General features: G+C 41.1%; 1 protein-coding gene across 1 annotated transcript; it reads left to right on the top strand.

The window, feature by feature from the left end:
• Nucleotides 1-65075: 65075 nt before the first annotated feature.
• On the top strand, nucleotides 65076-109235 carry CEP72 (centrosomal protein 72). Its single transcript, XM_067569843.1, has 14 exons — nucleotides 65076-65136; nucleotides 70023-70150; nucleotides 72150-72342; nucleotides 75678-75792; nucleotides 79244-79422; nucleotides 80190-80293; nucleotides 83269-83320; nucleotides 83964-84176; nucleotides 86335-86639; nucleotides 89503-89632; nucleotides 92917-93119; nucleotides 99142-99268; nucleotides 103399-103510; nucleotides 106816-109235. The coding sequence occupies exons 1-14, from the start codon at nucleotides 65076-65078 to the stop codon at nucleotides 106970-106972; spliced, it is 2079 nt and encodes a 692-aa protein (XP_067425944.1). The 3' UTR covers nucleotides 106973-109235.
• Nucleotides 109236-121801: the final 12566 nt, after the last annotated feature.

The raw sequence follows: 121801 nt of genomic DNA, 5'->3' as shown, positions 1-121801 counted from the left end.
ATGGGTGGGCCTTGAAGGCCTCTAAGAAAAAAAAGATTCCACCACCTCCCTAGGTAACCTATTTTAGTGTTTTACCTACTTCCTAGTAAAAGTTCTTCCTAATATTCAAACTAGACCTCCCCCAATTTGGCTTAAAGCCATAGGCTATTGCTCTTTGTTCTGTTATTTGTCACCGCTAAAAGCTCCATCCTCTTCAGAACCCCCCTTTGGGTGGTTGAGAGCTGCTGTCAGATTCCCCCTCTCATTTTTCTCTTCTGTGGACTGGGTAGGCCCAGTTCCCTAAGCCTCTCCTTATGGATTGCGTGCCCCAGTCTCCTAGCCATTCTTTTTGCCCTCAGCTGAACTCTCTCCAGTTTGTCCGCATCCTTCCTGTGGTGGGGTTCAAGACTGAACAAAGTGCTCTAGGTAGGGCCTCACCAGTGCCAAATGAAGGAAAAATGATCGCATCTCTCGAACTACTGGCAATGCTCCTACTAATGGAGCCCAATATGCTGACAGCCTTCTTGGCAATAAGAACACACTGTTGACTCATATCTAGCTTCTTGTCCACTGTAACCCCCCGGTCCTTTTCTGCAGAACTGCTGCTTATCCAGTTGGTCCCCACTCTGTAGCAGTGTATGGGATTCTTCCATCTTAAGTGCAGGTCTCCGCACTTGTCCTTGTTGAACCTCATCAGATTTCTTTTGGCCCAATTCTCCCATTTGTATAGGTCCCTCTGTATCCTATCCCTACCCTTCCCCTGGTTTAGCATCAGTCATCCACAAAACTTGCTGAAGGTACAGTCTACCCCATCATCCAGACACTGGTAAAATGTTGAACAGAATCAGTCCCAGGACCAACCCCTGGGACATTTCATTTAATACTGGTTGCCAACTAGACATCGAGCTATTAATCACTACCCATTGAGTCCGATGATCTGGTCAGCTTTCTATCCATCACCATTATCTGGAATGGTGAAACGAACCAATTGAACAATAAAAATTGTTGATGTCAATGTATGTAACTGGGACGCTCTCATGCCTCTAATTCTAGTGGTACTGAGGGCGACACCTGCTGCGTTAAGACACCCTTTCAGGTGATAAGAGACTAAAATATGCAATTACCAAAATATTTGATCTGGCACACCAGTGGCACTCAATTGGAGGGAATGAAAATGGATATGTACCAGTAGAATCTGTAAAACCATTTGAACCAGGTCCACATGGAGGTAGCTGTTAAATTGGAAAAATCCAAATGAAAGGCAAAGGCTAACTTCAACAAAAAAAAGAAAGAATACTTGGGAAGTTGGCAACCAAGTAATGCTGTTATCTTACAAACCATAAAAGTATGGGCTGTGTAATCAATGGATCAGACTCTTCCAAGTCATCAATAAACTCAGTTCATCAGTGTATAAAATTAGGGTAACAGGAGGCAAGCGTAATAAAGACAAAATTTACCATAATAATCAGTTAAAGCTGTCTCTGTCATCCAGGTCTCAGAAAAACTTCCTCCTCAGAAATTAAGTGAACAACACTCACTCAGTGAAATCATTGCAGCTGAAGTCCAGCAAACTGCAACCATAAAATAGACCCTGATATTTCCGATTTACTACACCCTTATTGTTGCTCTCAGGGCAAGACTGAGTCAAAAATCAAATATTAAGGACTAAAATGTTGCAAAAGGTAAAACGGGTCACTCAAAACCTTAAAACACGGAGACACATAGATGCTTAATTGATTGAACATCTAAAGCAAACGCACTTAAGAGTCTGTTCCACTTCACTCTTAGAATAGATCCAGGCCACAAGGTTATCTTAGAACTGCATACCAAACAATTGGCAAATAAATTCATTCCTTTATTTTGTAAATGCCTTAAGTGTATAGTTATTTTCCAAACTAAATCAGGAAACAGGAAGTAGATACTAAATGTAACTTAAGTTTAAGGTTTGGAATCCAATTATTGATATATACAAGCGCTCCTGTTGAGACCGTGCACTGCTGACCCAAAGAGCGTGGCGTGCAAATGCACAAGTCATGCAATAACTGTGGTGGCGGTATGCCAATGTAGTTTAGGTCGACATAATTTTGTAGGGTAGATATGGCCCCAGTCAGTTTCAAACCACTTAAGGAAAGTTTGAAGACACCTATTATTTTCCAGATTGTTCCCTCTTCTCAAAGACAGATGCATGCGTGCCACTCCCATTGACTTACCTGTGTTGCTTGGTTGTAATGGATGAAGGAAAAAGTATTTGCTAATTAAACCAAAGTATTTATTGAGGGAGTTTCCTTGTTTTACCATTGGACACCTTACTTGACCTGCATTCAGCTTCCCTCCTGCCTAATATGAAACATTTATAATAAACTCCTTCTAAATTTCACAACAATACCATCTATTTTACTGTATGCTGTGCTCTTCCTAGTAATATAATTCAGCTTCTTGTTCCAAACATCAGTGCAACTGCTCCAAGGGATTAAAGAGATCTCAAGGAAGTGCTAGAGCTGAGACTACACCAATAATGGAATCTCATTAGTTCACAACAAAGCGTAATGGGCAGAAAAGTTTGTCTAAGACCATGTGTACACTAGGAGCATTTTGCCAGATTAGCTATACTGGAACATTATACTGGCAAGGTGCTCCTAGTGTGGACAAAACTACACTTTTGCTGGTATATCTTATTCCACCCCTCACCTGCTCAGAAACATCCAAACAACCCAGCAAAACCACAACTTTGCCAGTGTAGCTGTGTCTATCGTAGGGACTTCTGGTGGGACAGCTTCATTGATCAGGGATCGTCACACCTCTTACTGACATAGCTATGCTGGCAAAAGACAGGGTAGCAATAGCCTAAGGTCTGATCTACACAGTTTTTGTACCAGTACAACTATTTCAGTAAGGAGCACAATACAGTTATATTATATACTTACAGGAATAACCTATACTGGTATAAGCACTTTTATATTGGTATAAATGTGCTCATACTAGGGGTGGGGGTAGGGTTGTACTAGTTTAACTATACCAATCTAGTCTCATAGCTTGAGTTCCAAATTTACCTATTTGAGACCAGAGTCTGATCTCGGTTACACTGGTGTAAATCTGGAAAAAAGCTATTGAAAGTGAATGGAATTATTTGGGATTTACATCAGTATAAATAAAATTAGACTCTGGCCCATCATCATCCCCACTTTCATGCTTAAATAAATATTTGTGTTGCACAGCTTCAGATACTGAAAGACTACACATAAGTCTGAAAGGGGGTGGGGATGGGGAGAGATTGCAAAAGTGTGCTAGTCTTAAATCTGATTTGCAGCCAGCTGGAAGACACATGAGTTAAAGTGCTCTGTGCTGAAAATGAAAAAGTGCAGAACTGTGACTGAGTGAACAGATTCAGAGTAAGAAGGCCACTAGCAAAGTGGATGGCCCTAACACGTGGTCCTATAAAATGGTGAAATTAGATTTCAATATTCAGATAGTTATTTGCTTTCCACCCCCAAAGAAAGAAAAAAAAAGACACTGTATTCTTTAGGAGGAAAACCAAGAAATCTAACAACTTATTCAGTACTAAGTACCCATACACTGTACAATCTCTAATAAAGAAGAATCTAAGCAGCTCAAATCCCTCTGAAATGATTTTTTTTTGCAGTGAAATAAAACTCATGCAAGTTTTTTTCCCCCTTGGAAAAATGCTTGTGACTCTCAGATGAACTGTGGGAGTTCAGCAGCAGTAAGATTTTGACCCTCTTGTAGATATCTTCAAAGTTTATTTCTCTAGACTCAGAAAATAGCAATCCGCCATCTAGTGGAGAATTAATGTTTAGCACTTCTTTACCGTTAGGCAGGGGTCTCCTTTCCAAGACTATTTTTATTATTATTGTAGCACCTAGGAGTCCTTGTCATATGTGCATTATAACTCATCATCATGTAACTTAAAAGATTTCCAACTCTGTATCTAAGTTAAAATCTGTCTCTGGAAACATGATTTGCACCATATGTTTCAAAAGTAAAATTAAACAACCCCATTGTTACAAGTTATGACTGACATAAATTAGTAGGGAACAGTAAGCTATCTTTTAAAGACAAGTGTTCCCCCACTTATCATCCACTCTTATCTCTGTCTCTTGCCTATCATAAATTCCATCCAAGCTCACATTATAATATACTGTAATTTACTATTCAGTTTAAAAAACAAAAACAAGATGCATGAGATACAGAAACAATCCAATTGATTAATAAATATGCTTCTATCTCTGTCTGTGATAGATCATAAGCCCTCTAGGGCAAAGACCTTGATTAAGATTTTCAAAGCGGACTAGGATATTTAGACACATATCTTCCACAAAATTAGAGTGCTGAGCAACTTTGAAAACTGGGCCACCTTAATAAATAATAATAAATTCAATACCTCTTAAATAGCACTTTTCATCAGTTGCTCTCAAAGCACTTTACAAAATGAGGTCAGTATCATTAGCCCCATTGTAAAGCCTGGGAAACCAAGGCACAGAGCAGGCACTGCTCAAGGTCATGCAGCAGACCAATGGCAAAGTCAGGACTAAACCCCAGGTCTCCTGAGTTGCAGTGCAGTGCTCTATTCACTAGGCCAAACTGCCTCTAAGGTGGCTCAACTTGCACATCCTCCAAAAAAATGGAGACATCCAAATTCATAGTCACTTTTGAAAATTTAGGCCATTAGATTTCTGAAGGAAATTTAAAAAAAAAATAAGATGTAAATGTTTACCTTAAACCACATGCCGATATCCCTTTAAATAAAAATAACCATGCTAATTTAACCTCTAGTATGAACGCAAAGGGAAATCAATCAATATTTTCCATAGAGCACAGTACAAAATGACAAGCTTCCAAAATGTGAGTAAATGGAGGGAATGCCATCTTGGGAAGCTCTCAGAGCACGTTATGGGGCTACATCAGCAAAAAAGCTGTGTTATAAGAGTGATAGAGGTTTATGTTTTTGAAAGAGGTGCAAGAGTTTGGCCAACTGCACACAACTAGAGCTACCAAAAAACCTGGGTGTAAAAATCACAGGTTCTATTACTCTGGACAACTGGAAAAAGCTGAACTTTCAACCTTGCTGTCAAAATATAGTGACTGATAGACAGGCAGGACAATTGTGACGATCTGAAAAGGAGAATTCCAAAAGATAAACTTTCAAAAAAAATCACCACTCTCCTGAGCTTACGTGAAGTAAACACGGAAAAAAAGGTTACGCTCCGCAAATTAGATGAGGCAAAGTGTTTATTTTAAAAAGGCCCAGTCAAACTCTTCAGTGTGCTGTAAAAAGGGATGATTTAACTCTAGTACAACTGAATGTCAGGTCAAGAAAGAGCAAGAAATGTTTGAGAGTGTCTCCATTTGGGGAGAGGAAGTATTTCTGTGTAATCCTACTGGATATTTTCTGCTCTAGATTTACTACAGACAATCTGTTACTTGCCCAGATAGTGGTTCTTTGTTGCTTGTTTCTACATTACTTTTGCATTTTTGCTTTTGCTAACATCTATATGTTTTAAATATTGTTTTAAGGATGTTGTCTTGTTTAACCATCTCACTCTATGGATGCCTGAGCACCAGTGTGTGGGTGCAAGTCAGAGCACGTATTCATGAGCACATATCCGTTTAAAAGCTTTCTTCACCAGATCTTTGCGTCACAAGGTAGAGTCTTGAGATAATCCAGGGAAGTCATACTGAAACCCAGAGTAAGAATCAGAGATGGGCTAGCACAATCCCGTGTGTGGACTTGTAAATTAATGGAATGTAATTTATAAACAAAAATATATTTTAAAATAATTACTTCAAATACATTTTAAGGTAGGTCTAGTGTGCATCTAAACTACTAGATAACGTACCTGTAAGAATACTTTTATCATCCTGGAATGAGAACTTCCTGAAATATAGGACTTAGTAAAGATTCACTGCAGTAAGGAAAAGCCTTATTAAGTTAAGATTACAGCTTGTTCTGAACATACACCAGTATTTACCAATAGCTGTTGCCACATCATCTGTCTAATGCCTTCATACCAGAGGTAGTTGGAACATTTTTGATTAAATGAAATTTCAAAACACTTTATGGAGCTGTATCAGTGTCAAAAGGTTTTTTTAGTCCAGGACTCTCTGGTAACTTCTGATCAGGTGGGGGGAGAGGGGGGAAAGAGAGAGAGAGAAAACACATCAAAATCAAATAGCTCAGATTTTTAATCTGAAAACAGCTGTTTCAACACAATATCCTTTCACAGAACGTTTTGTTTTTGTTCCAATGCAGAACAAAATCAAATTTTGAATCTTCTAAAGTTGTAAAATGGATGTTATCCTCTGGCCAGCTCTACTTCATATATTTGATCAGTCTTGTACAGGCTCACATTAATGTGCTTCATAATTGCAACAACATTTGGTGCCTAAAATTAAACAAGCGCCATATTTCCTTTTTTTTTTTTTTTTTTTTTTTTAACGTAAGTCATCAATCTAAATTCTGATAGTGATGTATAAAGATTAACTCCACAACTTATTTCAGAGGGGTAGCCATGTTATCTGTTTTCAGCAAAACAACGAGAAGTCAGAAGTGGGTTTCTGCCCACGAAAGCTTATGCCCAAATGTATTAGTTTTTAAAGGGGCCACAGAACTCTGGTTGTTTTTCCACAACTTATGTGGATTTTAGCAGGAATCACTTGCTGAGATCTCCTTATACCAATGAAAGTGTTTAAAAATCATTGGCAATATTTTGTCACTTAAGCAGCAGTCCTTACTAGGTATGCTTTTTGTTTTTAATACATCAGGTAGGTTATACAACTAGGTGATCTTGTGTTACTTTATATCCTGGGTGGGGAAGTGTCATTCCTTCCTTATTGCTGAAAAAGGAGGGAGCATGGACAAGACTAGTGCACAGCCTCCAGGACTTGTGTTTGGTTATCTTACCAGGCACTGATTCAGTATGTGGCGTAGGGCAAATTACTTAAGACCAGACTGCCTCTTCTGTGTACAGTCAGTTGGATCTGATATAACCAAACTGGGTTCCACAGCCACGGAGGCCTATGCCTATCTGAAAAGGAAAGAAACCTCTGCCGTGACTGCTGTGTTATGTGCACGTGGCAAACCATCCTTCCCTGTACACAAAGGTGGAGGCTGGGATTTTGCCCCACTCGCATGCCCCAGTGTGGCAATAATCCTCAATGATGCAGCGTGGCATCAAAAGGATCAGCACCCATGGACTGGAGCTCACTGTACGAGCTCCCCTTCCTCACCATAAGTAGCTTCATAGTTTTGGCACTTATCACACTGGACCTGATTGTACTTGATAGCCATCCAGCCAAGAAGGGTTATACAGAAGTAAAGGAACAGTGTTACTACGACTGTTGTCATTTATTCATCCAGCATGCACTGTGCACTTAGATTTCTGGACTTAGTTTGCTTGGGGCTGCTGCACCAGGGGGCAGCACTGGGAATACAGAGCAAGCATGGAGGCATAGACATACTGCACTGATGGCCTTCGGCTGAGTCTGATCTCCTAGGGTCCATGCAGGTTTTGTGGGCAGGCTGCATATCATGTTAGGGTGTGTCACATAATGGAATGAAATGGGAGAAGTCTCAGCATGGAACACTTGGTAGAGATTTCTGCCCCTGGAGCTCCCCCTCACGTAGGTTTTCTCCCACAAGGGGACAATTGGCCACCCTACTGGCATCGTTGCCATGAAATCAGATGTGTGAAACACAAACTGTGCTGATTACAATATAGTGCCCTTCCAGGGAAATCCACAAAACTTCATTGCTGGGGACACTGAATCATTGTTCATTACAACCCATATGGTTATCACAATCCCCGAGACCGGTCTCAGAGCCTCTTATACCACAGAGTGTAGATGAGAGAGATTTTTGGAGAGGACAAAGGAAAGGAGCCAGCAAACTTGTCGACTTTTCAAGTAGGGCAGAGTTTTAACTCTGAGCCAGGGTGAGCACTGCTCAACACCCTGTCTAAAAATACTCTTAGCTGTATACTAGCAGGTAATTCTATGACCTGCATACTCTTTATATCATTAAAAAGCTATTAGTAAAACCAGCCTAAACAAACAGCTGTGCATAATGCATGCCCCGATGAACAATTACAGAAGCCATCGGAACCTGAAGAAATAAGATAAGGAAGTTCAGGGTTCTCTCTCTCTCTCTCTCACACTCACACTCACACACACACTCTCTCTCTCTCTCCCCCCCCCCCCTCCCCCAGGGAGCTATAACCTCACTGCACCATGAACTTTAGATGTGTCCCCGTAATAAGGCCCTGATCCAGCTTCCACTGAAATCTAATTGGCATTTTGTCACTGGTTTGAATGGGAGCAGGCTCAGACCCTAAATGACAAGTGCAGCACTGTCTGTATGGATTCTTGTAAGACACGAGGGCTACTGTTTCTAGGAGGACCTTCTAATTCAGATTCTTCTTTAGCTCAGTAGTTAGAGATGTAAAGGTTTCTGGTTCAAGTTTCAAATGGGAAACATCAGAAGAGGGAAATTCCTAATATGCTATTTCCTGCTCAACTGCCAATCTGCACTACAATGTCTCTGCTATTTTAAATGTATTCTTGCCAGAATGCACTTATGCATCTACTGTTTTAATACTAACAATTGCCCTCTGAGTGCAGCGCACAAGATAACTATCTGTTTATTTTGTAGTCAGCCCAGTTCTGCACCAACACCACTCAGGAATTCTCATCTGTAGGTCTCTGTGCTTTACAAAAGGTGAGTGAGGATCATTATCTCCTTTTACAGATAGGAAACTCAGGCAGAGAGGTGAAGGGATTTGCGCAAACTCACACAAGAAGCTTGCAAAAAAGTCAGGAATAAAACCCAGCTCCCCTGACTCCCTATCCATTGACACATGCATGTCACCTCCCTCTATTTTTGCATCACAAGCCTTCACAGCACAAATATAAATGTAACAAGGGTTAATCACAGTGAAGAGGAAGAAAAATTTTTTGTGCGCAAATGATCTAGCTTCAAATGTTAACAAAATTAAGGAAAAGGGACCCTTTGAGAGATACCAGATCACTCGCTGGGATAAACAGCCTATTCCACCCTTTGGAAAAAACCAACTTCAGGGCTCACATGCATTCAAACTCCTGCTTCAACAGTAGATTAAGGCATGCAGATATTAACAGAGAAGAGAGAGCCTCATGAACCTTCACTGATGGTCAAATCATTATAGTATCACTGGAATGAGTTAAACGGCTACTTATTACCTGGTCAGGGTAGACACTCTTTGATCTACAATTGCTTTAATGGTTCAGTGCTCACTAGAAGAGTGCCACTGACTATGTACACCACAGGGGATGAACTCCCAGAGAACAGACTGCATTATGCATGGCCTGAACATTTTAGCAAATACATTCTGCATTGTGTGAAGCTTCTAAAGTACAGTAGGTTGAGGTGGATAGATTTTTCAAAACGTGTACTTAGAGACAGCAAATGTAAATGTAAATGTATGGAATCCATGATTGCACCTCAGATGCCATGGACTAAACAAGCCATGTAATATCACTCACAACTGAAACTCATGCTTGGGAGGCACCAATAATTTATACTACTTCCAACAGCGAAGGCTGCAGAGGTCAGTGATTTTCAGTGAAATCACATAGGCCATTTGGACCACATTTTACATACAGGATGTGCATTGGCTTAGCAAAAGACAGGTACATTCCAAAAGACTAACAACATACAAACCCAGGCAGTAGTTGTGACCTTGGGCAAATGACCTGACTTTCTCTGGCTCAGCTTTCCCATCTGTAAAATGTGGATACTACTACTTCTTATCTGCCTCTCTCATAGCAGTAGAGTGAAGCATTGCTTGCGAATATTTATAATGTTCTGAGATTCTCAGATGAAAGATGTTACCTTTAAGAACTGTTATATCCACTACATTTGTGGTACCAGAACAATCTTCTTGCATTTGCCGGGTAACAGTAATCAGAGATTTAATGCTGAATTTACATCTCAACTTCTGACTGAGGTGTGACTTGCCTCATTTCAGGTTCCTTTACTTTTATTTCAGTTCCTCGGAGCCTCTAACACAAAGAAGTATTTTTGGTACGTTTTCCTCCCATAGTTCTCTCTTGTGGCTGTCTGGGCATTCTTGGGTGGAGTGGATAATAGTCATCAGGCAATATTAACACTCTCTTCTGTGCTTTACCATGTCTGTCAAGGATGAGACATAGGTCCTCTCTATGAAGTGGCGAGGACATGCATGTACAAAACAAACAGCTAGACAATTATCTAACATTGGACACCACCCAGAAAAGGCTGGAGACAGGCAGAACCTTTCCTGTTTGTTCCTCCCCAGTATGAGTGAAATGTTGGGAGGGGCAGAATAGGTTTTCCTTTTCCCTCTCATGCACTTATGCCTGAGAATGTAGAATGAGCTGAGTCAGGTACTGATGGCGACGACCCGCCAACACCTATCCTGGTGCACAGTTTCCAGATGATATTTATTACCATTCTCTGCTAGTTTTGCTATTTCAATATCAGCCACATTTTCATCTTATACATTTGCATGCAGCTCACCATCTCCTTGCACATGCAAAAAATACTGCCTTCAGAATATCCAGCCCTGTTCATTCACAAAGTCATCCACCGATTGTCTGGAAGAGCCTTTTGGAAGGTTACCATACAGCAACTGCCAGGGAATGCATGGCCAGGATCTTGTTAGCTAGAGCATATTTAAACTAGAATTCACTGCTCAGTGATTGATTTGTCTAGGGTCACATTAGAGCACAAAGGACACACGGAGGAGACAGTGACCTACTTACTATCAAAACACCGCACTTCCAACTTCCTCATCGATAGTACGACGGCACCAAAGACTCTCTCTCACGAGAAATTCCCCCAACCTCTCTCAACTCCAGGAACTATATTTTCCTGGCACCATGATGTATATGCAAGTCATGGGCCAGATTCTCAGCCTGAGGGGTGTAAAGGGAATGGAAACTGCCTGCATCTTCTCAGCCAGGGAGTGTCCTTTTGTGGGAGAGTCCCCAACAGGTGTAGAGCCAACGTAGGTCTTGTGCCCCTGCTTTTATGGCCACTGCCTTAGGAAGTAGGAAAGTGGCATAGCCAGAACATGCTGTGCTCCAGCTATCACCAGATGGTGGATGGTCTCTCACTGACCATAACCCAATGATGAAGGTTAGAGCAACTGCCAAGCAGTTCTAACCTATACTAGGATTAGAGCAGAGTAGAAAATCTGGGGATGAAACTGACTCCCTTATATTCCCTCTTCTCCTGAGCCAAGCAGATCTCAGCCACACCAGAGAATCTGCTCTGATGTGTATTTCCAAATAAACTGTTCTTAATTCTAGAATACTGTTATTTATTCCTGTTCTCATAGAAATAAAACAAGGTGGTGCGTATTCCTTGGCAATGCCTGCAGTTATTGGGTAACTGAAGACTTAATGCCTCGGCAATACTCCTTAGGCTGCATAAAATCTAAGAGTATTTCCACCCTACAGCTCTCCCACTACAGCTGCTACACTGGCACAGCTAAAGCTTTGCTGCTGTAGTGTAAATGCTTCCAACATCAATGGAAGGAGTTTTTCTGTTGATGTAGGTAATACACCTCTCCAAGAGGCAGTAGCTAGGTTGAGGGAAGAATTCTTCTGTCAATTTAGCCATATCTCGGAGACTTTCCTTGCCAAGGTAATGGCCACCAGGAAGGCCACCTTCCATGACGGCAGCAAAGAGCATGTAGCCATGGGCTCAAAGGGGGGCTCCCCCGTGAGCCATGAGAGGACCAGGTTGAGATCCCAGGGAGGCACCGGGTCATGGACCTGCAGATAGAGCCTCCCCACCCCTTTCAGGAACCTAATTGTCACAGGCTGGGAGAAAACTCATCTCCCCTCCAAACGCTGGTGGAACACTGATATAGCCACTAGGTGGATCTTCAGGGAGGCTATGGCTAGTCCCTCGAGTTTTAATTGCAACAAGTCGCAACCTGTGTGGAAGGTTTCCTGCTACCCAGCAGGATTTGCTAGACTTGCGTCGAACAGGCTGGCTCATCTGTGCTCAGGCATGGAGTCTCCATGCCGTGAGGTGCAGGGAGTCCAGGTCCGGGTGTAGCAAGCGTCTGTGGTCCTGGGACAGGTGATCATGCCGTCTCATCCCCCCTTTGGAGCTACCGATCAATAGGTCCAGTAGCATGCTGAACCAGTGCTGGCATGGCCAGGCCGGTGTAATTAAGGTAACATCAGCCTTGTCCCTCTTGATTTTCAGCAGGACTTTTTGAAGAAAAGGAATGAGCAGAAACACGTATATGAAGCTCCCCAACCACTGCAGCAGGAAGGCTTCAGAGAGCAACCCAGCCTCCAGACTGTAGAGGGAGCAGAACTGCGGGCATTTCCTGTTTCATGCTGACGCAAAACAGGTCCACGTGGGGAGAGCACCATCATTGGAAAATCAGAGAGATCACATGTGGGTGAAGCGACCAGTCGTGGTGGGGTAAGAACAACCTGCTGAGGCGGTCTGCCTCATCGTTCCTCACTCCGGGGAGGTGAGAGGCCATTATGTGAAAATTGTACCTCATCGCCAGGTCCCACAGACAAATTGCTTCTTTGCAGAGAGCTGACAAGCGGGCCCCCGTCTGTTAATGTAATACATGGCTGCTGTATTGTCGGTCAGTACCTGCACCACTTTGCCTACAATAAAGCAGAGGAACACTCCACAGGCTAAGCAAATAGCCCGTAACTCTCACGTTGATGTGCATGCGCCTCTCCTCCCTCGACCAGACCCCTTGTGTGCCAAGGTCAGCGCTGATATGGGCCCCCCAGCTTAAGTCTGAGACATCCAATACCAGAGCAACTGAGGAGACTAGCCCCTTGAACAGCTCACCCCTCAACACTGCCTGGGGGCTCCGCCACCAGTCTAGTACGACCAGGATCTGCGGGAAGGGGGTGGGGGGAAGGACTGTGTCCACCCAGTCCAGGGAATGTCTGCTTGGGGCATAAACTGAGGCAAGCCACGACTGAAGTGGTCTGAGTTTTAGCAGAGCCAGCCTCACCATGTAAGTGCAAGCCGCCATATGGCTTAACACCTGCAGACAGTGCCTGGCTGTTGTTGTCAGGCAGAGGTGCAGGCAAGCTATGATGGCAGACATTCTCTCGAAGCATGGCTGGGGCAGGAAAGCTCTGGCTTAGGAAGCATCCAGGACCGCCCCGATGAACTCTATCCACTGCACCAGAGTTAATGTGGACTTCTGCTTGTTTCTTAGCAGGCCCAGCCAGCAGCAGGTGGCACATGTCAGATTTACACTGTTCTGGACCTGCCTCTGATAAGCCAATCATCCAGGTAGGGAAAATTTGGAACCCCTTGTGCCTCAGGTACACCGCGTCTATTAACACTTAAGGACTAATTTATCTAACTCAGACAAACAACAAACGATCAAGGAGAACAAAAGGCATTGAGAACGCTTGCGATGCAAGTCGTAGCAGTTCCAGCAACCATCACAAGTGGAAAGAAGGAACTGAGGGGGCGTAGGGCCAGCAGCACCTCAGATACCGTGGCATGTGCGCGAGGCTTCAGGGGACACTGGACAGCCCTATGGGTACTGCTAACGAGAAAAAAGTTCCGGTAACCATGCACGGAGGCGTGCACACACACCTACAATGGAATGGACATGGGCAAGCACTTGAAGAACTACTTTTATAATAGATGATCTAATATAGCTAAAATTGAAAAGCTATTTACATTCTAGCTCGGCTGTCAGATGCTCCTGACTTTTTGAGTCAGTCACCTTTGGAGATGAGGTTTTCCAAGCTTAGTGCCTAAGGGCCTTTTTGGAGAGTGTGTGGGGGATGGGGAGGGGCTTGTGTCATCCCCCCCCCCCCCTTTAAACAAAACAAAAACAAACAAACAAAAATACCCTATAGTGACATGTGCAGGGGGTAGCACAGTAACTGCTGAACAATTAAACTCCAAATGTGTCACGTATGCAGAGGGATTACCAGTGGATAGAAGTAGAGAAGGAGTGGGAGAGACTGGGGTGGTTTATCTTGGATACAAATACAGAGCCAAATCCTTGTCCCTATTAAGGTTGCTTAGCACACAGCTGGAGAGTGGAGAATTTCCCTGGTGTGAGGGAAGACCCGTGTAGCGTAAGGCTGCATAGTGGCACCACCCACTTCAGGCCCAGCCATCACTGGCTACTGGAATGGTCCTGGGTCTGCTGGCACCAGTACAATGTCAAATGTCAAAAGATGCAGAATCATTTGATTTCAAAGGATTCAGTTGGCATATCTGGCGCATGGCACACCATTGAAGATGTGCTTTGATCCACACACCAGACAACTCCTTGAGTGCTGCCTAGGGTTTCTTATTTTTTATACTGGATGCCAGCATCCCAGTAATTCTGAGCAAGCTAATAATGCACCAGTGCATGTGCTCAAAGGGAAACACGTAGAAAACCTTTCAGTTCAAGTCTGAGTTATTCTAAACTGTGTCAAAATAAATTAAAACTTATCTTATAAATCTGCTTGTGTAAAGGAATGAAAATCTTTTAAATTAATAGAGTTCCCTGTTTACACCAGCTCAGAATTTAACCCCTTGAGTGACCTTTCAATTTTGCTCCTTGAAAGAAATGGGTGATCTGCACTCCAACTATGTTGAGAGCCCAGGGGTAGAGTATTGTGCACATACCAAACATCTGCTTCCCTTATAGTTTTTCATTTGCATATACTTTCATTCCCATCCGATTTTAATAGATAAGTGGCTGCTGCCATCTAATGGGTGAAATGATTAGACAGACAAATTAGCCTTTAGACCAATTAAATGACTGAGAAGGGATTTTGGGCATAGTTTTTTTTCCTTCTAGAAAGACTGTTCAGTATTGCATTAAGCTTTGTGGAAATGTCAAAAGAGACCCATTGCTGACAGTGTACATTAGCAATGGGCATAGGTAGGTAAATACTGAGGATATGCAGACAAAGTCAAATAGCGCTTGGCATCATTTCAGGAAATAGGGTTAAAACTGGCTTTTAAGGTATTAGGACATCAACTTCATCCCACTCCTCTGCAGGTTTTGACCACGGCTTCTGCTACGCTCTTGAATACAGTTGGTCTTTATTTATGTTTTCAGCTAACTATAGTCACCTGACTAGTTCAGCAGCACCTGTTGCTGACACCCTTTTTCAGCAATAGGGCTCATTGAAACTTGGAATTTCCAGTTTGCAGGAAATTTTAGACATTTTGAGTTATATCTAGCAAGGGATATAAAAAAGGCAATAAGAAGAAGCGGTTCTATAATTACATTAGGAGCAAGATAAAGATGAAGGAAAGCTTAAGCCCATTACTTAGTGGAGAAGGAGAGCTAATAACAGACTACACCAAGGTGGCTGAGGTATTTAATGCCTATTTTGCTTTAGTCTTAGATAAAATGGTTAATCGGGACCAGATGCTTTAATACAATAAATATTAGACAACAAGGGGGAAGGAACACAAGCCAGAATAGGGAAAGAACAAAACTGAAGATTATTTAGATGAGTTACATGCATTGAAGGTAGCAGGGCCAGATGAAATTCACCCTAAGTATTTAAGAAGCGAGATGAAGAAAATCAGGACTATTAGTGATTGTCTTGGAAAAGTCATGGAGGACAGGTGAGGTACCAGATGACTGAAGAGAGGTTCCATGTTTGCCCTTCTCTAAAGAGGGGAACAAAGAAGACCGAAGGCAATTTGTTCCAGTATCTTTACAGGTATTGAAGTTAGTCTAACTTCAATACCTGTAAAGATACTGGAACAAATTGTTAAATATCAATTTGTAGGCACCTAGAGGACAATAGGGTGATAAGTAATAGCCAACATGGATTTGTCAAGAACAAATCATGCCAAACTAAACGAACTTCCTATTTTGACAGCGTGACCCAACATGTGAATAAGACGGAAGAAATAGACATGATATATCTTGATTTAGTAAGGCTTTTGACATAGTACCACATGACCTTCTCATAAGCAAATAAGGGAAATGTGCACTAGATGAAATAACTCTAAAATGGGTGCACAACTGGTTGAAAAACACACTAAAAAGTTGCTATCAGTGGTTCACTATCAAATTGGGAGATTGTATCTAGTGAGGTCCTTCAGTGGTCTGTCCTAATTGTTTATTCCATCATCCAAGTCATTAATGAAAACACAGAGCACACTTATAAAATTTGTGGATTACACCAAGCTCTTTGAAGGACAGAATTAGAATTCAAAAGGACATTGACAAATTGAAGAACTGGTCTGAAATCTACAAGATAAATTCAAAGACTAGGGCAACGTACTATACTTAGGAAGGAAAAATCAAATGCACAATTACAAAATGGGGAATAACTGGCTTGGCTGTAGTACTGCTGAAAAGAATCTGTGGGTTATAGTGGATCGCAAATTGAATATGAGCCAACAATGTGATGCTGTTGCAAAACAATGCAGATATCATTCTGGGATGTATTAACACTAGCGTCATATGTAAGCCACAGGAGGTAATTATCCTGCTCTACTTGGCACTAGTGTTACCAGTTTTGGTTGGACGTATTCCTGGAGGTTTCATCACATGACAATCTTTAATTAAAGATTAATTAATTAATCTTTAATTAAATCTTTAATTTTTAAATCCTGGAGACTGCAGGACAATCCTGGAGGGTTGGCAACCCCACTCAGCACTGGTGAGGCCTCAGATGAACTACTGTATTCAGTTTTGGGCACCACACTGTAGGAAAGATGGACAAATTGGAGAGAGTAACAAAAATGATTAAAGGGTTAGAAAACCTGACCTATGAGAAAAAGGTTAAAAAATCTGGGCCTGTTTAGTCTTGAGAGAAGATGGAGGGGGAACCTGATAATAGTTTTCAAGTTAATAGTTTTTCTCCCATCGACATAATAAAACCAGCTCAAGGAGCATTGGTAGCAATGTTGTCAGGAAAGTGTCTCCCGCTGACATTGTGCTGTGCACACAAATGCTTATACTGGCAAAATGTGTCATTCAGGGTTTCCCCTCTCCTCCCCCCCCCCCACACTTCTGAGTCACAAACGTTTTGCCAACATATGTGCTAGTATAGACATGGCCTTAGCAAGTGAAGTAAAAACCAGAACATGTGTTAAATGCTGTGGCAGTGATCACCATCCATTAATTAGGAAGTATCAACTCCAGTGACGTTGTAGATCAGTTACTGATTTATCCCCTTATGAGCAGCAATTAATAAAAGGGTAGAGTGCGGGGGTGAATACATTTCCTCTCTTATCATTATGTTGTTAACGAACAAAGTTGTAAACAAATCAAACCTTTGTGCAATTTATCACCTTAGGGCGGCGTTATCATATGATAGAAATAGGCAACGTCAATGAGAATGTTATTTAATTGTTTCATAAAGATTAATGCTTTAAAGGCTCAGACCTTTTGCAAAACCTTACCTGTACAGTTTTGCAACATTATATGGACAGAGATCAGACATTATATAAATATTTCACAAAGTGTTGTAACAAGTAATTGTAGGTGGATTTTGTGATTCAATATATTCTAGAGAAGAGGGTTGGTGACTATGAAAGGAAGAGTCATTTTATCAATTGGGTCAGTCGTTTAACTTATTTTGAAAGAATTAGATTGGCAGCAAAACCGATGAAAACTGACCCTGTCATAACACAAACATGCATTTGGGATAGGAGTTGAAAATAAAGGGCTAGCTTCCCAGTACTGCAACATTTAACTTTTTGGTGCCCTTCCACCTAATGGAATGCACAGCCCCAAAATAGGTACCCAAGCTTCTTATACAATGCATAAGGATTTAGGCCCTTAAGCATGGGATCCACAAAACGCAGCATCCTGAGCCAGGAGCTGCCTAAGTTGGCCAATAGGAGAGAGAGGGCTCAGGCCCCATTTCTGGAAGGGAAATAGGCACATGAGTCCAGGTCACAGGGAGGCTTCTTTCTTTGCTCAGGATTCACAGCTATGCACCTTCTTTTGGAGTTAGATGCCTAAGTCCACAAAAAGGAGAGAGGAGGAAGCAGCTCTGTACATGCCAACCAAAAGAAGTTTAGGGACTGAAGGATTTTTAAATGCCTACAGGGTTAGGAGGCTACTGAGCAGGGTTTTGAGGATCTGAATTTTAGACTTAAGACACCTAGGGGTGTAGTTAGACTGAGAATCTTTTTGTGAATCTAGTTTGAAGAATAAAAGGAATTCTCATACACAGAACCTGTGTGTATAAATACGAGCAAGATTAGACACCAGACCACTTAGATGCTACATGCATGTAGGCTCCCGATTCAACAAAAAGATCAGAATGTATTTCCCCATTTTACTTGTGACATTCAGAATTGGCATTTCTAATTTCTCTCTATAGTGTTCTTTATTGCCTATTTTGTACCAGGTTCTCTCATACTATAGCTACGCTCATGTCCTAATCATATGTTTAAGTGAAATAGAATTCACTGAGGTGGGGAAATGGAAGCTCCCTTAAATGCCATCTGTGTGAAGATGTTTAGTGAGTGTGGAAAAGCCATTGTTACGGATCAAATAAGCTCAAGAACACTTTTTTCTTCAAGATATTTGCCAACCATAATTCTAGATAAATGCACCAGTTTGCACACTAAATAACAGTCATTGTCTTCATTAAGTGCAACCCAAAATATGCAGGTCATGGAATAGGATTTCTTCCTTATGGAGACTGCACCAGAATGCCGATAGCAACTTCTCAGCTTGCACAAGAAATCCCCTGCTGAAAAAACTTATTACTCAAATCAGAATAATGTATCAAAACATCCTTAGCCATGAAGCAATCTCAATATTTCACTAACCTAACCTTAAAGAGGCATTGCTGGTGTGGACTCTTTCCAGGAAGTCCCTGCAGTAATTTTTTTCTTGACTTTTCACAGGAGAAAATAGATAATAGGGACATGAAACTATTTCAACGGACAGTGAACAATGTGTTTTTTAAAGCAGATTCCCTCTTATCTGTACTCTTTGCAGCTTGGCATGTCACCAAGTGCAAGGAACAATTTGTGTTCTTTCTGCAAGTTTGAAAACAAGTAGTAAAATGGTTACTTTCTTTAAGGAAAAATACATTCAGAGTCCCAGCTTTTCCCTTGCATTATACCATATTGTCCTGTATCACTGGTACAAAGCAGCCCTAAAGCTGGCAGAGCTATGAGATGATTACTTGTATATAAGAGGATACTCCAGTGGTGTAGAGTAGGCAGAATGGCTTTTTCCTCGGTTCAGCATGAATCACAGCTTGGGAATCTCTGAATCTATTAATGGCTACAATACATGACCTACTTCTACATAAGGATTTGGCTGCAGCTGATGCATCTCCTTCCATGCAAGTGTTTGACCCATCAGTCTGATTAGTCATGGATTCACTGGCTATGCTCTCTCTCTGCTCTGCCTTGGAGCACATCACTGTAGAGCACTCCTTCATGTGGAACTTAGTACCCATGGGAAGAGCACTGCTCCGCCTCTGTGGTCAAACCACACTTGGAGTCTTTTGCACCTATGGGGGAGTGAACAGAACAAGTTTTTCCCCTAGTAACTTTTGCCTGGTTTACAGTGGAGGAGCTACTAAGATCAATGCTGTGGTTATTAGCACACTTGATAGGGTCATAGGTTTACATTAAAGGGAGTCAGTGGCTCAGGTGATTGGTGATGTAGGTTGGGGCAACCCTCCCCTGGAAGTTTTTGAGTGTGAAATGGGAGTCTAGTCTGAGTAAAGGTTGCAGGAAATTAGGTGTTTGTCACCAGTTCCAGTCCCAACTATGGTAGGTAGTTAGTGAAAGGTTTTAGCAGGTGAAGCCTGTCTGATGGAACGTGGCTGTTGTCTCATTCTCCAGGGCTTGGCTGCAACACATTTGTGTACAGAGATTTAAGTTGCTGTTCCCTACTCTGTATGTTTCCTAGGGATGTATAAGAACAATTCACTTTTCAGAGCTGTGAAAAATACTAGATGAAAGCCAATGTGTAGTCAAACAGCACCTAATTGCTTATTTGTGCCTTTGATAAATCTCCCCCCTCCCCCCCTCCAAAGTAAGTATTTGTTGTGAAAAATACCAGATTTTTCAAGTTCTGTTTAACTGAATGTATAGGAAGGTAGATTTCATAGAAACATAGGCTACCAATTGTGATGAAGTCCTTATCAGTAAAAATCTCTTTTCAGCATTAGTCAGTCTCCACCAAAGTCATTCTTAGGTTATAGCTGCTGCTTACAAGCAAGCACACACATGGTCTCCAAATTACAGCAGGCCTGACTTCACCCTTTGGTCCTAATTCTGTACAAGAAGGTTCCCCACTTGTCACTTGAAAATGTGCATATATAAAACTTATCCTTTTAATGGAATACGACTACAATTCAATACTTACTAGGATATATGAATCTTTCTGTTTGTTCCCCTTATGAAACGTTAGACAAAAATTAGTATGTGTAGTGTTAGAGAACAAGACCCAAGACTTCTATTGCTCTGTAATAGACTTTCTAAGGAATCCTGGACAAATCAGTCTCTCCCCCTCCTGATTTTCTACTCTAAAAGAGGGGATAATATTTACTTACTTTTACTGTGATGTGATGAAGCTCATTGTAATTCACATTTTTCCAAAAGTGCTCTGAAATCCTGTTACACTAGACTAGTTTAACTAAATTAAGCTACGACGCATCTAGTTAACGTTAATGTTAAAGGGAGAAGGTAGTAATAAATTGCTTATATAAAGACAATTAAAATAATTTGGGAGGACAGAAAGAGGGAATATAATCCAAACTGTATAACCCTCCTCTTCATATTAGGAAATATTATATTGAAGGAGACATTGTATCAGAGAATCAGTAACATGTATTTAAATCAGGAAAGCGCCTGTAAAGCTGCTGATGTTATTAAACAGGAAATATTTATGAGTGCTTCTGTACAAGTAATTTGTATGTTTTACTGGTAAATAATTCAGAGTGCAATGAAAGAAAAAAGGTTACTTTTTAATTTCTTTTTATTACTAGTTTCATTAACAAAAATAGTGATGATACATTATGACTCAAGCTGTAAGACTATGAAAATATAATCCTTTTCATATAAGGAAATATTACATTGAAGCAGAACTTGTATACATACAGATAATATCATATTATAGATAATATTCACAGAGAATTGCTTTTAGATATTTGAAACAAGTTGCACAGTAGTTTTTGGTATACTTAAGCAGTAGAATGTGTAAACAACTGGTGTTCTTTTCTTGTGTTCATGACTTACTTTAGCATTTCTTCCTTGTTAGGTCAGTATGCCAGCTAATTGATTTTTTTATATAAAGTTAAGACAGTTACTTACCTTGTAACTATTGTTCTTTGAGATGTGTTGCTCATGTTCATTCCATTGTAGGTGCGTGCGCACCCCTGTGCATGGTTACTGGAATTTTCCCTCTTAGCAGTACCCGTAAGGCTGGCTTTGGTGCCCCCTGGAGTCCCGCACACATGCTGCAGTAGATAAAGAGCCACTGGCCCTATGCCCCCTCAGTTCCTTCTTTCCATCACTGACGGTAACTGGAACTGTGTTCATTACTTGCTTAATCCGCAAGTGCCTCTTAGTGTTTTAGTTTTAAGTGGTTTTTAAGTAGTTAAGTAGAAGTAGTTTAGTGTATTATTAGATAAGTAGTTGTAACTAGTTTAGTAGTTAAGGTTTAGTCCCATTAGGGACCTCCGCCTGGCAGCAGAGCATGCCCCGATCTCTGGACTTCAAGCCCTGTAAGTCTTGCAGCAAGCCCTTCCTGCTTAGTGACCCCTTAGTTCCTTCTTGCCATCAACTCCGACAGTGGGGACAGGGAGTGGGTCATGGAATGGACACGAGCAACACATCTTGAAGAACAACAGTTACAAGGTAAGTAACCATCTTTTCTTCTTTGAGTGCTTGCTCATGTCCATTCCATTGTAGGTGACTCACAAGCAGTACTTTGGAGGTGGGTTCGGAGTTCACAGCACCGCCCTGCCAAAGCTGGTGTCGTCCCGTGCCTGCTGAACTATAGCATAGTGGGACGTCAAGGTGTGCACCTACGATCATGTAGCAGCTTTGCGTATGTCCTGGATGGGCACTTGCACCAGGAATGCTGTAGAAGAGGCCTGCACTCTAGTAGAGTGAGCTGTGACACTTCTCGGAAGGAGAACCTTCACCTGCTCATAGCAGAACCTAATGCAGGAAGTTATCCAAGAGGAAATTTGCTGCGAACACAGGTAAGTCCTTCATTCTGTCGGCCACCGCCACAAACAGCTGTGTGGACCTAACGGAACGGTTTCATCTTCTCGACGTAGAAGGCCAAGGCTCTGTGCACATCCAGCGTGTACCACCCCTGCTCATCCTCTGAAGCATGCAGCTTTGGGAAGAACACCGGCAGGAAGATGTCCTGACTGACATGGAACTATGATACCACTTTGGGAAAAAAGGCCGGGTGGGGCCTCAGCTGGACCTTGTCTCTATAAAAGACTGTGTAAAGTGGCTCTGAGGTAAGTGCCCTAACCTCAGATACCCTCGTAGCCAAGGTGATGGCCACAAGGAAGGCTACCTTCCACAACAGCAGCAAAAGGAGGATGATAGAGGCTAGAAAGACCATGCAGAACTTCAACTTTTTGATGTCCCTGTTTAGCTCCCGCAGGTCCAAGATAGGCCTGAGGCCTCCCCTTCACCTTGTGAATGAGGAAGTAGCAGGAATAAAAACCTCTTCCTCATGTCCGCTGGAACCTCCTCTACAGCTCCCAGCCTGAGAAGGTTCTCTACTTCTTGCATAAGGAGTTGTTCATGAGAGGTGTCCCTGAACAGGGATGGGAGATTATGCGGAGGGTGGGGTGGGAAGAAAACTGCCTGGTATAGCCCGCTGCAATGGTCCCCAGAACCCAATAGTCCAAAGTTACATGGGTCCATGATGGGAGGAAAGGGGAAAGCTGGTTTTGAAATGGCAGGAAAGCAGGATCCTGGTGCAAGACTGGAAGGCCATCCTTGGGCGCACCATCAAAATGATTGGTGCTGGCTGCTGGAGCGGGTCAGCTGATTGGTTAAGGAGGAAGACGGGCCTGACCTACGCCATCTAAAATTTCTCTGTTGTCTCTCCTCCGGTAGGTCCTGAAACACTGGGCCTGGTATCTCGGCTGCTGCTGTTGCAGGCAGGACTGCCTCCTTGCAGCCTGCAGCATGTAAAGGCCCAATGATTGCAGGGTGGCCCTAGAGTCCTTTAACCCAGGGAGTTTGGTGTCGGTCTGCTTGGAGAAGAGTGCACTCCCACTGAACGGCAGATCCTGTATGGACTGTTGCACCTCCTGGGACAGACCAGACTACCGTAACCACGAGCAGCAGCGCATGGAGATCGCAGAGGCCATTGACCTCACAGCCGAGTCAGCCACATCCAACGCTGCCTGCAGGGCAGCCCTGGCTACCGTTTTGCCCTCCTCAAGGAGGGTGGTAAAGTCTGATGCTTGCTTCTGGATCACAGCCTCAGTGAAATGCTTGAGGGTGTCCCAGAGGTTACAGTTACACCTCCCTAGCAGCGCCACTGATTCGCAATTCTAAATTACAGGCTCACCGTAGAATTAATTTTCCTCCCAAACAAATCCAGTTTTTTGTTGTCTTTGTTTTTGGGGGTTGTGCCGGCTTGGCCCTGCCTATCCCATTCGTTGGCAGCCACCACTACCAGGGAACCCAGTGAAGAGTGCGTAAATAAGTACTCGAACCCCTTAGCGGGAACGTAGTACTTCTCTACCCTTTTAGAGGTTTGTGGCAAGGAAGACTGTGTCTGCCACAGGGATTTGACCACCTTGAGAACCCCTTCATGGACTGATAGGGCAACCCGAGCTGGCACCACAGCTGCCAGAACATCAAAGAGGTTGTCTGATGTTTCTTGAAGTTCCTCAGCTTCTAGTCCCAAATTTGATGCAACCCTCTTGAAAAGCTCCTGATGGCTGTGGAAGTCCTCCAGAGGAGCTGAGGGCCCTGCCATGACTGCGATCGTCTACCGGACCTCAATCGAGACTGGCACCGCCCAGCTGAGTCTGTGGTCCTAGGTGCCAGTGACCAGGAACGGTGCTCATTGCCCCCATTGATGGTGTTCTTTCTCCGGCGATCTAACCAGTGATGGGGGAAACGCATCCTTGGAGATCGGTGCCTGGACAGAGGGGATCCGTCTCTTCGGCGATCTGGCTCATGGGGAGGCACGCTGAAGCTCTGGAGAGAATGCAACTATCGAGAAGGTCTCATCGGGGGCTTCCCTTTCGATGCCGGTACAGTCGTCTCTTGCCCCAGTTGGGGCAAAGGGGTCAGAGTCAAAAGCAGCACCATTAAGTCTCTTGCCGCTTGAAATGCCTCCAGCGTTGACGGCACCACAAGCTACAAAGGGCCTCTTCCACTCCCTGGAGTCGAAGGAGGCTCCCTCTGGGGACTGAGGGCACTAGGCAGCCAGCTTTGCTCCTGCGGAGTCTGTGCAGCCTGATGGTATGAAGACCCTGCGCCCGATCCTGCTTCCTTAGACTTCTTAAGTGTGGGGGAGCAACCCCTCTCTGAGCGCTGTTCCTTCTGCTTTCTCTTTGATGGCGAAGCAGAAGATCCAGGGCATGGAAGCTCCAGTGCCGGAGGGGCGCTCTGCACTGACGTGGTGCTTGGCACCGAAAGCGAGTGGGATTAGCTTCAAGGCTCGTCTTAAGGCAGCCTCCATCAGTAGGGCCTTTAGACCAATTTCCCGCTCCTTCTGTGTCCTTGGACTGAACGCCTTGCAGATACGGCACTTGTCCTTCCTATGCAATTCCCCCAAGCACTTCAAACAACTATTGTGGGGGTCGCTAAGCAGGAAGGACTTGCTGCAAGACTTACAGGGCTTGAAGTCCAGAGATCGGGGCATGCCCTGCTGCCAGGCGGAGGTCCGTAATGGGACTAAACTTTAACTACTAAACTATTTACAACTGCTTATCTAATAATAAGTTGAAGTAGTTTAGTGTAACTACTTAAAAACCACTTAAAACTAACGCTAAGAGGCACTTGCAGATTAAGCAAGTAATGAACGCAGTTCCAGTTACCATCAGTGGTGGAAAGAAGGAACTGAGGGAGCAGAGGGCTGGTGGCAATTTATGTACCGCAGCATGTATGCAGGGCTCTCGGGGGGCACTGAAGCTGGCCCTACGGGTACTTCTAAGGGGGGAAAAATTCCAGTAACCGTGCATAGGGGTGCACACGCACCTACAATGGAATTGACATGAGGAAGCACTCAAAGAAGAAATGGGCCATAGAAATTCAAAGTCACGTGCACAACCATTAGCTGAATGTTTATTTCAGAGTAGGGTGGGGAGACCCACGTCCCAGCACATGATTACTCATTTTTAATTTCTTCATTTTATAATACTTGGTGACTTAGCTCTCTTGGAGCTGGATGCTGTAAGGTGCTGCAGGCCTCTGGAGTGTCTAAGGGGAGATGAGGCTGTTCAGAACCTTAAGTTTATCCACTTTAAATTCTTTGGAGAACATAGAATGGGCAAGCAAACAAGCTCCAGTTTATTTCCAGTGAAGTCTCCATCAGAGAAACTATCAGTTACGTCTGTAGCCATCCTCATTAGGGCAGGATAACTTTTCCCTTATTTTCCTTCTACCCAATACCTCACTGAATTCTTCAACCATATATTAGGGATGATTAGAACTTAGTGAATAACCAATATTTTGGTTCGACAGCCAGACCGAAAAACAATTTGGTGGGTTTTGAAGCAAAAGTAAACGTTCTCAGTTTCTCTTTTTAAAAAAATCGTTCAGGCCCAATGAAAAGTTTCAAAAGCCAATTTGAACTGACATTTTCTAAACGAAGTTCCAAAACTGTTCATTTTGAAAAATGTCAGAACAAAACATTTGGTTTTCAATCCCTCTAAAACTAATCACTAAATTTGACTCAAAATGTGAATAGTTCCAATGCGCCGAAAAAGACTATTTTTGCACATGCAAAACATTTCACCCTGCGCTAGTGATACCAATATTAGTATCCACCATATTCATGATATTATAGACATGAGGTAATATATTATGGCTATGTTAATTCCTCTTCCTTTTCTAAGCCCTGATGGTACAGTAATACATTTTAGTTGCTTTATGCTGCAGCAGACACAGAAATCTCTACTGTTATTACTGAATCATTCCTTCAGACAGTTGATTGGTCTCTTGAATATGACAGAATTTGCTCTCCCCTTGAAATTGCTAGTTTGTTTCTGAAAAACAAACCAGATACCTAGGTTGAATTATTTAAAGACAACTGATCAATCTTTATGAAGCCTTTCATGTGACAGAAGATTGGACACTCTCTTGGGTAATGTCACTGAAGGTAGCAAGCTCAGTAGAAAGTGGATGCATCAGTGAAATTTGTGCAATCCAAGTCTTCAAATCTGCCTTCAGTTACACCTGTATGTAACTGACGGTGGGATTTGGGTCTGGAATTTAAATTAATCCATTGCTATGAAGGGAAATGAGTAGAATCAAGTTCCTTCTCTTATAGCACTACAGAGCCAACATAACTAATAGGAATTAAAAAGGGTATTGCAAATGGGTTTTATCACTAGAACAAGCAGATCAGATTCTAAATAGACAGAGAGCAGATTTAAAGAGTAATTAAGAACAGCACTTTAAGATGGAATATTCAGTCTTACATTTTCATTACTAGCGCAACAAAACTATACATGTCACAGGACACACACACACACACACACACCCCCTTGGAATAGATTGCTAGTTCTTTAACTCTGGGAAAAAAAACCCAAAAAACCCCCAGGTTTCTTATCTTCTGTGTGGATCAGCAAATGGAGGATATCACAATAAATACATAAGAGGACTTGGGAAAATGACTTGAGAATCAACTGTCACAATGGACCAGCACTAGCAGTAGAATTTCTGAGACTACTTTTGTACGGGAGCTGGCCATCATATACTCTCTTAGGTAGTTTTGAAAAGCTTGGCCTAGAAGCAGATCATTGGACATGGATATTGTTACAGTTTCTGCCATACCAATGTCTAAAACCAGAATGATCAGAATCTAGAAATCTGTGGAATCTAGTTGTAAGTGGAGTTGCTCCACTATCAACTTTCTGATAACTTTCCCTCCATCAAGCAGCTTTGATGCTAGATGGTAATTGGCAGGGTTGTTAAAGTCCAAGGAGGAGTTTTTGAGCAAGGGGCTAATCCCTGCTTGCTGAAGAGCAGCTGGCATCTTATCTACCTCAAGAAAGCAGCACCTGTGATTGTACAGTGCCTATCACAGTGTGGTCCTGGTCTATGATGCAGCACAGAGTCCCTGAAGAGGGATCCCAGTTGCTCCTCAGAGTAAGGAAGCCTTTATAGCTCTCATATCACTGGTTCATTGCTTCATGGCTTCTTTATGTGCCCGGCACTAGAGCCAATCACAAATTTTGGCACTGTTGATGATCAATTATTCTCCATGTCTAAGAAATAATCAGCTCAATCCACAGCAAGGTAGATTTAAACTACATATGAGGAAAAGCTAACTATCAAGGTATTTAAACTCTGGAATAGGTTTGCAAGGAGGTTTTGGAATCCCCATCATTGGAGGCTAAGAACAGATTGGACAAACAGATTAGAGGACCTCTCAATGTCTCTTCCAACCCTACATTTCTGTATTCTATGATTTTTTGCAAGTTTTTTTCTCACACATATTTGCAGTTTTTCAGCTGGCTAATAAAGCAGCTGATTTTTCTGGAATTTTGATGGAAGGGTTCAGGAAAAATGATCTTTTTTTCTTGCATTTTTGACCATCTCTGTGCAGAATATTAAAATACATTTTAGTCAAGATTACTTACCAATTAGAGCTGAGGCAGCCACTAGGATCCAGAATGTAATGATGTAAGGCACATGAACCTCAAGCCAATTGAAGGTGACTATCTGGTATCCCTGACTGCTGCTGCTGTCACTGCTGCTGTTGCTTATAGGTACAGCTTTTTCTAATGTCTCTTGGGAGGCTTCAAAACCCATATTTGGAGTGCTAGGTTCAGAGATGACACTTCCAGCCACTCTTCCTGGACTGCATGCCAAACATGCCAGTAGCACAGAGGAATACAGATTAAGTGTCGCTGCTCTCATTATAAAAAATTGCACTGCAAGAATGTCTTCTGCTTGATTTTAAACTCTCTCTCTTCTTTTCTAATATTCTGTTTCTGCTTAATTTTAAGATCTTCTTCTATGTGGCCTTAACAGATTTGTTCTAGTTTCTTTGAGGTCCAGTTTTGAACCTTTTTGCTTTCTATAAAGTGCCTTCCCCTAGGCACTCCCTTATGTTTTGCTGCACTGACTCTTATGGAGTGAGATGTTGAATTCCTTAATTCTGCAGCCCTGAGACCATAGCTCCTGATGCAGTACTGAGGTGAGAGTCCTTTCCCAGAAGATCCCCAGTCCCTTCTTCACCACCAGTTCCTAACTTCTTTGGGAGAATGTCAGACACCAGCTATAAGTGAGAGTGTTTGAATGGGAGGAGGAGTCTATCAAAGCCGCGTACTACTACAGTATCTAGTAATGATCTCAGAACAAATTTATGACGTCTATATTTTCCCTTATTTATACATCTATGGGTATGAGCTAAGTGGGAAAGAAATTATTTACTGCTTCTGTTCATAACAGTCACGAAGCAATAAGTGTGCAAAGCCTGCTAGTGTGACACAGACTTTGCCCCGCCCCGCCCCCCACCCTTAGAAAGGAGTACAGTTTAATACGAGATTACTTTCTGCATCTTGCTCAAAATAGAAAGCAAACACAAAAGATTGCAGTGATCAATTCAGCGTGTGCCATCCATGAATGAAATTCCTCCTCAGCCTTTTCACTGTTAGCTGTTTTTCCACTGGTAAGCCCGGGCTTACTAAGCAAGACATGATATTAAGGGCTAGATTTTGCCCTTAGTCTCACCACCCCAGAGGGAACCCTAGGAATGAATCACAACTCAGAGAGTGTCCTCTGACTCCCAGCATATAAAGGGAGAAGAGCCACGACTCTTCCCATTCCCCCACCCACTTTCTGGCAAAGGAGAGTATCAAGCGTGCAGCCCTTCCCACTGCACCCAGGCCACAGGCTGAAGAGACCAAACAGTCACCAGTCAGTAAGACATGTTGTTCACTATTAATTTTAGGGACTACTTAGGAAAATGATGTAGCTGTATAGCCTTTGGAGGCACACAGTGGAAGAAAAAAAAAAAGACACTCCTGTGTCTGGGAGGAGCCAAACCATTCTGGGAGTGGGGAGCTGTGTAAATGAGCACCTCACCACCTGCACACCACTCATTCCAGGTCTCAGAAATCAGAAGTCAGTCCCTCGCTTTCTGACAGGACCATGCACACAATTGGAAAGACTGCAGTGATAGAGCTGTCGTATTCCCCTCATGCAATTCTAGAGTGGGGAGGAGAGGAAATGGACAGATACAAGGTTGGTTTTCTTCACTAAAAAAAAAAAAAAAAGTTATTTTGAGTTGGGGCCCTTCCCACCCCTGATTATTTTTATCAGGAGTTGAGGAGGGGCTAGGGACTGGTGAATTCCCTCTTACATCACTGCTGTGAGATAGGGCTTCCTTATTCCCCAAACGTCAGTCCAGGGAGAGATGAGGAAATCTTTGGTAAACATACCCAAATGTCCCATTGCCTCTCCCTGCCTGACTGTGCCACATCTGTCAGCCAGAAAGAGTATCAGGCATACAGCAACTAGGCTGACGGTTTGCAATAGTCTATGAATCCCTGCCTTGCTAAGGGGACTGGCACAGGCCATTCTGTAAAGCTGAGGCGATGTTCAGACTGACGGTGGCGAAATCGCCGCCGCCAGATCGATCTTTCTTGATTGATTGAGCGTGAGTGAGACCTGCTCAATCAATCAGGAAGTTGACTGAGTAAGTCCACCACCTCAAGTAGCGTAGCGCTGAGCCGAGCTGTTCCCGTAAGCTCAGCGCAGTGAGAACAGCGCGCAGAAGGGAAGCAGAGCAGTCGACGTCAGTTACACAAACTACTATGCGTAGTTTGCGTAACTCCAGTCAACTGCCACCAAATCGCGCAATAAGTGTGAACCAGCCCTGAGTTACGCATTTCTTGGGTCCACTTAAGAGGGAGAAGTAATGACTAACAGGGAGATGCTTCCACAGCTGCAGAGTCTAGTAGGCTCCCAGGCCGTGGGAAGTAAAGGACCAATACTCACAGGTCTAAAATTCCACTTTGTGCATATACCTGATTTTTTCAGAGCTCAGTCTAAGCAAACAAAAAACCCTCTGAACTAATTTCTGAGCTAAGAGTTCCTTCAGCTTGGTTTCCAAGTGAGTTTAGCCAAAAAGTGGTGGCTTTGTGCAGCTAAACTTCATGTCGATCAAAAAGAGGGATTTTAGTCTAACTAGCAATTTCATCCATTGCAGCCAAATTCCCCACATACAGCCCTTTTGTAGTGTGCTTGGGAAGTGATTTAGTTCACCAAAACAAGGCCAGCCCTGTTAACCTGACAACCCCTGAACCCATGGCATGCAGCTGTGGTCTTTTCTATACTATACAAAGAGGGCCTGATTCAGGATTGGCCCCATGGGGAAAGCCACTGGCACAGAAGGCCTTCCGTGTCAGACACAGAGTCAGGTCTGGTGGCTCTGCACTCCCCCCCCTCCCCAAAATGCTATCTGTGAGGAGTTTGGCTAGGGCAAACCTGTGCTCTACCTATTTCTCCACCTGCTACAAGGCACATCATAGAGGCATTTGGTAGCTGGGTGCAAGTTAACCACCCCCTTCTCTAACTGTTCCTCAGGTGTCTCATGCTCAAATAAATTGTGTACCTCCCTTCATCATCAGTGATAACTACAAAGATTAATTCGACCCAGATAATGAAGCCCTCCTCCTTAGCTAGCCTTTGGTGAGAGCCTATCCAGGTGAACAGAACCCTCCGCTTTGCACTTCTAAGTGCAATTCAACCTATGAATTTAACTACCAATCTCTTGTGCTAGTCCATTTAATTTCCTTAAAGAAATTTACAAACCGCTAATAGAATGTAGATACAATGTAACCAGTGTACTTCTCAACCAGAATGGGTATGTCATATTGCTAAAAAGAGAGCCCCTTAGACTGCAGTTGACATTCATTAGCCTATTTGAAATCTCTGACACATCCTGTGCAAAAATTAATGGGGATATTACTCTGATAGCGGGTACTGTACTTTGGAATTATAATCTCCAAGTCGGTTGTAATAACATGATGGATTGTTTTAAAACAGCGGTGATGGAATTAATAAATGGTGGTGACACATACATTAAATATTTATTTAAGAAATAATTCTAAAGCTATTTAAGAGGTGTAGAAAAGGCAATGCAAGGTCAAAAGATCTAAGAAATGAAGAGTCACCAAGGCCTTGATTCAAGTCCCACTGAAGTCAGTGGAAGGGATCCCATTAAGAGACTTTGAATTAGGCTGTTAATAAGCAAACTCTGGAGGGCTAGGACACTTAAGATATTACCATATGAACTCCATTAGTGGGTGGGGTATTTGGGTTCTGTATCAACCTGAATAAATAAATAAATAAAATAAAAATAAATTAAGTCTCAGGGTTGATATTGTTTGCTTTGACCAGTTGGAGGCCTCCAGTGAAGTAGGAGAGAGACAGCAGCACTTACCGTTGCTTCTCCATCCCTCTACAGCAGAGAATGCTGCTGCCTCCTGTTCCAATTCACCACTGTCTTCCATAGTCATTTATACCAGTGCCAAGTGGATGCAACGTGCTATAAGAATAGTCAACATTTTACACTCACTTAGCACAGGTGTAAGTGACTATGGAAGGTGCAAGGCCCTGCCTCTCCAGGTGCTCCAGCATCCCTCACTTAGTTGCCAGTAAGTACCTATTCAACATCTGCCACCACCCTGCTATTCCTCCACCCCCAAATGAGAACCTTCTTTCCTCTCCTGGGCAACATATTTAATTATGTGTAACATTTGGAACCCTTATTCTCAGGCAGCAAACCCTGGAAGCAGCTGCTCCAAGTCTCCTGCATTCCTTTCCCATCAGTATTATCTGAATGGCCCTAGAAAGGAAGTTGTTAGTATACTTGAGGTTAGTTTCCTCTACACACATTTTTAAAGACGCAAAACACAAAGGTTAAAGAACAAAGAGTCATTAACATAGAACTTGTGACTAGAAACCAGGTTGCCACAAACACCTCAAGGGGAGATCTGTTTGTTCTCTATAAATACTTTAGAAGGATAAACACCAGGGAGGGAGAGGAATTATTTCAGTTAAGGGCCAATGTTGGGACAAGAATAAATGCAGATAAAGTGGCCATTAAGGCATGAAATTAGACTATGGTTTCTAACCATCAGAGAAGTGAAGTTCTGGAACTGCCTCCCAAGGCAAACAGTGGGGGCAAAAACCTTATCGGTTTATGAGTTTGATAAGTATACGGAGGGAATGGTATAGTTGCCTACAGTGGCATGTGGACATCTATGACTGCCTTTAGCAAATAACTCCAATGGCCAGAGATGAGACACTAGATGGGGAGGACTCTGAGTTACTACAGTGAATTCTAGGTATCTGGCTGGTGGGTCTCACTGACATGCTCCGGTTTTAACTGATCACTATATTTGGGGCTGGGAAGGAATTTTCTCCTGGGTCAGATTGGCAGAGACCCTGGGGTTTCTTCCATCTTCCTCTGCAGCATGGGTCATTTGATAGTTTGAACTAGATTAAATGGAGAGGTTCTGGGGCCTGTGATGTGCAAGAGATCAGACTAGATAGTCACAGTGCTCCCATCTGGCCTTAAAGTCTAGGAGTTAAAATGATGCAATAAAAGCAGTGACAAAGCACACTGTATTAAATGCAACATTCCTCAGGGAAAGCTAAAAATGAAGATTAAAAGTTGGTCACTGCAGCAGCTGCTCAACAGTATATTACTACACTATCATATTACTCATTTAGCAAGCACTTTTTACAATGCCTACAGGAAACAAGCTTAATAGGCAATTAGATGTACACATGAAACTCAAAGCAGCTATTACAAAATTACTGTAGTACTACTCAATAAAGTCAAAGTATTTCATTAGGAAATTAATAATACACTGTTACTCTTCAACCTCTCACAAATACTTAAATTATCTGACCAACATCATAATTTATTAATCTTATTTTGAAAGGAGCTGTGTGTAGTCAAACAGTGCCCTGGTTGTTTGATTTCAATTAAACAGCCTTGCTAAACCCCACTTATAAAGAGTAAATAAAAAAAAAATTCTTCATGATTGCATCTACATGCTGACAAGTGTCTCTTCACACTAGCATAAGAAGACAGGGTGTTTTGAGCCCAACTGCCATGAAAAAAATCAGTGCTTTTGCCTCAGGTGATAATCTGGCAATTCTGGAACAGCAGCTTCAGACACCAACACGGAAAGTAGGAAATCAGATTGAGAGCAACTGTAGTTTAGAGGTGAGTTCCTGGCCAAAGGGCTAGTCAATCCTCTAATCATTAATGAAAAATATGTCGGAAAAAAGATGGAAATCAGCATAAACTCAATGGGATTTCACCACAGAGATGGGGCGGACAAAACCAAAAAGCCCTCATTTGGAACAAAATGGTAAATCACTGAACTGCACGTAATGGAACTGGTGGTGGAGCCAGCATCACAACTCCTAGTATACCCAATGAAAGAAAAGATATATGAGCTTCTATAATGTGAACATGTCCATGGTTATAATAATCAGATTAGAGATGAATATGTTAGTGCAACTGAGCGCATTTTCCATGCTTCATGAAAGCTCAATCAGAAATTTATGCAATGACATTAGTTTACTGTGAATTTATAATTACAAGTGTGAGCAGCTGAAGAGCTGTACAAGGTTGTGATTAATTTATTGTATACTCTGCTAATACTCAGCTGGTTTTCATATTCCTGACCAATATGCATTTACATGGTGATGTGTGTTTTACAGTTGGCTGTTCTATAATGATTTTCAAGAGCACATGTTTTAAATCAGCATTTCTCTTCTAATTGTCACACTAACGTAGAAGAAGTCATCCTACCAGATCACTGCTTGGATGGCAACAGTATTTACTTGTCAGACCACTCAAAATTCCCTATTCATTTGCTCAACACCAAATAGTGAAAGATGACATGAATAATATCAGCAAGGACAATTTGCCATCAAATGTCCATTTTCTAATCCCAAGGGAGCCAGGTGCCGGACATAGAACTCTACTTGAAAGGATAAGGATGGAAATATTCTGAACTAACATTTGCTTTCTAAAACAACCGTATTTCTAAATGAATGGCATTTCCTATAGCTCAGTAACAATAAAAAACTTACATCACAAATGGAGTAACTGCTTTCTACAGACACTATATGACAGTTTCTATATGACAGTTAGGAAGCATAGGAGATCTTCAAATCAATGTGTGTGTTGGATTTGACCTTGCTCCGCATTTTTTCTGCCCTCTGTAGTAGGCAATAAAACTAAAACTCTAAGAATTTAAATGAAAGAATACTTACTAGTGTACCTGATGACTAATGTTAATCTTCCCAAGCCCAAGTTACGGGAATCAAAATGTTTGTTGAAAGGCCCTTTTGTTTAACTACCATAATTTGTGCAGGAGAACAAATCATTCACACATTACTAATGTAAAGGTCCAGGAGCAGTCCCATTAATGGGTGGATCTTAATTCATGTAGCAGTTCCAGAGCGATTAACCCTTGCATGCCATAAAGACAGTCACTGGTATAACTACACTTGAAGTACATCCTTCTGGCTGATTCTTTGCATGTGTTGTGTTTTTTAAACTTCGTTGGAAGGAAACCTTTCAAAATTATCTTTATGTCACATTTTGCTTGAGCTAAAGTATGAGGCAGGCTAATAGAAATATCGCTGGGATAATTATTTACTGTCACCTTAGGTCAAAGTGGCTCTGCTTCTGTTAAATGCTCCACAAGAATCAAACTCAGGTAAGTGCAAGTCATCTCAACCACCCAAACAAAGGTCAAGTCTGATGGGCAAGATGTAGTGGATTTCTGCAAGGCAGCCTTGAAATAAGTGTTAGTTTGTGTGTAACTATTAAATTAAAAAAAAAAAAAAGTAGGAGGCAGTTAGCACCGAATGGCAGCTGCTACAGAAGGATTCATCCAGGCACTGAAAATTTGCTAATCAGCAGCACAACCAGTGATATAACAGCTATTACGGAGTGCCATCCAGCCTAAGAGAACTAATCATGTTAATAATGTTGCACCTGTCATAACTGCAGCAATGCAACATAGTAACCCAAAAGAGAATAATGAAGGTAGTTATTTACTGTTAGAATTTTAGTACCCAAATCAAGGGGAACAGTCCAAAGACACCAAGAGGGAACAAAATCACTTTCTCCCCCTCTGCCCCCAGAACCTCACTGCCAAGGACTTGTCGCGTAGTGAGGATGAGGACACGGTACAAGGAGGATGAGAAAACATAGTACAAACATGATCAAATACATCAGCCTTTATGTTTGTGCTTCCTAGTGGCTACACCTGAACACACAACCTCTGAAGTGTTGAGAAGAAAAACAAGTGAAACACCCCCCTATGCAAAGAATAAGAACTATATTCTGGAGACACTGGCTGGCAAACACATACATTTTAGAATTAAATGTCCACTTCAAATAAAATATTAACAGACCATGCTGTGCAAATAGGACAACTAACAGCAGAATGTGAAAAATGGAAGATGAACCAGAGCACCATCCACGAAAGAGCAGCATTTGCAAATCCCAAGCTTGTGATGTCAACTCAGTAAACTCAGCAGAGAGCCAAGTGACGGACGCTGTTGAAGAAACAGAAAGCACCTAATGGGCGCTAAACACAAAGCACTTTGGCCAGAATGCACAATAGGAGCTAGGTACCAGAGGCCCAGTTTTGGGATCACTGCCATGCACAGAACTTCTGCTTAACCCTGCATGGGCCTAAACTCACTCACCACCTACGTATTGTAATAAAAATTCTCATGATACCTCCATTTCTGCTTCAAAGCATGAGCACTGCTGCCTCCCTCTAATCATTTGGACTCCTATCTAAGCCTTGGAGTGATTTGCAAACCAGGGGAAACTAGGCATTCAGCCACCTAGGTCATGTGTGTGGCCTGATTTGGTAGGTGTGCTCAGAGGGCAGTCTTCCGCTCTCTGGCCCAAATGACTCAGCAAGTGAGGCATGAGTGACTCTATAGCATGGTGACTAGAGCACTTATCTGGGAGACTCAGGATCCAGTCCCTCTGCTCTAATGACTCTCTCATTATGTATCCAAAGTGAAAGAGCTTCAACAGGTGAGACTGAGGGAGCCTCATATCAGACTATGCCATGGCTTGGTAGGTAGAGCATCCTCTTGAAAGGTAGCAGATCCTTGTTCAAATCTCCCCTTCAGGAGGAGGTGGACTTGAATTGGCAGGATCTCCCCCATCCCAGGTGAGTACTCTACCCACTCAGCAAAAAGTTATGAGGGAAGTCCTCCATTCTCCCACACCTTCTTGCTAAAACAACAGAGGCACCTAACACCATGAGAGGATTTGGTTGGTCAAATTCTGCGGCAAAGAGAGGATTTGCAGTGGAGAATCGCTGGCAGAGATAGGTGCCTCCCTGCATTCTGGATTTAGACACTGGTCTTTGAGACAGGACTAGGCTTAGCATGCACCCCTGTGGTTGGCATCTCCCAATGGCTAGTTTAAGTGGATTCCTGCCTAGCATGTAGCCTTTTGTGAACCATATGCTAAGGCACCTATATCTCCCCATTCATTGGGTAGGGAGCCTGGATGCCTAACTTGGGCTCTGTGAATAGTAGTGATTTTAGGCACCTAAAAGTTAGGTAGTGTGGTGCTGAGTGTCACGGTGCTTAACTCCTTTTGTGTATTCAGGCCTTTATCACTAAGGAGAGGCAAGTGATATCCTGGAGGGCACTGCAAGGCCAGGAAGATCAAGTTAATCTAATTCTTCCATAGATTTGTCTATGCAGCATCACTCCTCTTGGAATGATCAGAGCATATAGGACACAGGATCCTGCTTCTCTGAAGCCTCAGTCTCATTGCATAAATACTAGCACCAGATTAGGTGTGTGATGTGGCATATGCTCAGTTCCAAAAAGGCAGAGTCTGCTGAAAGCCCTTTTAAAAAGGGCTATTAGCTTTCCTGTGACTGGGGTGCTTCTAGACTGAGGAAGAATCACAGCACGGACTCTGGGAGAGTACAAAAACAGTTTTATCCAGAGCGGTCACTCTTGGCTGAGGGGGCAGTACAAGAAGCAGTCTTATTCAGACCAGAAACCAATCCCAGGTAAAAACATACACAATAGGACTCGGTAGAAAACCAAACACAGTAGTACTACAGTAGGCCTATCTTCCCTCACAGAGCCAGCAATCACAAAGGGGGTACTGACCTCAACCAAGCCTTCTCTCAGGACACCAATACTATAGAGCTGCTTTTCCTGGGCCCTCTCCTTTTAACTGCTCCTCCAAGCCTGACTGCAAGTACAGGTGTACCAGAGTGGGATTAATGAGCCCACAGCAGCTCCTAAACCCTAGCTAAGCCACTGTGGAGTATGTAGACCCTGTCACACTCCCCAAGAAAATAATTATAAGTAGTCAATCATGCCAAGTTTGTAACATCAGTTAATGTGGATTTGTCTGGATAGGTTTATATGTTAGGTTTGGGTTGTTTTTGCTTTTTTTTCTTCAGGAGAAGTCTTTGTTTCTCAGAAAACTTTCTGGTTTTAATGGTTCTTTTTTAAACACTACAGCTTGTTGGTATGAACAATCTTTGGCAGCTGATTAAGAGAGGCAGGATTTGCAGGAAATTGCAGCACCAGTCACTGTGAAGAACACAAGTTTTAGACCTATGTTCCTTGCAAGGACAGGTGGCAGAGAGGGTACAGGTGTACATATTGATTATTTTAACCAGTGGCTTTTGCAGCTGCTAAAAATCAGTCTCTTGATTGTGCTGATATTTTGAAATTGTTGTTCCTGCCTGGTAAGGGCTAGGAAATGTTTGTTTGTTCATTTAAGTGTTGCATATAATATTCAAAATCATTGGGTAAAGGAATTGGTACCATCAGTCATGTTTATTTTACAGAAGGAAACATGCAGAGAGATTTTTTTAACACACAGTGAGCAGAATGACCAAAATAATAATAGTTTTGTATTTACCAGCCAATTCTCTTGCACGTATTCATGATACTGTGTGTTGACCTACACGAACTACATTGCAGAGTGCCCATTTATGACTTCTGCACAACCAGCTGTGCTTCATTAGTTCCATTCAGTATTTAACTGTTCTCTTTCAACACACACCAAGACCGTGTCTATACTGGGAAATGATAATGTTTGAAAACGTGTGTTAACGAACACTAAAGGTATGTCTACAGTGAAGCTGGGAGGTGTGATTCCCTGCTCATGTAGGCATATATGTGCTAGCTCTGCTCAAGCTCGCATGCTAAAATGTAGCCAGGATACAAGGGGTTGGAGCTTGGGCCAGCTGCCCCAATCAGTACCCACCCGGGCTGCCACAGCTACACTTCTATTTTTAGCACACTAGCTCAATGAAAGCTAGCGCACATATGTCTACCTGAGCTGGAAATTATACCCCCAACTCATGCGTAGATATAACCTAGTTAAACACTTGCTGTCGACGAGGACAGTCATGTACAACATTATGCATCATGTCACGTTAATTCTAGGGTCCACTCCAAAGATAACCACAAACAGCTGACATGATGTTGAACATGACAGCTCTCACACACACTGAGTGCAAAGCTGCACTTAACATCGTGCTAGTTAACACTTGTGCTAACACAATAATTCAGATAAATCCCAGTAGATCCTGCTTTACAAAGTACCACAAACTTCACCTTTTTAGGTGAAGTTTCAGCTGCTGCTGAGCTGAGTCACTTGCTCAGTGACATAATTAGTCAGTAGCAGATGATATTTTTTCTTATATTAAAATGATTTCTCTGAACTCCTTAAGAACAGAAGAATGGCCACACTGGGTCAGACCAATGGTCTATCTAGCCCAGAATCCTGTCTCCCGACAGAGGTCAATGCTAGGTGCTTCAGAGGGAAGGAACAGAATAGGGCAATAATCAAGTGATGCATCCCCTATCATCCACTTCCAATTTCTGGCAGTCAGGTTTAGGGACACCCAGAGCATGGGGCTGTGTCTCTGACCACCTTGACTAATAGCCATTGATAGGCCTATACTCCATGAACTTATCAAATTCTCTTTTGAGCCCAGTTATACTTTTGGCCTTCACAACATTCCCTGGCAATGAGTTCCACAGGTTGATTGGGCATTGCATGAAGTACTTCCTTATGTTTGTTTTAAACTTGTTACCTATTAATTTCATTGGGTAGATCCTGGTTCTTGTGTTATGTGAAAGGAGCAAATAACACTTCCTTATTCACTTTCTCCACATCATTCATGATTTATAGACCTCTATCATATCCCCCTTTAGTCATCTCTTTTCTAAGATGAACAGTTGCAGTCTTTTTAATCTCTCCTCATATGGAAGCTATTCCATACCCCTAATCATTTTTGCTGCCCTTCTCTGTACCTTATTCAATTTTAATATATCTTTTTTGAGATGGGGCAATCAAAACTGCATTCAGTATTTAAGGTGTGGGTTTATGATGGATTTATATAGTGGCATTATGATATTATCTATCCCTTTTCTCATGGTTCCTAATATTCCATTAGAATTTTTGATTGCTGCTGTACATTGAGCAGATGTTTTCAGAGAACTATCCATGATGACTCCAAGATCTCTTTCTTGAATGGTAATTTAGATCCAATCATTTGGTATGTGTAGTTGGGAGTAGGTTTTCCAACACTGAATTGCATCTGCTATTTTGTTGCTCTGTCACCCAGTTTTGTGAGATCCCTTTGTAACTCTTTGCACTCTGCTTTGAACTTATTATCTTGAGTAATTTTGTATCATTTGCAAACTTTGCCACCTCACCTTTACCCCCTTTTCCAGATCATTTATGTATATATTGAACAGCACTGGTCCCAGCACAGATCCTTAGGGGATGCTGCTATGTACCTCTCTCCATTGTAAAAACTAACCATTTATTCCTAACCTTTTTTTCCCCATCTTTTAACCAGTTACTGAACCACGTGAGGAAATTTTCTCTTATCCCATGACTGCTTACTTTGATTTGGTGAGGGACCTCATCAAAGGCTTTCTGAAAGTCCGAGTACACCATATCAATTGGATCACCCTTCTCAACATGCTGGTTGACACCCTCAAAGAATTCTAATAGATTGGTGAGGCATGATTTCCCTTTACAAAAGCCGCGTTGTCTCTTCCCCAACATGTTGTGTTCAACTATGTGTCTAATAATTCTGTTCTTTACTATAGTTTCAACTAATTTGCCTGATACTGAAGTTAGGCTCACTGGCTTGTAATTGCCAGGATCACCTCTAGAGACTTTTTTAAACATTGATGTTACATTAGATACCTTCCAATCATCTAGTAGAGAGACTGATTTAAGTCATTGACTCTCAAACTTTCTAGACTACTATGCCCCTTTCCAGAGTCTGATTTGTCTTGCGTACCCCCAAGTTTCACCTCACTTAAAAACTATTTGCTTACAAAATCAGACATAAAAATACACAAGTGTCACAACACACTATTACTGAAAAATTGCTTACTTTCTCATTTTTACTATATAATTATAAAATAAATCAATTTGAATATAAATACCATTTTACATTTCAGTGTATAGTATATAGAGCAGTATAAATAAGTCATTGTCTGTATGAAATTTTAGTTTGTATTGACTTTGCTAATCCTTTTTATGCAGCCTGTTGTAAAATTTGGCAAATATCTAGGTGAGCTGAGGAACCCCTGGAAGACCTCTATGTGTACCCCTGGTCACGAACCACTGATTTAAGTGATAGGTTACATACTACAGTTAGTAGTTCTGAAATTTCATATTTGAGTTCCTTTAGAACTTTTAGGCGCGTACCAGTGGGCCCTGGTGACTTACTACAGTTCAATTTATAAGTTCGTTCCAAAACTTCCTCTTCTGACACCTCAATCTGGGACAGTTCCTCAGATTTGTCACCTGAAATAAAATGGCTCAGGTGTGGGAATCTCCCTTACATCCTCTGCAGTGAAAATCAATGCAAGGAATTCATTTAGCTTCTCAGCCATAGCCATGTCCTCCTTGAGTGCTCCCTTAGCATCTTTGATTGTCCAGTGGCCCCGCTGATCATTTGGCAGGCTTCCTGCTTCTGATATACTTTTTTTTTTTTTGTTTTGTTTTTTTTTTAAGTTTGCTGTTTGTTTTTGTGGTTTTTGTGAGTTGCTCTTCAAATTCTTTTTTGGCCTGTCTAAAAGCAATTAAGACAATATGCAGTTTGCTTAAAGGGGTTTAGAAGCAGATTTCAGAATTGATTGTGTACTTATTTTGTACATTTGCAGGGTTATTTATCTAAACACTCAGGCCCAGATCCTCAGAAATATTTAGGTGCCTAACTCCCATTGATTTCCATGGGAATTAGGTGCCTAAATACCTTTGAGGATCTGGGTCCAAATTGTAGCTGTATTTCAAGCACACTTCACAGGTTGTGCTATGCTGCCTATTGCAAGGCACCTGCAAAACCTTGCCTTTGAAAAAAATCAGACCATTTCCTACTTCTTAAAGACTGAATACTCCACATTTTTCTCAAATGACAACTATCTTGCTGTAGAAATGTGCTATTGACACAACACCCACTATATCTATGAATAGAATTACAACAGAAATCTAAAGATTCATTTTTTTGCAAATATGATCTATAGTGAGACATTTTGTGTGTGGACACCTTGCACATTTTTACATTTTCACAGTGGAATAGAAAGTGCCCAAAACTACTGAACACACATGAAACTGAACACACATGTATTTATTTTCAGCAGTTAATTTTAATAAACTAGTTTTAATAAATCTGTAATCATAACACATTGTGAGCTACCTGAATCTGTTCTGAAACTGCCAGAGATTTAAAAAATAAATCTTTCTAAATGTATGCAGGACTGCAATTAGGTCCATAGATATTGTATATACATTGCACTAGCAGGGAATATGTAGCTACACACATCTGAGCATGTCCCTTATGCCAAATCTGGGTCTGTTGCTGATAGCTAAGCGGGAGTTGGGACATTCATTTTTACAATTATGTTCTTTATAGAAACTTATACCAGTTGCAACTTAACCATGGCATGCTTTGCTCTACAGTCAAGGCAGTTGGAAAGGAAGTTATACAAAAGATTGCTGTTTTATGAGTATTTAGTGGAATAGCCCCAAGATGTATCAACAAGTTCTTCTAAGGAAAATGTGCTTGAGTCAGGATCCATTTACAGGCCACTGATCCTCAGCTGTTTCATGTTCTGCATTCCTTTCCAGGTGATCCACCGCAAACTGGCAGTTACTTTTATGCTGTAAAGTTAGCACATTCTTTGCAGCGAAGCTCAGGATGTTAATGCTGTAGATTTCCATGGTATTTGCTAAATAAAGGTAATACAGAATGAGTTATCCTGTGTCCTGTTTTCTGTACTTGGGGATGTTGGTGGAGCGCTCCTCTGTGGGCTACGTACAAACATTCCTTGTGAGTTTGCCTTCCCACATTATACGTTTGTGCTACTTTATATCCAATTTGCTTCCTACAAACTCTTCCGCAGATCTCTTTATGCTCTGATCAATTTAGTTTCTGCAATACTTTCAAGAACTGAGCAAAAGTGATGTATGTGTTACCCCATTCTGTAACAATTCAAAATGGGACATTTTATATAGACAATGTAGTCTATTTTGATTGTTTCTGATGCAACATATTGGAAACATTAGTATTTGAAGAGAAACTTCAAAAAATGTAGAGGTTATGCACTCACATTATAGAATGCTGAGAATCCGCTGTGTAGCCGCACAAACTGGGCTAGGAGGAGCTCAATTTAATTTATATCCCCTGAATGCTTACTTGGACCTGACGTGAATAAAAAAGCAAACAAATATGCATGCCAAGCTGGTTCCCACAAAATCATTCACACTAATGACTGTGGTGGGGGGCACATACCAGCTAATAATTTATCTCTCCCATTCCCTCAGGAGAAAAAGGGTACCCCTTGAAAATCTGGGCCCTTGCTTCCATGGTTAACCATCAAACAAGGGACACAACACAAATATTACAGAGCCTTAGAGCCACCAGGAGGATCACATGGAGCGTGTTTGCTTTCTGCAACTGAGATACAGCTGTCTGAATCAGAGGGTTGGCTCTTTACTATGTAGCCCTGAAAAAGTGAACAGGATGTTACTGGGGCTTCACAACATTGCCATGAGATGTGGTGCACCCTTGCCTTTGAGGGACCAACATACAGTACATGATTTCATGAACACAGCAAATGACAAGGATGAGAAGCAAGAAAGGGTGCACCACATCTCAACTGGACTGAAATGGTGGAGTTAGAGAATGAGGCCAGCTGCTGTAATGACAGGGCTCTATGGGTGAGGATAAGGGGATGTGAGGAAAGGTAGGGCTGGGAAACAGCTGTTGTCTGTGGCATTATATTCCCAACCCCACCAGAAGTAATGTTACCTTAACTGTCACCATTATCATACTTACTGTCCCTCTGTTGGAAGTAAAACCACTCCCAAGGATGTTCATAAAAGCTCCTGCAGGAATCATGCTATTAGGGAGGTGGGGGCTGAGAAGTTAGGCATAGCCACATGGCCTCTGCATGGCTATCTCCAGCCTCAGTGGATGTCCTAATATATGCTGGTCTGGAGGGCCAAGTTTCCTGCCAGTTTGGGAGGAGTCAATCCCTGACACCAACAAAACAATGTGGTGAAAAGTTCACTAGTGCAACCCAGTTTCCCATCCTGCCCCCGCCCCTCCCCAGCCTTTATGTAGGGCTTGATGTGGCCTAGTATCTCTAGCACCCAAGCAGTGCAGGGAGTAGAGCTTTGGACAGAATTTGGCATGACCACAAGTCTCTACTCAGAGGCCCAAGACCTGAGTATCATGTGCGTTGAATGCTTGGACTGAGCTGCAGCAACAGAACTAGGTGAGCCCAGACCTAGCATGGTAGAAAGTTGGGACTGAAGTTAACTGGCAGCACTGAGGAAGAGGGGAAACTAGCCTGCCAGGGGTAAGATTCTGTGTTGTGCCTCTAAGAGTTTGTCACCCAAGGGAATAGGGGGTTAAGGTTCCCTCTCAATCCTGGGCTGCTTTGGAGACTGGGGTGGCCTCCAGAATAATTTATATAGTCCTGGGAGCCTGTCTAAATTCCAGCAGCCTCCTTGAAATGTCCTCTGGGTAACAGCGCTTCCCAGGATCTCTTCAGCATTATGTCCTATGGCACCACCCCACCCCATGTACCTCCCTCTACACTAGGACTAGCAAGGGGGTCCTTGGAAATCAGATTTACAGCCATCTGCCACAGTGCCTGTGCTGGGGGAATTCTCCCCCAGCCAAATCTGGACTGTAAAGGGGCTGGCATAGAGGTGAGAAATATTACTAAGTCATCTTCTTCATGAATATCAATTTCACAACAATATATTAAAAACAAGAATAAAAGAAAAGCTGTAATTTCTTCCACAAAGGCCAGCATTCTGCTTAGAAATAAATGCCTCAATGTTAATTGTTTTGAATTAGATTCACCCTTCCTTCTTAGCCAGTTGCATAAATGAATGACCCATGAATTCCTGGGCCAGCTAAACCCATCTTGTATTATGATAATTTGTTCCAGGACAGTATTTGTACCTAACAAGATTTTTCATAATTTCCGTTACCTAAATTATTCTCTCTCAGCTTTTTTTTTTTTTTTAAACCACTTGAATATGAAATGTTACAGCCTGCAGAGATTTGTTGTTATGAATATCCTTGAGTGAACTAGGCTTCTGTCCAACTGACATGGAGGAGAGAACTAAGACTCTCAGGTATGCTGCTGATTTAGAGGGTACCCTCCTTGGGATTTTTATCTAGTAAAACTATTTAGGACATTTGCATTAAAATACTCCAGTTATCGCATGGCCTCCTAGTTCTCTATTCTTCACTCTTGCTAAATATATTAACTTTGTTCTTTCCCCAATTTTGATTATGTTCTTGATTCTAAAAAAAACTGAACAGAATGCCCTTATCCTCTCCCTAATTGTTTCCATAGTTCAGTTTTCAATATTGACTTTTTTGGATATTTTAACTAGCCTGTAGGAGATAATATTTTGCTTTGATAGCCATTAATTCAGGTTTGCAAACAATAGTGAATGTAGCTAAATCTACAGCTGTTGTCTTAAAGGGATTCCATGGTATCTAATTTATTACAACTGTATTGACCGTTTAAGACTGGGGTTTTCAAAAGAGACTAAGAGTTAGGCATACAAATCTCACTGATTTAGATGCCTAACTCCTAGACTCCCTGGCAAATCTCAGCCACAATATAAAATATAATGTGGAGACTTTTGCTGTGTTATATCATATATTTCAGCATTCTGGACCAGCTCCTGTGGTACAAAGTGTTTTGCACTGCACTGCACTGCACTGCACGTATACTCTGCTTGCAAAATCTGTAGAAACGGTCCCAACAGGATCACCCCGCCAAGGCAGGAATTGTGTCTTCTTATTTGACTGTAAGCAACCACCATCCTTTAGCTGTGGCTGCTCTGCACTGCCCTGGTGGCAGAAAACAGCTCTGTAGCTGGTGGAAACAACCACTGGAAGATACTCTCTCCACAGGGAAATCCTTGCGTTGCACAGAGCTTCTGTAGCAGTCTGAAGCCATCTCACTCCTGGCCACTGGTGCAGGGGGCATGGCCAGGAGAGGGAGCGTCACCAGGAAATCTCCTGCATCTGGTTAATCCCTGGCTGCTAGAACTGATCTTAGAGGCCTTTGACAACTGGTGTAGATTAGAACAGTGGTTCCCAACCAGAGTTACACATACCTCTGGGGATACACACTGGTTTTCTGGGGTACATCAACTCATCTAGATATTTGCCTAATTTTACAACAGGGTACATAAAAAGTACTAGTGAAGTCAGCACAAACTAAAATTTCATATGGACAATGACTTGTTTATATTGGTCTATATACTATACAATGAAATGTAAGTACAATATTTATATTCCAATCAATGTATTTTATAATTATATGATAAAAATGAGAAAGTAAGCAATTTTTCAGTAATAGCGTGCTTGACACGTTTGTATTTTTATGTCTGATTTTGTAAGCAAGTAGTTTTTAAGTGAGGTAAAACTTGGGGGTACGCAAGACAAATTAGAATCTAGAAAGGGGCACAGTAGTCTGGAAAGGTTGAGAGCCACTGGATTAGAGGAACTATCAGACTTCTTTAATTTAGGACACGGACTGGACGATTGCCTACTGTCCCCAGGATTTGGGAGGCACAAGGCAGCTGATAACCACCTTATCACTCTCCCTCCCCTCTCCAGAGTTGTACCAAGTGTACTTTGACCTGTTCAGAGAATCTTGGCCAATAAATATTAGAATTTCAAAATTGCAGAAATATTAAGCATACAACAAAAGCATAATATGAAAAATAAATCACAAATTACCCCTACACCATAAATTACCAGCTCCAACCTCCTCCCTCCTCAAAAACAACTCCAGTAACTTTTTGTTGCTTCTTTCTTCTACAGAATGAAAAGCCAAACTATGCAAGTTATGAAATGAGCACCAGTCTGCAACATTTACAGATTTTTCTCTATTCCCTATAACACAACAGTGTACTACATTCAGATTTTTGCAATGCCAACATGATAGCAGACTGAGGGATTCTGAAGTGCCTCACCAGTTCCTTCTGGCTTGTTATGGACATTGTTTCAATGGTCTGAAAAATCACCACCTTTTGGTGCAGTGGAAGCTCAGAACAGGCTGAGTGAAGACAGCTGTGCTGCCATTGTTCCGATGCACTCCCACAGTGCAGTCTGATCCATGTCACTGGCAGCCAAGTGATCGGAAGCCAGACATCTGTGCTATGCATGGACAATATGTGGCCACTTGGGGTTTACTGAAATTGACCATTGCAACCGACTGATGCTTGTAAGTGCTGAACTGAAGTGGACTGTAATTCTCCATATGATGTGTCAGTCTGTAGAGTACACTGACAAAGGATGTCACTGAAAACTGAATTTTATAAAGGACTAATTCATTATATGACCATTAACAACATTCACACATGACAGAAAGCTAAACTAAGAATAATTATATCTCATGCTGCAGTGCAAGCTGTTCACCTGCAGGGCTCAGAAAAGAATACCCTCCCCACAATGTACAGTATTGCACAGTTAGCTAGATGCATTCTGGGAATTTTTTGCTTGCCACTGAATCAACGTGTGGTCTGATTTGTTATGAAGAATCCAATGTTCCTTTGGCACAAATCAAAAGACGCATCAGAACCAGTAATATACACAATATTAAATTCATGATATAAACTGCATTTCAGCCTAGAACATTTAGTAATTTAAAGTGTATCTCCCTTTAACAATACTTCTCAATGTTATCCAGTTTACTTCTGAGATGGTCACATTTCTCATGACTAATGTAGTTTCTTCATATACCTTCTGTTTTGTTTCTGGTACCAGACTGCGTCTTTGGGTCCACGCTTGCACCAGCATATGGGGACTTTTTTTCATATTAGTCAATGGGCCTGATTTTCCAGTGCCTAGAATCTGTGTAGTCATTAATAACACATGTGCACAGTGAATGTAAAATGCTATTATTCTGGCTTAGTACTATTTTATATCTACTTTGCATTTACCATGCACATGGCAACTGTACAATGTGCAAGGCAATAGAGACTGAGGTCAGAGATCCCATTAATTGGTGAAACACCTACTCAATTCAGAATTTCTCAGGTAGCAACACTGTGTAGAAAAACCCTAAAAAACTATATACCCATCATTAGAGAAAAAGAATGAATTAAGAAGAACCATAATTGAGCAAGAAGTGGGTCTGGTACAGAGAAATTCTGAAATCCCAATTTTAGAGGTAGAAATAAATTCCATTCCCTTACTCAATACTATAGGACTACTACTACTCCTATGCCTATCTCCTATTTATCATTCAGTATGTTTAATGGTGTCAGCTATTTTTAGGTCTCCTTAATCCTCCCCCTGTCTTCTCTTTTTTTAGTCCAGACTGATAACTGTTTCCTGGAACATGAGCTGACAGGATTCCAGATATTATTTTAGTGCCTCTGAAATTAAGGTGAGATATTTTTAGCTGTTTTTACTTATTTATCTTTTTGGACTATTTGTATGGGCTTTGTTTAATCTTGTTTAATGTTTTCCAATTCCTCTGTCATTACATTTCTTCCAACCAACCAGACCTAGTTTAACGTCTTCCTTATTGTTTTCTCTAATCTTGCTAGAGCATTGCTCTCAAATCGACATGCAGTAATTTCTCTTGAACACACTGTGCCCTCTGCAGTTTAGTTTTGCTCAAAACCCAAATCTTTTCTTCTTAGCCCTCTTATAACCAGTATGGGGAAAATTTTCAAGGGCATAAATGGCAGTTAGGTGCTCAGCTCCCATGGAAAGTCAGTGGGAGTTAGGTGTGTAACTGCCATGTGTGCCTTTGAAAGTCTCCCACTCTGGGTTTAAACCTGCCCTTGATTGTGCAGGTGTGAAGGAGGGAAAAGGGTGGAGGTAGGCATGACTAAGGCAGGGGGTAGGATCCTGCTGGTAGTTAATAATCATAATACCTAGTACTTTTCATCTATAGATCTCAATGTGCTTTGAAAAGAACATCCATATTGTCCTCATTTTCAAATGGGGAAACTGAGGCACAGAGAGGTGAAATGTTTGCCCACCATCACCTAGCAGGCCAGTAGCAGAACCAAGAATAGAACCCAGCTCTTCTGAGTCCCAAAGTCCATGATCAAGCCAGTAGACCACACTGCCTCCTTACATCTAGGATATGAACCACAACAATCCAGAGGTGCAATCTGCTGTTTAAAAAAGGTGTGGTTAGGCAGTATCTGGTGAACATGTATGCTCCTACTCCAAGGAACAGTATCAAGTACACAGCACCATAGTGGTAATCCTTAGAGCAGAGGTCTTCAGTGTGTGTGGGGCACCCCCTGGGGGGCCCGGCTGTGGCCGGTCCTGTCCCCATGGGGGCGGAAAGGAAGCACCGCCCAGCCCCGCTCTGCTCCAAGCTCTGCTCCGGGCCCGGCCACGGCCCTCGCCTCTGGCATCCACTCCTGGCCATGGCACCTGGCCTCACCCTGCCCTCTGGCCGCAGAACCCGGCCCTGGCCTCAAGCCCCACTCCCCCTGACTGCAGCGCCCGGCCCCGGCCTCTGCTGCAGTGCCCAGCCTCAGCTCCCCTTCCCCCAGCAGCCACAGAGCCCAGATCCCAGCCATAGCACCCAGACTGCACGTCCCGTCCCCTGGCGGCCGCAGAGCCCGACCCCTGGCTGCAGAGCCTGGTCTCCACTCCCCAACCCGGACAGCCACGGCACCCAGCCCCTGCCTCAGCCTGCGGCCTCGTCACCTGGCTCCCAGTTGCCGGGGACAGTCTTGGCCCCCAGCCCCAACCACAGCCCCCTGACCGTGGTCTGGCTCCCAGCCACAGCCTTGGACTGACCATGGCCCCACTCCCTGCCCTAGCTGGGGGGAGGCAGGCAGGGGTGAAGGGGGGCACAGTGGTCAAATGTTTAAGGACCACCATCTTGGAGACATATTTTGTGCTCAGACTGCAAAATGTCTTATGATGAAATGTGGCTGGCTACAAGCTTCTACAGATGCTATGTGGAAGTTTGCTGCTCAAGGTCTTATGATCAGGAGTAAATCAGGAATAATTCCACTAATTCAATGGAGATACACTGGCATAAAACAGAACTAGGCCTAGTGAGCTTTTCTATGCAGGATTACCTATAAACTACCAATATTTCTCTTTGTTTTCTGATAAGAATATACACATAACCTTTCAGCATACTGTACTGCATCTGGGATGGGTGGGTCTCCCCAACAGCTTTTCTAAACAGCCCTCAACACAAAATTGAAAGCCTTCTCTAAATAATTGTTCTTTTGTTCAGCTGAATTATCCCAGAAAGCATAGCAATGCCACAGAATTAGCTGCTCACTTCTTAGGGGAGATGATAATGGATACTAGTATCCAGATAGACAGCTACAGGACAAGAAGCTTCATTGCCAGTGTCTATGTCCTTATTCACATTTGAGATGATCTGTAGAAGGTGATACAGAAAGTCTTCTATGCAAGAAAGTCAGTTTTCCCAACAACTGGGCTTCACTGAGAAGCAGTGTGGTTTACAGAATCAAGCACAGACCATGGAATGAGGTATGCAACTTTATAATCTGGATTTTACCACTAATTTACTGTGTCTTTTAGCAAATTACATAGGACCTGATTCACTATGACTTATTACCTTCTGTAGTCATTCACAGAAATGTGTAAAGTGGGCATGTAACACTACCAAGCCAGAATGGTAGCATTTTATACATATTTTGCTCTGGTAGCCCTGGTATAAGCCACTACACCAGATGCAGGAGAAATGAATCAGACCTTATTATCTTAACCAAGAATGTAATGATTCAAGATTCAAAAATAAAAATAACTACCTCTTATATATCATTTTTCATTAGTAAATCTCAAAGAGCTTTATGAAGAAGGTAAACATTATTATTGCCCTTTTACAGATGGGAAACTAAGGCACTGACAGGTGAAGTGACTTCACAAGGTCACCAGCAGGCAGTGGTAGAGACAGGAACAGAATCCAGGTTCCCCAGTCCACAGATCTATCCACTAGGCCATTTAAGAATTTCTAGTTCTAAGTCCAATGTTGATCTTCTAAATCCCACAGGTAATATTGACTTTTGGCCTTTTCTCTTTTTGTCTTAGTTTCCCTATCTATACAAACAAATAGTACTACAAATAGTACTACAAAGTATTGAGAGAAAGAGTGTTTGTATAGTGCTTTGAAAAATATTTGTGTGTCTTGAACAGAGCTGCACATTGAATACATTAAATACAAAATCCTGATGCACTGAAATTATAGTGCCAATTTTAATTTATAGTAGCCTTTTTGACATGTATACGTTTGTTGTAAAATCCTAATAAAAGTAGTGTAAACAGCCTCTGCTACAAATGCTGTTATTATTTTTAAACTAAATTTAAAGAGAATCTTTATAAAACTGGCAGAACATCCAAATACTTTATCCTGTGCTTGCTTCACATAATAACAAAGTTTTGATTCACTCCCTTTCTTTCAAAACCTGCATTATTCTAACAACTATGATTACTGTGTTACTTTGCCAAGAACCATAAAAAAGACTTTGGATAAAAGACTCTTTAACCATTTAATGCATGGAATAGCAACTCTGAATTTGCATGTATACATGTGCAGATCAGTTTGGTTATATATTCTATTTGGTCCATTCTATCCCAGACAAGCCATACTTTTTGGATAAAATCTTCCTGTCATGAGTTCCTGTGAATCACTGTCCACCAAAATCTAAAATCTTCCTCTGGCTATGTTTGTTATTTTTTGTGTGTGCACACGTGCATTATGGGTGTTGCACATCTGGCTGTAGAAAGGTTTTGGCATTTCCTTTTCACCTAATTAATGTTCAATCAGTCTGTACTCTGACGCCTATGGGCTTGGGACAAGAGACCTTTTCTAGTTGCATAACTCAAGTCTGTTGAGTGTTACACACAACAGCATCATAACTGGGACCAGCCATGTGTGAAGCAGGAAAGAGTTTTCCCACCCTGGGAAAAGTTTAAGATTTCAAAACCCTTTCTATTTCACATCAGATGCAACCGAGACCTTTGGAAATTTTTCACAAAAACGAGAGACCCACCCCAGAATGGCCAAAAGCCACTGTGGTTAGGACACTGACAGGCAATATGGGAGAGCTCGGTTCAAGCTGTTGCTCCAAAACAGGCAGAGCAGAGACCTGAATACAGATCTCCCACATCACAGCTGAATACCTTAACCATTAAGCTATTAGCTATTCTAGGGGAGTGGGATGCTAACAGGAGGGGTTTCTTTCACGTCCATGGTTTACCAGAAATTTCAGCCTATACCTAAGAAACCTTCCCAACAAAAGTTTCATGAAACTGAAACCTTTTCCTGAAAAAAGTTTTAGTTTCAACAAACGTGTTTTCTGACAAAAAAAAACATTTTGTCACAAAATTCCCGCCCAGCTCTAATCCAAGGCTTAGGTATCTGTATGGCTATATGACAGGTGCTAAATCAGAGGTATCAGACTCATTTTGGATAGGGACAACTTCCATATTTAATTATGGTTTTTAGGTCAGGTTATAAACTCAGAACTAAGTACTTCACACAATACACAGTGAAATATATAGAGGTTTGCCCAGAGATCAAGAATGAGGTTTTTATATTGTAACTAAATGGTTAGTTACTTATTATTTGTTCAGCGCTCAGTAAGAATATCTGCCCATTTTGGGGAACTGCTATTTTGGCCCTTTTTGTTTCTCGTCTTTGGCCATTCTCCTTATCTCTCCCCCTTCTCTGTTACTGTGAGTCTCAACTATTGTTTTCTCTGCATTTCCTTTCCCATAGCAACTCCCAAACCAATGTGCTTCACTCCCACCTCCTGCCCCCATTCCATCTGCTGAAAGGATCATCAAGGAAAACATTAATGTTGACACTCCAATGTCATCATTGGCCTTTAGAGATGGCACTCCACTAAGATTAATAACAAAGAGGAGAGTTCATTTCATTTAATTGTTTCAAGCTGTCTATAGACTCAATCAGGCATCACTGCATCAGTTATAGCTGGTTCACATTTGGAAGGTTAGCTCTGCAGACATGAGGGGATGAAAGAGTCTCCTTACCATAGGCAGGCCTCCTCATGGTTGGGCATGGCATAGCAGCCTTTTCTCTTTTGTTACCTCTGCTGACAGGTCCCTGTCCTGACCTCTGACCTGGTCACTTTTAGTCCCATCCCTTTAGAGATAAACTGAGTCCAACACATTGTTACCCTGTAAGAAACCTGATTGTTAGTTGTCAGTTATATGTGACCCCTGTGTGACCTTTGGGGCTCAAAGGGCTGAGTGCAAAGAATTAGAGTGTCTGGTGCAGAAATCTAAGGTGCCGTGTGCATAAAAGAGTAGCGTGTGCACCAAGGGCTAAGGGCTGTGTGCAAAACGGCGGAAAAACAAGCTATAAAGGTTTTACAACCCCGAAGCTTCATGCTGTCTGTTGTAGTGGCAGTCAGTTGTGTGTGTATCCACCAGCTGAGGGAAAGAAGGGAAGAAAGAAGATAACTCACCTGGGTCCTGGAGTCCATTGGTGTTCCTGTATTCCTGATCCTGTGTTCCTGAGTTCCACCGTTGGTCCCAGCATCCGTCCATTCATCCCTATGTGTTCCTGTTGTGAGTGATAAACATTTAATTGTTAGTCTCCTGGATTATGCATTGGGTCTAGGCTTATGCCGATGAAGGTTAAAGTTGGTTCTAATTCTCATTTCATAAATAAACCCATTTCCTTATCAGAATAATATCGTGAATGTCCTAATTAGACGAGTGAATGATAGAGGTCGCAGTCTTTGGAACAAACACTTTGGGTCAGCCTAAAATAAATTTTAAGCTGTTCATTTGATATTACCTGGGGTATGACCAGGCACATTGGCCGTGGGTCTAAGTGAGGATTTGGTTCAATCAGCCCTCGGAACATATTTGTAACAACATCGGTAGTCTGGAAGCACCACACCAGAGCTTCGGCCCAACTTCAGGCTTTGTAGTCTTTCAAATCCTTGACTCCAGGATCCTTGCACCACCACCCAAGGTGGGAGAGGAGGTAAGGAAACCCAGGCCACCTGTATTCTGGTCTCCAGAGACTCTGAAACAGAGAACGGAAGGTCTATTTAGTTAGCTCCTCTGTTGTATCCCTGGGTTGCTTCCTACCTGGACCTGCAACTAGGCCTTTCCAACAGTCTCTTCCTAGGCTGACTCTCTTGCAGATACCCAAAAAGGGGAACCAAACTAGTTACGAAGAACAAAAGATCCTACACCAGGCCTATCTGCCCCAAGGGGGCTCTGACATTTAGGAGTCTCTGGTTAGACTCTGGTCCCACCCAGTCCTTCCTTCACATGAGCTAGCTCAAGAGGTCCTCTCCCAATCAGCCACTAGTGAGCTGGGCTTTTCCTCGTTTAACTCTTCCCGGCGGATCTGACACCTCACACAGGTGTAATGGGGGGAAAGAGCATGACTAGGTCCACAGTCTCTCATTAATCTCATCTTAGTCAGTTCACAGTTTGTTCCATTGATAAGATGTTATAAGTTAAGGGATAGGGCCATGTGCACATAGTGGTGCAACGCATGCTGGGTACACACATTTTAGAATTCTGTGCAGAGACAGGAAAAGGAAGCCCTGTGATTGGCTGTTCCAGGACTTTAAGAACTAGGCAACAACCCCACCTCTGGGTTGTCGGCCTGAGTAGCAGCATGGAAGCCACCCCTTCCAAAGGAGACGACTCTCTGTCATCTGCGTTTATTGAGCCATGTTCCCTGGTATTCCCGAGGAGAAGAAGATATACTTACCATCTTGGTATCCTTTTTGGCATCTGTTTTCCTGGTGCTGGTCCAGAGGGGAGCCTCTATGCCTGATGGTAGGTGTCAGCACCCTATTGGAAGACGGTCAACCGCAAAGTAGAGACCATTTATCCCATGGCCTCAGTTTTATGTTTAATGGTAAAGGGCCCAGGTTTGATACCAGACCTTTGTTAACTGCCGAGCACCCTTATTTCTGTAGTAATACGGTCTTCCCCCTTACAATAAATCCTTGTTTGGTTTTACTACATTTCTGTGGGATTGGAGTCATTACAAATAAGCTACTCTAGTGACCAGATCAAGCAGGGTCGAAACTTGATTTTAAGGGGATTAATTTGTTTAGCATAGTAATTCTCCCTAACAGCTCTGGCAACGGTCTTCCCATCCTCTATCAGAGCAGAGAACTCTTGCCTAGATTCCTGCGGCAACGAGTTCTTAAACTTTGCCATGGAGTCCCAGATGTTATAATCACACTTCTCAAGCCAGGCCATAGATCTTGGCCTCATTATAAATGGGCAAGATATTTAGGCCAGGCAGCTTTGATATTCATATTTAACCAACTCTGGAGGTTTTCTGTTTCATATATAGCCAATTTCATCTCATCTCCACACCCTCCTTCCCCATAAATACACTGGTTTCTTCCTCCCTTCCCCTTCCCCTGACTAATGAGAGTATTTACGTACTTTATTTTGGTGTTATCCTTGTGCCAGTTAAATAAGACCTGATTCTTCTCTCATTTGGACTGATGTAAATTGAGGCAAATCCAAATCGATACAGTTAGTTCAGATTTTAATTTGTGTAAACAAAACTTGGGTTATAATGAAAAACTACTAACAAATGGAAAGTACATTTCTTCCACTGAGAGGTAAATCCACCCCCAGAGTCCACAGTGCTTAGTTCAAGTATCTTGGCTGGGTGCTGGGGGTCTCCACAGGGGAGAAAAATCCTTCTGCCAAGACTGCAGATCAGTTCTGTGGAGTGCACCTCTCTACAGGAGCTACATAATAATGCAACCTTAATTGTGCCCTATTGTGTGTATGCGTTACAACCATCTTTATTAATATTTATTAAATATTTTTGCTATCATGTAACATTCAATCTATAGGCGTGGTGCTCATTGCCATACCCTCATTACACATGGTGTGTACCATTGGGAGGGCCAGATTATGGCATAGGCAACCCAGGTATGTGACTGGGACCCTGTTCTTTGGGAGGGGCATAGCTTTGGCTGGTCTGGTTCAGGTACTGCTGCAGAGGCTGGCCCCACACCAGCAGCAAGAAGGAGCACTGCTGGCCACTCCATCATGACAGAGGGCCACAGGGCCAAACCTGAGTGAGCAGTGGGACAGGCAGTGCTGCTTGTCCTCACTGCTGCCATGGGGCCAGCTACTTTAGCAGGGGTCCTCCCTGGGGGCCTGCTTGACCTTGCTCCGCTTTCAGCAGCCCATGTCCCGTCTGCTCTGTATGCACAATTCGCTCAGCAACAGCCTCAAAACCTGCTACGAGTATGGGGAGCTGCAGTGAGCACCTGCATGGGGGAGCCGGTTTGGAGAGGGGTGTCAAGGAGTCCTGGGAGAGTGGACATGAGGGGGTTTTGTCTAGTTTAAGATAATAAAGTGTATGTGTAGACACCATGCTAAGTTTAAATGAAAGTGGTTCAGTTGAGTGTACCATGTGAAAACTTTCTAGGAGTGCCCCTCATTTACAGTCAAACTCACAGAATTTGGAAAAGTGAATCCAACTTAGGTAGCATATTAACTTCGGTTCCTAAAATCTCTCACCCCAAAGAATATACAACATTCTCCACTTCAAGCAAATCAGTTCAAATGTTATTATTTCAGGGGAAATCTTCTACCACCTAAAACCTAGGTATCTTATTTATGTTTTTATTAGTCTATTTAAGAGTACGTATTTTTCTGTGCCAAATTCTCACGATAAAAAATCTTCCATGGAAGTCAGTGACAGTTAAAGCACAACAGGATATGGCTCTTTGTGGATGACATAATAATGGTCAAGATTTCTGATTTTGCAATACTGATTTTTAGTTTTTAGTCCCTATCAACTACATTCAGTTAAGATAACCTCAGGCAGGCAACTGCAAGGACATGACCATATTGAGAAAATACCATCTGAATACAGTCCTATTTTATACTTCAATATTACCTGTATTTTAATATCTTGAGTTTCCAATGGTGGACTCCACAGCAATTGCTGTTTGTGAACAAATAGATGGTCATACATGATGCCAGCTTCTCTTCATTTCCAGCTGATAAATTGTATTAAAAGAGAGTAAGAAATACATAAACTACTTGCCTAACATAAATGTTCCATTAAAACAATTTACTGTAGTTGCTCTAAGGAAATCATGTGTTCATGAATGGGAGGAGAGCTGTCCACTATACTATCTCTATTAAAATGTCTTCCATACTATGAAAAAACTTGAGAATTCCTCTCATGGACCTAATTAAAAACTTGTTTAAGGAAGCTCCATTCAACTCAATCAAATGTTTTTTCTTTGTTTAGAGGTACCAGTATGAAATTTAATTTGTCTTGGTCAGTCCAAGTAAATGTACAGTTCCTATATTTTTTATCATTTTTAAGGTATGCTATCCCTTATTAAGGCCTGATTGAGTTGCATAAATTAATTTTGATAGTAAATTATACATTCAAATGGCTAAAATTCTGTGGTAGGTGATAGATTTCTATCAACATTTCGTAAAGAAATCAGGCAGAATGAAGGGGAAAGAATTGGATTTTTTCGGGGTTTAAAATAACAGGAATGGATGTTTTGCCAAAATAGGCAATTTAATGTCCTGATAAGTTTATTAAATAAAAGAGCTAATTTGGGGAAAATAAATATTTATGTACTTTGAAAACACCAAAGCAATCAGACCCTAGTCATTATGGGTCTAATCATTGTATCATTGAATTCAAAGGCAGCTTTGCCATTGACTTTAGTGGACACAGAATCAAGTGCTATTAGATTCATTGTTCTTGATTCTCCTATTTTGTCTTATATAATAAGAGTTTTAAATAATGCCTTATCAATTTCTTCCACAGTTGGTTTAATTATTTCTTAAACATATTTTTCACCCAGTGAGTTATCTTCAATTAATTGCAAAATATGGTATAAAGCCCATTGTAGATGTTGGCAAATATTTTATGTATTTCATCAAGGTCATGAATTAAATGGCCTTCTATGTTCTTAGTGGATGCAACTGATTCTTTTATTGCTTATACAGCACTTCTATTTGTAGTCTATGGACTCAGTCTCCATGTTCAAAGAAATATTGTCTAGGTCTAAGAAGTGTTTCTGAACTGTAGTCATCAAAAGAATTTTTACTTTCCCTTATACTTTTTTTGATGCCTTTACAAATAATTTAACCACTGTACCGATGTTATTTTCCCCCCCAAAGACCAGATTCTGCCATCTTTGCTCACACTGAGTAGTAATTTACTCAGTGAGTAGTCCCACTAAAGTCAGTGACTTCATTAGTACACAACGCAACATTTATTTGAGCCTATTGTTAACCACTACCAGGTATGCTGCATTAAAGTGTATGGGACTATTCATGAAATAAGAGACAGAATCTAGCCCTAATTTTGAAAGTTCTTTTGGAAGTTCATTTGGTTTCTGATGCTTTCCAATTTGACTTTCCGAACCAATTTTGCTGCATCTTATAAAATGTCAATAGAACCATCTGGGGTAGAGTTAATTGCAGAATACTCTGCTATATTTTTAACTGATTGATGACAAGAAGTTACTGGAGTAAAATATATCCATTTCCAGAATCTGTGAGAAATTTTTCTGATTGTGTTTGGTGCCTGGGCACACCATATATTATTCACATAGCCTAAGTTAATTAACAGATTTTTAAAATTATCATCAATCAAAAAGAGAAAGTTTGGGGTATGATTCACATGGTATTTCACAATGTTTTGTAATTCATTGCATTTGTTAACAATTTTAACATTCTTCCCCCACAAACATTTAATTTCTAATATCTTATTGCAACATAACTGACAGTGGTTAACACTAGGTTCAGTAATGTTTTGTTCTGTGTGCTGAGGAAAGCTTTGACATCAAAGATCCATCCAAGAAGAGCCAGCTTAAGAGTAGCTTCAGTTTGTTCCTGCAAAAATTCTTGAAATGCAAAATTCCGTAGAGGAACAACCTGAGGACAGATATGATGTCACATGGCATCACTTGTGAACTGCTTGTTGGCATAACTAGTAAAATTTGGACATCCCTTCTGTAAGTTTCCGTTACCCTGGTAATATTATATGCTCTGGGCTGAAGTCAGAAACTAATCAGTTTAATTCTCATTATTTTTAAGGCTTTCATAGTGTTCTCCCATAAGAAATTCCACTGTTCTTCATTTAACTCTCAGCCCCTCATTCTCCATTCATCTCCAACTTTTCACCCCATTAGATGTAGTGATCAAAATCAAGCATTTATATGGAACAATTAAGAATTAAACATCTAGCTCCTCAGCTGGCATTAATTGGCATAGCTTTATGGAAGCTACCCTGATATATACAAGTTGAGGAGCTGGCTGAAAATCTCTTAAGATTCTGCTACTGCATCTGATTTATAAGCTGTATGTTTGTTCATAACTATAAATAATGATTTTATAAATCAGTTTTTGCTAGTGGATAATTATTTTTCATTTGCTCATAAGACATAGGTACCTCTTTGAAGCAAATCCCCAGGAACCTAGATTTCAGTTTTTATCCATTCAATCTCTATATTGTTTGATCATCCAGTCTTAGGCCATAAGTTCTCCGCTGTGAGGTTTGTCTGTACCAAAGACCTTCCAGTCCTGTTTACATTTTAACCATTATAACAGATAAAAAAAGATTTATTTCTAAATATTTTTTTCCAAATTAGGGAAAGAAAGATTTCTTCTGAGTACTTTAGGTTTCAGATCAGTGTTCTAAGCCTGTTTTAAGGTCTGGCAGGGGTTCATGCACACTTTCTAAAGTATGTAGCATTTAAGTGCAGCAGACATTCCTGTTGATTGTCTAAAAAGGACCACACAGCATAAAAGGCATTAAGAAATCCAGAGATGTTTACTAAAAAAACATATTAGTATAGTTCTATCAAGCAGGAGAACATTATATTCTAACGAACACATCTGACATCTCCAGAATAGAATGGAATGTACATGTTTCTGAAAGCTCTCTATGGCAGGGATTCCTGTATTTTTCCTTGATATTGATTGGAAAGAATCTTTCTCAAATTATGGGGTCAGCCCCATATGGGGGTTGGACAGTGTCTGGTTAGGCCTACACAGAGGAAGTGGCTGGTTAAATTGGCTTTAGGGCAACTCTGAATGACCATTGTGACACAAGGCAGCCAGAAAAGAACAAAGAATCTGACCCAAAGTATAAGTAGACATGGTCCCTGCCTTGGAGGAAGATGCAACAAATCAAAGAACAACAGACCATGGTGGTTGGATGGGTGAAGCAGGAGATAAAATAAGAAATAGAAGAATATAAAGAACAAGTTAAGGATTGCAGGGAAAATATGGCAAAATGGCAGGATGAGTGAACAATGCTATACAGCTGGTGTTAATAGCATTTGGCACTGTGACTAATTAATGTGCTGCACGGTGTCTTCTGACAGACAATAAATCATACGGTTAGTGAGCCTAACTGTGGTGCTGTTTTTTCTGTTGCCAATTTAGTTGTTTTCCAACCTCTCTCCCCCTTGTAAATTTGAACACTCCCCTCTAATTTCAATTCCTGGGGAAAACAAAACTGCCTATAGTGGTATAAAACCAACGTAAATGAGAGGGGAATCAGACCCAAAATGTTTAAGAAGAGTTTACAGATATATAAAGCAAATAGGCAGACATTAATAAATGAAAAGGGCTTTTTTTTAAAAGGTCTTTTATAACAATGAAGGTGAAAGGATAATCACTAAGTAATTAAGATCTTTAAGATATCTGTTAGTAAAAAGCAGGTAAAGGAAGTCCTGGAGAAACTAAATATATACACATCAGCATTTGGATTCAAATGATAGGTATCCCACGGTGATAAGGGTATTATCTGAAGAAGGGCTCAATTCTGCAAAGGTGTAGTGAAAGTTGAGAGAGAACTGCCAAGAGCAGGGGTGTCAAACATCCAGCCCGCGGGCTGGATTCAGCCCAACAACCTTTTTGGTCTGGACATCTCGCGGCGTCGCGCACTGCTGCCAGAGAGTACAACGCTGAGAGATCATGCAGCAGCGCACGCCACCGCCAGAGGGTACAACGCTGCAAGATCTCACGGCGTCGTGTGCTGCCACGAGATCTGTGTACTCTGGTGGCAGCATGTGAAGCGCTGCGTGCATGAGACACAGTGCTCCAAAAAGTGGGAGAGGGACAGTGCGATCTTGGGGCATCGCGCAGTACTATAAATCTGAATCATTAATCGATTCTTTTAATCGTAAAATAGTAGTTGTTGTAGAAGTGAATTTACTGCAGTTTTTATATTGCTGATATCTAGCAAATGAAATATAATACTATATAAAAATGGTTGTGCCTAGTATTTCGATTTATGGTATGTCTGGCCCACTTGAAGTACATTTAATTCAAATCTGGCCCGCCATAGCAAATTAGTTTGACACCCCTGGCCTAGAGCCAGAGCAGTTGGCTATGAAGAACTACTGTTGCATGAGGGTGACTGGAAGCATTTTTTGTCTGTAGCTGTCCCTCTGATAGCATCCCTCTCTCACTTTTTCTTAAGGTTAGCTATTCCACATTCAGGTAAATATTCTACAGAGTATGCCTCAGGAGTACCTTGAAATAAGGAAAAAGGCTGTTATACATACATTTCTGCATTAACATAATTATACTTTAAGACACAGTGTTCTGACCATGGCCTCTCACCACACACTGCACCAGGGCTTATTTCGGTGAGAACATAAAGTTTTACTCGTGTTACTTAGTTCAGTACACACCTCCACACTATGGGCCCAATCCTGCTCCTGTTGAATTTAATCAGAACAAGATCTAGCCTTATAAGGAAGCTTATTTTTCTGCTTGTACTGAGAAAAAGCTGAGCGCTCAGCACTAGCCTCTCTACCTTTATTTTATCAACAGGCAGCAGAACTGAACCATAATTTAGAAAATGATCCAACTCCTATTAAAGTCTGCAAAAATCTCCCATTGAGACCAGTGAGAGCTGGATTAAATCCTTACTGAATATTGGGCAACTACTTCTGAAAAAAACAAATGTAGTATCAGTCTTAAAAAGAATAAAAGAGCTGTTCTAGCAATCAAAGTTCAGTAAGTCTAATTTCACTTAACACCATTGTTTAGAGAGGGAAGGAAAGGAGTGCTGATACTAAGGCTATGACTTCACTGACGGTGGCAAAGTCACCGCCATCAGATCGATTTCTCTGGATCGACTGAGTGGTCAGTGAAGACCTGCTCAGTCAATCCAGAAATTGACCTTCACAAGTGGCGTAGCGCTGCGTCGACGGAAACGCAGTTCCCATCAGTGCAGTGCAGTGAAGACGGCGCGCAGAAGAGAAACACAGAAGTTGACGGGAGTTACGCACGTTTTTTGCATAGTTTGCGTAACTCCCATTGACTGCCACCGAATCTCAGAGGTAAGTGTAGACAGGTTCTTAGGCTACCTACTTCAAGACTATCACACACCGTTTTTCTTTTGCAATGAAATTAAAAATTTGATCAAGTAACAATTTAGAAGATTTCAAAATCTCATCTCCCTAAACCTGAGACTAAACCTGTTGTTCAAAATTAGAATTTAGTAAAACTGAACTTCACCTGAGGTATTCAACAAAGTAAGGTTAATAAGCATTCAACTGTACTGAATTCATAGATCATGAACAAAATATGGTGAATCACAATCATATTGTTCCAGAGTCAAATCAAAATCAATGCAGTCCAAAGTTAAAATACGTCTCTCGTAAGAAATATTCCATAGCTAATTACATCTTAGATAGCTTATCTTTCTCTAGTGTCAACAGAAAATGTTTTAGGAAATCATTTACAAAGGTTAGTGAACAAGACTGTTAAAAAATGCAAGAGCGTATCAAAAGGCAGGAAGACAGAGGGCAAAATTCTGCACTGATTCACACTTAGTACTATCTCATTAAAATGAATAAAGATGCAGGGAGTACAAGCCAATGGAGAATGAAGCCCATTGTATTTCAGGACAACAGGAAGGGTACAGGAATGCAAATAGACAATATTATTGGGTTTTTGCTTTTAGCTTCTGTTTTCTTTTCCTTTATTATTTTATTTTTAATAAAGGAAAAGCCTATTGCAAAAATCTTAATTTTGTTTAGAATGACATTATGCATGAGCTATATTATGCACAATTACATCACTACATCCATATGACACTATTTTTTTCTCATTTTGTTGCTGATGTAAAGTTTTTTTCCTCCACCCAAGTTGTATTTTGACAATTCTTTTAGCCATTCCAAATATACTAAAGGTGTGTTAAATTTCCATTTTATGAGACTTTCTGATCTTGCTACTAACAGACATACTAGTACCCATTTCTTGGCATATGTTGAAAGACTTAGTTCATCTACTAACTCTAGTATATAGACCAGGAGACATAGAAATGTGTTCAGAATTGTTACCTTTGCATATACTACTCCAGTATTTTTGTAATTTAGGACAAGAAAAATATTATGTGGGAGAGTTTTTAGCTGATGGTGGTAGCAGTTCCACAGTTTACTTTGAGTAGGTAAACCTGAGCTAATTTTGATAGTCTGGTACCCAGTAAGTAATATCTATTTAAGATTTTCTTGTGGAAAATTGTAAAGATAATGAACTGAATGTTCTGCTATATTTCTTCTCAATCTTCTTCAATCAATAAGATATGCTTCCAAATTACCTTACATATCTTGTTAGTGAGTAGTGCAATGTGCTAAGCCATTTGTGTATGTTGCCCAAAAGGTGTCTAATACCAAACTTCTTAGGAAAATCTTTTAATGAGACATTTGTTTAATTGCTGTTATAGAATTTATAAGGAAAAAATTTAAATTTATTATATATATAATTTATGTGATATGGACAAGAAACATTTTGTGTAAGAAATGGAACAAATTTGCTAGTAGAAATTAAATCTGTAACTCTGTATATTTGTCTTTGCATTGACAAGTTTTTAGTATTTGTCTGTACTGTCAATTTAAACTTTGCATTGTTCCATATGAGGCTGAATACTGAATTTGATAAACCTCAGTAATATGTTTTACAGTAAAAGCTCATTTAATCTTTGGAATCACTAGAGTTTTCTTTTTAATAGATGTATTTGGGATGTTTGACCTATCTCATATTTAATAAAAGTCTACATTTTTAGTCAGTCTATTTTGTGAAATGTGTACTCTTAACTGTGACATTGCATCATCTAAGACCTTGTGACCAAGAGACCTAAGAGACAGAGGAAAGGAAGTATTATTTTGTAAAAATTATGCTTTGGTAACTTATCACTACCTATTGTTATAAAGAATAGAAATTTATTTTTAATATAAAAATTGTTCAAGGGCAAAATTGTTTAATGGGCAGGAGTGAGCTATTCTGAGAAAAAGTTAATCTTATATCTCCCCATACAAGGGTATTTAGAGGTCCAGATGCAGGACAGTTATTTTTCCAACCCAATCTCTGCTTTTAGCTGGGCTTCCATTTTGGATTTGGAATTTTTGTTGGATTTTTTTTTGTTGTTCTCTGAAGTACTCTCCTCAGCAAGCATGAAATAAAAATACAGTGCTTTCTAGCAGGATTTACCCACCAGCCTCTAGGAAGCTCTAGTGAAGAAAAACAGACTAGCATTGGCAATTGTTTATAGTTTCTAACTGAATTGATTTTCATAAGGGCCAGCAAAAGGCATATTCCTAACACCAGCACTATATCCCGGCCAATTTTCAAAGTCCAATTGCAAATTGTAAGATGCAAGAGCTCTTCAACGCATGGTTACAAAACATTTATAATGAAAAGTATCAGCAATCTGTATCTAGGGGTCGCCTTGCTCCCTGTATGGAAAAAAAAAATTCAATGTCCAGAGAGCCAACAAGAGAAGCAGCGTGGCGCGGGAGGTGAGGTTCAGGTCTACGGGCCTGCTCAGAGGTGAATGAGGGAGAGTCTGCCGCACATTGAGATCCTGAACCAAAGCCCACTGAAATCAACCAGGGGCAACCACAGCAGGGCTCGTGGGCCACAGGCTGCCCGCGTAGGTGACCCACATCCCCCTCCTCGCTAAAGCCCGGGTGCCAGGCCCGAGGAGACGTCGGTGAGGCCCACGGGCAGCCCCCTCCCCGAGACACCAGCCTGCAAAGACGGGGATGGAAGCACATCACGATGCAGCTCCCCCTCCTCGAGGAGCAGGCCGCGACCCGGGCACTTTAGGTGCTGCTGGCTTCAGCCTGGCTGGCTGGGTGAGTGGGCCCGTGACGACTACACCCCTCCCCCACCCAGCAGCCACTTATAAGGGGTCAGCCGGCGCCGCTCGCGCTTCCCGCGGAAGCCCCGCCCCCACGCCGTGTCTGGTTGGCCCTTCAGGCCGGGGAGGAGCATGGGCATGTCAGGGCCCGGCGCATGCGCAGTGTTTGAAAGCGATGGCGGCGCTGACGGAGGAGGCAATTCGGGAGAGAGTCAATCTGCGGCACCAGAACCTCGGTAACCAGCCACCCTCCCGGCGGCGCTGCCCCTCGGGGAGGGGGTGGCAGGGATGGTCGCCGGGGGGTAGGAAACTGGAGATGGAGGCAGCAACTGTCCCCGCCCCTCGCTGGCGGTTAAAACAGTTAATCCGGCGGCGCACGAGGCGGGCTCAGGGGCTGGTAAACAAAAGGCGGAGCTTCTGCAGGGGTCCCGCCCCCTCCCCGAGACCGCGGACCAATGGGAGGAGATGATGGACATCAATCTGGGGCGGGGCGGAGCGGGTCATTGTTGCGGGGGCTGAGCTACCTCGCTGCGCGCGCTAGTCAGGAGCTGCTGCGCCTGCGCGCGTGGCGGTGTGAGGACAGGCTGCAGGTGTCTTGCACCCTCCTGTCCCTCCCCTCGGCTTTGCTGCTAGCTGCTGGGACCGGTGCTTGATCAGATACCCTCTAGCACCAGCTTAGCAGGGATGCAGCATGGGATGGAGGCCCCTCACCAGGGCCATGTTGGATACCGGCAGCCTGGCTGCAACGCCCCGCCCTTCTGGTGGCACTTGACGGCTTCGCCCGGCACAGGCCTGTGCCCGTCTCCACCTCTGGTGCCTGGTTGTGGTGGCTGCACACCTGTTGCTATGTCGGGCCTGAGTCTAAACATCCGCACAGCAATTTTTGCAGCCTGAGCCTCATGAGTCCAACTCAGCTGATGTGGGTTAGCTCTGGGAGTTTAAGTGATGTCTAGATGTACCCTCAGAGTCCAATGTTGCTCTCATTTAAACTAATTTTAATCCAGAGTAACTCCAGTAAAATTAAAATGTTCTACTCTGTTTTACACCACTGTATCTCTCAGAGCAGTATATAGCCCAGCAGCTGTAGTGGTTCATGCCATGGTGAGGTTGGTCTTCCATTTCTTTGCAAAGCATAGTTATTTATTCCTGTGCAAAGTGAATTAAAACTCTACAAAATCAGAATTGATAGATGAGTATGTAAGAAGTAGGCCCATTAGGCAGTAAAAGCACCTTTCTGCACTTCACTTCCAATCACACTACTGTACTCAGCTTGATTTTTTTTTTCTTTGTTTGGTATAGTATCTGGGCATTTGATGCTATATGAAATTAGAGAAGGATCAGTTGCTGGTTTGAGCAATCCTAATTAGACTAGCTTGGATCAAACATAGCACATTGAATGACTAAGTGCAGATCCACACTCAAAGACATACAGATATCTTTCTTTGTATTTTCCAATGCACTTTTTCCTAAAGTGGGTTATCATTGAAAGATCCCTACAGAAAACATGTCTTAAGAAGTACTATGAGTATCAAGAACATGAGGTAATTTGGTGTGCTACACATGAAAAGAAGTAGCATGGAAGAAAAATAGACTGTTTTAATTCTAATTTAATTTAATGTCAATTGGGAAAAGCTACAGGCAACAGACACCTGACTGCAGATGTACAAAGACAGTACTGTGTGGTTCTCTTGCAATGATAAAAGCTAGAAACTTTGGGACCAGTTTTGCCTGCCACCTAATGAACGTGCAATATGGGAAATGGCACAAAGAGACTCACTTTGCCATCTCTTGCATGGCTCACACAAGCATCAGGGTGAATTGTATTTGGTGCACTTGAGGGGCATGTAACATCCCCATGATGCATTGTGAATGGAACACTACAAGTCTGCTAGTGCTATACACTGGAAAGCCATATGCAAGACAGGAGGAAGTAAGGTGCACCCTACAAAGAGGTGTAATAGTGGGCACACAGCATGTGCATGCTCAGGAACTCCCAATGGTGTAAGAGTGGTGTGATTCAGCGTTTCTTGCTCAGGATGTATGCTCCCAATGTTTCCTTTAGTGTGATATGATATCACATTTCCACTTAGTCCCCACAGCACACAGTTGCACCCTAATTTTTTTTTCAAATCAAGTAGAGATTCAAGAGAATTCGATGGCAGCAGAAGAGTGGACTCATTGTTGATGTGTACCCCCTTATGGTTGTGTTTGGGTATTAATTTTCCTCATCTAGTGCTCCCTGCTGACATCCATTCTGACACTGCAGTGTCTCTCTTGTGACTCAGATCTCCAGGCAGGTTACTTTAAAGTCTCCTTTCCACAGTATCAACATCCTAAACGGACCGTGTTCCATAGAGCACTGGTCATCAGTAGGATGTCTCTTGCCCCTCCGCAACTACCTCTTCCGTTCCTTTTTTCTGTCAGAATACAGGACTTTTCCTGGAGTAGTTTAACAATACTCAAAAGCAAAATACAAACCAGAATGAAAACAACTTCTGCCCCTTCCCTCAGGTTTAAATTTTTAATCCATCTTGGAGTCTTCCCCAGCTTTCCATTCTTATGGAGAATGCTCACTCTCACCAGTTACTTAGAATCATAGAATATTAGGATTGGAAGGGACCTCAGGAGGTCATCAAGTCCAACCCTCTGCTCAAAGCAGGGCCAACCCCAACTAAACCATCCTAGCCAGGGCTTTGTCAAGCTGGGCCTTAAAAACCAATAAGGATGGAGATTCCACCACCTCCCTAGGCAACCCATTCCAGTTCTTTATCACCTTCCTAGTGAAAAAAGTTTTTCATAATATCCAACCTAGACCTCCCCTACCGCAACTTGAGACCATTGCTCCATGTTCTGTTATCTTCCACCACTGAGAACAGCCTAGCTCCATCCTCCCTGGAACCCCCATTCAGGTAGTTGAAGGCTACCATCAAATCCCTTCTCACTCTTCTCTTTTGAAGAGTGAATAAGTCCAGTTCCCTCAGCCTCTCCCCATAAGTCATGTGCTCCAGCCCCTAATCATTTTCGTTGCCCTCAGCTGGACTCTTTTCAATTTGTCTACTTCCTTCCTGTAGTGCAGGGCCCAAAACTGGACACAATACTCCAAATGTGGCCTTACCTATGCTGAATAAAGGGAAATAATCATTTCCCTTGATCTGCTGGCAATGCTCCTACTAATGCAGCCCAATATGCCATTAGCCTTCTTGGCAACAAGGGCACACTGTTGACTCATATCTAGCTTCTTGTCCACTGTAACCCCCAGGTCCTTTTCTGCAGAACTACTTCTCTGGATCCTTGCCTCTTCTTTGGATCCTCCACTTCTGTCTGCCACCAATGTTGTCTGCTTATGAGTAAGCCTTCTACCAAGTCCACTCTCAGAGTTCCTATCACTCTTGCAGCCCTCTGCCATCGGGGCATGCCACAGACATGTAAACTGCCTCCTGAAGATCTTCAGTTGAATCCCTTCCTGGATTTCTTTCCTGGAGATCCAGATCCTGCCCTTTTTTCAGGGCTCACTGCCAGAGCATGCTCCACCCTAGTGACATCTCTGTTCCTCCTGGATACAGCCTCTGCAATTCAGAGAGGAACTGTAGAGTTCTTTTCGTGCATCGCCCGTCTGAGCTGGTCTTCCTCCTTTTATAGAAACCATCCAGTTCCTCCCTTGCTGGGTTTCATCTTTAATTAAGCCTGATGCATCTTCAGGAGAAAACAGGTGTGTTAGTTGACCTCCTCAGTCCATTTTGACCATTTCACCACGTGTGTGGCATAAATACCCCATCACAATGGCATTATGTTCCCTACCTATCACAGAAATCTTCCTGTTCACTATTGCTTTTGTATGACTAAGCCGACTTCTTACAGTAGTGACTGTGCCACCTTTTCTTTTTAACTGCAACTGCACACAGAGGAGAATAGATGGCAATTTCATCTTATTCAGTCATGACATATTATTCAGTCATGAGCCAGTGTATAGTCCTGAACGGGCATCTGCCAAAATATTCCTACCATCATGACCTCACATGCATGGTGCTTGTGGATGCCATTTTGGGAGGATGCTACTTTGCCCTAAAATGGCATCCTCCATGTGGCATGACCTTGCACACATTTTGAGAACAAAATTGCATCCTCCATGCAGGAAAAGTGACAATCCACCATTTTGCCATGATCGAGCTTCACTACTGCACAGCCCTGAGTACATCACTAATAATACTTTTATGTTATTTGATCTAGGAATATTAGGTAAAGTGCATTCTTGCTGAAAAGTATTTTATCCTAAAGGTGCTAAATGCTTGGAGCAAAGTGCTGAGTACCCTTATGTCCAATTGATTTCTATAGGAACAGTGGATACTCAGTAGGTGCTTACAATCCATCACAATCAAATACCACATGGCTTGCAATTTTTTTTTTCGCAGGGGGGTTTCGGGGCCATTTGGTTATTTATCTGATGATACACAAGCTGTTTCTGCTAAAAGAAGTAGGGAAGACACATAGACCCAGAAGACGAGTACAAAAAAGTACATGCCAATAAATCCATTAGATGGCAAAACTGTTTGTTTAGAAACTAAGTTTTATTGTAGTAATTTAGTGGTTTTCTGACACACATCTGTTTAGTTGAAATAAGTATACTCTGTTTTGAAATAGGTATACTCTGTACACAAGTTGATATAGATGTAATCTGATTGCAAGAAACATAATTTACAGATTCATCCCTCTTTGGCCACATGTGCATGTCACTACATTTTTGAGAATGGATGCAGAAATGTTGCTTTCTGTGGGATTGTCCTCTACCTTTGTGGCTAGATTTCCATGCAGACAGCCTGGTGGGAAGTAATACAGGTGGAAAGTATACTATCTCAAGCAGCATACCCAGCCAGTTTTTAAAATCTGCTCTCAAATATGCACAAGGAGGCCAATCCCTGTCATTGTTAGCTCCACTTACCCATGGTAAATATTCTCCAAGTCACTGACACACACAACCCTAAATCACAAAAATACTTAAACAGATGTGACTTGCATTGTCTGTCACTTCAATATCAGGGGTATTTAAAAGAATTAGAATAATTTCAATAACTTCATTTTTCTTATAATGATAAATATATTCAGGTTTCAAATTTTCTCATTGTAGCTGATGTCCGATCCTTGTCTCTTCCTGGAACTTATCATGACAAGATTACTCATTTAGGAAATTCTCTGAAAAATTTCAGTCGCCTAAAATCCTTAGACCTCTCTCGCAATACATTGGTTAGCTTGGAGGTATGTTTTTTGTTTAATTTTTTAAAATGATTATTTAAGACAAATATAACAGGAACTGGGTTGGGTCTTGGAAGTTATGGAGAAGGGACGAGAGGATTGGGGGAGTCCTGTTGAGGGTTTATGGAGGTTGGAACAATATTGGGGTTTTTTGTCCTTTGCAAACATGGTACTTTATGGATAAGACCCTATTTAATTTGCAATATTGTAGAAATTGCAGATCTTGCAATATTAGGCTTCCATCACAATTTTGTCACCTTGGGCATTAGCCGGCTGCTGTCAGCCCTGTGCATGGCAGGGCTCCTGCTATCAGCCCCGCACATCAATGACTGTAATATGGCTGCTGCAAAATGTCTGGTTATCAAAAAAATTAGCAGGCATAACATAATACTTGAGTGTTTATATTGTTCAGCAAATTTTTCTTAAACAAATAGGTCTTCTCTGGCTTTTCCAAATTATCGCAATTAATAAAGGTCCATTATTACTTTTCTGCAATTTCCCATGTCTTGTCCACAACTCAGCCTCAATTATTCGACAATCATCCTGCAATTCAAATAGGGAAAAATAATGGAGGGTATGGATGGAGAGGGAGCCAGTTTACCTTCTGATAAACTTGAAATTCAGTATCTCTGAAGAAAATAAGTATTTTGTGAGCAAGGTCACTACCTATTCCATCCCCAGCATAGCATACAGATCCTGATTTAGGCCCTGATCCTGCAAACACTTACACTTGTGAATAACATTTTTACAAGTAAATGGAAGTGACTTTGGAGGATTGGTCTTGAAGTGACAATTTTGAATCTAGCCTGAGCTACTGGTTAAAAATTATTTTCTGATGCCTGTTCAAAGAACTGTGTGAAATAATTTTGTAATTTTAGTCTAATTCCAAGAGGGCTGGAGTCCAGATTATAATTGGCGCCCTTGGTAATAGTCTCAACAAAAGCAGACATGAAGTCTGAACTAATGTATTAAATTTACAGTTTGTCTTTCCCAAAGGTTTTAGCACTTTGATGGTTTAGTATTGGGAAACGTGCCTGTACTATAGCTCCTTTGTAATTGAAGGAGGACTTTAGTTTCAAGTGCTCAATCCATCACCTTTTTCAGGCTGTGGCCCTGATCTTAAAAAGGCTTATGCCCATGCTTAATTTGACACACGAGTTCCATCAATATCAATGGGTCTCTTCATGTAGGGAATATTAAGCATGTGCTTAAATCTTTGCAGGATCAGAGCACAAGCGCTTATCTCAAACTCTTTTTGTGAAGAACAGCATCAATATGTCCAGCACTACAGAGTTTTCTTTTTAGGTTGGGTTCATAGCTAGAACATAGCTAGTTTAATGAGGTTCAATTTTCTGCTGCTAATATGAATTTTCTTAGTTTCCATGCTGTTTTGGGTTTTTTTAACAGTATATTTTGTAAAATAAAGTAACATATATAGCCTTTCTTGATAGCTTGAAGAGTTCAGATTGATGAATGTCAATACTAAAGAGGTGCTCAATTCACATTTAAATTTCACCACTCTTAAATTTCACCACCACTCATGTTGCTGAGCAAAATATTTTTAACTTCAAAAATGTTTTAAATATCACTAGAAGTTTTTAAATGTTTAATGATGCCACTTGAAGACAGAAGGACTTTATATCCACAGAAAAGGTATGGCATGGACAGGGGTCATTAAGTTATCCACAACATTGCTCTACCACTCAGCTACAACCCTTTCTGGAATAAATATCTTATTGGAGGATAGTTTTGATACAACAAATAATGTCACTTGTTATTTTTGTTTGCAAGGTTTTCAAAAGTGTTCATGTGTGCGCTAGAACCTGAACAGAAAGCAGTTTCATATAAAACAGGTACAGTCAGATAGTAAAAGACTATTAAGTCACTAGTTGCCTGGTTTGGATTTATATCAATGAACTAGTTTATTACACTTTATGAAAACAAAGTTTATTGGAGTCATGAGTACAAACTAATATTGTTTCTATTTTTTTTACATTAACAGGGTATTCAGCATCTGATATTTTTAGAAAAGCTCAATCTCTATTACAATCACATTTCATCCCTGTCAGAAATATTTCGACTTCATAGTTTAACTGCACTCAAGGATGTGGACTTCCGGCTGAACCCTGTAGTTAAAAATGAATCTGATTATCGTCTTTTTGTTGTGCACATGCTTCCTAACCTTAGACGATTAGGTGAGTAGGTGAACTGTACAATTCAGAACTTCAAAACTGAACTTGAGTTGTTGAAATTTTAGGTATAGTATTAGGTATCTTATATGAAAGAGCTTTTAAAAAAAAAAAAATGTATATATATATTGTGGCAAGGTGAGCCTGTTTTGCCCCGTGGGTCTGCGCTCCTTACGGCTATGCCGGTGGTGCGGCTGGGTGGGAGCAGGGGGGGGCCCGGTCCCACCCTCTACCCCAGGCCCCGACCCAGGGACCCTGCGAGGAGTAGCCTCAAACAGCTTAGTCCAAGGGGCTACTACCTTCCCTGGGTCGCTCTTCTGTAGCCCCCCCGGCTTGTGGCTCGGCTTGTGGCTCTCCTCCGGTCTCCACACCTTGCAGCTGCAGCCGCTCCACTCCTGACTCCACACCTTGTAGTAGCTCTACTCAACTCCCTCTCAGCTGCCCCTGTCTGCCTGACTGGGAGGCTTTTAACTGCTGGGGCAAGTTCCTTGATTGGCCCCAGCTGGCCTGATTGGCCTAATTGGCCTAATTGCCCTGGAGTGGCCGCAGCTGGATCACCCAGGGAACAAAGATTTGCTAAGCCTGGGGCTGATATATATGCCTTCCAGCACCCTCCTATAGCCGTCAGGGCTGGCCCCGTCACAATATATATACTTATGTAACGAGAGTGTGTCTGGTGTGTCATTTATGCAGTTTATTCCATATGAGTACTAATAAAACCTTTATACTATGTCAGCATTTATTCTTTATAGGCTATATACGTACTTTTAGGAATATGTTTTTGGGGATTTTTCTTAAATGAATTAAACAAAATTTTGTATCTCTCCACCTGGAAAGCCAAGTGCCTTAATAATGGCTAGCTAAATGGTCAGTAGGACTTCAGATACCCTTTTTATTTATAAACTTTTTAAAAATATGAAAGAATATGATTGGATTAGATAGAGAGGAAGGATGGGCCAGTGGCCATAGAGCTAGCCTGGGATTCAGGAAAGCCTGGGTCAGCTTTCTGCTCTGCGACAGGTTTCCTGGGTGACTATGGGCAAGTCACTTAGGTCCAGGTCCACAAAGGCTCCTAACTTCTGAAATCAGTGGAAGTCAGGAATCTAAATACCTTTGTGAAACTGAGCCTTAGTCTCTATGCCTCAGTTCTATAGCCGTGAAACAGAGATAATATTACTTCTCTGCCTCACAGATTGTTGTGAAGATAAATATATTAGACTGTGAGATGTTCAGACTGTGGTAATGGGGGCCATATATGTACCTAAGATATCTAGATAGATTGACTGGAGACCATCGATTTGTGCACATATCTAACCTACGTTCAAGCATGTTGTTTTTATTACCATTATACTTGTGCTTCTGTGTGAATGCAACTTGCCTGAAGGATTCTGTGATTGATGTGACATTACTAGCTTAATGCATGCTAGTGTCTGAGACGGAGCCAGTGCCATTTATCAACAGCAGGGCTGGCTATTGCATGAACTTAGATAAATAATGGAGTTCAAAGCGGATGTGTAAAAACCTTCATAACATGGTTCTTTAGGGCATTTAGTATTTGTTTAACAATTTTAGATCATTCAAATATCCCATTACAGATGTTCTTTAAGTAGCAAACAGTTTAAGAGACTTTATAGATGTGATTTTCTAATGTGCTCACCACTGGCCTAACTTTGCTCCACTTGTCTTCAATGGTAGCAGAATAAAGCCAATACTGAATGGATTTGAAAATCCCATCCTATTTTTAATATGAAAATAAAATTACCAAGGTTGACTATATGTTTTGAAAATGCAAAATACTTGTTTTAATAAAGGCTCAGAGGAAACACTTTGTAATATGAAAGGGTGCTCTATTCTGTTATGCTTTTGTATCAATATTTTCTATGAACATATGATTTGATTAATTAGATGCACAAATACGCACACCTACTGTACAAATTAACTGTATACGTAAATGTTTTGATAAGAAAGCTTACTATTATTTCCTTCTTGCATTTATTTATATTTCAAAATTTTTGATAATACTTATCAAGCCTTGTGCCCACAGCTAACATATTACTAGTGGGTACGTGGGGAAGAAAACCATATCCTGCTCCCTGTAGGAAGTTGTGCTAGCTATTGTTTAGGTATAATTGGTGGATTGGTTCACAGAAGAACTAATACTTAAAATATCACTCTGAGAACTTTTCTTTTCCCCTTCCCATAGAATTGTTCAGAACAATGACCCATTTTCAGTAGCGTCTGTAGCTTTGCATATCTTTTGCTGTCAATAGCATTGTTGTAGCTTTGTGAGTTAAAGATTTAAGTATATGGATCCTTTAAAAAGGAGTGTTAGGTACATTCAGCTAAACTATCATAGCAAGGTGTTAACTTAAAAAAAATACATGCCAAATATAAACCTCGCTTTAACTTTTGATATTTGTTGACTAGTTAATTGTCTTAATTTTCTTTGTATTATGGTCATCGAGGCCATCTTCCCCTCCTGCTAGCATTAAAACAGAATTCACTTATGTCTGTGTGGGTGGAGTTGCCAGTTAGCTCCCAATATATAGCTCTATTTTCATTGCAGAGTCAAAGGGAGAAATCTTGGCCCCCTGGAAATCAATAGGAGTTTTGCTATTGAACTTCAGTGGAGTCAGGATTTCAGCTAACAGCTCATGGTCTCTGGTTTTGTTAACAAAAAGGTAATTCTAAATTTACATTTAACTCCAGCCTAAATCTTTCCACAGGGAGTGGCTGTTTCCAGGCTCTCTTTCCTTGTCTGTTATTCTCCCTTGTATCCGGGGCAGAATCCAATACGCTATACCTGACCACTAAGTCAACAATAGCTGGCCTGCAGCTCCAGACTGGCTTCCAACACCTGCTATCAAGATGAGGAGAACCATTCCTCTCTGTTATAGTCCATTTAAATATGAAGGGATTGTTTTAGTACAAATGAATTATGAGATACCTTCAAGTTAAAAAAAAATCTGCAAAACCCCGACACAAAACTTTAAGCCCGTGGAGAGTGAGTTGGTTTTACAAATGTTGGCTCTAGAATAGCAATTATGTTCTATAAGATTAGCCTAAACATATGAACATGTTGTTTTCACTACAAATGGAACCTTCAGAAATATATTTTTTTTAACTTTTGACCTTTTTTTTCCAAACCAGGACCACATTGTGTCTTTTCCTTAAAACTGACCTGATAAAATCTCTACCCTCACTGCTTAGCAAAATAGGTTTATCTTTGGTAAATGTAGTCAGCTTGAAAGTTCCATGATATGGCTCTGATTTCCTGAGTTAAAAGCTGTAGTGAAAAATATTAATGCGATTGATTCCTTTTTGTGCGGATTTTTTCCTAGATGATCGACCAGTGAGAGAGAGTGAACGAAAGGCATCCCTCTTGCATTTCACTACAGATCATGCATTTGAATTAAAAGATTCTTCACCAACAGCAAAAGTGAATGAAATTGAAAGGTATGAACAAGTTAACAGAAGCGGTAGTTCTGAAATGTTGGAAAGCAAATTAGGGCTTAATTCAAAAGCAAATACTGCACTTAGGTGAGCTCATGAACATTCTTAGTGCAAGAATCATAAAGTGCAGCTGTAGAAACAGTTGGAAAGTCTACAAGGTTCTCTTGTCCCTTCAGTGTCAATCTTACGAGTTACTTTGGGAAGATACCCATGTCCATGTCTGACAAACCTTCCTAATTTGTTTCTTGTGCATTAAATTCCTTCAGGCAAGTTTCTATGTGTTTTGAATACCACAGATCTCTGGTTTAGGAATTCTTGCTCATTACCAGTTACATGATTGCTGTTTCTTCATTTGTCAGTTCATGCAGTTCATATTCAGTTCTGTCTTTGTCATTCTCCCGATATAACTAAGCCTTTCTGTGTGCTTGTGCCCATCAACCCAGATTTTTATAATGGCACTAATCTCTAATATCTAAAAGTGGGAGCCATGGAGGTACTTAGGCATCAAAGTCCCAGTCTGGGCTTGGCTGCAAAGCCACAAAATGCCTGCCGAACAGTGGAGGTGCTTCAACTCACTCAATGCTAACATTTTCAGGGTAGACATTCCCCCCACAGCACCTATGTTGCTGCCTCTGGGTAGGCACACTGCTTCTTAACGCTAGGCTCCTTGATGCCCTAGAGATTTCTGAGCCAGGGGGAGGTGCTCATCCGCCTAAGTTGCAGGTGGAGCCCAATGAGCAAGCATGCTGAGAGACCACCTCCCAGATCAGGTCCCACTCAAAATCTGGTGGGAGGTGGTGATGGCAGCCACACCTCCCATTTTATAATTTTTGTGCCAATGGTTAGTCTTAGTCGGAGGCCCAGGTTCAATTCCCCCCTGTGCTAGAGAGGGAGGAAGGACTGGGGCCTCCCACCTCTTAGTAGAGTGCTGTGACCACTGAGCTATGGGATATTATGATGTGGGGTTCCTTCAGTCTCTCCTGTTGAAACCATTCTTGAGTGATTGGAGTAGAGGGACTGCATCCAGGGTCTCCCACCTCCTAGGTAGGTGCCCTACCCACTGGACTATAGAGTTATTCTCATTCACTCTCTCTGGCCAATGACACTTTCATTATTTATCTGCAGTGGAACAGCTTCAGCAGGAGAGAGCCCCACATCAAAATAGTTCTATGTTAGAGCACTCTCCTGAGAAGTGGGGAAAAAATCCTCTCTCCCCTTCTGCCAGAGAAAGAGGAATTGAACATGGGTCTCCTACATCCCAGGTGAATGCTTTAATCATGGGGCTAAAAGTTATAAGTTTGGGGCAGTGGAACCCCTTCCTCCTCTTGCAATTATGTGTACGTAAGGCAGGTGCCTAACTCATTCCTACAAGAAACTGCTTAGGTGCTTAAGCCGTCTGACTCCAGGTAGCTGGTTTCCAATCATAGATTGCTTAGCATAGATAGGAACCTCCCTGCAACCTGGATTTAAGCCTCCTACCCCACCGAGAGATAGGTACCTAGCACAAACCCACTTTGGCATTTCCTATTGGCTAGCTTAGGTGGCTCCCTGCTTAGCATGCTGGCTTTTGTGGAGTGCTTTTGAAGGTGTCTATCTTTTCTCCTGCATCGTATGGGGAACCTAGGTGCCTAACTCAGGTTTTGTGGATCACAGGATCCTAACTCAGGATCACAGTGTTACTATACTTTCATAGGCCCTAAAAGTTAGGCATTTCAACAATCAGTGTCATAGCACCGAAGTCCCCTTGTGGATTCCACCCTCAGTGCCTGTTGGCCTGTCTTTCTACATCCAGAGCTGGACATCAGATCATTTTCTGGAGGTGAATATCATTACAAATGGATTTATGGTGGGAGGGATTCTGGTATTCAAAATGTTTTTTGCCCTTGTGGATCTCCTTTATAAAAGCAGTTCAGTTACTATTACTTAATCTGTTACGTACTTAAATTGTAAATTCTTAGGGAAATGGGCAGTCCTTTTATTATGTTTGTACAGTGCCTAGCAAAAGGAGGCACTGATCAGGCTCTCTAGGCCAGGGGTGTCAAACATCAGGCCCGCGGGCCGGATACAGCCCGTCAACCTTTTTGGTCCAGCCCCTCGAGGCAGCATGTGCTGGTGCGACATCTCGCAGTGTTGTACTCTCTGGCAGCGTCACGTGCTGCCGCCAGGGAGTACGCCGCCGCGAGATGTCGCGGCAGGGCACGCGCTGCCATGAGATCTGTGTACTCTGGCGGCGGCGCATGGAGCTCCAAAAGTGCCTAGTATTTTGATTTATGGTATGTATGGCCCACTTGAAGTACATTTAATTCAAATCTGGCCCGCCATAGCAAATGAGTTTGACACCCCTGTTCTAGGCACTTGAAGAGATTCACAAAAGCCAGCAAGCTGAGCAGGCAGTAGGAGAGAGGAGTGGCTTAAGCCCCATCTCTCAAAGAGATTTATATACCTAACTCTGGGCAGGAAAAATTTAGGGGACTTTACTGGCAGAAACTTAAGTACTAGGGAATTTAGGCACCTACAGGGTTATGCAGCAGCTGAATGGAATTTTGAAGATCTAGGTTTTGGAGTTGGGAACCTAAAGTGGCAGTTAGGCACCTAAATCCCTTTGTGGAACGTCTCCTTTTACTTTGATGCTTGAGACATCCAACCCCAGTTCAGCTGTAACTGCTTTTCAGGAGCCCGTGTGATTGAGCACATATCTCGAAAAATATTATTTAACTGAAGAAATGTATTCTTGATACAGTGTTAGAAAATGTACCTTTATTAGCAAGTGTTAATCTTGTCATGCTGTAAATTTCATATGCTGTTATTGCTTTTTAAAATCCTAAATAAGAATAGAATTGTTCAATAATCAAATATTAAATATTTTGGAACTTAAATCAAGTTTTAAATAATAATTTGCTGTAGCAGTTTATAGTCAACCTTAACTTAGTGGGGCAGTTGCATGCAAATCAGCATTTTAATTTTACTAGTTAAGAATGTGTTGGAAGATTCCTTTCAACGTGTCATTATTATTTACTAACTCTTCCCTCCTCCCCCAAATAATTATAATATAGATTAGAGTCAGTTGCAGGATTGGGGCCTAAAAACACAACACAGACAAAAGATGGAAGAAAGAAAGTATTATTCCCATTTCATAGATGGGGAACTGAGACTCAGGGATTATGTGATTGACCTAAGATCTCAGAGGAAATTTGTGGCAGAGCTAGAATTTAAAACCAGATCTCCTGAGGCAGTCTAGTTCCTTAACCAAAAGAACATCATTTCCTTTATCTAATATCTTGTAAAAGATTAGTTGTTTTGTTACCTAGAAAAAAAAAACTTGGCTGGTCCACTACTTATTTTACTAAGTATCAATGTTAAAGTTGGTTTTTATTGACACAAAAAGGATCTTTAAATATAGGGAACCACAAGATTAAAATAAAGAAAATATGCTATCAAATTGTCACCTTAACAGATCTGGCAAGCCCCGGATAGCATATATTAACTCCATGTCAAAGAAGTGTTCCGTGTTGGATGAAGAGGATGAAGCAGTGCTAAACTTAATTACAAAGTGTGAATGGGACTTGAGCAAACCTCTTGGAATAACAGGATCTGCTAAAAAGGACCCTGAAGTAGAATTTCACAGTTTACAAAGTATGTTGATATATATTTAAAAATTTGTCATAAAAATGAGTTAGGTAATATTTACTGAATAGTTTAAACAGGATATCTTCAGAGTTTAGGGACCATATCTTCTATATGACTTTGAATTTTTTCAAATGCATCACTAACATTTTTAAAGCACTCCATTTACTTTGCTTGCATAAAATAAACAAAAGACTAAAGATTATATAGAGAACTGTATGCAAACATTGATATTCTTTGCTTACTTTTCCACTGAAATATTTATTATGTATAATATTTTATATGAAATATACTATATGGAAGAAAAATTGAATAAAACCTCCATTATCTTGTGACATATACCTTAGTAGAAAGTTTGAAATAAAATACTCCTATAAAATAAAAATCATAACAAGACCAAAAGAGTTCTGTAATGGTGCAGTAGTAGTACTTTCCCTCCATGCAAATATTATAGCCAGAAACTTGTACTGGAGCCCTAAGAATTCTGTGCCATGTCACCTTCCCCTTGGGCTATTCCCACCTACTGGAAAGAAAAGTGCTTTGAGGGACATTCTTTTGAATTTTTCTTGCATTTGGGGGTGGGAGCTGGATTTGACCCCTGTAGAAGTAACAGGAAGATTGAATCTTCAAACTAGTGGATCCTCCAAGATCCACTATATATGTGCCTCTATATAGTTCCTCTCGCTTCACATGTATAGCTATTATGTTTCAACCCTATTAAACTTAGTGTGTTTTATAAAACTACTAAACTTTAATTCAGTCTGTTATTTCCTGAGGTATTCGCAATATTGAAGATAATGTTGGCATTACTATGAATCGGAAATCTGAAACGAGACCCATCAGCCTACAAGCGCGGAAGCAACAAGCAAATATGCCTATGGTAAAAAAAAAAAAACACACACACACAAAAACAAACAAACTTGTGTTGTCTTTAACTATTTGAGCCTGTAAGCCAGCATTTCTCAATTAAATTTCCCCGCGGAACCCTTTAGGTTCTGCGAGGAAATTACACTCATACTTGATACCATCCGCCGAAAAATCTGGGACATCTTCCCTTTTTCAGCAGCGCAGAGGAGAACAGCTGCTCTCGGCGGCGTGGAGTCACTTTCTCGCGGAACCCTAACAGTGTTCCCGCGGAACCCCAGGGTTCCGCAGAACATCAATTGAGAAACACTGCTGTAAGCTAATGTACAGTTTTAGGAAGAACACTGTCGATACAAGTGCAGGCATGTAGGAATGCCCTTCCTCTGGCTGTAAATGAAATGGTCTTAAAATGTCTGAATCTAGTCTTTGTCTGGTATATTCACCTTAGTTTAATTGATGTTTTTTGTTTAAAATTGGAATGGCCAGAGCACTGCAGGTCACAGAAATACTTTGTACCATTGTGAAGGTAATCATGTACTGTGTTTACCTCTTTGACCTTGTCTACACCTTCCTCATCTCTTTCCTTAATACTTTGTCCTGGTCTATGCTAGATATTTGTCCTAAAATTTCTCCCTGTTGCTACCACCTGTTCAGCTCCACTAGTAGTAAGTCAATAAGTCTCTTGTGGCTACCACTGTTTTAACCACATTTAGTCCTGCTCTGAGTAGGAGTAGGTAATACAATGGTTAAAATGCTGGCAGTTAAACTTCACTAACCCTCCTACCAATGCTACCACCAGTAGAACTCCACTAGTAGTAGCAACAGTGGGGAATTTTAGGACCCCTTTGGCTACATCTGCACTGCAATAAAAGGCCACCAGCACAGCCGTAGCTAGCCCAGGTCAGCTGACAGTCTCCAGCTGCAGGGGTATGAAATTGCAATGTAGACACTTGGGCTCTGGGACAACGCCCCACTACCCCCGTGTAGGGTTTTAGAGCACCACGAACCTAAAATCAGCTGACCCAGGCCAACCATATTCTATTCTATTGCAGAATAGACATACCCTCAGTATTCTGAGGGTTGGTTAGTAGAAAAAGTTCAAAATGGAGCTCTGCTTTTATTGTGTGTTTGGTTTGTTTTCATTATTAAAATATTTATATGAATTCCAAAAGAATGATAGATGCTTGATAGACAAAATCTCTTTGGTAGAAATGGACAAATGCCCATTAAAATCAATTGTAGAGCCAACACGGCATCCGTTAATACATGCAATTACTAATGTGCAGGTTGGTTTCAACCCCAATTGGGTAGTATTGCATGGGAAGAGAGATTTAAAGCAGAATGTGCTGCAAACTCAGGAGCATTTTACAAAAGGATGATATATCTATGCTCCAAAGTCTTCATTGGCTGCCAACTTAATCTGGGTACAGTTCAAGGTGTTGATCTTTGCTCAGAAATTCATTATTGGTTTGGCCCTGATTACTTTAGCAGTCACCTCTCTTCTTATACTTTTGTCTGACAGTTGAGATTATCAAGTCACCTTAAACTGACAGGCCCCAAATTTAAATGAGAGGGGTTTCATGGCAGGGTGTTTTTCAGAGGAGAGTCCTCAGTTTTGGATCATGCTCCCTTTGGGAGAGAGAGCCTAAGGTTCATTATCTTTGGATCACATTGCAAAGCTCATCTGTTTCCTCAGGTTTTTTGTGAGGGAGTTACTACTTTAAGTAATGGGGGTGCTTTGAGTCAGAGAGAAAAATTGTAAGTGCCCATAGAGATTGTGTCTGGCCCAAAATAAATATAAAAAAAAATATAAAAAAATAAATTGAAAAAAATTGTTAGATATGAGTTGTGGAAGTGAGAATATACAATTTCAGAAATTACTCTTCAGTTGTTCCCTAGAATTTTGCACCAGTTCAGGCTCAGGGCTTGTCTACATGAACATTTAGTTTGCTGCAAACTGGAGTGTTTTGGTAGAATTCTTTGGATAGATCAAAACACACTAACAAACTGTTAACACTCATCAGCAGGGTCCACATGGACAGTTGGTCCATGGTGGGCTAGTGTGGGGTAGATTCACATCCCAGGATGCTATGAACTTCTTAATAAATATTTCACTGTTCTGATGCAGTCAAATCTACTGTTGGCTTCAACATTTTGTGTGTGTTTCCTCTCTTTTGAAAGGGGGAAAAAGTAGTGAGAAAAGAAGAACTCTAGACAAACACTTCATTTGGAAATGTTTCCTTATTAACCTACCATTCATTTACATGTCCTTTAATAGGAAATACAGTTAATTCAGTTAATAATGCCAAAAATTTCTACTGAATTGTAAACTTTGGGGCCCCAATCCTGCAAAGATTTATGCAGGTGGTTAATTTTGAGCATGTGAATAGTCCATTGAAATCAGCTGAATTGCACACATGCTTAAAATTAAGCATCTGCATACAAAACTTTACAGAATTGGGGCCTAAGTGGCTGTACACTTTACTTAAAGTTAAATTTAAGTTTTGAAATCTTTTTCTTAATAAACTGTTTGTAACTGGTTTGGTATCATGAAATGTGCTCAAAAGTTTTGCACTTTAAAACAAAATATTATTTTAAAATGTATGCCACCTTTATTTACTTGTCCTGAGTCCTGGATTATGTAGCTTTTTCTATAATAGCGGATATAATCAACTCTTTTAGGGCACATAAGAAAGAGGCTTGAGATAAATAATTAAGAGGAAATATAAGTTAGTTAAACATGTTTCTTTTTTGTCAAAAAGGCTGTGCAGCTCTCCTTTTAGCAGTTTTTACCTTTATAGAAACTTTTAGAGCCTTGGAAATTTAGCAGCAGCAACTGCTTCAGCAAGATAATTTAATTTGATTTTAAGAGGCAGAATAAAGCTTTCAAGCCATAGGCCTTGATTTGAAGCACTTTATCAGATTTGTAATACAGTCTCCTGAGTGCTGTATGTTTTCATACTGATTATGTATTGATATTTTTAAATCTAGGATGTTAGTTCAGAAAACAGAAATGCGTTGAAAGTTCAGGAAACTGATGAAGGTAACAGTTGTTTTTGTGTTAACCTTGTGCTGTATATTATGTCTATATACAAAGAAAAGATTATGTAGATTTTAACCTCATTTGTCAATTATAGGATATTCCAATTTAATGGGGCTATTTACCATTAATTATACTGCTATGGGAGTTTTACTGACAAATAAAGGAAAGATCAAGGGCTTCAACAATATATATTATGGAGGAATAACTTAATCTATTCTAGTTTTTTTAATCATTGACTTCATGTGTGTCATATACTTTTATCACAAAGCTAAAATTACTCATTGTTAGTCTTGTAATAGCATTTGAAAACATTTTAGGTTCATACCTTATGCAAATAATTCTGCATCCTGTGTGTTGCTATTGTATGGAGACCTACAGGAGACTCATTGCAATGTTAAATTAGAAATTTATAAAGCTATACACACCCAGTTTCCTGAATAAAGATGAAAAATTTGGATTAATTTCAGTGCAAAAACAAACAGCCATTAGTTTACCATCTTTTTTAAAAATTAACTCTTGTGATCCTCTATCAATGAATTTCCTATGTTACAAATACCAAGGTTTGTGTTTATATATTCTGTTAATTCCTACCACAATTTAAGGAGATGAAATAAGCTTTTAAAACATGATTTTTTCCCCCTAGAATATAGAAGTTTGCCTAATCATTCACCAGCTCTACCAGTTGTACATAGTACCATTAAGCAAGGGAATGAGAAAAGGAAAAATGGCATCAAAGTTACATTTTCAGACAATAAAACTCAAGATCTTCCCAAGAGAGACCCTAATCTGAAATTTCAAGATGAGGCTGAATCTTATAAAAAAATTACAACCCATGCTAATTTCACACCCCATCCAGGTAACCACTGCAAAAGTTGTGTGTTCTTGCTTGAATAGTTCAGTTAACCTCTGTAATGAAAACTTACATTGTCCCCTGTGTGTTTATATGGAAATGTCTGATTACAGCAGTTCTACTATCTCATTTGTGGTTTTCTAAGAGTATTTCTGATCTTTCTAGTCAGACCTCCGTTAACTCCAAATGAAAAATCAAACTCTTTCTAGAAGTCCAGTGAATTTCCATGTGTCCTGTATATGATTATAGCATAGTGTACAGTGAGATGTGATTACTCGGAATAAGATTATAAACAATTTTTTGAGATTCAAGTCAGTCTAACTTGCATACATTATTTACTCAGAGGCTGGTGAAAGAAGGGTGTGTCCCCCACACCTTACACATCTGGTGGCATAAGGAGTCATAATGGAACTGCAAGGGCCCCGGAGAGAAATTCTCCTGGTGTAGGACCAGCTTGGGAGCAGCGTACATGGCTCCATGCTGCCTCTCCCTTCCTTACAGTGCCCGGCATAGGGCGTTCTGAGCAACATGCCTGACTAGGGGTTGCTCTTCAACGCAAAATAGCTGGAGAGGTTCTCATAAATTAGAGCACCCCTTGGGGCCACTCTGACTTACACTAGGGGTTGTAATGGCCTGTAGAACAGGTAAAAATCTGGGAGACTCGAAGATGCCTAGAGTGGTGCCTTCTGTGCTGAGCTTCCTGAAAGGTACCGCACAGAATCTAGCCCAATAGCTTATTTCAGTTATTTGGGGAGCCTCTGACTACCCTCCCTCTTCCCCTCTTTTCTAGAAACATCACTGAGTCAGCTATCTCAGTGAAAAAGCCTAGTGGACACAAGGCATGCGTAGCTTTTACCTCGATGTAGCTAGTAGAGGATCAAGCCTGTGCCCCCCAGTGGGCTGACCTCCACTATCTACAGCAAAGTAAAAAGTAGAGCTGAGTGAATAACTGATTTGTCGGTTTGATGGCTGAAACAAATACAAAGTTTGCTTTGTCAACAAAATTGTACTGAAGTATTTCACCCAGCTCTAGTAAAAATTATAAGTGCTTTGTCTCCACTATCTTGAGATGGCTATCCATGCGAAAACCAAACAATGAACCCACACTTTTTCTTTTGCAGTGAAGACATGGTCTTAGATAGGATCTATAGGAACTGCGCAGCAGCCACACAGTCCCCAAACAGAATTTTGGTTGAAATCTTCTTGGAAGATCTCAGGTTTAATAGCTGGTCCAGGTCAATGGCTCCACCTAGTGGATTTTTCTAATATTGCTCTAATTTTTGCTGTTTCACAAGGATTGTTTAATAAATGAACTCTCCACTTATTTCCTGAAATATGTACCTATAGCTTAGACTTATAGTAAGTTGAACAAATAGTATTTCATGTCCTTCGGTCTAAGCACAAAGGGCTGTTGTTGGCCACATTATGATCAGTTCTCCCTTAATGAAGACTGAGTAAATTAAACCAAGTAATATTTTGCACCAATGATCTTTGACTCCATAGCATATTAGCATGAAAGTCAGTACTTTAAAAGTTATAGATTCTACTATCATGAAATGACATTTGTACTAAGGAGCCCAAGTAGTGACTCCATTTGGACAATTTCCCTTATAAACCATTTTGATATTCCTTCTTTCATCTAGCTTGACATCATGCTTTCATTTAAGACAGAATTATTTTTTAAATTCAGTAAATTTTAAATTTGGGCTTCGATTTTACTTACTAAAGGCAGGTTTTTTTAAACAAACACTTTTGTAGCTATTACAAGAATATCTGTACAATGCCTTTCTTTTGTTTTCAATAACATAACTATAAAAGAGTGGCACTGTACATAATAATATCAAATGACTACAAGACCATGTGAGGGGTAAATCTTACTCATGTTGAAATATTTTATATATACATAGCTGTCACTGAATGAAACAATGAAACAGGTTTATTTCAAAGCTGAAAAAAGTTACTTTCCTGACCTATTTCTCAGGACCAATTAACTTTATAAGCTCTTTACCAGTTGTCAGAAAAAAAATTGCAGCCTTTGTATAAATTTATTGTTCATGTTTTGACTTTTGATGCTAATTTGACATGCTAATGACTTTTGACTTTTGATGATGGTTTAAAAGAACAAAGTTGTTCTGTTTAAGTGACTCTATTTTTTCTTTTGGAGACTCTCAAGAAATTTCTTCTTCAGTCATCTCTCTAAAGATACATACACAGGCTCAGAAGATTTTTAATACTTTATCAGCATCTGGATTACATTGCAATAGAGCATCACATAATGGAAGAGACCAAGCAGTTCAGAAACAAACATACTCTGCAGTTTTGCAGAAAAATAATGGACAACCTAATGTTAGTTCAAGTGTATCTAAACAAGAAACAATGCAAGAGAGTGTCAGAAACTATCCTTCTTCCATTCAGGGATCTGGACCTGAAGAGCAAAGGCCAAATAGCAAAACTACAGATGTCAGAGAGGTAAACACTAAAACAGAAGAGTTGATAATTTCTCTAAATGTTTAGCTTCATTATTTATTATTAGATTGGACTATTAAAATGGACAGTTACTAAAAACAAGTGTTTAGTTTGTTTACTCCAACACATACCAATATGTCTTCTGTGCACCATCTTTATCCCACCATGAATGAGAGCCCATAACATCCACAGCCATTATTATGAAATAGCAGTTTAATTTGCTCATAATGTGATTTGACACTGTAGAATGCTACCACGGAGGAACATGGTTTAGGGTTGACTTTGTTATCTCATTGATGCAGTAAAGACTGAGAGAATTGTGAAGATGACATACTAACTATATATGGCAAGGTCCTGTGTGCTTTGTTGCATATTGGATTTAAACTCTGCAGGAAGGCCTCCTGAATTCTGTGGAATAGCAGTGCAGAATTCTGTGTTGCCCTGGAATTTCTGCAGCAGTTTCAAGTTAAGATGTAGTGTAAACATAGCCTATGTTGGCAAAATTTACATCATTCAGGGGTTTGACTGTTCCACCCCCTTGAGCAGCATAAATTTCGCTGACATAAGCATTCATGTGCACAGCACTATTCCACCGACATAACTTATGCTGCTCATGGAGGTGGTTATTTTATGCTGACAGGAGAACTCTCTCCTGTTGCGTCTTCACCACAAGTGCTGCAGCAGTGCAGTTGTACCAGTACAGGCATGGCCTTAGTTAATAGAGAGAAAAATTGTTAAGTCATCCTCTTCAGGACCCTAAAAATTCAGAGTTGTTTTGTTTATTACAGTAAATAGAGACTCGTGAGAATGTTGCGGATTTGGCAACAGTTTTGTTTGGTTTTTTTTAAAGGAAGAAAAGAAAATTAAAGGAAATACCCCATGCTTATTCATGTAAGAGTATAGATGTCTCAATTTGGTTTTGTAGCTCACATCTCAGGTAGATGAATGGGATGGGGAGAGGTGAATTCCCATATTTGCTTTTGCTATTCTTTGACTGGAGAAAGTTTTATACATCAGAACCGAAAGAGACATACTTTTTAAAAATGAAAAATTACAATGTGTTGAATATTGTAATATGCAGTTAACATTGCAAAAAGACCCTGTTCTTATAGGATTCAATTATATATATATATGCTGTTTTTTCCTCTCCCTGGATGTTAAGGTTGTCTTTGAGGCTTTTTCTGTGTGTGTTTTAGTAAGAGCTTTACTATCTCTCTTCTGCAAATTGTCCTAGCAGCAGACTGAGATAGCTGAGCACTGGACCCTTGGCTAAGTCAAGAGGGACTGCAGTAGTGTCAGATGGAGATGGAGCTTCATTGAGCTCTGCTTAAATTCTTAGTAGATGCTGATCTGAAAAGCTCAAAAAAAACAAAAAAAAAAAAAAAAAAAGCCATTTCAATCACTTACACTTTAGTTTTGCACTGTCCAAACCAAGCAGTACTGTATATGTATGCTGAGTTTCAATTTCCATTGTTTTTGTTGTAACTCTATTAAAAAATAATTACAGCAGTTGTCCCAGAGAAAAAACATTTTTCTCCCCATGTATATATATAGTGTGTGTGTGTGTGTGTGTATTACACAAGAAAAACATTAAGCTTGCAAATTCAAGTACTCAAAAGTTAGAAAATGTTAGAATTAAGGTTGCTTGGCCCCTTGCATGTATGTTATAAATAATACGGTCTTTAATTATGTGATCACATGCTGGTTTTTCCACAGATCCGTTGCCTCATTCAATGCACAGAATGAAGCTTGCTCTGGGGATGAATCAGGGTTGTGTAGTGAAGATGGCTGTTGTCTGTCACACCGCTGCCTTATTTGTTGCAGAAGTTGGAAGGCGTTTAATGAATGAGGCAGGGGATTGCAGGAAGGGAAAGGATGGTCTCGTGGTTAATGCAGTTGAATGCTGCTCTGGGATATTGGATTCTATCCCTATTTGTGCCATAGAGTTCCTGTGCTAGGCAAGTGATTTTAACCAAGATGGAGCATGACAGTCTAGTCAGCGCTAGGAATTGTTAGAGGATCAAGCATTCTCAGTGAAGATGGAATCTTTGGAGATTATGACAACTGAAGTCTAGGAAGTCTCCACAGAACATGTGCAGACTTGTTGCCCCCCCCAAATAAGGTTTATGACTTGGCCAGACTTACACAAGGGGGAAAACAACACGTTCCTGACACAAAGGCCAATTCCCTGCCAAATTTCAAGTCACCCTGCAAACAATGGGGATCCCAGAGCTGTTCAGAGAAAAGGATATCAGAAGTTCTTAACATGGGCAAAATGTATTTTTTCTAGCTGATTTTTTTTAAAATGACCTAATTATTTTGACTGCAGTTTTTCCAAAAACTTCAGTCAAAAATACTCAACATGAAAAATTTCAATGGAAATGGTTCAAATTTGGCAAAGTTATAAGCAACTGAAAACAGTCTTTTAAGGGGAAGTGTCAGGCAATCTTAATAGGCAGCACTACCAGCCCCACGTGTAAGGATATTTTACCCTCCATAACTCAAAAATAGTTGACAAAATTGTAGTCATACTTTTTCCTAGATAGTTCACCTTCAGGCAGAAACCGAGCATAGGCATTTTCAGACCACAATTTTTCAGAAATAAAAATGAGAGAGAAAACTGGGAACAATAAAGGAAACTGCATCTTTAAAATTAGCTGGTACTATAAAGGCACCATGATAATATTAAGATGTTAATTTCTAGGTTTTTTTTTTTTTTTTTAAATAATCAAATTTTGGGCCAACACTACCTGTCACTGTCGCTTTAAATTCCACTCTTCATTGCATGTCACATTTCATGAACCAAATTGAAAATATTTGCAGTTCGGTCTGTGAAAGAGATAATTACTTTTTTTTTTAAATTCAGGTATTTGAGACACATCAAGTAGCAACTCAGTCAGCTAAATATGAAGCAACACCTATGGAGCGTCTTCTGGACTTAGTGGACAAATACTGGAATGGTTATAAATCACTCCACTGCAATGAGAAATTTCTTTGTAAGTAAGAAAAAGGTATTTTAACAGTTGGGATTAATGGACAACCTAAGATTGATAGAAGCGACGTATCAAAAAAAATCACTTTATTGGGGCTTGCTTGGAAACAGTTAGGAGCTTCCTGTATTAACAGATTAGTATGTTTTCTGGCTCTAAGTTTGCTATACAATTCAAATCTAGTGTAGATTAAATTATAGATTTTAGTCTCTGTCTAGGACATAATAATCGGTACTCAGCTTTCCAGCACCTAATCCAATAAAAATAATAATCCGTTCAACACATTATGGACAGAAGAGAGACATAAGCAATTCCACATTAGTGCATAAAGTGGCTTTTATTTTACTTATTCATTGGACATGAAAAACTGAGGTGAATAAAAATACAATGTTTGAGTGGTGGTCTCCGACCAAGCAGAAGTAAGATGTGGCACCACTAATATTAGACCAGCTAGTTTTGATCTCAGTTTAGGGCCAGATTGCAACCCAACGGCAAGATAGTGTAAAAGGATACAAGGTGCCTCTTTATACTCCTGCATCAGTTAACTCACATATTGGGGAACAGCACAGAAAGGGAAGCAGGCTCCTCAGAGCCAGTGTGTCCCCAGCCTTGTGCAAATGGATGGGAAGGGGAAAAATAGGGTGAAGGATCGGCTTCCCTACCATCTTTGGCTTCCTCACCCTGCCACATGCCAGCTATCATAGCTACACTGGCATGCTAGGGAATATATGCGGAGCTGGTTATAAACCTGGCACACTTTATTCCCTCCAGTGAATTACCCTTTCCTTCCTGGTCTGTTGCACTGCCTCTTATTCTGGGGCCACAACTGAATCTTTAGCATTTGTATTACTCATAAGGGATAGTGCTGTCTTTAGGGCTCAATCCTCCCAACCTCTTTGCACAATTGAGGTTTGCCAGGATTAGGCTCCTAGTCCAAAATCCAGGTATTTATGAGATGCAGATTTTCTTTTAAAATTTTATGTGCAATTTTGAACAAAGTTAAGTATCTTTTAGGAAAGTGGATTCAAACATGTATAGTCTTTTGTAGCTATTTCTGGGGTGCATGTGTCTGCCAGCTCCAGTAGTTTCTCTTAGGTTTTTTTGTCTCCTCCCTCCCCTTCATTTTTGCCACAATCACCTTCTAAATCATTCAAAAGGACATTAATACATTTTGTTTTACCCCACATTAGGTATCTAAGTAATGGATCTACTACCATCTGTTTTGCTAAGGTGCCTAAGTTATTTAACTTTCACCTTTGCAGATGTCTGTAAAATGATGTGGATAAGGAAGTGTTATTTACCCCTTCACAAACCAGGGAGGTCACCCAGTGAAACTAATAGGAGGCAGGTTCAAAACAAACAAAAGGAAATACTACTTCACATAACACAGTCAATTTGTGGAACTCGTTCAAAAAAGAATTAGATAAGTTCATGGAGGATAGGTCCATCAATGGCAATTAGCCAAGATCATCAGGGATGCAACCCCATATTCTAGGTGTCCTAAGCCTTTAACTGCCAGAAACTGGGAGTGGATGGTAGAAGATCGATTACTTGATAATTGCCCTGTTCTGTTCATTCCCTCTGAAGCATCTGGCATTGGCAACTGTCAGAAGACAGGATATTGGCTAGGTGGAAAAATGAGGAACAAGTAGGGCTAATGAGCATGGTGCTTTTTCTAAAAATTCTATTGTGTATGTGTGACTGAATGTACCTCTGTGTCCACACTCTACATACTACTGTAATAATCATTGCACAGTGTGCACCTTATGGGGTATAATTTGAAAACTCAATTTGCTGGTCATGATTGTCCTGATAAAATGTGTGTGGCAACATTGTGACGTTACAATATTCCACTCTATGTTTTTATTAACACATGATCCAAACTGAGGTTGGCAAACAGGTCTGTCTGAAACGAAGGAATGTGTGCTGTGCTTAGCTTGCATTTAAGCAGTAAACAGAGTTATCAAGCAGGAAGAGGAAACAAAGGGTACTCAAACAGTTGAGGAAAAGCATCAAGGAACATCCTTCTAAATAGGCTCTGTATCCTGAATCTTATGTTTTTCAAGAGGGGGACTGACACTATAAAAAGGAGGGACAAACATCCTAAGAGGTCCCCCTCCTCCTGCCTATTGTATTCATGGCATCAGAAGCAACAAAGGAAGAAATCCTGACGTAAGAAATGTGGTCAGTAAGACTGCTGAAAGCATATGGTGAGAAGCTTTGCTTGAATCTGATATAGTTTGATAAGGTAGGCACCAGCACAGTTTTAACTTTATTTTCTTGTAACCATTTCTAACTTTTATGCCTCATTACTTGCACTCACTTAAAATTTATCTTTGTAGTTAAACTTGTTCTATCTAATCCAGTGTGTTTAAATTGAAATATTATGGAAACTTCATTTGGGATGGCAAGTTATGTGCCTATTATATCTATTAAAGCAATAACAGACTTCATATAAACTTGTATTGTCCAGGAGAGGGTTGGGTAGTATATGACATATAGCTCTGAGGGGAAATTTAAGACTGGGTGTGTATTGGGGCCACTCTGCAGGATAACCAGGGCTGGTAAGAGCTAAGGTCTGGCTGGCTGGAGCATATGCAGACACAGCTGGGAGTGAGTTGCACATTGGAGGCTGTTGTGAGCAGTCCACACAGGAGGCTATAGCAGCAAAGGGCACCCTGGGTTAGAGGGCAGGGGTGACACAGCTACTCATTAGCCTGGATTGTATCACAGTGTAGTAAACTGAAGGGAGTAGGTGCTGCAGGCGGTTTTGTTTGTGAACTCTGTGTTGTGTACTCAAAATCCAGCGAATGCAAGCCCTTTCTTAGCCCCTCATTATATTCAGTCCCCTCTTGTACTAGTGCTCCGTTCACTGCAGGTGTAGAGGTGTGGTCATGTTGCTAACAGCATCTGTTTTTCTACACAGGTGCTGAGAAAATGTTCACTGCTAATGTGGCTGTTTAAAAAGTTGAGAATGCACTTTGTTCATGGGAGGGAAGTTTTCACATGCAAATTCTTGCATGATTTATGACATAATACAATTTTGATATTACCTTTCCATTGAAGAAATGTAGCAATAGGAGGTATCAAGTTTACAAGAAAACAGTTTTCTTCAGTCTAGTTAAATTTACTGAGCCATATTCTTCTGCAGTAATTACTGTAGCGTAATTTCAGATTAACTCCCTTGAAGTCAACAGAAATCGCTGATTAGATTTTGTACCATTATCGCTAACTACAGACATTGTTTGATACCCTTGCCTAGTCTGCTCTGTTGTGTTTTTAATTCACAGCTCAGGCAGGACCGGTTTTGTCTGTAATGCAGAAATCTGCACCTGCAGATCAACAGAAAGATTCTGTAACAATGTTTCAGGAGCTGAATAATCTGCTCTTAGAGAAAAAGGCTTTACAAAGTCATTTGTCTGAACAAGATCAACAGTACAACATAAAGATTAACAGTCTGATGTCAGAACTGAGCAATACTCAGAAAGACATGGTGAGTATTACACTTCTGTTTTCTTCTAATGATTCTGTGGTTTGGATGAAGTTGAATGCACTTGATGTAAAGTTTACAATTTTAATCATGTTAGTCTCTAATTCATACTGGAAAGATCTTGCCAGTGTGGCTAGTTTAGCTTTCAGTTTGTGGTGGTCAGAGTGCAAATCTGATTTTGATCATTGGAATATATGAAAAGCCCAGTTTACTCTGAATCTCTCTGGACTACAGAGTCCTAGTTTGTCAGTCATCAATAAGGCTGCTAGGAGCTCACACCTTAACTCTGGACTAGCAACTCCTTAATCAGCACCCTCCTCCAAACATCTTTCTTTATCCCTTTCCCCCAGTAAGCACTGCAAAGAATTTGCTATATTTTCTTTCTGAAAAAAAAAAAAAAAGGCAGTTTCTGGTTCAGGCACAGGTACTGTACCTCCATTCTCGCTTGGTCTCTCACTCTATCAATCATTTCAGCTTGGTTAATTGGAATCATGGATCTCCTCTCCTTCCAGTCCCAGTTGTCAACTCCTACCTTTCTAACCTTGCTAGGCACACTACCAACAAGATCTTTTTTCCTGTCTCACTCAAAAATCCTGACTAGCTCCTTCTACACTTGTAATGACCATCTTGTTTCCAACCTCCTTTTTCAGCAAGGCTCTGAGAAAAAGCCATCTTTTCTTACTTTAGTTAACTAGGCATTAGAGTAATGTTCAAATCTCACAACTGAGATTGCCCTTCTGTGATTTGCCCTCCTTGGTTCTGATCTCATCCCCCAGTCTTCTCAGACTTGACTGAATGATTCAGTTAGAATTACTTGCCTCTGGGAAAAAGTGGGTATGTCCAGTACCATTCTCCAATTTGAATTGAGATCTTCTGTCATTCATTTCCTAATGGCTGATCAAAGCAGCACATCTACTTTCTATTCTTACCATTTCAGAGTGGCACCCAACACCATATTAATCTTGATTCATTGCCTAATTCTTCCAACTCCTATCTATTTTTGTGATTATTCAGTTTTAGCAGATGTTTCTGTTGCATCCATATACATTTTTACAAGGTTGTGTGTATGCTAGACCAGGCAATCATCTGTTTGCACATGCTGTTGGGTATGTATTTATATGCCTATTTGTGCATATAAAATCCCAATTTGCATGCGAAAGGTTGGCACTCAAATACACGATTGCCTTACGCCAGGCTTTATGAAAACATGGGCATAACAGACAGCTTTTACTGTTAGATTAATCTAAGAATAAAACAACAATATAAAGAGGGAAGCAGATAAACAGAAAAAGTCTTGTATAATTCTATTTCATAGTGGGATAGGATACGAGTGCAATGGAGAGGCAAGTGAGTCAACAAATACTTCAAAATATTATTTGTAAACTGCATACCAAAGTCCCTGTGTGAGTGTGTAACCTGAATTCCTTTAGAAATCTAGGTTTAATTACACTATTCTTCTGATTAAACATCTTGTAGCATCCTATCATATCAAATGGTCAGACAATTCAGAGGAAAGATTTTGTGCTGGCATACGGACTCAGCTCCTTTTCTCTTTTTTCATTCGCATGCAGGCATGCACTGTGTAAGCAGATTGCATCAATTCCTTTTTCCTCTTCAAGTGAAGTCTTTTATTGATGCAAAAACTAAATAGTTATTTAATTTTAAAACAATTTAAATGTCTTTATATTTATTAAATATATTGTATCTTTTAGAGGAATAGAACCACTCCCCCCCCAATTTTTAATACTGTGATAGCATGAAAGCCTATGAAATTGAGAATTTAACAACGATCATGCCTAATATCTTTCCAGTTTTGCCTAGATATGTTACTTTCGTGTTTGTAGTATTTGTGTATCCAGATGCTTAGCATAGGGAGTAGTACAAGTATTAAAAAAGGTAATTTATGGCAATTGACAAATTGTTAAGCTTGACAACTGTGCATATACACATTGGGCAGCTTTTCCACAGAGTCCAGCTATCAGAGATAGAGACCTTTATTTTCCTTCAGCCAATTTCACAGTATTCGTTCTTAAACTGAGTAAGAATAAGATTTCATGAATATCAAATGCTTTACTAAAATCAAAATATCTGTCTTGTTTTCATCCCTTTAATTTTGTAATTCTATTAAAGAAGCCTTCAAGTTTGTCTGAATTTGTTCTTTTGATGAATCCTTGTGGTTTATTCTTTGTCGTTCCATTATCCTTGTAAAACAATGATTCTGAGTTTTGGGATCATGATCCAAAAGTGGGTTGCAAACCCTTTTTTCCCCCTGAAGGAAGAGTTGTTTTCTATACAATCTAAACTTGATTTAAAATCAGGTTTATTGTTTGGTTGTAAAACTAGTTGCCTGAATGTAAATGGTTGCAGTAATAAAGTTAGTGTGTACGGTTTTGGGAACTAGACAATTTTCAAAGCTTTTAATGTGTGTAAGTTTATACCTTAATATATTTTAAAGTGCACCATTTGCCACCTTTATTTTCTGAAGGTAATATCTACTTTGGTTCAGTTCGGCACAATGCATTTTAAATTACGTTCTTATGTATTATAGCACACAGTTTTGCTTTAGTTTGTTTTTTGGGGAGGTTTGGGGGGGGTTTGTTTGAAGGGTGGTGGGTTTTGTTTTGTTTTGGGTTGTGGTTTTGTTTTTTTTTGCTAAAAGCATAAAGGATTCTGGAATATGGGGGTAATGGAAGAAACACTGGGTCATTTGTGGGGGTCTTGGAAGGAAAAAGATGTTGTTTAGGAGGTTATAGGTGAGGAAAGGTTGAGAATCCCTGCTCTAAGGCCCAAATCCTGCCTTCCGGCACACGTCTGAATGTTGGACCTAGCTTTGGTAGAACAAACCCTCCCTCACCTTTGTGGCAGAGTGGCTTTGCAACGCCTCTATTGCCATTATTGCAGTAGCCATCACAGTCATAACGTACTCTTTCCACCGTCAAGAGGAATGTGAAATCCATGTAGTAATAAATCTTCTGGTCCCTTCCATGGCTAGTTACTATGCATGGAGCAGGTGGGGGAAATGAGTGTTTTCCTTTGACAGCAGAGGGTTTTTCTGACCAGGTGAGGCTTTTGAAATCAAGTGAGGTCTCCATTTAATGGCACACACCTCCAGTGTTCTGAACTGGATCCAGCGTAGATACCCAGTCTCACAAAGTGATGTGAATACCTTCACCATTCTGTCCGAGGCCTCTGTGGGTATGTCTGCACTGTAATTAAACATTTACAGCTGGCTCATGCCCACTGACTCGGGCTTGCAGGGCTGGGATGGTGGGGCTGTTTTAATTGCCATGTAGATTTCTGGGCTCCAGCTTGAGTCCAGGCTCTGGGACTCTCCTACCTCACAGGGTCCTAAAACTCTGGCTCCAGCCCGAACCTGGAAGTCTACGCTACAATTAACAGCCCCGCATCCCAGGCCCCTTGAGTCCAAGTCAGCTGGCATGGGCCAGCTGTGGGTTTTTAACTGCAGTGTAGACATATTCTCAGACAGTTCCCATCTCAGTGGAGCCCCATTGTAACACTAATCACCTTGCCATGAGAATCTCTGACAGTCAGTTGCCACCTCTCACAGGATCTGATGCAGTGGTGCTTTAGCTCTGGCTAAGGCATTCGAGTCTATGAGCCAAGAAGGCAAAACAGGGTCATTTGAGGAGTCTTCAGCAGGACTCTTCCCTTCTATTCAGGGCCTGTCAAACAAGCACTCATTTTGGTCAATTTCCCTGGGTCCAGTCATCCTACCTGCTGGGAGACTCGTTCAGTCGTCATGAGTCCGGTCCTCCAAGTTGCTTACAACCCTTCCCAGCTTGGAAACGAGTGGAGAGTGTGCTTATAAAATCTGCAGATGATCCCAAGCTGGGAAGGGTTGCATGCACTTTGGAGAACAGGATTACAGTTCAAAGTGGCCTTGATAAATTGGAGAATTGTTCTGAAAACAAGATGAAATTCAATAAAGACAAGTGCAAAGCACTACACTTAAGAAGGAAAAATATACAACTACAAAATTGGGAATAGCTGACTAGGCAGTAGTACTGCAGAAGAAGACCTAAGGTGATAGTGAATCCCAAATATGTGCAGGTGCAGCGATGCAGTTGCAGAAAATGCTAGTATCACTCTGGGGTGTATTAACAGGAGTGTTGTATGTAAAACATGGCAGGTAATAGTCCCATTCTACTTGCTCCTGGTGAGGCCTCAGCTAGAGTATTGTGTCCAGTTTTGGGCACCACACTTGATGAAAGATGTGGACAAATTGGAGAGAGTCCAGAGGAGAGCAACTAAAATGAAAGGTTTAGAAAAGCTGACCTCTGAGGAAAGCTTAAACTGATATGTTTAGTCTTGAGAAAAGATAACTGAGGGGAAACGGGATAAATCTTCAGACAAATTGAGGTGTTACAAGAGAGGACAGTAATCACTTGCTCCAATGCCCTCTGAGGGTAGAACAAGTAGTAATAGGCTTAATCTGCAGCAAGGGAGAGATGTAGGTTAGACATTTGAAAAAAAAAAATTTCTAAACTATAAGCATAGTTGAGTACTGGAATAGGTTTCCAAGGAAAGTTTTGGAATTCCTGTCATGGGAGATTTAAGAAGAGATTATTCCAACGTGTCAGGGATAGTATAGTATACTTGGGCCTGCCTCAGCATAGGGGTGGGGCTGGACTAGATGATTTATCAAGGTCCCTTCCAGTCCTACGTTTCTATGGTTCTGTCTCAGATTCTTGGTTGTAACTAGGCTTCTCTCATCAAAAGAGAAGCAGAGTTCTGTTTCCCTTCCTGGTCAGTCAGGAACAGAGCTAGACCTTGTTTTAACTTCACACCTGACATCTGCTGCAGATGTAGTGGCATGGGACCACAGGCCCTCATTAACCTCCTCTTTGCCAGTGTGGGGCCTGTGTTGCCCCATCACAGCCTCCTATGTGGTCTGTATTAGACCAAGATCAATCTATCATGTCTTCTCTTGGCACTTTAGGTCAGACCAGGATACTACCTTCCTTCCCTATGTGTTTCCTTTCCTGGAATATGTGACCCATATGCCATCCTACCTTCATCCTCAGTGGCTGAGAGTAACATGAAAAGACTGAAGCAATTCTCTGCTATGAAGTTTGTTATGGCCAAGAAGCCAGATTAATTATACCATATGCCTGAACAGCACTATGGGTTTTTTCGTGTTGTGGTGGTTTTTTTTGTTTGTTTTTTTTTTGCACACCAGCCCAGTCCTTGATCTACAGTAGCTTCAGCTGCTGCTGAACAATCCAAAACAACCCCATCTGACAAGGAATCCAGAACTTTGGCAAAAAGTTATGTCTCCTCTGCTTAGTTATGAGACTGTGCCATTTCCAGGCAGTAACGGCCATTTACTCTGTGAAATAAGTTTACATCACAGCACTGAGCAGAGGACCCATGAAAAAAGTAGTAACCATTGTGACTATGTGTGCTCACATCCTCTTGAAAAATCTCTCTTGCTATGGACAGCCAGTGGCTCACAATTACCATAAAGGCTGTGAATCCGGGTCACTATCGATATGAAGTGTGACTTCAGATTCAGGAGGATTGATACCAGGTTTGCTCATGTTCTGGACTCCTGTGATTCAATGACTAGTGTAATATTGGTTTCTGTCCCTAGTATCATGTTCATTTAAATTTCCAAGTTGATTGTCATCAGATGAATAAAAGACTCATATCCTTGAAGTATATTATTAGAACAAATCCATTGTCTTATCAAAATCCAAACCCACTCCCCATGGGCTCTGTAGTCTTCCAGATGCCTCACTATAGAGGACTAGGAAGTATTTGCATGGCAGCTACCTGGAACAATTTGCTTTCCATGGAACCAAGTCACAGAAAACAAAATGAATACCAGGAATACCATGTCTTGTCTTTTTCATTTTCAGTGATTATTGTTTTATGATTTCCTGTGTTACAAAATCGTGTTTAGAATTTCAAAGAATAATTTACTGGGAAAATGTTCAGTTGTTATCCGTTTCCTTTTTAAGGTTCTGTTTTTCTTCATTTATGTATTTTTTAATCTGACTAGGATATCTTGAAGCAACGGTTAGACCAGTTGTTGGAAGAGAACACTAACTTAAAAGCTCATCTGCTAAATGTGGAACAAAATGTCAAAAATGCAGACAGTTCTAGTGCATTACATTTGCAACTTATTGGTGAGTTTTTAAAAACACTTGTTTAATAACTTTTGTGTCAGAGGCAAATCCACAGCTGTGTTCTATCTTTAGGGTTAATTTGTATATTATGGCCAGATTGTGATGCCTTTAGGCACACCAAGTAGTACCTCATTCCACAAGTAGTTCCATGGCAATTATTATTTGCACTATCTTAGTGCCATGGGGCCGTAGAGATGGGCCAGGACCCCCATTGTGGTAGGTGCTGGGCAGACAAAAAGACAGTCCCTGCTCCAAGCATCTTACAAACTAAGTAGGAGACAACAGATGAATATAGATAGGAGTACAAGGAAACAATGAGACACAATTGGTCAGCATAATAAGTAATGGTCTCTGAACACCAGCAGCCTACCCCTTGTCAAGTTTTTTGTAGGCATCACAGCAAAGGAGATTGGAGGAGGGATTTGAAGTGGCTATTTAGGTAGCTCTGTGGATGTTTACAGGGAGTACCTCCCAAGTATTTTGGGGCAGCTTGGGAAAAAGTACAAAGGTGCTTGTTTGAAAATGTAAGTGGGCAGTGGAGGCTGGCATCATGGGCTGATAGGAGGCAAGGATGGACAGATTGAAAGTGAACAATAGGTAACATGGCAGTTGATTGTGAAGGGACTTGAAAGTGAATACAAGTAGCTTGATGCAATAGGGAAGGGGAAGGCAGTGGAGGAATTCAAAGACAGGGACCACAGCACAGCTGAGAACCTAGCTCACTGTTTTAAAGTGATAGTCAACAATTTCTCAGCCAAGTCAACACATTTAAAGTTCACAAACTTTTTCTCTTAATGCTTATTTATTGATCATGTGTTTGCACATCCAGAGAGTCTAAAATTTGCTTAGTACTAACCAGAATAGAATGACATGTGGCACATAAGTATGGATTAAAGTCCACTGACTGCAACCTTATTAATAATTTCAGTAGCATTAAACTGTAGATTATACTATTAACTTGGTGACATGATTCCCTCTAGGGGCCTATCAACAAAGTTCCAGTATGCCCAAACAAAAGATGCATTTCGTCCACCCACAGAGCTCCACTTTCCCCCTTCCTCATGAATGGTATCAGGGCAATAATACGAGGAGTGCCATGTAACAATGCTAGATAACAAGGCCTGACATGCCATGACATCAGTCTAGCATCACACACACAGAGGAGCCCAGAATCTGGGATGAGCAATAAAGAGCACCAGTTATGCAATGATTACCATCTTCAATTACTAGTCCCTGGGAAACCAAAGAACCCTCCAACCAGCTATGAATGCTCTAATAACTAACCTGAGGTCTACACTTAAAATGCTGCAGCAGTGCTTCATTGAAGATTCTACTATGCTGATGGGAGAGCTCTCCTATCAGTGTAGTTAATTTACCTCCACGAGAGACTGTCGCTATGTCAATGGGAGAAGCTCTCCCATGGACATGGCACTATCGACATTAGGAGTTAGGTCAGTATAACTGCGTTGCTCAAGGGTGTGGATTTTTTACACCCCTGAGCAATACAGTTATACCAATGTAAGTTTATAGTGTAGACCTGGCCTGAGTCTGCTACAGTGTCTCACTGATTAACTCTGTCCTTACTGAAAGCACTAAAGTCAGTATAATACCTATCACTCAATTTCACATTTCCTTCTTGCACTTCCAGTGCAAATTCACATTTGCAGAAGAATTTGTGACCTTTTTCCTTTCTGAGAGCATTAAAATCATAATTTTTTGGACAAATGCTCAAAAAAACGAATGGAAGAGGATTGCAAATGCCAGCTAAGAACACTTGCAGTTTTTATCTGAATGAATGCCCTTGTTTACTTTTTTTAGGAAAAACAGTCTATTAGCAAATATCAGCATCTCTGTAGGCAAACAGTGATAGCTGCATACCATCAGAAAGAGGCATACATAGACTCATAGAAATAACTGGTAAAAAAGGCCTGTTAAATCATCCAGTCCATCCTTCCTGGTCAACGCAGCATTATTCACCACAGTAACGTTCACCAGTGCAGTTTTACAAGATGCAGTTTCTACCATTTAGAATTCACTGTTAAGAAATTTTCCTTTGCTCAGTTTAATACTGAGGGCATTTATTATCACTGACTATATTGCACACACCTTTGGTAATTTTTTTTAAAAGAACAAATTTTATAAGTTTCCCCTTCTTAAGTTTTTGTGGTACCTATATTTTGGGTCTAAAAAAGGTTGACAGGTCCATTTTTAAAATGATTTGCCTTCTTGTTGAGCCTCAGTATTCTTCAATAAATTTCTCACGCTTTTGCATCTGGGTACTTGTACATTTTAATTACTCCAGTACCAAAGAGTGAAACACAATTTACTTGAATGCCCACCCAGCCACCTCCAAAAAATCAACCCTCACTCAGTCAAAAAAATTAAGCCTGAAAGCAAGTTTCAGAGAATCAGACATGTAGGGCTGGAAGGGACCTCGAGAGCTGAACAGTGGAGTCCAGCTAAAAGCACTCACCAAAATTATACTTCCTTTAGAAAAATTCTACTTTCACTCACACACACGCACACCTATCCACAAAAGGTCTGAAATTCAACATCTAGAGGATCCAAACAATTCCCCTGTACCTTATAACTCTTCAGAAGCTCAGGAAGTTTAGTTTATTTTGGGAGGCAGGAGTGAAAGTCAGGCTAGCTTCAAAGTTAACTATGGAGAGGCCACTGCCAGCATTTACCTTATCTGTAAAGAAGAGGATCGACAGTAAATTAGGCTCCTCATCGCTAGATCTATAAAAATAAGGTTTCCTGATCCTCTCATCTTCCCCCTCCTCTCCAATATCATGCTTTGTATGGGCATTTTGGAGCCTTCAGATTTTTGGGAAGGCATTACTTTTGAATTAGAAAAATAAGTTTCTGTAGTTCATGATACTAATATTCATATAGCATGTTTCAGCCTGGAGGATCCCAAAGCACTTTATAACCTTAACAACTACTATACTAACTGTGTACATGGATCCCATCACTGCTATGCAGCATCTCTACAGTGAAATGTAGCCACTGTTCCCACTATGCAGCAATATTAAACAGTTTAAAACAGAAGGTGAAAATAAAATTTACAATGGTGTCATAAGGCAGCCAGACCTGAGCACCATCATGCTGCAGACAACAGCATGACAGGTGCACCTTCCTCAGTTTCCCTCCTGATCCTCCAGAAATAGTTCAGTGCATCATCCCAAGTGTAAATATAGCCCTTGTGGGTTCATTTATTACAATAGTCACATGAACAAAAATCATAAACAATGTCCCATGACCATAGTCTTGATTTCCTCCATCATAGTCAAAATACCATTCCAGCATACCTCACCATGTCCCAGCTCTCCATTGTAGTCCTCTCCTGTCCTTGTACCAGGCCAGCTCTCCAGCCCTTTCAACTGGAGTCTCTCCTGGGAAGAACTGGCAGAACTCTCAAAGCCTCTCTGCCAGGAGCTTCCTTGCCAGGGAGCATCCCTCACTCCCCATAGCCCTCTCATGGTTCCTCTGACTCCAGCTCTTTGGCTTGGAGTCACAGGCATCTTCATCTTCTTCTACTGCTGCATCTCCTACTCTTCCTGCCCTCTGACCCTGGCTCAGGGACACCAGCCACCAAGTCTCTCTTGCTTTTCTCCTTGCTTTCAACCTTCTCCCAAGCTCCAAATGTACAGTCTGCAGCAGATCATCTGCCTTTTTCCTCCCTGCCAGGCAATCCCCACCTGCCCTCATCTTGACTGGTTCTGATTCACCAGCTCGCTCACTGATCCTTTATAGCCCACAGGTGCTGCCTCACCCTCCTAATTGGAAAATGGAAACACTTGCTCTGGCACAAGGGAGCTGGACCTGCTTCATTCACAGGGACCAGCCAGATGGAAACTGCAAGGGGAGGTTTATGGGTAAAATGTAACTATCTGCACTGAAATCAATGGCGAGCCTGTCGTTGACTTCACTTCAGGCCCATGGAGAATGTTTTGGGATCTTTAACTGACACAGAAGGGCAGGCTCTCAACTTTAGGTCTCATCCAAAAGATGGATATTCAGTCTCAGTTTATGCTACTATACAATATTTACCCCTCTGAGATTAGGTTGCATTTTCATCAAAAGATTATAGCCTCCTTAAGATATTTTGTCTCTTTCCATTTTAGATCTGCAAAACCTTAATCAACAGTTAAGAAGTGAAAATATCAACTTGAAACAGCAGCTTCAGCACTCTGATCAGATTCAGGCGCTTGCAGAGATGGTTCAGGAAAGTCATAGGTATACAGAAGGTCCTGGTCAGAAATAAAAGAAACTACATAAGAAACCCAGATCCTTGGCATATTGAATAGTTTGAAATTTTAAATTCATTCAATTTTGAAGTACCAGAGCTTCTCAGTTAAATGTTTACTATGAGAGGAAAATGTTCAATACATTTAAAATGTAAATGTGTTGGGGCTTTTATTCTCGGTGTTTAATGAACAACAATGGAAAGTTTGTTACTCGATGATTGCCTTACTGCTCCATAGCAAAGCTTTTAGTCCAGAATACTGAGTTCTCACTGGATTCTCTGGAGGCAGCGTAAAATGGTACTTAGCAATCAGTCTGCTCAGCCAACTCTCTGCTTCTTAAATTGACAAACTATAAATCTCAATCAAGAGCAACATTTTAAATATTTCATTGGTTTTTTTTAAATTTTAACCTGCATCGATTTATACTCAGTTGAAACATGAATAAGTTACTATTCTGGAGGAGGGTGGGTCGAATGAATTAAAATGTTAATTGCAGAAGGAAAATGATCAGCTAACAAATTTTCCATTCTGCTTCATGACATCTCCAATAGTGCTTATGTAACAAGCAGCAACGAATTGAGATGGGGGGAAGAAAAAGATAATGGGCCTGAGTTAACACTATGTGTCTCCAGTTGTACACTAGTGTAAGTCAGTCAGTGGAGTTACATTGGCATTAAAATGGTAATGCTGGGGTGAATCAGCCCCCAAAAATATAGAATTCCTACCCCCTATGGAAATTAGGGTTTGGACCTATATAGGGACCACTGCCTGAAGTATGTTCCTACCAGAGGAGGGCTCTCTGGGGGATCGAAGGACTATCTTACGTTTTATAAAAGTACACATGGTCAATGTTGCTACTTTTCAGATTTCTTCTTGGTGTGCAAGTGCACTCACTACTTGTTGTTCCTTTAGCCATCTGGTGATAATCAACCTGCCTATTCAAAGAGGTACAGCGTGCTGTGATACCCTATGGAACTGGTTGGGTAAAGGCCGTGTGCCTCCCTGATGCAGCCCTACATCAATATTACCAGTGAGGTGTGAATGTGCGAGATCTTATGCATTTGACACAGAAAGGAAAAAAAGGATAATAGATTTTCTTCTAGGTTCTGTATAAATTGAGATGGAATGTTAGTGCTCTGTATACATAGCTCCGAGGGGCAAAAAACCTGAATTTTTACTTAGAGGCACTAGCTGAGATGGAGAAATCGAGGCTGGCCCTCCCACTGGAGGCAAAAAGTCTGGGTAGCAGGAGGAAACAGGACAGAGCAGATGGGTTGCTAAGCAACAACTTGAACTGCCTCCAGTTTCACTACAGAGAGAAGACCCCTGACTTTGGCTGACTAGCTGGAGAGGTTATATGCAAGAGAGACACTAGCTATGTTTTATAAAGGTGTAGGATTAGGATTTTAAAGTGTAATGAAAATGAATTATTTTAATTCTTCTAATAAGTGAATAGTGGTGCTCCTGGCAAATTGTGAGACCTAGAATCTGAAGTATGCTGTTTAGCTACAGAAGTAATAATAGCAGAGGTGTTGGCAGTGCCAGGTTCCACATACACTGTCCTACTAACTAATGTTTTATGTTTGTACAGTGCCCAGGGGATTGGATGGCTGATTTTATAAATTTAATAAATAAGTTTCAACCATAGTCTGGTGGGGTCATCTCTTAGGAGCAGAAAGTATGGTAGGCTCTATGCCCATTTAAACATTGCCTTCTCTCTGCTAAAACAGTCAGCAAGGGGTTGAGTGCTATATTTTTTTTGTGATGTAGTTGCATGCTATTTAAAGAGATTAACTGAAACAGCAAGTTTATTGTAATGCAGTGTAGGCCAACTGTCCAATGGTAATGACTTTCAGCCATTGATCAACTTGGACTGATTTAAACCAGTGGCACATACTGTAGCAAAGTCCCATAGGGTCTATTAGGAACAACTCATTTTAAGCAGGCCCTGCTATTCTACAGAAGCCAGAGATTCTCTCTAGAAAGTTGATGCAGCTGTAGCATCCCTCACAAAGGATTGGAAGCTTCTTCAGCAGCCCGTAGAGCCTCTCTGGTAACCACAACTTGCTGGAGTCACAATGTCCTGGTATAATAATTAAAAAAAAAAAAATCAGCTCCCAGAATCATGACGAACTCAAGTCAATACTAAAGATAATATACTTATCCACTGTATTTATGTGGCTGGACCACCATCCAGGTGCCGATGGTGAACACCACTGCAGCAAACTCAGTGGCTTGAAGCCAGTTCTGGCATTTTGTGGGAATGACCTTTGTCCTCAGTATAAATCACCTGAAACAAGTTCTCTTGGTCACCAAATGGTCACCTTCTGTAATATAGTTAACAGTTTTATATCATATACTATTAATACATTATATGTAATCTACTAATAAGAAATTAGTGTTTCCATCCCGTAATAGAATTACTCAGCTGGTGAAAGAATAGAAGGGGCATGACCTCAAACCCTTTATGTTGCTTTAGTAAGTTGCTATCGCTTTCTGTTTAGGGGAGATGAGTTTTGGGCCTTATTGTGAGATGGTTGTGGTGCATAATGCTAGAAAAAGTTCCCCTTATAAACTTTGTTTTTGCATGACTTACATTTTTGACACTTGTTCTTAGCATCCGTGTCAGTAAATGTCTGAAAAACTGATGTATATAACTTCTTTTCAATGTGATCTGGAGATGGGACAAAACTAGGGGGGAAATCTTCAGGTAAAATGGAATGTGGATCTGATAAATCCCAATTTTGGATTTGGAGAAACAAAAGCACCTTTGGTTTCGCCCATCTGTGTCCTAAATATGTGGGGTGTGAGTCGGTGCTGTGCCTCTGAAGGATGAGGGTTACAATAATAATGTAACATAATACAGTATGTCTATATCTGGGCACTTATGAGGATTTCAAAATTAACAACAGCTTATTTTATAGCGGTTTCAGTGGCTAAAAATAGTGGGCCAGAACTTCAGTAAAGTAAAATATTATATTAGCTGAGGATTTGGTTCAGTGAAGGCAAACTTGTTCATATAGAGAGCACTTCTACTTGAATTGTATTATTGAGGCAAATCTTGCCACTAACTAAGGAATGTTTACTTGCTCATAAATTATTCCTAAAAATACCTCTGATGTCTCTCTTCTTTTACACATTCAAAGTGAAAAGGTTAGCACAGAGTAGTTTGTTCTGTAGTAGAATTACAAAGAAATAGTAGTACCAGATAAAAACGTGAAAGGAAGTAAAAAGACTTCTGTAAAATGGTTGAAATAATAAGCGCATTTAGTTGTTTGGATTGTTTATTTGCAGAACTTTGGTTTCTACCAATGAACACCTCCTGCAAGAATTAGCAGAGACACGTACACGACACAGGACTGAAGTTGAGCAGCTACACTGGAGTTACAATCAGCTAAAAAAAACAATGGATAAACATCCTCATAGCAACATGGACAACAGCAGGTGTTAGTGACAATACAAGGAAATTTGTTGTAAATGATTTATAAGAGGTGACACCCTTGAGTTCATCTAATGGTGTGAGCAAACATTTACAATTGCACCATTAGTTCATGTCTTTGATACCTTTTATTTATTTAACATTAATTGTTTTTCTGTCTTTGTGCATTTGTGTATATATATATTGTTCAGCAGAGATTTCTCCAGAACAAATCTTCCCTTTCCTTTTTACAGAAACATGGATATGCAGGATGGCAGTTTAAACCCAGTCAGAAACTTTGATTGAATACTTTCAGTCCAGAAGTCAGGGCTACTTAATTCTCAGTGTGAGCGCAAAATTAGAACTCTTATTTTGAAATCAGGATCATAAATGCCAATGACTGAGTTCGTTCACAAGGACATACCTCATTTTTTTTATATATAATTGTAGTACTGTAACATAAGTTGAATGATAGCACTAATTCATTCTTATGCACTGAATACTCCTGTTTAAGTTATCAAATGTAACATTAAACATGGTTTAGAAGGGAAGTTCTGCAGCTTTTAAGGAAATAGAAAATATTTACTTCTTGCTTTCTCAGTACTGCTGTGGGTGAACGAACACCTGTAACAAGAGGTGAAAAGTTTACAAAGAATGTATCTGTAATAGTCCTTTGGCCTATGTATGATAGATAGTAACTTTAGTTATTTCATTTTAAACAACACTATCAAACATTTTCCCTACGCAGCCATCATTGCCTAAGGCTTTTATTTTACTCTCCATAACTTGACTGAGTATGAGCTGTACTCTGTACTCCTTCACCTACCAGTATTCTGAGAGTGGATTCTCAGGCAGCACAAAGGGGGTGGATTCTAGCCAGCAGAAAATTCCCCTGTCAAATCTGCAGTGAATAATCTTTTCTGATTTTAAAAAATTAGCAGTTAATGTGTGATGCATTTTACTCTCTTCTGCAATATAAATGGATCAGGCATAATCTGTTTTTTAATATAGTCTGATTCATCACTTTACTGAATACTCTTCTCACCATCTTTTTCTAATAAAAGAAATTCAGATTATTGGATCTCGTGCTAATTACTCAATTCTGATAGTAAAAGTGACGTATTTACTATATGATAACAGCTGTTCTTGAGTTAAGTAATATTACAAATTCATATGTAACTTTAAAAAACGAAGGGGTTTTTTTGTAGTTGGATTAGTCCAAAGGGTTCTTATACTTGAGACTTCACATAGATATACTTCTTAATGCAGGCAAATTGCTGTTGACATTTTTGAAGAATACGTGTTTCATAAATAAGCATTATGTAAGAGATTATAAATTATATAATAACCAGGCCCAACACTTTTTATTAATATTTAACATTTGAATGTATCGATTCCCCGAATACAGCTATATGTGCTTTTCCTTTTTGGAATCTTTCCAGTGAACTTAATAAACAAAACAAACTAAAAAAAAATCATGCCTATGTACTAATAGCAGTCACCTGCACATCCATGGTAATGTAAGCCCTAATTAATCATATTCATCATGTGGGCTGTCAGTGGGTCATGACTGGCAAGAATCATGGCTAGTCTGAATGTGATAAGCAGGGTTGGGTCTTGTCACTATTTTTAGATAGAAGCTGTGGAAGGAAATCCAATGGTGCTGCCTGGATGTAGACAACTGGGCTGTGGGATTGCATTAATAAATGAATGAAACATTGGGCTTGGAACAGAAGTTCATTTATCTCGTTTTTTTAAAATTGGACAAATTTAGTCATGGTACAAGACTATTAATTAAAATTATATTAAACCACTGTTTTATTTTTTTTAACACTAGCTTCCCCCTACTGCTCAGTAAAAAAGTTGCCTACATGGCCATGCTGTAAGAAAGGCTATTTGTGATTCAGAAAGTGTCCTTTCCCCTCTCAGTTGGTACAGAATCTGTGTTAGCATAGGATTAAGAACACCTCTAATGCAAATGAAGCTTTCTTTCCAATATCCTGCCAGCTTACTGTCACTATAAAGCCCATGGCCCTTTATGCAAGGGTTGAAGTGTTAGCCCCACCATCCTAGCTAAATCCCAATATGAGTCTTTGTCCATTCTGTCTGTCAGAACAATTCCCCCTGTGTCTCAGTTGGTTACAGTATTCTTCACTTTCTGTTTTAAATTGATGTGTAGTGTTGCTATGTACCATCTTCCACTCCTGTAGATCCATTTCAGTGGTCGCTTAAGTGACTAATATACACATAAATGATTTGTCTCTCTCTCCAACAGAAGTTCTTCCAATAAAAGATATTACCTCCCTCACCCGTCCTGTCTCTCTAATAAACTGTGACTGACTTGGCTACAACACTGCATAAATATAAATGATAAAGTCTTTTCGATACTCCATAATGCATAGTGCTATAAAAATACATTATATACACTAAGATATTGTGCACATAATGTAAAACCAGCAGATCATCATTTTTTCCTGGTGCAAATTTTCACCTTAACATTAGCATATTTACACCTTAAATGTCAGAGGTAGGGTTAAGAAGCATACCTTTACAACAGACAGAGCTTGGAGAAAGAGGGGTTATCAATGAGAGCAATATAAACACACTTGCAATAAATTAGCAAAAATCCTATTTCTAAGCTCCCAGGAATCTTTACTGTTGGAAAAAGGGACTTGGTTTGCTGGCTGGGTGAAAAGGATTTTGAATATGAGAAATTGAGGGAAACAGAAGTCATTTCAATTACCATAAAAAAGGGGATGAGGAGGAAAGGAAAAGCAAAAAACAAAGTGAACAGGAGCAAAAGAGAAACTAAGAAAGAGGAAAAAGTCCCAAAGTATAAAAATTCCCTCTGTTTTCTGAGGTATGTCTTCACAGCACAGTTAGTTCAGGCTCTTACTCAGGTGTTGTCCCTCAAACTCCCTCTCATCCACTCATGCAAATGTCTCATCTGAGTTAAGTGGTGCTTTCATTCAGGGCTCGCTGACACAGCTGCAAGTATGGGTTAGCGCCTGCTTTCATTCTGGGTGGTAACCAGCTGCCTTTGTGGTGAGAAGGCAAAATGAATCACTTTAGCGCACTGATAGTCTTCCACTGCCTTCCCACAATTCTCCCCATATGCCCAGAAGGACGAACAAGTTCTCCCATAATTCACTAGGAAAGAATCACAGAATGTACAGTAGCATAAAGAACCATAGGATATGCCCCTAGAAGCCATAGTGACACAAACGGAGGAGCGCAGCACCATTGATGACAGAGTAACGTGGGTATGGCTTTGCATTGTGGCTAAACTAACTCCAGTCCTCAAAACCATCTCTTAGGATAACTGGATAGTGAAGACATATGTTAAAGGTATGAAAACAGACAGAAAGATAAGATTCGGCATCTGAGCCAGGGAGAGATGTAACAAACACTATTTTCTTCCATCATTTCATGGCTTAGGAAAGGGAATTGATCCTGTCCATCTCATCTACTTAATTTAATACATCCATGGACTGAGTTGGGGAACTGGACCAGGACTATACAAATGGACAAAAAAGACGCTGCAGTGGAACTTGTGAATTAGGTACAATTGCTCACATTGTTCCAGCTACAGCAACAACTCAGACTTAACCTTTGTGATTGTACTTTCAGCATCCTTGGATTTTGAATGATTTTGTACTTGCAATTATTGCAAAAGTGTGTAATCCATCTGTGGTGTCACATTTTATACACTATTTCATTTTATGTTGTGGAAAATCAACATCCAAAAATTTGCTATGTGCGTAATATTTTCTTGTGTGATGAAACTCACAAGAGCAAAGTACGTTTATGGCATAAGTTTTCTCTGAATATTCAAAATTGTCTGGAAATGTAGACAGGTACTACAGAACCAATCTACTTTAACTGATTCCCTACAAATATACCTACAGTGTAAACCTTACATGTTCTAGGCATGCTAAATTGACTGTAAATAAACCAGCAGATAAAATCAAAAGACAAATGGGATTTACCAAAGGAGCGATTTTGCTAAATCAACTTTTAGATAACACATGACATTCTCTTATTATAGGACACATCAAGACAAGCACATTTTGGCCAGATGCCATTTGAATAGAAATAGAAGTCTGGACTTCGTTTGGACTTATTTGCTTTGTGCTGTATAAAAATTCCCCACTTATGAAGGCCATTTGGCACTGAAGCTTTCTCATTTTTCTAAGAGTGATTCTGTATTACCACATTGCCTTGGATACATAAACAGTATACTCCATCATTGCCTTATCAGTATTTAATTAGAAGATTCAAACAAATAGTTGTGTAGTTAGTTATGAGGGAAATATTCTGTGTTGGCCAAGTTCTCAGTTACACATGCACAATAATTTTGAAGTCATAGTGGCTGTAAAGCTGTAAGGGAGGGCAGGCTGTGGCTTAATGCTGCTTCGAGTAGTGTCCCTATGGGTGCTCCACCGTAGGTGCGCTTGCGTCCCTGTTCTGCTGATCAGAGAACTTTGATAGCAGTGTCTGTTCGGCCTGCATATGCGCTGTCCCTCCTCATGCCCTTCCACAAGGCCAGCCAGCACACAAGGCAAATCCCCCTCAGTTCCTTCTCAATTGCCCCTGGCTAGAGATGGAGTCATTAGCGGTGTGTTTGTGAACCATTCTCTCTCTCTCTCTCCCTTAGCATTTCATTAGCAAGTTAATCCCCTTTTTCTCTTAGTTGTAGATTTATTTATTTCTCTTCCTTTAAAAAAAAAAATACTTATTTCCCCTTTGTCTGGGGCCCTTTTCCCCCAGCATGGGGTATGCCCAGCTCACCGGGCTTCAAGATGTGCTTTTTGTGTAAGGAAGCCATCCCTGTAGTGGATAAACATTCTTGCTATATCCCGCTGCCTCAGAAGTGTGGTCTCTGCCAACAGCCCAGGTCTCGAAAGCCCAGGAAAGTGAGACAAAAACTTACCTTGATGAAGGCAGCTCTTCGGTCTTCCCTGGACCCATGCCAGGAGTCACCCAGATGATGTAAGTCTTCACCACAACCCTTGACATCCAGGGATAATGGGTAGAAGAAGACAGCCGCGGAGCTTTCACATAAAAGAGAGCTGTGAGGCCTGACCCAGCTGAGAAAGATCACAGTCCAAATATGATACCCATAGTTGACGAGGGTCTGGAGTAGCAGGTACCATTGATGCGCCTAAAGACCGGATGGACATAGACATGGAGCCAACAGTAGACAAAGATAAGGACAGCGACCGCACCACCATCAAGACAATTCTGCCAGTACGAGCAGTACCATCATATCGTCAATAGGTAGCCACATAGCCTTGGAGCACTCAGTATGGCCAATATCCCCATTCCCTTCCAAACTAACCCACCAACAACCACTATTGGCACTGGTTCAGTGAACATCACAAGAATTCCGACACTCAAGAGAACTGATGGTGTCCGATATACCAGATTCTTCCTTGCTTGGTACCTGGGCTCTGGTACAGAGTTGTCTTTTGTCACAAGAATCTTTACCAGCACCATGCCATGCACCTCCATTCTCCAGCAACTCAGATAGTGAGCTAAAGGATGTCGTCTCTCATGACTCCTCCCACTCTCCTTTTGCCGCCCACTATCAACCGGGGGTTCCCCAGTCATACACTCTGCCTGCTCCTCCATCACCATGGTACAGCCAGCTATGGGCACCACCATCAGGACCTATCCTATCACCCCAATAGCCCTACTAGGATCCCTGGGTGACATATAGCCTTCACACCTCTCAGGCATCCAGTGTGACTCATGGTGAGTCCTTGAAGCTTCTCCCTCAGTCATGGCATCCAGAACCTCCAACCCTCCAGAGTAGATCATGGAGGATCAGAAGGGTAGATTTGAGGAAGAAGTCATGCCAAGACCAACATCTCTTCCTTCTCCCCAGATGAGGCAGTGATGCCCCTCCATGGTCGTTAGCCAACTCTTTCAGGCTATTTCAGGACTTGGCACAGAGGGTAGCAGACATGCTGCAGATACCCCTTGAGGAGGTAAAAAGACACTCATCATGAGCTCTTGGACATATTGCACTCCTCCTTTACCTGCAGAGTAGCCCTCCTCATCAATGAGGCCCTTCTGGACCCAGCCAAGACTATATGTCAAACCTCAGCATCGGTTACTCCTATCTGTAAACCGGCCGATAAGAAATAATTACATTCAGCTAGAGATATAGAATTTCTTTTTTCTCATCCCCCTTTAATTCTATTATTGTGGATGCTAACACCAAGTGAGATCCACCCCCTATGATAGGGATTGGAAATGCCTTGACCTCTTTGGAAGAAAGGCTTATTCCTCCACCACACTGCAATTTAGAATTGCAAACTATCAACTACACAAAGCTCAACACCTCTATTGACCGTCTCCCAGAGGTCACACCATGATCAGTTTCAGGCCATTGCCAATGAGGGACATCTAGTGGTCAAGAGAGTACTCCAATCAGTGCTTCATGCAGCTGACACAGCAGCCTGGTCCATCTCCACTGCAGTGGTTATGCGGAGAACATTCTAGTTGCACCTTTCTGGCTTCCCTGAGGAAGTGCAGGCTGCCATAGAAAGCCTTCCCTTCAAAGGCACCAAATTGTTTGCTGAGCAAAATGACGTGTCTCTCCATATGCTTAAAGACGCTAGGGCCACTCTCCATTCATTAGGGATTTATACTCTTGGACAAAAAAGGAAGTTTAGTCCACAACATAAATCCCGCACGTTGCATTTTCAAACCCAATGCTTCTATGAGCCTCAGAGGAAAAGATCCAGGTTTTCTAAACTTAAACCATCAGGCCCACAGCCTTCTAAATCACAACTATCTCCTTCAAAACATCAACAGATCACTTCCCTCTCCTCAATGCCAACTGCAGCTGACCAATCCAATACACCTCTTTGGGTGCCATCTTGCTTCATTTCCCAACAATTGGAAACTCATAACATCAGATTGATGGGTCCTAGAAATCATCCGCAATGGGTACTCCATCCACTTCACCTCCCTCCCACCCCACAACACCCTTCCCTGTCCCTCTTCAGGGACCCTTCTCACAAAAGATTATTACGACAAGAAATAGACCACCTCCTCCACCTAGGAGCCATAGAACCAGTACCTAAACATCTGCGAGGCAAAGGTTTTTACCCTCATTATTTCCTGATACCCAAGAAGAAAGGAGGTTGAAGACCCGTACTGGACCTCTAAACTCTGAACAAATTAATCAAAGCTAAAAAATTCAGGATGGTAATACTGACAGCGATTATTCCATCTCTGGAACAGGAGATTGGTTTTTGGCCCTTGACCTACAGGATGCCTATTTCCACATATCAATCCTACCTTCGCACAGACGATTTCTTAGATTTACCTTGGGTCATGACTATTACCAATATAAAGTATTCCCCTTTGGCCTCTCATTGAGCCCACCAGTATTCTCCAAGGTCCTCTCTGTAGTTGGAGCTCATCTATGTTCCCAGGGGATCATGATCTATCCTTAACTGGACAATTGTCTCCTCAGAGCCTGCTCCTTCAATGAGGCCTGCTGTATTATCCAAAGTGCCATAGACTTGTTCACGGAACTGGGTCTACAGATCAACGTTCAAAAATTGACCTTCACCCCTGTACACTGCTTAGAGTTCATAGGGGCCAATCTCGACTTGTTATAGGCGAGGGTGCTCACCCGCAGCACAGGTTCCACACCTTAGCCATGCTCATAGAGACAGCACAAAACAGCTCATAGAGACAGTGCCCCCAGACACTGCTTCCAACTTCTGGGGCATGTGACAGCCGGCACATCTTTGATACCTCATGCCAGACTTCACATGCGGTGCCTCCAGATGTGGTTCAGCTCAGTCTACAGACCGAACAGATATAGATTGGACACACCTCTAGCACTACACACCAGTCAAATACTCCCTAGACTGGTGGAAAAATCCAGCAAATGTCTGCACCGGGATCTCTTTCATGCAAACTTTCCCATCTCTACTCCTCATCACCAATGCATCCTTCATAGGATGGGGTGCACATCTAAACACCTTATGACACAGGGAAAACGGTCATTCACGGAGTTGTCTGTCCACATCAAACGCCTTGAAGTCAGGGCGGTCAGGAATGCCTGCGCCCATTTCCTCCCACTAATCAAGGGAACACACACACGAGTCCTAACAGACAACATAGCATGTATATGCTACGTAAATCAACTCGGCAGCACCAGATCGCCCTCCTTTTGTGCAGAAACACTAAATGATTAATCTTCTGCATTTCCCACAGCATCATGTCAGTGGCTTGCCTTCCAGGAATACAAAACTTGATAGTGGACAATCTGAGTTGCAAGGTCCCACGCAACCATGAATGGTAAATAAACGCAGCAGTAGTTATCAGACAGTGGGGGACACAGACCACAGACCTGTTTAACCACTTAGCTCAACAAGGAATGTCCATGCTACAGCTCCAGGCCAGGGATAGGGCAACACTCCTTGGGGGATGCTCTCCTTCCATGAGAGAAGGACTTTTTCTATGCCTTTCCCCCGTTCTCCCTACCATCAAAAGTCCTATTAAAGAGGAAGGGCAAATGTTATACTGATTGCTCCCAAATGGCCGAGACAGACTTGCTACCCTTATCTGTCAAGGCTGGCGACATGCCCGCCAAATCTCTCCTGCCCACTCTATACCTCCTAGCGCAGAACAAAAAATGCACTCTTCACCCCAAGTTGCGGATACGCCACCTCAAGGCCTGGCTCCTTCATCGTTCCAGCACATAGAAAAATCCTGTTCTGAGGAGGTACAGGACATGTTAATACACAGTAGAAAATCCACTACATGTCATACTTACCTGCAAAAGTGCTCCAGGTTAGGTGTAATTCCAGACAAATATCTCTGACATCTGCTACTCTCCCAATAGTTCTAGCCCAGTGGTTCTCAACCTGTTTACCATTGTGGGCTGCATATTAAGCTCTCTGTTATTTGGGCTGCATCCACACAACATATATACTACCTGCAAGCCCGCTGACAGGAATTCTGGGCCTCAGGGCAGAACACTCCCGCCCTCCCCCCGACACCTCGTCTGTCCATGGCCCTGTCCACAGTCCACCCCAGGCCCTGCTCCTTCCCCACTCAAGTCCCCCTCCTCTCTTCCACACATCCTCTTCCCCCAGCCAGCGAGCAACAGCTGGGCTGGCTGAGTGGGGGGGGGGGAGGAGAAGAGGACGGATGTGATGAGGAGGTGAGTGGGGGAGGCGAGGAGGGACACAGACACACGGGGTGAGCAACGGCGGGGGAGGGGGCTGAGCCGAGAGGGGGACGTGGCTGCAGGACGACCAACTGGAGAAATGGGGGTGTGGAAGAGAGGAGGGGGGCTGGTGGCGAGTGGGTCTAGCGGGGCAGGGCCTAGTGGGGGAGGTCTGTGGGGCCACGGGTGAAAGAGACAGGATGGGGAGCTAGTCTCCCCAAGGGGAAGACTTTTAAAATCTTTTTAAATTCCTTTTAACCTTTGTAAAAATCACCAGCCCCCCTAAGCAATTGCCCCCTTTGCCCCTGCCCCCATCGGTGGGCCTGACTACCTGTACGGCCCTGAGGAAGTCAAATGGGCCACAGCTGTGTGCAGACTGGGCCACAAGTGGCCTGCAGGCCAAAGGATGAGAACCACTGTTCTGGACTATATATTAACTCTTAAAAAAATCAGAGGTCTGTCACTCAGTTTACTCAGAGTTCACCTAGCAGCTATAGTGGCCTTCCACCAAGTAGAAGGATACTCAGTGCTCACACACCCAACCACAAAGTGATTTCTCAAGGGTATAGTAAACCTTTTTCCCTACCCAGACATTCCACCCCAACATGGGACCAAAACCTGGTACTAAAGAGCCTGACAAGACCTCCCTTTGAACCCATGGCTACTTGTTTGTTCACATACCTGTCAATGAAGACAGCCTTCTGGGTGGCAATTACCTCAGCGAGGAGGATAGGGGAAGTGGCACTGACGGTACCCCCCCATACAATGTTCTTTTGGGACAAGATCACTCTCAGCCCACAGCCGAAGTTCATCCCCAAATTGATCTCACTTTTTCACATAAACCAACTGATTCACCTCCCAACGTCTAACCCCAAGCCTTACCATGATATCAGGGAGGCTATACTTCACATGGTCGACATTAAGAGAGTGCTGGCCTTTTACCTGGATAGGACGAAGGCATTTAGGAAGTCTCCTAAGCTTTTCCTTTCCATTGAAGAGAGGTCTAAGAGCACAGCGATATTGGCCCCCGAGACTCTCCAAATGGGTCTCAAACTGTATCAAACAATGCTATCAGATTCGCAACATAGCATTTCCATCTGGAGTCCACACTCACTCCACAAGATCGTTTTTTTCCGCCATCACCTTCCTCAAGATTGTCCCCATCTTGGAATCTGTAGAGTGGCAACCTGGGCGTCTGTACATACCTTCCTCTTTTGCCACAGATCCAGTCAGGCGCCCTCTACTGGCTAAGCATCAGACTGCTGTGATGGATCCCAGTCACTGGATTTCCAGGTATTTTAAACCTCTGGAGTCCAACCATTACACCTCAGTGTTGGGCTTCCAAAGCACAGACAATCTGTCTAGCACCCCTCCTGAGAGCTGGAACCTGCTGTTCAGTTGTCTTTAAGCATAGACTTAAGTGCTTTGCTAAATAGGGATCGATTGAAGAACATGCTTTAAATTAAGCACATATGTGCTTTGGTGAATTGGTGCTGTGGTTACTATGCTGTTGTCATAACCACTTGTATAGTTTTAGAAACTTCAGTCTCACTTAATTACATTCTCATGAAAATACCTCAGGATTATACAGTCTCTACCTCAACCAGATTGCTATGCCATAAAGCACTTGAGTTGATTTTGCAGCATTAACACAGTCAAAGCTCTCACTCAATTCAATGGGAATCTGGTTAAGTTACAGAGAGTATCAGGCTAAAGAGGGAACCAGATTCTCAGCCCTACTCCAATGCAAATCTCTTGCCAGGGATACACCAGGTGTCCGCGCATCCCCTTCAGTTTTAGATCCAGCACGGGTAGCTCCTCTGTCCTATGGCAGGGCAGGCAGTGGAGGGACCAGAACATAATGCACTCCGAAGATGAATTTGGCATATGGAACCTAGAGCACTGGATCTAGCAGGTGTGGTTTGGCTTTGCTCCCAGCTTGCTCTAAGATGTACATGGGGCTGAGGCCAGGGGATATTCATGGAGCCAGACTCCCCCCTTCCCCCTGCCTCTCTGATGCAGTCCAGTGAAGCTAGAAAGAAGAGACTCTGGCCCAGTTAATTTTAAATATTATTTTTTATTAAATAGTACTATGCTGAGTACCCAGATTATGTATACTATGTGTGTAGGTATACACACACACCTATATATGGAATTGCACAAATACATAAATACAGGCTCTTGAAATCGATCACTGAAAATCCCAAGCTAATTGTGTCAGTCAAAGGAGCCTAAGGGAAATAGGTGCCGGCCATCCCACTGAAATTCAGTGGGATTTGGGCACTCAACTCAAGCAAGCTCCTTTGAAAACCCTATCCTTAATTTCTAGGTTCCCAGTAAGCTATAATAGTGGAATGTAAAACACCCTTTCCTTAGAGATTTTTGAGTTAAAAAACTGACCTTTCCATCAAAAAAGCAACAAAAGGTCATGTGCTATTTGATTTCTGCTGTTCCACTGACCGACCATACATAGGGATAACTTAAAAAACGACAAGAGTTCTTTGAGGCAATCACGTTGGGTATAGTGTGAGGCTGCTATGGAGAAATAAAGGTCATCTGAGGTTTTCAATTCTACTTATCAGATTTTAGCCAAAGACATTTCCATAGGCGTGTTTGTCAGGTAGGTGATTACAAAAATAATATTAAATTCCAATGGTATGTATGGGACAATTCAGTGGTATGTTGCATTATAACATGTTCGATCATAGTTTGATATTAGTATTGTGATAAAGTAGGACAGTACCATGTACAGCTTCCAACTTAGTACTTCTGCAACTCTTAAAACAGCCAGCAATGTTATCATGATATTATCTGCTAATTATTAATACTATTTAAAATGTTCTAAGTTTTGATGAAATAACTTCATTCTATTACTTGTTAGCATACAACTGCTTGGAATTGAGGAATATTGATATTTATGGATAAAGGGTCTGTGATTAAGTTAAAAACCTTATTTGTTTAAAATAATGAAACTAAATAGTGTTGCAGCATTAAAAAGTCATTGAGGGAGAGCAACTACTCCACTGATAATTTCATCTCCCCAATTATCCAACAGGCAAGATAGTGACTCTCTCCAAAGTCCATTTGCTCCACCAAGAAAAGAATATGTTTTCTTTTTCAGAAGGGATTACATTTATTTTTAAAAAACCAAAACCCTCTCTTATAGTGACGGCTGTTCCTGGAAGGAAAGCATTTCATTTCACAACACTTTTTGTCCAGAATAGAGTAGCAGTTTAGATCTTGAGATCAGGGACCAGTTTAAGTAATGTGACTATCTAATAGGAAACTTATTCACGATGAACTTGTATTGATTTTTATATTTTCAGAATTCTAGTGTCATAATATTGCTTAGTTCTTATGCTAAGCATCACTTTGCATCTTCACAGCACTTTGCTATCATTAAATAATCCTCACATTACCCCCCAGTAAAATAAATAGATAAGAATAATGATCCCCATTTTGACAGATGGGGAAACTAAGGCTGAAGGGAAATGTGTCTTTCCGGGGTGGGGGCGGGGTCAGTAAGTGAAGTGTTTTTTACCTTAACAGCTAAACTTCAAAGTTACTTGTAACAGACAGTTTAACTAATAGGGAGTTGATACTTTACTTTACTTTACATTTACTTAAGGAAACAAGAGACTAATATGTATTAATACATTTATTGATCACTTTACCAACTTAAGGTACAATTTTATACAATCATCAGCAGTATCATACAGTATGAGAAGCTATATTTCTAAGAAACAATGGCATACATAATACAATATGAATTTTACCAAAAGTTTTCAAGCCAAGCTTTTACAGTGCTAATCAGACTACTGCCATACTAGAACTTTCCCCCTAAACATAAGGAATAATGTTGTTTACTTGAGAAAGTAGCTTGTCCATGGTTAATGTAGTTTTAAAAATTAGCATGACCACTTTGAAAGGTTTAAACATCCATAACATTGTCATTACTTTAACATTCATACTGATAAAGTGATATATTTAATACTTTCTAGCATTATTGAACAGTGTAAAAATATATATATTTGTTTCCTTTTTCCTGAAAAAAACTAGTACAAACTAGTAGTGTATGATCCCCTTTCAAGTTTCTTTCTTTCCTTTTTAGGTTGAATAGTAGTTTAAATGAAATTACGATATGGGAACAGAGAATCACTAATGTGCTTCCCTATCACCTCTGTCATAGTTACTAGGCATACTAACCCTGTAGCACTGGTGGGTCCATCTTTCCTGCCATTAAAGCCAGTGGATGAAATCCTATCCCCTTGTGTTCTGCAATGAAAAATGCCTGGCTCCCTTCATTAAGAGGTTAAATACTGCAGAATGTTTAGCCATTATAGTAAAAAATTAAGAGATGCTACGCTCAAATAGTTCATTTGCAATAATGAATTTTTAAAAATCAGTGATAATTTAGTCAGAAAAAAGTAAACTTGTAAGGTTAAATGATCTTAGGTTTTTGCAATGTTGAAAATTTCACAGTGGACACAGTATGTTAATACAGATGAATGTTAATGTTTGCAATAGTAAACATTGAGTACAAGCTATCATAAGCACACAGCAGCTTCCCAATTTTCTGGGCCAAGATAAAAGACATAACAAAACAGGACACGAAATTATAAGGTTAATTTTAGATATTTATCAGGCTGTACAGGGCTCCAAAGAAGCCAAGAATCAGACCCATCTCCATGACACAACTGCGGCTACCACTCTAGGTAGTCAAAGCCAAAGCAGTTCTCCTTCCACAACAGTGAGGTTAAAGTGGGCAGATCCTGACAGTAAGCACATCCAAACATATGCAGATATGAGACAAACCAGATGTATATATTAGAACAGGATGAGACAGATAAAAGATGTAATTAAAGAGCAAAAGATAATATGCATAAATAAATGGCCATGGCTGAAAACGAATTAAAAAAAAACACACACAGAAACTGAATTCAAAAAATATTCTTCTGTATAAATATACATTTTTCCTGTGATGTTTAAATTTGTGACATGATTAAATCTTGGTAAGAATAAGCCTCAACCTACATACCCAACATCAACCATTTATTTAATCTGCAGCATTAGCAAAAAACCAACCACTTCATAACTATTGGCATCATGGGGGGAAAACCTCCCACTGGAGTTGTCTGCTGAGGCTAATATATTCTGAATCCAGCACGAAGAAAAAACACTCATGTTTCGCACTATAATTTGTTGTTATCTTTGACTTTGTGACTTCATGTAATTCATGTACTTTGTCAACAGTTTTAGGCTTTTATGTGAGTCCAGGCTTTTACACAGGGTCTATAGTTAGCAAGAATAATTCACAACAGAAAAATAAAAAACTATATAGTTCATGGCTCCATTAACACCAACTGTCTTTAACAGAGCCTAAGCTGAGCTATTTCACATTTTTAAAATTACCTTGTTTAAATTAGCACTTGAGCAAGTACTAACACAAACTCATCTACTGTAAACTATCATCTAAAATAATGCACCATCATTTGGCGGTCAATCACCTTTCTGTCTTTCCTCATTTTTTTAAAGCATTCCATACATTAAAATATTTATGTGAGGCACGTGAGTATATTTTTAGTTAACTTGAATGTAACTTTATTCATGTGGCACTAAAAATGAAAAGTGAGTCTTGAGCATGCATTAAGATCACTGGC

Source organism: Emydura macquarii, unplaced genomic scaffold (genome assembly GCF_026122565.2).
Source record: "Emydura macquarii macquarii isolate MOO-44397 ecotype Brisbane River unplaced genomic scaffold, CSIRO-AGI_Emac_v2 contig_2948, whole genome shotgun sequence".
Classification (NCBI taxonomy): Eukaryota; Metazoa; Chordata; order Testudines; family Chelidae; genus Emydura; species Emydura macquarii.
This window is presented reverse-complemented; position numbering and strand designations above follow the sequence as displayed.

Excerpts from the sequence above, each read along its gene's own strand:
- CEP72 (XM_067569843.1), top strand. The coding sequence starts at position 65,076 with ATGGCGGCGCTGACGGAGGAGGCAATTCGGGAGAGAGTCAATCTGCGG. Across the intron at positions 70,151-72,149 it reads ATACATTGGTTAGCTTGGAG|GGTATTCAGCATCTGATATT; the intron begins GTATGTTTTTTG and ends TTACATTAACAG. Across the intron at positions 80,294-83,268 it reads AACAAGCAAATATGCCTATG|GATGTTAGTTCAGAAAACAG; the intron begins GTAAAAAAAAAA and ends TTTTAAATCTAG.